A 136,054-nucleotide genomic window follows, 5' to 3' on the forward strand; every position below is an offset into this window, starting at 1 on the left:
CGTTCATGGCACTCCAGCCTGGGCGATAAGAGTGAAACTCTGTCTCAAACAAAAAATAAATGTTAATATGGTCCCTCTTATGATACAAGGTTAACAATGAATTCACTGTAAAGCCTTAACAAGACTGGTACCAGCCTGGAGTGGTGGCTCACGCTTGTAATCCCAGGACTTTGGGAGGCTGAGGTAGGTGGATAACGAGGTCAGGAGATTGACACCATCCTGGCTAACACGGTGAAACCCTGTCTCTACTAAAAATACAAGAAAAGTGAGACCCTGTCTGGGGAAAGAAAAAAAAAAAAACTTCACAGGGGGAGGTCCATATGCATAGGTTGGGGAGTTCCTGCTCTCTGGTGTCACACAACACACCCTTCTACCCTACCTAGACTGGCGTGGGGTGATGCCCACCCTGAGGCTGATCATCCCGCACTGTGACTGGCAGGGGGCGCTGAAGCAGCCTTTTCTGTCCCACATGGTGCGCATGCGTGTTCTCATCGCAGACACTGCATGAAGTGCGTGGCGTGGCGTCCGGAATGAGAAGGAAAGCGGCTCTGGTTCCTTCAGGATGCGCTTCAGGGGGCACCGCGGCGGTTTGGGGACGACTTGGAGCCCCGTCCTAGGGAGAAAACAGCTCTTGTCTGTGGCCCTGACTGCTTAGGCGGGAGCTGCGTGCGGCTCAGCTTCTCCGGGGCATTGTTTTCTACGCGATAAGTACAGAAGCTTGGTTCCTCCAATGTTCCCTTTATTCTCATCTTCTCCATAGTTTTCCTCTTTTTTTTTTTTTTTTTTTTTTTTTTTTTTTTTTAAAGCATTTTAGTATTTGTTTTATCGTGAGTTTTGTTTCTGAGGGCTTTTGAGGGTGGCAAGTGTAGCAGACTGTGGTATTTTTGGGGTTTGAGGACTTTTTCTGAGGGAACCTGTCCCGTATAGATGGGGAGAGAGGAAAGCCCCAGGAGGAAGGGGAAGCCCGGCCCAGGTGGGAGTTGGGGCCAGGCCTGGTGTTTGGCTGCCTCCTGGCCAGGCCTCAGACAGAGGAGAAAAGATCCCAGCGGCCTCCAGGATTTGATGAATTTTTAAATTTGCCTTCGGGCCATCCGGATACATGGGGATTCTTTCACCGCCCCCCGCCCACCCCTGGCCTTCAGGGGAAGCTTGAGTCCCCTTCAGTCCCTCTGGTCACGACCACCGGGGCGGGGAGGTACACCCAGGTGCGAGCCTGACAGGGACTTGTCCCTGGTGACGGGGAAGCTGAGCACCTGGTTCTGTCCATGCTGCTCAGTGTTATGTCCCCTGTGTAGCAATGTCTATGCTGGGTCCCTGCCCAGTTTGGGGTTGATGATGTTGTTGTTGTTGCTGTTGAGCACTGTGAAGGTATTGCGTATTTTTTATAACATCCCCTTGGGAGATACATGCTTCCCCCAAACTTTCTCCCCATTTGTAGGATTGGTTTTCATTTGGTTCACTGTTTTCTTTCTGTACAGAAGCGTTCCAGTTGGATGTAGCCCCACGTGGTTGTTTTTGCTTTTGTTACCTATGATTTGCTTTCCCAATTTAAACGATAAATATATTCACAAGCCATTCCATTCTCGATGAGGTTTTCCTCTCTGCTTTTTTTTTTTTTCGTTTTTTCTTTTCGCGTTTCCAGCCTGTGAGCCTAGATGCAAGTTGCCCCAAAACTTAAGTGCTCCACCATCCCCCACCCCCTTTTTTCTTACAGGCGTTTGATGATAATGTATAATTTCAGGTCTTGTGTTTAGCTCTTCAATCCATTTCGAGTTGATTTTTGTGTATTGTATACCAGAAGGGTCCTATTTCATTCTTTTTCATATAAACATCAGTTTTCTCAAAACCACTTAATGAAGAAAATCCTATCCCCCATTGAGGCTTTGTGATCTCTGATACTGTTCATTTGCTTTGGGAGATATACCCAGTAGTAGGATTGCTAGATCGTATGGTAGTTGCATTTTCAATTTTTTGAGGAAATCATTTTTTTTTTTTTTTTTTTTTTTTTTGAGAGGGAGCCTCACTCTGTTGCCCAGGCCGGAGTGCAGTGGTGTGGTCTCAGCTCACTGCAGTGTTTGCCTCCCAGGTTCAAGTGATTTTCCTGCCTCAGCCTCCTGAGTAGCTGGGACTATAGGCATATGCCCGCCACGCCCGGCTAATTTTTTGTATTTTGAGTAGAGATGGGGTTTCTCTGTGTTATCAGGATGGGCTTGATCTCCTGACCTCGTGATCTGCCTGCCTTGGCCTCCCAAAGTGCTGGGATTACAGGCCTGAGCCACCGCGCCTGGCCTACAACTTTTTCCATAGTGTATGTCCTAATTTATCTTTACACCAACAATGCATAAGATTTTCTCTTTATCCAAATCCACACCAGCATTCTTTTTAATTTTAAAGATATTTTCAGTTACATTTATTCCAGTAGGTGTGGGATGGTACCTGAATGTGGTTATGGAGTACATTCTTTTCTAATGTATAGTAATGTTGAGGACCTTTTATGTGTTTGTGCATTTTATGTCTTCTTTGCAGCGATGTCAGTTCAGGTTTTCTGCCTGATTTCAGTTTGGATGTGTATTTTTTATGCTATTTGGTATTTTTTTTTTTCTGTGTACATGTTTGATAACAACCAGTTATCACTTCTGTGATTCCCTCCTATTTTCTCATAATCTTTTTCTTTTTTGAGACAGGTCACTCTCACCCAAGCTGGAGCACCGTGGCACATCACAGGACCATGTATATTGGAATATTGGCTACCTACAGCTTTGCAGCACAATTTGATATCAGGAATTGTGAGTCCTCCAACTTAGTTTGTATTTCTCAGGGTTCCTTAGATGTTCAGGACTGTTAGTGGTTCCATGTTAATATTAGCATTGTGTATTTTAACTTTTTTTTTTTTTTTTTTTTTGGACGGACTCTTGCTCTTTCGCCAGGCTGGAGTGCAGTGGCGTGATCTGGGCTCACTGCAACCTCCGCCTCCTGGGTTCAAGCAATTTCCCTGCCTCAGCCTCCTGAGTAGCTGGAACTATAGGCGTGTGTCACCACACCCGGCTGATTTTTTTTTTTCTTTTGTATTTTAGTAGAGACGGGGTTTTATCATGTTGGCCAGGATGGTCTCTATCTCTTGACCCTGTGATCCACCTGCCTTGGCCTCCCAAAGTGCTGGGATTACAGGCGTGAGCCACCGAGTCCGCCCCCCCACCCCCCATCCCCCCGCTTTGTTTTTTGAGATGGAGTCTCACTCTGTCAAGAGGCTAGAGCACAATAGCATGACCTCGACTCACTGCAACCTCCACCTCCTGGGTTCAAGTGAGCCTCCTGCCTCAGCCTCCTAAGTAGCTAGGACTACAGGCGTGCACTACCATGCCCAGCTAGTTTTTGTATTTTTAGTAGAGATGGGTTTCACCATGTTGGCCAGGATGGTCTCGATCTCCTGACCTCCTGATCTGCCCGCCTTGGCCCCCCAAAGTGCTAGGATTAAGGCGTGAGCCACTACGGCTGGCCTGTACTTCTTAAATGTTTTGTCTATGATAAGGCACATAAACAGAGGGTATACTGGGACTTTTTTTTTCTCATCTGAGACTCTTGTTTTTGTTTCTGTCTGTTTTGAGACAGTCCTGCTCTGTTGCCCAGGCTGGAGTGCAGCGGCATGATCTTGGCTTCCTGCAACTTTTGGCTTCTGGGTTCAAGTGATTTTTGTGCCTCAGCCATCTTAGTAGCTAGAATTACAAGTGTGTGCCTCCATGCCCAGGTAAATTTTGTATTTTTTAGTGGAGACGGGGTTTTGCCATGTTGGTCAGGCTGGTCTCGAACTTCTGGCCTCAAGCAATCCGCCCACCTCAGCCTCCCAAGGTGCTGGGATTACACACATGAGTCACCTCGCCCAGCCTCATCTGGGACATTTTGATACCTGTGTATTTTTGGTGATGATCAAATCAGGGTACTTAGCATAACTATTCCCTTCTACAGGTGTTATTTCTCTGTGGTGAGAACACTCAAAATTGTTCCCTTCTAGCTTTTTTGAAAAACACAATATTGTAACCAGAGTCACCCAGCCCTGGCTCACCCTACCCCAGGAACTGAGACTCTGGGGTCCTAAGTCCCGCTCTGCCCTGTGTACACTGGTGGTCTTGCACACATCGGTGTACTCTGCTGACCTCTGGCTTCCCACTGGAAAGTAAATGGGAATTCTCTGCCCACAGGTGGCTTACAGCCCCTGAATTTCTCTCTAGAGCTGCCTTTGGGGAAATGGCCTTTGGAGTGGAGAAACCTTGGCCTTTACCTCAGCCCCAGTGAGCAAGACATGTATGTCAGAGGGGCAAGTTGAGGCAGAGGGAGGATTAGGTTGAGGCAGGAGGGAAGGAATGAGTTGACTAGTCTGAAAGCTGTGAGAAGCAGGAGGACCAGCCCATGCTGCCTTTGACCACATGTGTCCCTAAGTTTGGGAACAGGAGGTGTCATTTTCTTCTGAATTAAAGTTCCTGGGCACATCGACCCTGGCCATCAGCAATGAGGGATTTCTCATGATAAAAAATTTGGATTCCATGGGGGTCCACAGATGAGCTTTGGGCAGTGGTGTGCTGAACAGCTTATACCAGCTTGTAAGAACTTTTTTTTTTTTTTTTTTTTTAAATTGAGATGGAGTCTTGCACTGTCACCCGGGCTGGAGTGCAATAGAGCAATCTTGGCTCACTGCATCCTCCGCCTCCCAGGTTCAAGCAATTCTCCTGCCTCAGCCTCCCAAGTAGCTTGGATTACAGGTGCCCACTACCAAGCTCAGCTAATTTTTTGCATTTTTAGTAGAGATGGGGTTTCACTGTGTTGGCCAGGTTAGTCTCAAACTCCTGACATCAAGATCTGCCCGCCTCGGCCTCCCAAAGTGCTGGGATTACAGGCATGAGCCACCGCGCCCAGCCTGGAACCGACTCTTACATTTTCAGAATTTGTGTGAACTGGTTGACTAATCACTGGTAGCCTGAAACCAGCCACAGTGGGTGCATTTACAGCATAGAAATCAGCAAGTGCTACGAATTAAGGCTTTCCCCCCAACAGAACCGGTTTAGCCAAACATACTGGCTTCTTGGGGTTTGTCAGACTCCTAAAGTGGTGTGCAAAGTTCTGTGCTCCTGTTCCCCTTTATTCCCTCTTTCCCTTCATTCATTCATTCATTCATTCATTCATTCATTCAGTTTGTCAGTGCTGCCATATACCAGGCATTGTGTTAGGTGCCGATGGTGAAGGAGATGAAAGAGGTTTGGCTTCTGCCCTGTGTAGCCAACAGTCTAGAAGGGGCAACTGTTAATAATTTAAGAATCCACATAAGTCTAAGCTACTTCCTTGAAGAAAAGATTCTTGAGCTGAGATCTCAAGGAACAGTAGGAATTGCGGGGGTAAAGAGGCCAAGGAAGAGCGTCCCAGACAATGAGAGCAGCGTGTGCAAAGGCCCTGTGGTGCATGTGGGGGGAGCCTGGTAGGTCTGAGAAACTCTACCACGGCCACTGGCTGGAATGCAGAGATGTGGGAGCATAAGAATGCGAAGGTAGTGCTGGATATGTCCACAGAGACTGGCCAGGCAGGTCCTTGCAGGCCAGGCCTGTGTGCCATTTTCTGGAGAGAAGACCAGTACTTTCATTAAGTAGCCCCTGGAACCTCTTTTCATCAGAAGACCCCTGGAACCTCCCCCAACTCTTTGGCCTTGCAGCTGAGCTGGGAGGTGGAATAGGAGTGGATACAGATGGTTCAAAGGTCTGGCTTATTCTAAACTTCAGTGAGCTTAAGATACCACCTCCTTGCTCTGACCCCAGTACCAGGCCTTCAGTCAAAATTTGCTTCAGGAGGCAGTGAGCTCCCCGTCAAGAGAAGGAAGAAAGCAGAGGCTCAGTGCTGGAAGGGTGGGGTGGAAAGGGTATCCTGCTTACTCCTGGGAAGTGGCAGTGGTTGGGAGGCTTCACCGTTCCTAGTGGTTTATGGATGCTCTCTCCCCTCGCTTCTCTCTTGTTTCTCTTCCTGTTCCCCCGGTTCACCCTCCCCTCACCTCTGGTCCTGCAGGTGGGTTGGCTACCAGTACCCCGGCTACCGCGGGCTGCAGTACCTGCTGGAGAAGGGAGACTACAAGGACAGCAGCGACTTCGGGGCACGTCACCCCCAGGTACAGTCCGTGTGCCACGTCCACGATATGCAGTGGTCCCAATGTTGGCGCCTTCCACTCCTCCAACTAGTACCTTCCCCACCATGCCTTCTTCCCAGGACCCAGGCCTGCTGCCCAGGAACCCTCCAGACCAACCAGAGAGTGAGTGAAGTATGACTTGCAACTTGTCTGCTGTGGGTCTTTGATCTCCCCTGGCAGCTGGGGGGGTGTGTGCGCACGCACGCACGCGCATGCCTGTGTGTGTGTGTGATAGAAATAAGAATTGGCAAGTATCTGGGCTAGGAATAGGGCAACAGAACCCTTAGGGAGTCTTATGGTTCTCTGCAGCTGCTTAGTTCTTAACTGTGTGAGCTTGGACACAGTACCCAACCTCTCTGAGCCTTTGTTTCTTCACCTGACTTGCAATTCCCTTGCCTCTTGAGTGACTGGCTGGTCTCGGGATCCCTGAACATTTGTGATCTGCCTGCCTCAGCCTCCCAAAGTACTGGGATTACAGACATGAGCCATTGCACCCGGCCAACCTTGAAGAAATTATTTCTAATCCACAGTCACAAAGAAATTCCCTAATACATTTTTCTCTAAACTTTTTAAACATTTGCTCTTTACATTTGCATTCTTAATCCTTCTGGAGCTGATTCTTGTATATGGTGTATGGTACAGATTCAGTTTTTGGTTTTTTTTTCTCTTTGGAAGTCCAGTGTCGATTCTTGAAGGAGTCCATTTGCTGCGCTGCGGCGCAGTCACCTTGCTGTCCTATCCCCTTCCCCACAGGTGGGGTGATTTTGTGGGCTTTTTCTGTTCCTGTAGTCTGTGTATCCCTGCACTCTTGCCACATTGTTAACGACTATTGCTTTGTAGTCAGTGTTGAGGTCCCTAAAACGGGGGCCCTCAAACCCTGGGCCTCCCAGGGCCTGAAATGGGGGTTGCACAGCAGGAGGTGGGCATTACAGCCTGAGCTCCACCTCCTGTCAGACCAGCGGTGGTATTAGATTCTCATAGGAGTACAAATCCTATTGTGTGAACTGCACGTGCAAAGGATCTAGGTTGCATGCTCCAATGAGAATCTAATGTCCGCTGCCCACAGCCTGTGAAAAATTGTCTTCCACAAAATCGATCCCTAGTGCCAAAACATTTGGGGACCACTGCCCTATAACATGATTCTCTTTAGGAATGTTTTAGATGTTCTTTCCCCTTTAGGACTCCATTTAGAAGCGTCCCCTCACATTTGGAAAAGTGGAAAACCTTGTCGAATGAGCAAAAGTGGTTAAAATGATTATCATAAAGGTAGAAACCAGTGAGTGCTCCATATACACCGTAGAATACTATGCAGCCATAAGAAAGAATGAGTTCATGTCCTTTGCGGGAACATGGATGAAGCTGGAAACCGTCATTCTCAGCAAACTAACACAGGTACAGAAAACGAAACACCGCATGTTCTCACTCATAAGTGGGAGTTGAAAAACGAGAACACATGGACACAGGGAGGGGAACATCGCACACCCAGGCCTGTCGGGTTGGGGGGCAAGGAGAGAGCATTAGGACAAATACCAAATGCATGCAGGGCTTAAAACCTAGACGATGGGTTGATGGGTGCAGCAAACCACCATGGTACATGTATACCGATGTAAGAAACCTGCACGTTCTGCACACGTATCCCAGAACTTAGAAAAAAACAGTTAAGTGCTCAATAAATGTTACTGTTATCTATATCTTCATTCTTCAACCAATACCTACTGCGTGCCTATTTGGATACTTGGCTTAGCACCTGGGTGATGAAATAATCTACAACAAATCCCCATGACACGAGTTTATAACAAACCTGCACATGTACCCCCGAACCTAAAATAAAAGTTAAAAAAACAGAATCCACACAAGTCTAAGCTACTTCTTTGAGGAAAAGACTCCAACTGAGATCTCAAGGAAAAGTAGAGGTTGCAGGGCTAAAGAGGCTAAAGAAGAGCGTCCCAGATGAGAGTGGCATGTGAAAGGCCCTGTGGTGGGAGGAGCCTGGTAGCTCTGAGAAACTCCACAAAGGCACGGTGGTGGCTGGAATGCAGAGATGTGGGGGCACATGGAAAACCTTGTTAAAGTGGTTAAAATGATTATCATAAAGGTGGAAACTAATAAATGGCTAAATAAATGTTACTCTCATCCATTTCTTCATTGATTTCTTCACCTGATACTTGGTGCCTATTTCACTCCTGGAACTGGGCAGAGTAGGGGTACAAAGTAATAGATTCTACCCCTAGAAGCTCTCACTTGGGGGGTGGGGGTGATTGTAATAGTTTGAGAGTAGAGCAATGGTGATTATTATGGATTGAATGAGAACCCCCCCAAATTCATATGCTGAAATCCTAATCCTTAGTACCTTAGAGAATGTGACCTTATTTGTAAACTGGGTCATTGCAAGTGCAATTTTTTTGAAGTGCTACAGTCTCTACTGTCCAGGCTGGAGTGTGGTGGTACAATCATAGCTCACTGCATCCTCCAACTCGTGGGCTTTCAAGTGATCCTGTTGCCTCAGCCTCTGGAGAAGCTGAGACTGCAGGCGTGCATGACCACACCTCTCTAATTTTTTATTTTATGTAGAGATTGGGGGGTAGGGGGCGGACTCACTGTGTTGCCCAGGCTGGTCTCCTGGTCTTAAGCAATCATCCCATCTCCGCCTCCCAGTGTGCTGTGACTGCAGGTGTGAGCTACCATGCCTGGCCAAATGTAATTAGTTAAGAGTGGATCATACTGGAGTAGGGTGGGCCCCTAATGGAATGTGACTGGTGTCTATGAAAACAGGAAACTTGGAGAGAGCCACGCACACAGGGAGAATGTCATGTGAAGATGATGCTGGGGTGATGTTTCTGCAAGGCAAGAAGTGCCGCAGATTGTCGGCCACCCACCAGAAGCTAGGGGAGAAATGAGTGTCACTCGCAGCCTCCGGAGGGACCCGACCCTGCCAATCCCTTAACCTCGGACTTGCAGCCTTCCTGGGGACTTCCTAGAGAGTACCCTGCCTGTCCCCTCTCTTCCTCCCCCTCTTTCTCGCGTGAGGAGTGCTCTGTTCGTGTCCCTACTCACCTCCCCTGGGGGCCTACAGTTTCCTCCTCCGGTCTCTGCAGGACCCGGCCGATTCTTCCAGTCGTCAAGGCTGCACTTCCTTTTGCCAGCCACTAGGTGTCAGCAAAGCGTCATCCTCGGGGCTCCAGGCTGGGCGACCAGAGCTGCGCAGGCTCTGAAGCGCCCTCAGTGACAGGCGGGCAGCCCAAGCTTGGCGGGGCCACCGCACCTCCTCACCCTCAGTAGGGAAACAGGCTCAGAGAGCCCGGAGCCCGAACAGTGTGGCCCAGAGTCCCATGTCTTTGCTTTCCAAAACTCGGGAGGGGGAGAAAAAAAAATCCAGCAACCGTTCTTTACCTTAGGACGGTGATTCCAAGATTCCAAGGCCCTTTCTCACCCATGATGTCACTGGAAGCCACGGAGCAAAACCCCAGTCCCGCCACTTGGGCATCTGACAGACCAACCGTTCCGTGCTTCGGTTTCCTTTAAAATAGGAGCAATAATGCCGCTCAGAGGATTGCGGTGAAGAGTCCAGAAGATGACACTTAACAAAGTTTAGGGCAGAGCCAGTCACACAGCAAGGCCCTGGGTAAAAGCACAGTGTGAGAAGTGGCTCTGGGGACTGGGGTGTGGGCAAGGAAGGCTCCTGGGAGGAGTCGTCTTGGGTTTTGTAGGAGGAATAGGAGTTTGCCAGATGGCCTGGACGGAAACACCTTCCATATGTTCATTTAGCAGTTCATTTATTCATTCCTGTCACAAAATTACAACAAACTTAGTTTAAAGGCCTTAATTGACTTTTTTTTTTTTTTTTGGAGATAGAATCTCACTGTCACACAGGCTAGAGTGCAGTGGCACGATCTCAGCTCACTGCAACCTCCACCTCCCAGGTTCAAGCAATTGGCCTGTCTCAGCCTCTGGAGTAGCTGGGACTACAGGCACATGCCACTATGCCCGGCTATTTTTATTTTTGTATTTTTAGTACAAAGGGGGTTTTGCCATATTGGTCAGGCTGGTCTTGAACCCCTGACCTCAGGTGATCCACCCGCCTTGGCCTCTCAAAGTGCTGGGATTACAGGCGTGAGCCACCGCACCCAGCCTTTAATTGACTTCTTTTTGCCGTTGTAGAATTGAGCAACAACATCTCATTCTGTAAAATAGAATTATGTGTCCAGATGAGTTGAACAGAAGAGATTTACAGACAGCAATGGGCAGAAGGAAGAAGATACAGAGAACAAAAAAGCAGAATGGGCCTTTCAAAGTTACTTTCCTGTAAAGGTTAAATCCTAGGGAACTTCGTTCTCCTGCTGGCTGAAACTGGAAGACTGGGCAAACACCTTGGTTTGGGCTTGCTGGTGTGGCATGTCAGCACGACTCACTCCATTTTGATTTGGTCAGTGGGGCCTAGGGCAGGAGCTCAGTCCAAACCAATGGTCTCTTATAAACTTGAGCGCTCCCATCTTCCTCCTGCTGCTGCTGTTCTGCTTCCGTCGTCTTCGCCCTTTTCCTGTTCTTCCTCCTGGTCCTCTGGTTTCTCCTGCTCTGCACCCCCGCTTTTCTCCAACCTCCACCTTCTCTCCTTCCTCTCCTCACTCTCATGGCCCCAGATGCAGCCACTCAGCCAGGCCCCAACCTCACCCCCTAGCGTGATGGGGTGGAGGGACAGGCAGCTGGAGCAGGGGGGCTTATGAAGGTGGACAGACCACTGTCTCTAAGCAGCCTGCGGAGGGCCTGCCTGGAACCTTGGGTTTCAGGGGAACTAGTTCTTGGTGTTGGAGAGCTGGACTCAGCAGCCAGACTAGTCCCTGGGAAGTGGGCTGGAGCCTGGCAGAAACAGGGAGGAAGCCACAGGGCAGCCCTAACAGAGGCACTGAAAACAGCCCCAAGCCAGGCAGTGGAGCCAGAGGCCCCCGAAGTCAGGCAGGGCTAGAGTCAAGTCCCAGATCTCCTACTCATTGACCCTGTGATGGCAGGCAAATGACCTTACCTCTCTGAGACTCTGTTTCCTCATCTAACCAAGGACCATACAGGGGTTTTTACCCCATTGGTAATTTTCAGACACCTGGTCACTGACCTGACACGAAGTAGTTGCTCAATAAATGACAGCCTAGTTGCCTTTTCGCTCTTCATTCATTCATTGAATAGTGATTGGGGACTCTCTCCTGTGCTGCCTGCTGCTCCAAAGCAAAGGAGCCTGCCTTGTCACTTGCCAGGAACTCCTGCTCCCTCCTAGGGCAGCCCCTGGTTAATGGAGCTGAGAGAACGCAAGATGCTGAGCCGTGGGGTGTGCACAAGAACTGGGAGGGAGGCTTTATGAAAATCAGGGTCCAGGTGCAGCCCCAGGCCAGGTCAGCTCACAGAGGGCAAGCAAGTGAAACTGGAGGAAATTGGAGAGACAGCAGGAGAGAGGGGGAAAAGGTAAAACCTCTTGCTGCCGCCTCAATGCCTATAAAGGTCTGAAGCTTGCTTAAAGCTAAGAATTTTAAACCCAAACTCAGACATCAGCCAATACTAAACGTTTGCAAGGCTTGGAGAACAAAAACTCTAAAGCGCTTCTGCAGTGATGTAAACTGGTGCCATCACTTTGCAAAAAATTAGAATTTGACAGATTCTAGTAATGTTGAAGATGCAGAAATCTGGAGGCCCAGCTATTTCTTCACTGGGTGTTTACCCTGGAAAATCTCTCCCACATCTGTACAGGAGATAGGCTCAGGATGCTCAGAGCAGTGTTGTCCGCACTGGCAAAAAACTGGAAATAACTTACATGTCCGTGAGAAGGAGAATGAGTAAATAATCAGCATGCAATAATACTATCATGCAACAGACAAAAGGGATACACAAGACCTTATGTATTCAACATGGGCATATCTCACAAACATTGCCAGAGGTAAAAAAAAACAAACCAAAAAAAAAATAGGCAAGTTACAGAACAATATTTGATGTTTATAAAAATGTTTTTAAAACACAAATTATCTGTAGTGAGGAATCAGTTTTTGTATTTTACTATTTTTGATCCCTTATGAACTGAAAAGTTAGTAGAATATAATAAAAATGAATGACCAGAAATGCAGAATGAAAAATGCAACAAACATCCCCAATTTAAAATTTTTATATTAACAATTAAAACAGACTGTCAAATTATTAAAAGTCGTCTTTTTTTTTTTAAGAGACGGGTTAGTGGGGGGGGGGGGTCTCACTATGTTGCCCAGGCTGGTCTTGAACCCGTGACCTCAAGAGGTCCTCCTACCTCAGCCTCCCAAAGTGCTGGGATTACAGGGGTGAGTCCACCACGCCCAGCCAAAAGTTTCTAATCTTACTGTCAGTTTCTGTGTTTATCTCATCGCAGATTGATAACAAACAATTACCACCGACCAGACTTTGAGTAGGTGCTGGCAAACTTTTTCTGTAAAGAACGAGGTAGTAAATAGTTCACATTGTGGGGGACAATATGGTCTCTGGCAACTACTCAACCCTGCTGGCATCACATAGAAGCAGCCGTAGGTAAATGAATGGGTGAGGCTGTACCTCTGTAAAACTTTATGTACACTGAAATTTGAATTTCATTGTCATGTATTAACACAAATATTTTTGTTACCTTTTTACATTTTAAAATTTATTTACTGATATTTTGGGGGGTAGATGTGATATTCTGATACACATACACAATGTATAATGATCAAGTCAGGGTAATCAGGATACCCATCCCCTCAAACATTTATCTTTTATCTTTTCTTTGTGTAGGGAACGTTACCCAACACAATTTTTCTCTTCTGGATATTTTGAAATCTGTAAGACATTATTGCTAACTATAATTTCCTTGCTGTACTATTGAATAAAATAACTTTTTTTCTTTTATTTTTTTGAGGCAGGGTCTCATTGTGTCTCCCAGGCTGGAGTGCACTCACATAATCTTAGCTCACTACAACCTCCGCCTCCCTGGCCCAAGCAATTCTCCCACCTCAGCCTCCTCAGCAGCTGGGATTACAGGCACACACCACCACGCCTTGCTAATTTTTGTATTTTTTTTGTAGAGACAGCGTTTTGCCATGTTGCTCAGGCTGATCTCAAACTCCTGAGCTCAAGTGATCCACCTCCCTCTGCCTCCCAAAGTGCTGAGATTACAGGCATGAGCCACCATGCCCGGCCTGAATACAGAACTTATTTCTTCTATCGAACTGTATTTCTGTACCATTATCCAACTTCTCTTTCATCCTTCCCTCCCCACCTTCTCTTCCTAGCCTCTGGTAATCACCAATCTACTCTCTACCTCCGTGAAATCCACTTTTTAAGCTCCCACGTATGAGTGAGAACACGCCTATTTCTAATTCTTTGATTTTTTTCCTCAACTATTTAAATATGTAAAAACTATTTGTAGCTTGTGGGTTGTATAAAATGAAGTATTGGCCAGGTTTGTCCTACAAGCCACGGTTTGCTGACCTTTCCTTCAGCTTATCCGGCAATAGACATAAATCAACGTAATGTTTGTTTCTTTTTTCAGGAAGATTTAACATAGCTGCTGTCCAATTTTCTTTTTTAAACAAAATGCTAATGATTTTGATTGAGTTACATAATTTTTTAAAATTATGCACATAGAAAAAAGACTGGAAGACATGCCAGATTATTAAAAAATGTTGAATTTGTAGTGTGGGCCATTTAGGCAATTGTTACCATTTGCTTTGTGCTTTTCTGTATTTTTTTTTTTAATTTCCAGAAAGTTTCTCTTTTCATCATCGTGAGTCCTGGAAGGGTGCTGTGTTCTGTCCCTCTCACTCCTGACTGGCAGTGACTCTAAAAAACCCCCCACCCGTGAGGAGGCCTTGGAAAGTAGAAGTGGAGATGTGGTCACTGCTCTCAGGAGAGGCTGAAAGCACAGTCATCAGCCCCGGGAGAGGGGTTGTCTGCACTTCCTTGGCCATCACTAGCCTCTGGGGTGTTTCAAGTTTTTCTGGCAAACAGGATCATTCTGTGGAGTGAGTCTCAGGACCTTGGGATGGGGGGAACAAAACTTTTCTTGCTTTTTCGGTGCCCCCCCCCCCCGGGTGAAATAAGAAAACCACTAGGGGCGAGTCTTCAAAGCAGAGACAACCCAGGTGAGCAGAGCGGTGGGGAGGGTTTAAAAAAAAAAAAGTGGAGAGGAGCACTTCTCTCTCTCAGATAAGATCTCATCCAGTGGGGAGAACCATGCCTGCTCAGGATGGGATGCCTGCCTCAGAATCCCCTGGGATGTGGCTTCCACCCCACCCATCTTCTGCTACAGCAACGGAATTGGTTTCTATCAAGGTGGGACCGAGGTGCTGGGCAGGTTGACCATCACCTCCCAAGTGATGAAGCAGCTGGCTGGGGATGTGGATGGGAAGGAGCTCGCAGGCTGCCCCAAGCTCCTCCCAGCACGAAGCTGAAAACCAGACCCTTCTGCCCCTAACAGGCTGTCAAGTGCTTCCTGACTCCTCTTGTGAGAAAAGAGACTCAGTGAAGCAGGGTTAATATTAGTGAGTCCCCAAAGGTATTCCCAGCTGCTCTGAAGCTGTGGTTCTCAGCATGTAAGCCACAAACCAGCATCACTGGCATCACCTGGGATCTTGTTGGAAATGCAAGTTCTGATCGGGAGCCGTGGCTCAGGCCTATCATCCCAACACTTTGGGAAACTGAGGTGGGAGGATCGCTTGAGGCCGGGAATTCGAGACCAACCTGGACAACATGGTAAGACCCCATGTCCATAAAAAATAAAAGCTTAGCTGGGCGTGGTGGTGCACACCTGTAGTCCTAGCTACTCAAGAGGCAGAGGTGGGAGGATAACTTGAGCCTAGGAGTTCAAGGCTACAATGAGCTATGATCTCGCCATTGACCTCCAGCCTGGGCAAAGGAGGGAGAACGTGTCTCAATAAATAAATAAAAAGAAATGCAAGTTCTCGGTCCTACCCTAGACCTACTGAATCACAATTTGGGAGGGAGAGGCGTCCAGCGATCTTCGCTTAACAAGCCCCTCCCAACTGTAAACCCAAGTTTAAGAACCATTGCTTTGCCAAGATAGGTCTTGCTATGTTGCCCAGGCTGATCTTGAACTCCTGGGCTCACATGATCCTCCTGCCTCAGCCTCCCAAAGTGCTGGGATTATAGGTGTGAGCCATTGCACCTGGCTACCATTGCCTTTGGGTTTTGTATTTCTTTAAATTGTTCACCTTTCTGCATCTTTCTTTCATTAAAATAAGTGGGTGATATGTTCATTTTCCAAGACCAGTTTATAGTTAATGCTGCTGCTTCATAAAGTTATTCTTTTTTCACTAAAGAAGGCAACATTGAGTGGATTGGGCATACATTTTCTTTCTCTCCATTAATCCAGGAATTAGGAAACATCAACCAGGTGGCTCACACTGCCATTTCCTGAGATAGCAGTTTCTGTCCAAAAGATTGGTCCACATACTGGTCAAATCCTCCTTTTCTTCCAGGCATACTTTATATTCATCATTATTATATATTCAGGAGGCAAACTGTATTCTTCTTTCTAGAGACAGGGTTTCACTCTTGCCGAGGCTGGAGTGCAGTGGTGCCATCAGAGCTCACTGAGTCCTGATCTCCTGAGCTCAACTGATCCTCCTGGTTGAACCCCCCATGTAGCTGGGACTACAGGTGTGCACCATCATGCCTGGATAATGGTTTATTTTTATTTTTTGTAGAGGTGGGGTCTCCCTCTGTTGCCCAGGCTGGTCTCAAACTCCTGGGCTCAGCTCAATCTTCCCATCTCGGTCTCCCAAAGTGCTGGGATTACAGGTGTGAGCCATGGCACCCAGCCTTCAATTTTTCTTTAATGTTGGTTTCCCTGTTAGAATGAAAGCTCAGTGAAGCACATCTTGTTCGCCATTGCGTCACCGCCACCGCGTACCATGACAGGCTGACAGGAGGCATTTATTAAGTGATTGCTGGCTGATTTCCTCACGCTCCAACCTATCACCACCTGTGGCTTACTCCCATTTTCTACGGGAGCCCCTGAGGCTCAGAAAGGGGGAGATGATTTGCTCAAGGCCATGCTGCTGGAAAGAGGAGGAGGAGGCAGGACAGAAAGAGCAGATGGAACAGGTACCCTTTTGGTTAGCCAGAGGGGACATTTTTGGACTTAGGGGGAAAAAAAGTGTCATTTTGTCCTTTTGTCTTACGAAGCTATTTTCGTGACGTTCATTTGGTATTGAATGAAAGAAGCTGAATTTTACCACTGATTGTACATGTGAGTTGTCAGCGAACAACAACAACCACAATGAGTCTGGGAACTCCGGGAAAGTGTGATGGGGCCGTGGGAAATGGCCGACTCTTCCTTCATCGAGTGGTGGCCGATGCCAGTCTCCTGGCATGGCCTGTCGGACTTCTCCTAGGATGCACTGTGCATGGTGGTGAGGACTCCAGGCATCTGACCGACAAGGCTGGCGGGGGGTGAGGGCCTTTTCCAGAAAAGGGGGTCACAGGTGCAAAATTATCAAGGTGAGAAAAACTACTGGGCGAGAGGGAATGGAGGTGGCTCTGCATGCATCTGACGTGGCTTCTGCAGGGTGTGGGAACGAGAATGGTGACAGGTGAGGCTGGCAAAGCAGCAGGGCCCAGGTTGTGGAGGTAAATGTTGACCCTGGAAAGGAGTGTGGGCTTGCTTCTGAGGGCACTGGGGAGCCATGGGAGAATTCTGAGGAAGGGAGTCACCTGGCACAATTGGCCCTGGGGAACATTCCCTCTGTCTAGTATGAGGAGTTGGGGAAAGAGGGAAAAGGCTGGAAGCTGTCTTTGGTGAGTGAGAGAGGCCAACCACCTGTGCTATCCAGGCGGGGGCATGCTGAGGATGGGGCAGGATTTCCCCAGTGCCCCCATTCCTTGTAAGGGGGATCTGGGATCACAGCAGTCTCAGTGTGCAATGTGGTCCCGTCTTTTGCACCTTTCCTTTCTTTTGACACAAGAGTCGTGCTCTGTCACCCAGGCCAGAGTGCAGTGGTGTGATCTCAGTTCACTGCAGCCTCTACCTCCTGGATTCAAACAATTCTCGTGCCTCAGCCTCCTGTGTAGCTGGCTTTACAGGTGTGCGCCACCCTGCCTGGCTAATTTTTTTGTATTTTTAGTAGAGAAGGGTTTTCACCATGTTATTAATGGCTGGTCTGGAACTCCTGGCCTCAAGCAATCTGCCCACCTCAGCCTCCCAAAGTGCTGGGATCACAGGTGTAAGCCATAGGGCCCAGCCTGTACTTTTCAAAGCACATTTGTAAATTTCTTGTTTCAGACATTCTTTTGATTAGAAACAAAATGTTACATATACAGTGGAAGCCTGCTGGGTACTTCCCTGACACCATTCCCTTTTCTCCTCTTACTTTAATTTTTGTACCTTTTTTTTTAACTTTAAGTACATGTGCCTAACCACAAACAATATATAGTATTGCTTCCACACTTTCCATAAATGTTAAATTCTATGTATCATTTAGTAAATTGCAATTTTCTCTTAAACATTGTGTTTCCAAGGCCGGTCCAGGTGACTCACGCGTGTAATCCCAGCACTTTGGGAGGCTGAGGCAGGTGGATTACTTGAGGTCAGGAGTTTGAGACCAGCCCGCCCAACATGGTGGAACCCTGTCTGTACTAAAAATACTAAAGTTAGCCAGACATGGTGGTAGGCGCCTGTAATCCCAGCTACTCAGGAGGTTAAGGCAGGAGAGTTCCTTGAACCCAGGAGGTGGAGGTTGCAGTGAGCTGAGATCATGTCACTGCAACCCAGCCTGGGCAACAGAGTGAGACTGTCTCAAAAACAAAAACATTATGTTTCCAAGACTTACAGCTGACTCTTGAACAATGAGGGAGGGAGGGGCACTGACTCCTTCATGCAGTCAAAAATCCCCCTGTAACTTTTGACTGCCCCCAAAACTTCACTTCCATTGAACAGAAGACTTGCCAACACCATAAACAGTGGAACAACACATATTTTGTATGTTGTAGGTATTCTATATTGTATTCTTGCAATAAAGTAAGCTGGAGAAAAGCAAACGTTATTAAGAAAATCTGAAGGAGGAGAATATGTATTTAGTATTTGTTAAGTGGAAGTGGATCATCATCAAGCTCTTCCTTCTGGTCATCTCTATATTGAGTAGGCAGATGAGGAGGAAAAGAGGAAGCTTTGGTGTTGCTGTCTCAGGAGTGGCAGAGATGGAAGAAAATCCAGGAATAAGTGGACCCACACAGTTCAAACCCATGTTTGAAGGGTCAACTGTATGTTGCCACATATAGTAGATTTAGATCATTCATCTTAGCTGGTGTGCAGTGTCTCACGCAGAGGTATAATGCAAGTTATTAATCCGGTCTCATTTTGTTGTTGTTGTTGTTCTGAGACGGAGTCTTGTTCTGATCTTGGCTCTAGTGGCGTGATCTTGGCTCACTGCAACTTCCGACCCCCGGGTTCAAGTGATTCTCCTGCTTCAGCTTCCCGAGTAGCTGGAATTACAGGCGCCTGCCACCACACCTGGCTAATTTTTGTATTTTTAGCAGAGACGGGTTTCACCATCTTGGCCAGGCTGGTCTTGAACTCCTGACCTTGTGATCCACTCGCCCACAGTCCCGTTTTGATGGACACTTGCGTTGCTTCCAGTCGCTGCTGCTGTGCACCATGCTGCCCTGAATAGCCCACATGCATCCGGAGCTATGTTACTTCACCTCTCCTTGAGGGAGCTGTGACCCTGCCGAGAGCAAGAACCCTGCAACTGGGCTGACTGGGTTCAGATCCCAAATCTGTAATTTATGGGCTGGGCAACTGAGCAAGTAACTTAAGGACGCTGTGTTTTCATCCAGAAAAAATGGAGATAATAGCAGTACTTCCTTTAGAGGTTGTTGTGGAGATTAACCTGTTAGCATCAGTGAAGCGCTTGGTACTATAAGGTGTTTAACGTAATTATTATGCGTCTAAAACTTGAACATGGGGATGTTCTCATTTGTGCGAGCTAAAAATTAAAACAATTGAATTTATGGAGAGAGAGAGTAGAAGGATGGTTACCAGCGACTAGGAAGGGTAGGTGGCAGGGTGAGGTTAGGGGAGAAAGACGGGATGGTTAAGGGTATAAAAAAATAGAATGAGTAAAATGTAGTATTTGGTAGCACAATAGGGTGGCTATAGTCAATAATAATGTAATTGTACATTTAAAAATAACTAAAGTATTATAATTGGATTGTTTGAAACACAAAGGATAATTGCTGGAGGGGATGGATACCCAATTTACCCCAATGTGATTATTATGCATTGCATGCCTCTATCAAAATAGCTCATATGCCCCATAAATGTATACATCTACTGTGTATCCACAAAAAATTAAAAGTGGAAGCCCCTGCCGCCGCCAACTCCGTCGCCAAGCGAGTGAGGAAGAAGAGGAGGAGCGCAGTCAGAGAGCGGCAGCAGCTGCAGCGGCGCCGTGGCGGGGACCAGCCCAGAGAGACCCCCCAGCACAGAGGCGGCCGTGCTGAGCTGGCGCGACCAACCGAGCGAGAGGTGGCCCCGGCTCCTTCTCGTCTGGAGCCAGCGGCCTGTGGCCCGCGCCCGCATTCGGTCAGCTGAGACCCGCCTCCCACCCGCCTGCAGGCCTTGTGAGGGAGGCGCAGAGCTGGGCGGCCTAGAGCGGCGGCGGCCGGGAGCGCGTCGGGCCAGGGCGGAAAGTGAGGCGGACGAGCGCCTGGTGGCCGCAGCCCCCGGGGACTCGGCGCGGGAGCCGGCGCGGAGCGGAGCGGGAGTCTCCAGCGGCCCGCGACCGGGGCTTGCCCCTGCCCCTCCCTCCTCTCCGGTGGCCGGGGGCGGAGTGACCTGCAGAGCCTGGAATATGGCCAGGGAAATGGAAATGACCCAGAGGCCGAAGCCCACCTCAGATTACCTGATGCAGCTGAAGAACGACAAGAAGCTCGTGAGCAGCCTGCCCAACTTCTGCGGGATCTTCAACCGTCTTGAGCGGCTGCTGGACCAAGGTGCAGAGACTGAGATCGGGAGCATTTGTGACTTGCCTATGTCTCAAGACAAGTTGGCAGCAGAGCTGGAGCAAGACACTCGCTTCTCCTCTCTGTTCCATTTTGTGGCGTGTCTCCACAAGGGGAACTGGAGGGAAAAACCTGGAATATTTCCATATGCTAGAAAGCTGCTGCTGTTGCCTCAAGTTGTGAAGAAATGAGCAGAGTCGGAAAGACATGTACAATGACACATTGAATGGCAGTACAGAGAAAAGGAGTGCAGAATTGCCTGATGCTGTAGGACCTATTGTTCAGTTACAAGAAAAACTTTATGTGCCTGTAAAAGAATACCCAGATTTTAATTTTGTTGGGAGAATCCTTGGACCTAGAGGATTTACAGTCAAACAGTACTTTGGGAAGCCGAGGCGGGCAGATCAGGAGGTCAGGAAATCGAGACCATCCTGGCTAACACGGTGAAACCCTGTCTCTACTAAAAATACAAAAAATTAGCCAGGCGTGGTGGCGGGTGCCTGTAGTCCCAGCTAGTTGGGAGGCTGAGGTAGGTGAATGGCGTGAACCCCGGAGACAGAGCTTGCAGTGAGCTGAGATCGCACCACTGCACTCCAGACTGGGTGACAGAGCCAGACTCTGTCTCAAAAAAAAAAAAAAAAAAAAAAAAAAAAAGAGAACAAGGTACATGCATTACGTGTCACATGCCACATTACTGAGCAAACTGTTCACATATTTTTTTTAAATCTCCCTGTATAGAAAAAAATCATTAAGGTTGTAAAAGCCATGCTTGCCTATTTGCTGTATACACGTAATGAAATTGTAGATGAAGTGTAGTGCATTGAAACAAATGAACGAAAAGTAGATATTTTATTATACAAGGGTACTGGTGTACAAAATATATATATATATGTTTGGAAATATAGCTTTTTTTTTTTTTTGAGAGGGAGTCTCGCTCTGTCGCCCAGGCTAGAGTGTAGTGGCGCGATCTCGGCTCACTACAAGCTCCGGCTCCCAGGTTCACGCCATTCTCCTGCCTCAGCTTCCCGAGTAGCTGGGACTATAGGCGCCCACCACCGCGCCTGGCTAATTTTTTGTATTTTTAGTAGAGACAGGGTTTCACCGTGTTAGCCGGGATGGTCTGGATCTCCTGACCTAATGATCCGACCGCTTCGGCCTCCCAAAGTGCTGGGATTACAGGCGTGAGCCACCACCTGGCCGGGAGTGGTGACCTTCTGAAGTTGAGAGCTCTTCCATCACAGGGCTCCCTAAGGGCATCTCTGTTCCTAGTGGGGAAACCCTCAACCCACTTGGCTCTCCTTAGCCTGAGACAGGCAACTTTCTCCAGCTTTTACTCTTCGCTGAATTCTCACGGGGGGTTTGGGGGTATGTTCAGGGTCAGGAGCGACGTTGGGGGCCCGGCCCGCTGGGCGCTGTTCATGGGTAGCTGGGACCAGACAGAGCAGGGGCTTCATCATCACCTGCGGGGACATGCATTTCTGGGGCCACCCCAGACCTCCCGGAGGATGCTGATTGACACTGTCCAGTTTGAGAACTACTATGTCCAGGGAGCAGAGGCCTCCCCGATGCCCCTTGGGTAGTATCTGGCCCAGGGCTTTTCTGGATGAGAGGATGGGCATATGAGCACATGGAACTGGGGTAGGGAGGTCGGGGCACCGAACAAGGCAGAGGCCGATGGGGAGGTGGGGGAGGAAGAGGGGTCCCTCCTGGCCACCCTGAGGGGAGGGCGACAGTAGAGATTTGTTCGGGAGGCACAGGACGAGGCTGGCCGCTAGGACTGTGCACTGAGGGGCACCGACCGTCAGGGGCGCGCTGCGAGTAGATCCTCGAGGAAGAGCAGCGGACCATGCGCGAGGGGGCGGAGCCAGGAGGCGCGCGGCGACCCCTGCGGGCTACTGCTTGGGGCGCGGCGGCGGCGGTTGCTCATCCCATCCGGGTCCGGAGTAACCGCCGCTGATGCCAAAGCTCGCCAACATGGCGGACCTGGAGGCCGTGCTGGCCGATGCCAGTTACCTGATGGCCATGGAGAAGAGCAATGCGACCCCTGCGCCCGCGCCAGCAAGAGGACCGTCCTGCCCGAGCCCAGGCACCAGTTGCTCCGGCCCGCGCCGGCCCCCACGCGGCTGCCAGCGACCCCCTGGGTCTGCGAGGCTAAGGTGCTGATCCGTCGCTGTCCCAGTGAGGGTGGCACCGCGGAGCGGGCGATGCGGGGCCAGCCTTGTCGTTCCAGTCTCTGAAATGGGGCATCGGAGAGCCGGTGGGGGGTACTAGGGGAGAGAGCGCTCCGAAGTGCCCAGCGCGGCACCCTGCGCGCAGCGAGCGCCCCTGCCAGGGGCTGGTTATGACTTGGCTGAACCAGCTCCATCCCTGTGGCTCCATCCCTGTGGCTCCCTCCCGACCAGCCCTGCCCTGTCCTGTCCTGTCCTGTCCTCTTCCATTCCATGGTTCTACCTGTTGTATTGGTGTGGTCCCTGTCGACTCCTTGCCTGTCACTCCTTTGGGCTCCATTCTGGTCGCTCCTTCTTCTCGGGCTCTGCGGTCCCCCTTTCCAACTCCATCCTCTCACCTCCCTCTGGGCCGCTTACCTGGGGACTGCAGGCTTGTTGCTTATCGTCCGAGGTAAACTGCTGTTTTCAGTGCTTGCTCTTCTTGAAGTCGCTAAGTCTAGTCACCTTTTTAGGCTCTTCTATTTTGTGCCCAGGCAGGATTTTGACCCACTCAATATTCTTTTTGGTGTCAAGTGTGTCCCCTGAGCTACTTTCCTCAACTTGTAGATCTACTGGTGGCACTTCATTAAAAAATTGAAACGGGAGTCACTTAAGTCACTTGAATGGGTGATTCCGGACAGGAATTTGTTGTTAAATTATCAAAGGAGGGCTCGATTGAATTGGCGAGGGGCTCGGTGAGGTCCATACCAAGTTGCAATTTTCTCTCAAATGATTTATTATTAAGGAACTAGTAAATTTTTTTGCTGGTTCATATCATTAGCACTTCCCCAGAAAAAATAGTTCGTCAGGTTAATGGTGAGTTTTAAATAGTGTATCAAGGCTTCAGCGATGGATTTTTTTTTTCCTCTAGCTCCTTTTTCCTAATTAACACCATCATGAGTTGTACAGCTAATGCGGTTCCTTGATGCTAAATAGCTCTTGGAATTGATGCTCAAAAGAGGCATTTTCTTTATGGTGAATTTGAAACCATGCAATTCTGTAAAATATTGGAATCTACACCAAAGTTACTGTCCATTTGAAATCATCAGTCCTTCAAGCGTTAGGCGCCGAGATTGCTTAAATGTTACCTAATGCTAAGTGATCATCATCTGATCTTTTTACAAGTCCATCTATGAGCCCTATGATACAGAGAATACCAGTCCCCTTGTTATTTGTTGTGAAAAGCTAAACTGTGCAAATGAAGACTTGCTTGCTGGATATTTTTGGCCTCCTTTTCCTCCTTAGCCCAGGCCTCTTGTTGGTCTTGCAGGGTGTGCTACTCTTTAATAGGCAATGCCAAGTAGTGAAAATCAGGGAAAAGTGCAAACCTGTCTGCGATGTCGTGAGTTTAACACCCCTATTCCAGAGTGTAGCAGATCTGAAGCTAATTGAAAAAATCAGTGCTGCTTAAAATTTCCGGCAAGTGGGAAACTTACTTAGAGAATAAGAACTCCTATATCAAACCTAAATTTCACCGAAAAAACTGTCCATTTCTATAAATGTGGTAGAAAAAGGCTTAATTCCTTTTTCTCTTGCCTTTCCTAGTGCCCCCCCACCCCCCAAAGGCAGGGAGTCCTAAATATGTAGGGTTTCTATATATATAATTGATAAATCTCAACTCATGGGCAGTTTTTTTTGGGGGGAGTAGAATATAATATTACTAAAGTTAGGAACTTCTGTTCAGTTTTTTTTTCCCCCCTTGGTATTTGGAACGTAATGTGACTTTTGCTTTTTTAGTGTCCCTCTTAAGAATGTACTTATGTGCTTAGGGTGTTCGCTTCCTTGTATGAATGCCTTTGTTTTTCAGTGGTATTCTTTGGTAATGCTTTTAAGGCAGAGTGACAGCCAGCATATTTCTCATGGCATTTTAAAATTGAGAAATTACCTTGTGATCCGCCCACCTCAGCCTCCCAAAGTGCTGGGATTACAGGCATGAGCCACCGCGCCCGGCCTGGAGAGGAATATTTCAAGTTATGCACCAATCACTTAGTGATTGAAGCTAGACAATTACTGAATAAATTCCGTGTCCACTAATGAAGAAAACTAGGCCACTTGCGGTGGCTACACAAACAGAAAGATGCAAACTATGGTATCACTATGGAGACTATGTTTAGATAGATCTTCAAAGGTAATCACTAACAAATTACTGTAACACCAAACATCATGTGTTCTATGCATTATCCTATATTCTATATTCATTCTTTGTTATTCTATATTCTATGCATATAGAATAATAAGAGTCATCCATACACTATTTGTTTGTGGTTAAATAAAATCTTCAAGCAATTACACTTTAAAGCAAACATGCTTCTTGGCTCGACTCTGTGCATTTCACACTAGTCTATAAACTCCATGAAGGAAGGGGCTGTGACTGGGTTTGTCATAGTATCCCTGTGCCTGGCTCATAGAAATGGCTCTACAACTATGCACTGAGTTCATGTCATAAACGGTATCATAAATGTCCTTTAAGGACTGTCAGTCCTCCTTGAAAATTATAAAGAATCTTTAAAATGTCATTTCAGCCCTTCCTATCATATTGTATGAATACTTTGAAAGGACAAGCTTTGCAATAGGTGATCCAACATTTGCAATGTCCAGTAAACAGAAATGAGACTCCAGGGGAAAGATGAAGTTCACGTTACTCAACCTCTTTCAACTATGTGTGATTTCGAGTCATCTGAATTTCATTCTGTTTTTTAAAAAAGAGTAACAGAGTAATACAGCCTACAGTAAAAGTCGTCTGAATTGCTCCAGGGCTTAAGATGTTGACCTTTCGTGGGCCTTTGCTTATGAATTAGACTTTACTTAAATAAAAGCATTTCTTTTCCAATGTGACATAAAACAACTGGCCTGCACATCTAAATGCTCCTGTTTTAACTGGGCCTGCACAGGGAGTCTGTGGGTCACAGTCTACTACTCCCAATAGGGCCCATTATCAGCTACACTAGCTCAACAAAACATTTCAGTAAACTAAAGCAGCTATGCCATCTGGATAAATAGTCAGCTTTTCCAGGATTTGCACTCATTGGTTGGTTAACTGAATAATGTGTCAGCATAACAAAATGTTTGCCTCTTGCCATCTCAAAGAAGCAAAATCTCCCCTAGGCAGAATGTTCCATTTTCTGAAACTCTCCTGTAATAGCAGGAAGCTGCAAACCCAGTGTTTCATTTAAATTAGCTAGATATTTCATTCTGATGCTCTTCTGTTTAAAACTGGAAAAGGCAAAGTAACTAAAATAAGGAAGCACAAAGAATAGTGACTGCAAATAATTTGCTGGAAATAAAAAAAAATCACTAAAGACAAATTAAAATGTAAGCTTCTCATTCAGATATTAAAAATGCAAATCTGAGCATCTCTTTCAAGAATACCAAAAACTGGTGGTCACATGGCTTGCTCTTTAATGAAGCTGAAATAGAAACTCCTATCAAAAACCTTTTGACTCTAATCCATTTTACCAACAGCATGAAGTCATATCAGCCATTTAAGTCATTATGCTGAGGCATTTTAACATGCAATTAACTTTCTTAAAGGATCTAGAAATTCCCTAACCCCCAACCTCCAAATCAAATATGTAGGCTACTAACTGCCATCCAGTGGTAGAAAGAATTTTGCAAGATGTTTTACCTGATAATCTCAATGTAACAGAATCCTAACACAGCCCAAGGAGTGACTATTACTATGTAAGTGGCTACATTACACAACTAAAGCCAAAGCCACTAAGATAAGTAGAAAACAGGCCGGGCACAGTGGCTCACGCCTGTAATCCCAGCACTTTGGGAGGCTGAGACAGGTGGATCACGAGGTCAGGAGATCGAGACCATCCTGGCTAACACGGTGAAACCTTGTCTCCACTAAAAAAGCAAAAAAATTAGCTGGGCGTGGTGGCGGGCACCTGTAGTCCCAGCTACTCGGGAGGCTGAGGCAGGAGAATGGTGTGAACACGGGAGGCGGAGCTTGCAGATGGTGCCACTGCACTCCAGCCTGGGTGACAGAGGGAGACTCCGTCTCAAAAAAAAAAAAAAAAAAATCCTCTCTGTTTAGGCTGTAGAGTTTTCTGTGTCTTCATTCTCCTGTGCTCATAGCCTAATTTTGAACTGAAAAGTCCATGTTGGAAGCACAAATAGCCTTTAGAAAGAAAGTATTCCTTATTATTGATAGGAGTATTTCTATGTGTAAGACAGCAGTAGTGCTCTTCTTTTTCATTAGGGTACAAATTCAAAACATAAATTGTAATTTGTCATTTATTTTGTGTTTATTACAGTAGATGGTCATTTATTTCATGTTTTTACAGTAGATGGTCATTTACTTAGAGTTTAAGAAAACCCCACTAAGATTTGTAGATAGTGTTTTATAGTTTTATATGTATTAACTCTTTTTAGGTTTTATAATTATGCTTGGTAATAGGTAGAAATTTTAAAAAGGACAAAAAATTACTCCAGCTTCATCCATGTGGAGACATTGAGAGGTATATTTTATGTATTTGAGGACAATTGGTTTTCTCCTTAGATACTAGTATCTTGACTGTGGTGCAGGGAGTAGCTTTCAGCCTTCCAGACTCAGAAACTAGATTTTATTGTATCACTGTACTAAGCATCTGTCTCTTATTGTGAAACTCACATAATCAGCCAAGTCCGCCTGACTAAATTATTCTCTTCCTATAGGCCTCTGGTTCTTATTTTAAGGTTAAAGACCCTTTTGAGAATCCTATTAAGTGAGAGCCTCCCCCTCCCAAAAGTGCGCGAACTCATGCAGTAGATTTACCTGAAAAGCTACACCATAGCTAGAATGTCCAGTTTGCTACATTGCATTGAACACTGGCTCCTGTAGGAGCCTCCGTGCCCAGCGTCTGTGTGGCTAGAGCTCTCTCTCATGGGTCGCCCTTGCTACATGACCGTCGGAAGGTGGTGTAGCGAGCACAGACCCATGTGGATGAGTCAGATGGTTACTTGGGACCGAGTCACGCTCCACGGGAGCGGCTTACACTGGATGTCCAGTACTTGAAATCCCTGACTATGGGTGGCCTCGGGACAAGTCATCTTTCCGTATTTTCACGTTTCCTGTTGTAGCTGCTGGGCACGCCTCTGCTGGATTTGAGAATATAGTTCATGAAACCGCTGCCAAAGCTGCCCACACCAGAAAACTTTGGCATTTCTCGGCCCTTTGTGTTATGTATTGATTTAAAGTTTTTATTCTCAGAGAGCAAGCTTTTTTCTTTATTTAGAGATTCTTGGAAATGGCTCCGTAATACTCGTCATCTTATTTTAGAAGGAAATTCAGGTTCAGGGAGAAGCTAATTGCTCAAGGTCGCATTGATAACAAATGGCACAGTTGAGCTTCAAACCCAGGTTTTCTGAATCCAAATTCAGCATATTTTCAGAAAAGCCTTCAGACTGTCTTTTTCCCGGTGAATCTTATTTTATGAGGAGGGGGGACTCATGGATTTGAATAGAGGAGCACTGTCAATTTCAGACATTAGTACAGAATTTTAAAATGCATTGTATTCATTCAGTAAAGATTATCAACTGCAGGGGTCTGAGGAAGTGCTCCAGTAGCATAATTTCACTGGCCACGTTAACTTAATAATAAATACATTAATAATTCTCTAGAAGAAAAGATGTCATAGATTCCATGTTAAGTAATAAGATTGTTATTAATAATGATGGCAGTGTTATAACTTGAGAAAAGCTACATGTTGTGGGTTCTCAATATTTTCTTACCCCAAACATCTTTTTGTGATTTTAGGTGCATTCTTAATTAAAATTCATCTCCATCCCTGCCAGTGGGTGAATGAGTATCCTTGACTTGAATACGTTTGTCAGTTACTCTCGATACACAAAGGATTTTTTTTTTTTTTGTGAGACAGTCTCATTCTGTTGCCCAGGCTGGAGTGCAGTGGTGTGATCTCGGCTCACTGCAACCTCCGCCTCCCACGTTCAACCAATTATCCTGCCTCAGCCTCCTGAGTAGCTGGGACTACAGATGTGCACCACAACATCTGGCTAATATTTTTGTATTTTTTGTAGAGACAGGGTCTTGCCACGTTGCCCAGGCTGGTCTCGAACTCCTGGCCTCAAGTGATTCAACTGCCTCAGCCTCCCAAAGTGTTGGGATTATAGGCATGAGCCATTGTGCCTGGCCCATAAAGGATTTTTAATATTAAACTTGGCACTCATTAGCAGTTCATTCTAAATTGTGATGGAAAATTAATGGAGCAGGTTGCATACCTAACCCCTACCCAGAAAGGTTGTTGAGCTCAGCTTGGGGCAGAGTTGTATTTGTCAGGAACACATTAGTAAATCCATTTATGGCTTTTGCCTTTTTCACCTGGTGGTGCGTGTGGAGCTTTTCCTCGTCAGCAGTGTATAGACCTTGTCAGTGTTTGGAATTGCTGCATGAGATGTCAGAATGCTGATCTACTTAACCCTGTGCTCAAAAGCGCAAGTGCAATTGCAGTAAATGTTCTTACACAGGTGCCTTTGGGTCTATATGTGAGCCTTTCTCTGAGGTAGATAGCTAGAAAGAAGTAAGATAGGGGCACATTCTCCTCTACATTTAAGGATAGAGCTGCAAAGAAATTTTAATTTTATTCAGAAGCTTTACTGTTAAGACTAATATTATTTTTATTTCAAAAGTATTTCATATAAACAATTATTTCATATATATATAGGTATATATATAGTCAGGTAAAACAAAAAAGAACAATGTTATTGTTGGTCAGAACCAAGAATTTAAGTGTAAATGAAGAGATACATGAGTACAAGATAAGAGTTAAATCAAAATTCTGTAAGATCAATTTTAAATTGGAAAATTATTTGAAATTCATGATTCTTTTTGAAATATGTGGACTTACCATCCCCAGTCTTTAAAAAAATCCAAGAAACAATTGCATTTCCATCATGTAGGCACCCCATATACCTGCGCCTGACTCCAGGTGTGGGCGAGATGAGCCTGGAACCTCTGTTATCTGTTGTATCAGAAAGCGAAGGCACCATCCAAGAAATGTGGTGGGCACCATCCCTAACAAACTCTGAGGCCAGAAGAAGGGGTTCCCACTGGCTAAAAGTGAGACACGCTGAACATCAAAAGAATATGGCTGATACAAACCCACTGTGGTGGGCAGAATGATGCCCCCCTGAAATATCCACATCTTAATCCCCAGAACCTATGAACATGTTCTATTCTATGACAAGGGGGCGTTAGGGGTGTAGGTGGCATCACAGCAGCTAAGCTGCTGAGTTTAAGATAGAGAGATGATCCTGGATTATCTAGGTGGGCCCTAGTGTTACCCCGAGGGGGGCGGGGAGTTGGTGTCAGAGCAATGTAACATGAGAGTGAGTCAACCAATCACTGCTGGCCTTTTGAGGAAGGAGGAAGGGGCCATGGACCGAGGAATGTGGGCAGCCTGTAGAATCTGGAAAAGGCAAGGAAATGGCCTGTCTCTTACGGCCTCCATGTAAGACCGCAGCCCTACTGACACTCTGACCTCAACCCAGGGAGGCCCATTTCAGACCTCTGACCTGCAGATCTGTAGAAGTCAATTTCTGCTTGATTTAAGCCACCAAGTTTGTGGTTAAGCAGGAGAATTGCTTGAACCCAGGAGGTGGAGGTTGCAGTGAGCCAGGATGGTGGCACTGCACTTCAGCCTGGGTGACTGAGCAAGACTCCATCTCAAAAAAAAGTTGCTTTTTTTTTAAATAAAAAATAAGGGCTGGGCGTGGTGGCATACACCTGTAATTCCAGCACTTTGGGAGGCCGAGGCGGGTGGATCACGAGGTCAGGAGTTCAAGACCATCATGACCAACCTGGTGAAACCATGTCTCTACTAAAAATATAAAATTAGCTGAGTGTGGTGGTGCGCGCCTGTAGTCCCAGCTACTTGGAGGCTGAGGCAGGACTATCGCTTGAACCCGGGAGGCGGAGGTTTTTGCAGAGGTTGCAGTGAGCCGAGATTGCACCTCTGCACTCCAGCCTGGTGACAGAGCAAGACTTGATCTCAAAAAAAGAAAAGAAAAGAAAATTAAAATAGTCTCGCTGGGCATGGTAGCTCATGCCTGTAATCCCAGCACTTTAGGAGGTCCAGGAGCTTGAGACCAAGTTGGGCAACATGGTGAGACCCCATTTCTACAAAAAAAATACCAAACGAAAATTAGCTGGGTGTGGTAGCACATGCCTGTGGTCCCAGCTACTCAGGAGGCTGAGGTGTGAGGATCACTTGAGCCCAGGAGATCAAGGCTGCAGTGAGCTGTGATGGCGCCACTTCACTCCAGTCTGGGTGTTGGAGTGAGACCCTGTCTCAACAAACAAACAAACAAACAAAAAATCTTATATTTACATCATAAAACTAATCACAAACTACTAGACCAGCTTCTAAGGTAGAAACGCTCTACCTTAGAGGGAAGGAGAAGCCCTGGGTGGACCAGACGGCCACACCATGAACCCTCCCAGAGACTTTAGACAGAGAGAGGCACTCCACAACACCCCACTCTCCCTCTGCCGTCTCTCACCCCCTCCTCTGTCCACACAGGTCAGCCCAAGGCCACTCCCTCGGTCACTCCATTCCCGCCATCCTCTGAGGAGCTCCAAGCCAACAAGACCACACTGATGTGTCTCATGAGTGACTTCTATCCAGGAATCTTGACGGTGACCTGGAAGGCAGATGGTACCCCCATCACCCAGGGCGTGGAGATGACCACGCCCTCCAAACAGAGCAACAACAAGTACGCGGCCAGCAGCTACCTGAGCCTGACGCCCGAGCAGTGGAGGTCCCGCAGAAGCTACAGCTGCCAGGTCACGCATGAAGGGAGCACCGTGGAGAAGACAGTGACCCCTGCAGAATGTTCGTAGGTTCCCAACCCTCACCCCACCCACAGGGGCCTGGAGCTGCAGGATCCCAGGGGAGGGATCTCTCTGCATCCCAAGCCATCCAGCCCTTCTCCCTGTACCCAGTAAACCCTCAATGAACATCCTCACGGTCAACCAGAAATCCTGCTTCCTCTCTTCATTTCTTATCTCTCATATGATTTGATGCTTCTCCTGGATTCTCAGTGTGGCGTTGGGGGAATCCTGGCACCAGTGGGAAAGTAACCTGGAGGAGAGGATCACAGCCTCCCCGGGGTGTCCCCTGGGGAAATAGGCCAGGATAGGAGGAGTCGGCTCACTGAACACCGGTCCCTCCATTCTCTCCCTCCTTCCCTTCCTCCTTGCAGCTCAACCCCCGACTTGCTGCCTACTTTCTGGAGGGAGCTATTTCTGGCTGAGCCTCCAGATATGCCCTCTGTCCCCATCCTGGTCTGGACCCTCTACCCATCCATGGCTCTCTTTCCTCAGCCTGCAAATCCTACTCTGGAGCTGGAGCCCCTCTGCTTCTGGCCCTGGCCCCTGGAATGCCCTCCTTCTCTGCCCAACTCTCCACCCCTGAGAGTTGGACTGTCCAGTACACTCCAACACCATCAAATTCGTGAGCTCTTACACTTTGGGCCCACTTTGATTTTTCACCTGACAGCTGGTTCAGATGTGTGAGAAAAATAGGAGGAAGCAAGGAAGGAAACACACATAAAAGGCCTGCAAGAGGCTCGGGACACTTGCAAAGATAGGCTCAGAGCTCCCCAGGAACCAGTGCAAGAAGGGTTAATAGGTACTCCATCATTTCTATCTTTCTTGTTTTTTTTTTTTTTTTAGATGGAGTCTCACTGTGTCGCCCAGGCTGGAGTGCAATGGCACTATCTTGGCTCACCATAACCTCTGCCTCCCACGTTCAACCAATTCTCCTGCTACAGCCTCCTGAGTAGCTGGGATTACAGGTATGTGCCACAATGCCCAGCTAATTTTTGTATTTTTATTAGAGATGGGGTTTCACCATGTTGTTCAGGCTGGTGTGCTCCATCATTTCTAAGAGATTAAACAAGTCTGCTCGAGGGAAGTTGGTGTTTTCAATGCTGAGGCCAGGCATCTCTTCATAATTAAAAGTGGGGATGTGTTTTACCCAAGGCCTCACTACTGATGGGATTTGGGCTCTGACATGTGCACAGGTGACCTCCTGGCAGCCCTAGGACATGGAGATTTTCTCGGATGCTTGGCACAGAAAGTCACTGGCCATCTTTGGAGGAAGCATCATTTTTGGGAAACACTTCTCCATTGGATCCTGAGCCTCAGCTGGAAAACCACGTCCTGTGTTGGGAATTTCTCTGGGAGGCTCCCTGGGTCTGGGGCTCCAGCTGCTCTCTGAGAAGAAGGTGTGGGGGTAGAGAACATGGCCCAGTCACACCCAGCCCCTCCTGCATGGTTTCTGCTGAGCAGGGTGTTAGAGGGGTGGGGGCACCAGCAGTGGTCAGGCCTGTGTTTCTGCGGGTGGGGCCAGGGAGGGACCCTCGGGACATCCTAGGGAGTCTCTCCCATGGCTCTGTTTGACTTTGCTGTGGCTGCTGCTGTCACAAATGATCCCTAATTCAGAGGCTTAAAACATCACACACTGATTCCCTGGTCTGGAGTCAGACGTCCAGAATGAATTGTAGAGTGCTAAAATCAGGGTGCCAGCCGGGCCAGGCTCCTTCTGGGGGCTCTGAGGAGAATCCATTTCCAGGATTTTTCCAGCTTCTAGAGGATGCCCTGGGCTCCTGGCCAGAGCCAGAGCCAGCATCTTCAAATCTCTCTCCCACTCTTCTCTCTCTCTCTCCCCCCACCACCTTCTCTCATCCTCTGTCCTTCTCTCCCTTTCTCTCCCTCCCCCCACCACTCCTGCTCTCACTCTGACCCTCCTGCCTCCTTCTTTCCCTTATAAAGACCCCACCTTGGCCAGGCCTGGTGGCTCACGCCTGTAATCCCAGCACTTTGGGAGGCCGAGGCGGGCGGATCACAAGGTCAGGAGATCGAGACCATCCTGGCTAACACGGTGAAACCATGTCTCTACTAAAACTACAAAAAATCAGCCGGGCATGGTGGCAGGTACCTGTAGTCGCAGCTACTTGGGAGGCTGAGGCAGGAGAATGGCGTGAACCCAGGAGACAGAGCTTGCAGTAAACCAAGATTGCGCCACTGCACTCCAGCCTGGGCGACAGAGCGAGACTGTCTCAAAAAAAAAAAAAAAGAAAGAAAAGACCCCACCTTGGACCCACCCAGATAACCCAGGATCATCTTCCACCTCAGGCGCCTTCACGTCCTCACATCTGTAAAGTCCCTGTGGCCACACAACACAGCACAGGGACAGGTCCCGGGACTGGGACACAGCCATCCCTGGGCCTAATTCAGCCACCCACAGCTCCTTTCCCTTCTTCCTCTCTCCTCCGGGTATAAGAAAGGAATGCAGAGAGGTTGGTTGTTGCGGGAAGTCAGGGACCCCAAACAGAGGGACCGGCTGAAGCCGCAGCAGAAGAACATAAATTGCGAAGATTTCATGGACATTTATTAGTTCCCCAAGTTAATACTTTTATAATTTCTTATGCCTGTCTTTCCTGCTATCTCTGAACATAAATTGTGAAGATTTCATGGACGTTTATCACTTCCCCAGTCAATACTCTTGTGATTTCCTATGCCTGTCTTTAATCTCTTAATCCTGTCATCTTCATAATCGGAGGATGTATGTCGCCTCAGGATCCTGTGATGATTGCGTTAACCGCACAAATTGTTTAAACAATATGAAATCTGGGCACCTTGAAAAAAGAACAGGACAACAACGATGTTCAGGGAACAAGGGATATAACCATTAGGTCCGGCTGCCTGAGAGCCAGGTGGAACAGAGCCATATTTCTCTTCTTTCAAAAACAAATGGGAGAAATATCGCTGAATTCTTTTTCTCAGTAACGAACATTCCTGAGAAAGAATGCACTTCTAGGCCTATTAGGACGAGGAAATTCCCACCTAACAAATATTGGTCAGACAGGTTGTCTGCTCTCAAACCCTTTGTTTCCTGATAAGATGTTATCAATGAGAATGCCTGCCCGAAACTTCATTAGCAATTTTAGTTCCCGCCCCCCATCCTGTGATCTCGCTCTACCTCCATTTGCCTTGTAATATTTTATTACCTTGTGAAGCCTGTGATCTTGTGACCCACACCCTACTCATACACTCCCTCCCCGTTTGAAAATCACTAAGAAAAAACTTGCTGGTTTTGCAACTTGGGAGTCATCACAGAACCTGCCGACTTGTGATGTCTCCTCCCGACACCTAGCTTTAAAATTTCTCTCTTTTGTACTCTTTCTTTATTTTTCAGACTGGCTGACACTTACAGAAAATAGAAAAGGACCCACGTTAAATTATCGGGGGTGGGTATCCAACATGGGGTGCCAGATGTGGCCTTAGACAACTGAACTCTCTAAGCCTTTGTTTGCTCATCTGCCTGAAGTCACTGAGTGCTGGGACTGTTTCAGGCCCATGCAGTGCCTTACCCTTAGAAGGGACTTAATGTTGAATGAAGGGGAGGAATTTTAAAATCCACATAAAAAACATTGTGTTTTGTTTTGTTTTGTTTTGTTTTTGAGATGGAGTCTCACTCTGTTGCCCAGGCTGGAGTGCAGTGATGTGAGCTGAGCTCACTGCAACCTCTGCCTCCTGGGTTCAAGTGATTCTCCTGCCTCAGCCTCCTGAGTAGCTGGGATTACAGGCATGTGCCACCATGCCCAGCTAATTTTGTATTTTTAGTAGAGATGGAGTTTTGCCAGTTTGCCCTGGCTGGTCTCAAACTCCTGACCTCAGGTGACCCACCTGCCTGGGCCTCCCAATGTGCTAAGATTACAGCTGTGAGCCACTGTGCCTGGCCGTTTTTCTTAAAATATACTAATCTACAATGTCACTCCCCCTCCATGCTTGACTTCTACCTTTACCTTCTGATAATCGCGATCATCTTGTGGGGATCAAGATTCTCCAGGATTACATTTTGGCCCCACATTGAGCAGTTGTGGGACCTTGGGGAAGTTACTTGATTTTTCCATCTAGATTTACGCTGTAAAATGTGTACAATGGGACTGTTTCTGAGGGTTAAATGAGTATGCCACAGTTGCAACACTGTCAGGCACATAATGCTTGCCAGATGTTGACTGTTCATCCTTATCCAATGAGGATAATGGTACCCCACTGTGGGGTTCTCAATTTTGTATAAGAAGATAAGGCTTTATGATTTGTTAGTGAAAGAAATATCTGAGGCCAGGTGTGATGGCTCACGCCTGTAATCCCAGCACTTTGGGAGGCCGAGGCGGACGGATCACCTCAGGTAAGGAGTTCAAGACCAGCCTGACCAACATGGTGAAACCCTCATCTCTACTAAAAATACAAATATTAGCCAGATGTGGTGGTGTGTGCCTGTAGTCCCAGCTACTCGGGAGGCTGAGGCTGGAGAATCGCTTGAACCTGGGAGGTGGAGGTTGCAGTGAGCCGAGATCGTTCCACTGCACTCAAACCTGGTCAACAGAGTGACACTCCATCTGAAAGAATAAATAAATAAGTAAATAAAAGAAATATCTGAATACCCCTGCCATGGAAAGAAGAAACAGAGGGAGAAAAGGGAGTTGGTAGGTCCTAGCATTACAGAACTGGGAAGGATGTGTTCCGTCCCTATTTTATAGACCAGGAGGGGAAAGTGTGATGTGTCCCAGGCTTTCATTCAGGATACACAGCCATGACTCTCTATTGAGAGTGGGACCAGGGCCCTGGGGGTAGCTATGATCAAGTTGCAGACAAGAACTAACACTTGTAGGACAGGAGAGAAGCATTTAGTTAGAAAAGCATTCAACAATTTGCATATAACTACATTTGGTGAGCAAATGAAAGCTGTCAGACTCTGAAAAACAGAAATGCTGGTGGAACTGACTTTAGTAACTGGGGCTTCCTTCCTTCCTCCCTTCCTCCCTTCCTCCCTTCCTCCCTTCCTCCCTTCCTCCCTTCCTTCCTCTCTCCCTTTCTTTCTTTTCTTTTCTTTTCTTTTCTTTTCTTTTCAAGACAGTTTCACCCTTGCCACCCAGGCTGGAGTGCAAGGGCGTGATCTTGGCTCACTGTGCAACCTCCACTTCCTGGATTCAAGCAATTCTCCTGCCTCAGCTTCCCGAGTAGCTGGGAGTACAGATGCCCGCCACCATGCAGAGCTAACATTTTGTATTTTTAGTAGAGATGGGGTTCCACATAGAGCTAATGTTTTGTATTTTTAGTAGAGATGGGGTTTCACCATGTTGGCCAGGCTGTTCTCGAACTCCTGACCTCGGTGAGTCCACCACCCCCCACAGCCTCCCAAAGTACTAGGATTACAGGCGTGAGCCACTGTGCCTGGCTGTACCAGGGTTTTACATTGAGTTTTTTGCCAAGTGTAACTTCTAATAACAACCCCCCTGCACTTTTCTCAGGACTGGAAAGCTCAGGCAGCCCAGGGTGAATAAAAGCCTGAGTAGTGCAGTCAGCACAGAGGGGCAGGGTGGCCACAAGGTGGGCAGCAGCAGGGATGGGCATTGTGAGGCCTTGGGTGGGGCTGTGGGGCTGGACATTGTGAGTCACTAGCCTGGCCTGGCTGTTTCCTGGTAACCAGGTGACATAGGAAGCTTTGTGGGTTATAGGCATCAGCCAGGGCCAGCAGCCCTCAGTCGGTAGCTAGGAGGAGGAGGAGGAGGAGCTCCGACTGTGCTGTGTCCCAGCAGTTTTTGTGCCTCCCGGTGCTTGTCGTGTGTTTCTTTTTGAAGTAAAACAGCAGATCCCCGACCTCATAGACCCAAACTAAGTTGGGGAGGTAGTGGCAAATTAAGGGCTGAGGCCCCAGATCTGCCTAGAGTCAAGCTGCTTCTACAAGTGCTGTGCCAGCCTCAGTAGTGTGGCTGCTCGGGCAGCACCGTTTCAGTTTCATCAAAGGCTCAGGCACGAGTGGAGAGGCTGTAGATATCCCATGGGGAATATATTGACCTGTTGTGTGTGCCCCAAAGTCAGTTCCACCTGTGGCTGGCACAGGGCAAAGGCAGCATCCCCTTATGAATTTGATTTTTATGAGGCTGTGGCTGCTACAAAATCAGAATCCACTACTGTAGAGCCTGGCAAGCTGGATGTGGGAGCCACGGAGGGCCACGACCTGCAGCACATCAGCAACCAAAAGATGCCCACAGGTAAAAAAGCCATGGGTTCCATTTACTCTCTGGCACACCTCTGGCCACCCTCACCCCCTTCCCATACCCTCATCCCCAGAGACATCCTCAGCTGCCAGCTCCCTCCTGCCCATAGCCACCTTTCCCAGGTCTGGGCATGGGGAACAAAGGTTGGCTCTGCCTCTTGTCTTAGATACTGAGGCTTTTTTGATCTAGTCTCTTCCTTTTCTCAATGAAAATTCAAATACCCCAGTTTTGGAGTCCCCATCCCATTCTCCAGCCTTGCTTATCCAGCTGGTTTCGTACCTAAATGAAGGAACAGGTAAGGGCCAGATTGTTTCTTTTCTCCCATCCCTTTAGGTAGCTAATAATTGGGATAATTCAGTCCCAAATATTTGAATTTGTTTGTTTTAGATGGAGTCTCACTCTGTTGCCCAGGCTGGAGTGCAGTGACGTGATCTTGGCTCACTGCCACCTCTGCCTCCTGGGTTCAAGCGATTCTCCTGCCTCAGCCTCCTGAGTAGCTAGGACTACAGGTGCGTGTCACCTCACCTGCCTAATTTTTTGTATTTTTAGTACCGGCGGGTTTCACCATGTTAGCCAGGATGGTCTCTATCTCCAGACCTCGTGATCCACTTGCCTTGGCCATCCAAAGTGCTGGGATTACACGCGTGAGCCACCACGCCTGGCCAGAGATTTCTTAAATTCAAAATTCAAAATTATTGTTTTATTTTTTTTGAGACAAGGCCTCACTTTGTCATCCAAGAGTGCATTGGTGCAATCACAGCTCACTGCAACCCTGACCTCCTCAGGTTCAGGTGTTCCCCCCACCTCAGGCTCCCAAGTAACTGGCACTAAGGCATCATGTCAAGCTAATTTTTCTATTTTTTTTTTTTGTCGAGATGGGGTTTCACCATGTTGCCCAGGCTCAGTTCACTTTTAATAGTAAAGGACACCTCAAATGTTTAGATATTTGCCTTCAGTTTGGGCAATTATGAATATAGCTATTAAAAACCTTGCTGTGTCTTGTTTGGAAACATAATTTTTATTTATTTATTTTTATTGTTATACTTTAAGTTCTAGGGTACATGTGCACAACATGTGCAGGTTTGTTACATATGTTTACATGTGCCATGTTGGTGTGCTGTACCCATTAACTCATCATTTACATTAGGTATATCTCCTAATGCTATCCCTCCACCTTGTCCACTCCCCACAATAGGCCCCAGTGTGTGATGTTCCCCTTCCTGTGTCCAAGTGATCTCATTGTTCAATTCCCACCTATGAGTGAGAACATGCGGTGTTTGGTTTTCTGTTCTTGTGATAGTTTGCTGAGAATGATGGTTTCCAGCTTCATCCGTGTTCCTACAAAGGACACACATTCATCCTTTTTTATGGCTGCATAGTATTCCATGGTGTATATGTGCTACATTTTCTTAATCTAGTCTGTCAGTGATGGACATTTGGGTTGATTCCAAGTCTTTGCTATTGTGAATAGTGCTGCAATAAACATACGTGTGCATGTGTCTTTATAGCAGCATGATTTGTAATCCTTTGGGTATATACCCAGTAATGAGATGGCTGGGTCAAATGGTATTTCTAGTTCTAGATCCTTGAGGAATCGCCACACTGTTTTCCACAATGGTTGAACTAGTTTACAGTCCCACCAACAGTGTAAAAGTGTGGAAACATAATTTTTAAAATGTAACTAAAGGAATACTTAGGATTGTGATTACTTGCTTATATGATAAGACCAGGTTTTTCTTTGTAAGAATTTTGGGGCTGGGCACGGTGGCTCATGCCTGTAATCCCAGCACTTTGGGAAGCTGAGGCAGGGAGATCACGAGGTCAGGAGATCAAGACCATTCTGGCCAACATGGTGAGACCCCGGCTCTACTAAAAATGCAAAAACTAGCAGGGCGTGTAATCCCAGCTACTTGGGAGGCTGAGGCAGGAGAATTGCTTGAACCAGGGACTCAGAGGTTGCAGTGAACCAAGATCACACCACTGCACTCCAGCTTGGTGACAGAGCAAGACTGTGTTGTAAAAAAAAAAAAAAAAGAAGAAGAATTTTGGTAGAATTTTTTTTTTCCAGTGAAACCATATGAATATACTTTTTTGGTTTTTCCTTTTTTCAAAAGATTATTAATTATTGATTCCATTTTTAAAATAAATATAGGCCTATTCGAATGATCTATTTTTCCCCAGAAGACTTTTGGTCTTCTAAAATAGATAAAAAGGAGTTAGCTCATTTCATCTAATGGATCAAATCGTGGGCATAGATGTGTTCAGAATATTCCTTTATTATTGTTTGATTTAACTCCTCTTCAATTGATACTATTAGTACATTGTAACATCTTTCTTTCATCTATGGGTAGCCAAGGTAGAGGTTTATCAATGTTACTGATGTTTCCAAAGAACTGGCTTTTTTCCTCAGATGATTTCCTGTTTTCTATTCCATTGATTTCTGCAATCATTGTTTTTTTTTTTTTTTTTTTTGAGACGGAGTCTCGCTCTGCTGCCCAGGTTGGAGTGCAGTGGCCGGGATCTCAGTTCACTGCAAGCTCCACCTCCCGGGTTTACGCCATTCTCCTGCCTCAGCCTCCCGAGTAGCTGGGACTACAGGCGCCCGCCACCTTGCCCGGCTAGTTTTTTGTATTTTTTAGTAGAGACGGGGTTTCACCGTGTTAGCCAGGATGGTCTCGATCTCTTGACCTTGTGATCCACCCGTCTCGGCCTCCCAAAGTGCTTGGGATTACAGGCTTGAGCCACCGCGCCCGGCCTCAATCATTGTTTTTTAAGTTTAGATTATGAATCTAGATTTTCTCATTATTGACACCGCATCATGAATGTAGCTCACTGAATTCAATTTCACTGAAACGTACACTAAATAACTAAAATAATATGTATGTTTCACCCCATTTAAAAAGTAAAACAGGATAGATGATAAATGTAGTAGCAGGATATGTAAATCCAGAGAATTAAATGGTCTTGTAACATTTTGAAAAATGAGGGGATTGGCCTGGACCTTCAAATGGGCAGGAGGTGTGATGACACAGTCTCACTGAACCATACAGTGACTTTCTGTAGTAACCATTTTTTTTAACACGAATATTTCACATTGGTTAGGCTGCCCTAGCTAGAAAGCCAGGCTCTTTCGTTTCTTTCTGTTTCTCCCCTTTGCCTTCCTTCCACGCCAAGAAGAATGGTCCAGCAGCAGCTCAGTCCATGCTTGTCAACCACCCACCTCCATACACTCCAGCCCCGGTTCACATCCCCCAAGGCTCCTTGTGGGATTCCTCAGCACTGACTGTCACTCGTATGTTCTCCTAGTTTGTGTTCCAGACCTGGAGGAGTGTGACCTTGATATTCTGGAAAATAAGATGTTACCTGACATGGTAAGATGCATTCCTTCATCTGGAAGAGAAATGTTCTTTTTCTGAGGCTTCTTCCCTTATTAATGAAATGAAGATATAAAAATCTGACCATGTACATAACAGATGACTAAGACAATTTTCTTGGGGGGAATATCAAGCGAATACATCTTTGATTGCCATTGTCAATCAAGCCTCAGTTGGTTGTGGGCTCTAGCGACCAGCCATTTGAGTTTATGACCAACTGAGGCCTGATTGACGATGACAGTGAAAAACGACAGCATCACCTACAAACTGTCTGGTAGTGAGCTTATTTCTTAGTAGCAACTTTTTCTTCTTGCAAAATAATTTTGTATTTGCCAGCCAACTTGGACTTGCAAATATTCCATGAAAACCCATTGCCTTTTCCACAAGCATTTTCTATGCTTTACCTGGGGGCCAGTGACTTGATTACTGTTTGACATGTGGTTTTCTAATGTCACCAAGTGAATAAAAGACCTGTGCAAACGGGACCCAGCATGATTGGATCCTTATGGCGTTTTCTTTTCTCATATTGCAGATGAACTATACAGCCGAAAATTCCAACCGTACGTATTTTTTTATTATTAAAAAAAGCTTTATTGAGACATAGTTGATATGCAAAACAATTCACCCATTTAAAGTGGGTGATTCAGTATTGTTTTGTTTTGAGAGACTCAGTGTTTTTACTGTATTTGCAGGGTTGTGCAACCATTGTTACAATCTCATTTTAGAACCTTCTCATTCCCCCTCAAAGAAACCCCATATCCGTTAGTAGTCAGTCCTCTCTCTTCCCAACCCCTACACCTCTGTTCCTGGGCAGCCACTCATCTACTTTCTATCTCTGTAGATTTGCTCTCACTGAATCATACAGTGCCTTTCTGTGTTAAGTGGCTCTTAATGTTAATATTTCACATTGGTTAGGTTGCCCTAGCTACAAAGCCAAGGCTCTTTCGTTTCTTTCTGTTTCTCCCCTTTGCCTTCCTTCCACGCCAAGAAGAATGGTCCAGCAGCAGCTCAGTCCATGCTTGTCAACCACCCACCTCCATACACTCCAGCCCCGGTTCACATCCCCCAAGGCTCCTTGTGGGATTCCTCAGCACTGACTGTCACTCGTATGTTCTCCTAGTTTGTGTTCCAGACCTGGAGGAGTGTGACCTTGATATTCTGGAAAATAAGATGTTACCTGACATGGTAAGATGCATTCCTTCATCTGGAAGAGAAATGTTCTTTTTCTGAGGCTTCTTCCCTTATTAATGAAATGAAGATATAAAAATCTGACCATGTACATAACAGATGACTAAGACAATTTTCTTGGGGGCAATATCAAGCGAATACATCTTTGATTGCCATTGTCAATCAAGCCTCAGTTGGTTGTGGGCTCTAGCGACCAGCCATTTGAGTTTATGACCAACTGAGGCCTGATTGACGATGACAGTGAAAAATGACAGCATCACCTACAAACTGTCTGGTAGTGAGCTTATTTCTTAGTAGCAACTTTTTCTTCTTGCAAAATAATTTTGTATTTGCCAGCCAACTTGGACTTGCAAATATTCCATGAAAACCCATTGCCTTTTCCACAAGCATTTTCTATGCTTTACCTGGGGGCCAGTGACTTGATTACTGTTTGACATGTGGTTTTCTAATGTCACCAAGTGAATAAAAGACCTGTGCAAATGGGACCCAGCATGATCGGCTCCTTATGGCATTTTCTTTCTCCTATTGCAGATGAACTATACAGCCCAAAATTCCTACTGTAAGTATTATTTTTTATTATTAAAAAAAGCTTTATTGAGACATAGTTAACATGCAAAACAATTCACTCATTTCAAGTGGGTGATTCAGTGTTTTTACTATATTTCCAGGGTTGTGCAACCATTGTTACAATCTCATTTTAGAACCTTTTCATTCCCCCTCAAATAAACCTCATATCCCTTAGTAGTTACTCCTCTCTTTTCCCCAACCTCCCTATACCTCTGGCCGTAGGAAGCCACTCATCTACTTTCTACTGCAGTAGATTTGCCTACTGTGGCTATTTCTTCTTCTTCTTTTTTTTTGGTTCTTTTTTTTTTTTTTAAGTTCTGAGATACATGTGCAGGATGTACAGGTTTGTTACACAGGTAAAAGTGTGCCATGGTGGTTTGCTGCACCTGTCAACTAGGTATTAAGCCCTGCATGTATTATCTGTGTATGCAGATGCTCTCCTTTCCCCATCCCGACAGACCCTAGTGTGTGTTGTTCTCCTCTCTAACACCATTCATAGTCTAAGACCACTCCCTTGCTGATGACAAATCTAAGTGATGGGTCGCGGGGGACTCTCTTGCCTGTTTTTGTCTGGAGAGCCTGCCTGGCTTCTGGTTCCTGATAAGAGTGAGGACCTGGAGTGTAGTGTGAGAAACAGATGGCTCAGTGAAGAACTGTGATCATCCACTACAGTCCCTGGAAACAGCCATATCATTTAGATGGTGTGGGTTTGTGTGCAGGAGGGTTGGGAGGTAGCTAGGGGTGAATCCATGTGTAGTGAGTGTGAGTGTGTTTGTAAATGTGTGTTTTCCCCCAAAAATGTGGCCCCACATGCCCAGCACAGTACAAGTGTCACTTTTCTTGAATTCCTGGCCTATGCGGTCCTCTCACCTCAGCCTCCCGAGTCATGTCTTCTAATAAAAAGGAAGAGAAACGTCAGCACCACCATACACTTTACATAAATGACCTCTTTCCTCCCTCACCCCAGCTGTACCTGAAGGTCAGTTTAATATCCCTACTCCTTAGCTGGAGAGAGTGCAGAAAGGAGTGAACCCAGATTCTGACCTCCTGAATGGAGGAGGCAAAAGTGAACCCAGAAATGGGTCCCAATGTTGATGGTCTGTATGACTCACCTGTGTCATCACTCAGGCTTGGTGACAGGACCCCACACCAGGGAGTTCCAGCACCTGTGTGTGCCCCTGGAACTGTGTGGCCTATAAGCTGCCAAACTTTGCCCATCATCAAATGGGGCTCCAGTGGTCACATAACCCTGGGTAGCAAAAGGTACAGGGAACAACAGACGTTTGTTCACAAACGTTCACCACAGCATGGACATTACTGTGAAATACACATAGAAAGCCCACAGGCTTCTGGTCAGCTCACAGATGCTGAGAAGTGTAAGGGATCATGTAGAACAGTGCAGGTCAACATCTGTTAGTGCCGGGCTCATTCCTCAGCACTTGGTCAAAGCAGGGAAGGATCAGGAAGATATTGCATTGTATTTAATAACAGGACTACCTCAGGCCTTAGAAATGCTCCAATCCATGGCTGGGCATGGTGGCTCATGCCTGTAATCCCAGCACTTTGGGAGGCTGAGGCAGTGGATCGCCTGAGGTCATGAGTTTAAATGAGCCGATATCGACCCACTGTACTCCAGCCTGGGTGACTGAGCGAGACTCCATCTCAAAAAAAAAAAAAAAAAAAAAAAAAAAAAGAAAAGAAAAAAGGAAAAAAGAAAGGGAAGAGCAGAGGAGAAATATCACAGGATTAGTACTCATATCTCTGAGACCCCTTCTGAGTAGGAGTGAGCAGGACCTGGCCTCCTGTCTGCCGAAAGCATGGTGTGGACTTCATCCTAAATGCCTGAAGAATGGAGTTTCATTGCTTTCTCTTGTCTTCTCCATCTCTTGGTGCGATGATGACAGTGACACCAGCAGAAATTGGTGAGGAGGCAGAACAAGAATCAGGTCCCCACTTTTATGACATGGAGCAGACAGGACACAAGTCAGCAGGGATGGACTTCAGGGTCAGGATAGACACAGACAGGCCCCAGGCCTCATCTTCCTGGGGCTGGGACAGATGAGTTTTTCTTTTTCCCCTCTTCTGGAAGCCACTTGAGGAATGGTCCTTGAGGAGACACTGTTGACCAAGGGTTGTCTGGCCCAGAAATGTGTGTGTTTTGTTTTGTTTTGTTTGTTTTGAGATGGAGTCTGTCACCCTGGCTGGAGTGCAGTGGCACGATCTCAGCTCTTTGCAACTTCCACCTCCCAGGTTCAGGTGATTCTCCCGCCTCAGCCTGCTGAGTAGCTGGAATTAGAGGCATGCACCACCACACCCAGCTAGTTTTTATATTTGTAGTATAGTCGAGGTTTCTCCATGTTGGCCAGGATGGTCTCGAATTCCTGACATCAGATGACCCACACACCTCAGCCTCCCAGAGTGGTGGGATTACACGCGTGAGCCACCATGCCTGGCTGACATGTGTTTCAACTGGACAGAGCCCCTAGCACTGGGTCTGTAGCTGCAGCACTCCCGAGTAGCAGGGGAGGTGAGGAGGGACACGAGTTCCAGTGCACCAGGAGCTCAGCAAAGGGATGAGGACTGATTCCAGAGTCCAGCTTATCCTTGCAACTCTTCTGTGGAATCCAGAACACATCAGTTTCCACTTATTTTATAGAAGGTTTGGAATCTTCAGTGTCAAACTCTATCTGCATTGTATCTTCCCACAGGGTGGATAGAGGAACCCTGGCTATAGGTGTTTCCTGCCAGGGCAGTGACTGTGTCTTCCTCATTAGTCCTTACCCCAGAGTTCAGTCCTGGGGAGAACATGTTAGGCCCCATGGGCACTGTAGTGAACCCATCCCTGGGATGAGTTCTAGGTCAGCCCTGGGCTGGGATCTAGCGCACGTGTGGAAATGTTCCCTTCTCAGTCTGTCCAGCCTGTTGAGCCCTACACCAACCCTGGAGCCTGCCCCAGCTTCTGAGTCAGGGTCCCTGGAGATGAGGTTGAGCTCCTGAGGACAGTGAGGTGCCCCTGCCCCTCGGCTCCTGCTCCTCTGATCCTGTCTAGACAGGGTGTGCAGGGCCACGCTCTTCCCGTGTCCATGCGCACCACCTGCTGGAATCCTTCTGGACCTGGATGTTGTCCTCATTGTTGTCATATCCCCAGGCCTACACAGTGACTGGCCCTTGTGTAGATGCCCAGAAAGTAACCATAAATGTATGGTAGGAGCAGAGCTGCAAACTGTTTCGCTAGAAAACACTAGGGGAGGGGAGTCATGTCTTCCTCATGTCTGGATCTCCTGTGCCGTCTAATGTTCTCAGACATACATGTGCCTCCTCATAAATACATTTAAATATTTACAATTAAAAGTTCAGGGCCAGGCGTGGTGGCTCACACCTGTAATTTCAGCACTTTGGGAGGCCAGGGAGGGTGGATCACCTGAGGTTAGGAGTTCGAGACCAGCCTGGCCAACATGGTGAAACCCCGTTTCTACTAAAAATGCAAAAATTAGCCAGGTGTGGTGGTGCACGCTTGTAATCCCAGCTACTCAGGAGACTGAGGCAGGAGAATTGCCTGAATCCAGGAGGCAGAGGTGGCAGTGAACCAAGATCATGCCATTTTACTCTGGCCTGGGCAGCAAGAGTGAAACTCCATCTTGAAAAAAAAAAAATCAGAACCTCATCACAACAGCCACCATGCAATGGCCCAGCAGCTTTCTGTTCATGCAGCGGAGAGATTTCCATCCCCGCAGAATGCTCTTTCACATCTGCTGTGAGCCTGGCTGAGGGGCCGATTGTTGGACTCCCCTAAGTCAAAGCGTACACATCAAAGTGGGAATCTCAGGGCTATGAGATTGGAGGTGAGACCTATAATGGGCCAGTCGAAGGAAAAAGTTGAAACGTGGTTCCTTCAGTTCCTGTTTCTCACTTGAAGGCTGACAAGTGTGAGCAATGCCTTTCTAGAGACCTCTGATGCCACAGAGCCCAGGGAGAGTCTGACAACACTGAGGGAAGGGCAGAGTGATCTCGTGTAACCCAGTGTGGCCTCACCTGGAGTAGAAGGGTCAGCGAGTTGCTCTCTGGAATAACTTCTTGTGGAGTTTTTGTCTCTAAAGATTGGCCAATGGACACCGTCCATGAGGGCAGCTGCAATGAGGCAGACCTGCGGGTGGAGAATGATACTCTAGGAGGATCTCTGGGAGCAGTTGGGTGACACTTGTTATTTTGGAACCTAGGAAAAGGGTGAGGAAGTCAGAATCAAAGGAAATATGTGTAGAAGTCTGATTTGTTCCTTTTGTATTTTAATAAGATAGAGGTGAGACAATTTGTGTCCGTGGGCTTTGTGTGCTGTGTTTGTAACCTTTTTTTTTTTTTTCTTGCTCTGGTGTTTAATGGTTACTTTCCAGAAGACCGGTTTGTCTTGTCTATGTCACAGCAAACATCGAAGCCTTGATTTTTGATTGGTTAATATCTTCTGGGACTTGGGAATGCAAGAGTCTTATTAGGTCCAGGCACTGACTAAGATGTGAGGTATCTGGTGAGACTCCCTCATGCTCACTACTTGACCATAGTTGTTTCTCTGAGATAGTCTCAGAATCTTCAGTCCCACACTCCATATGCCGCATCCAGCAAAGCTCTCTGAGGGACTCACAGTCTCCAACCACCAGGGCACTGACATTAACTCTGTGTCCTTTTAGGTTTCCCTGAGGACAGCCTGAGTTTAAAATCTCTATCACCAAGTGAGGAAGACAATGATTATGCCCAGGTAAGACCTTCTTTCCTTGTCTTCTAAGGAAATGTTGGTTTCCTGATGTGAGAAACAAACTCACCCATTCACACCCAAAGAATGAACTCAGAGGCCTGCAGAACAGAGAAAGTGAGAATTTTGATGGCCTTGCAAGATTGGGTGTCAGATGGGCAGACACACCCAGAACAATTTCAACAAGCAATTTATCCCCTAGTGTGCAGGACTGTCTCCTTGTTCCTCGTAGGCTGAGTACTATGGGGTCATAATCTTCCCAGATGTCGCATATTGATTGTTGGTTAGGAGCTTTAGGTATTTTTTATTTAGGGTTGTCTTACTGCATTTTGTTGCAGCGCACAATGCATTGCCATCCTAGTCAGCTCAGGGGTTCTTCAAGTGTTTGACTTATGACCTAAGTAGCTGGGCAGACTGATAAGAACAGACAAAGCGAGCTATTTTGCAGGCTAGTAAAATTTCAACTTTGACTAAACTTTGTTCAAGTGATGGGAACTAAGTGGGGAGGAGGGGGGCCCAACAAGCAGGCCTTGCCCATCCAAGCCGGAGCCTGGCATATCCTATTTCTTCTGTGCTTTGCTGACCTAAACAGGTTCAAGGCACTTTGTTTTAAATATGGACCACTGTATACTTTATTTCCTTCACCTGATTTCTTTCATTCTCAATTAACTTTGACATAAGCATATGATGAGGAACATAAAGTACAACATACACAATAGTCCTTGTTGGGACGGAGTTCAGTGGGAGTGTCTTCTCATGTAATACATGACATGCTAGGGTGTTTTTGAAGGGCAACATCCATCATCAACTGTAATGCAGAAGCATTTTCCTCCACGGTAGTTTTTCTCTTTGGATTAGGCCTTGTACATTTACCAATCTAAATCAATCAAACATAAATTCTGTGGGAAAAGCTCTTGTTTTTTCCACAGGTGTCCTCTATGCTAGAATGTTTGGTCTTTGACCTTTGACTCAACCATTGTTTCACAGCTAGTTTTCTGAAGTCATCAACAGACTAACAGATCTGTGTAAGGGGTACAGCAGAATTGATCTGATCCTCATAGCATCTTCTTTTGTCTTGTTGCAGATTTTACCATCACATGTCCAGGGTACGTACCTTCAACTAACTCACTTTCTGAGAAACAAACTTCCTGGCTTTAATATATAGAAACCTGAGTCTGGGTTTCTATATTTGCTCTCACCAGACCTTAATATTGGGGGTTTGGTGAGAGCAAATGATTTTGCAATGTATAACTATCACCAGAGGGGCTGTAGAAATGTGTGTGAACCCAAGGACCAACCAGGAGATTTTCTGTGAGCCAGTGTGTCTTCACCTGGAGTAGGAGAAGTGAGTGCAGCTCTCACTGACTTATCCTGATGTTGGTGGGTCTAAAGAGTGGATTCTGGAGAATCTCAGCAGGGAAGAGGATGCCTTTCCAGGTAGGCAACAAGACATCAGGTGGGATCTAATAAAACAGCATTTCCAGGAACTTTAGGTTATACCTGTTGCTTAGGAGGCTGAGGAGGGTGTAGAAAGAGAAAATGAAAAAGTAAATATAAGCAGAGTTTTTTCTTTTCAGAGTTTAATGTCATCATGGTGAGGAGTACTATGTTTATGGACTATTGAGTATCCTGTGTTTTTGATCACCTCTTCTCTATTATTTAAAGATGAACTTTCTGAGAACAACTGCTCTTTTCTGCCCCAGCCACTGCAAAATGTCAGAACTTTTGGTTTGGGACACAGTTCTGTCACAGGCAGTTACTTAATCCTGGAGACAGTATTCTTTCACGGTCTGCCCAGATGCATAGGAGAAATGAATTCTCACCTTATGAACTGTTGGGTTTCATGGCAGCACATTCATTTGTCTGTCCTTGCTGTTTACCTCTGGTATGTCTTGATAGACATCTCCCTAGGCACAGAGGACAGAATGAAAAATCACTCTGGGTTCATTGCAAAAGCTCCAGTGTCTTGGAAATGAAGGGGAAAGCACAACCTTGAGCACATTGTCAGCATTCCATTTCTTCATTTGAATGAGAATATGCAGTTTTACCATCAGTTGTGGAAGAGGCTTTCCTTTCCCCATTGTGTATTCTTGGCACCTCTGTTGAAGATCAGCTGACTCTGTGTGTGCATTTAATTCTGAGCTCTCTATTCTATATCTGTGATACTTATGGGTGCCCCCATGCTAGAAGCATGTTGTCTGAATTTCTCTGTTTTTTGTAGATTTCAATCTCATGAATGTGCTTCCTCCAACACTATTCTTTTTCAATGTTACCATGGTTATTTGAGGCACATAAAAATTCATTAAAGTCTTAGGATTATCTTTTCCATTTCTGCACAGATGGCTGTTACCAGTTTGATAGTAATTGTTGTGCGTCTGTAGATGATTTGTGTAGTATTGTGTGTTAGTCAGGTTTGGTCGTTCTATCCATGAATATGAGATGCCTTTCAACTTATTTGTACCTTCTTTACTTTCTAGAATCTTTATGTTGATAGCTGATAAGTTAGGTTTAACATGACTGACATAAATTTGTGATTTATTTTTCATTATTATTTTTTTGAGACAGAGTCTCACTCTGTCACCACATTGGGGTGTAGCAACATGCTGTCCGCTCACTGCAACCTGTGGCCCCAGGTTCAAGTGATTCTCTTGCCTTAGCCTGCTGAGTAGCTGGGACTATAGGCACGAGGCACCATGCCCAGCTAATTTTTAAGTTTTTATTAGAGACACGGTTTTATAACATTGGCCAGGGTTGTCTCGATCTCCTGACCTAGTGATCTGCCCACCTCGGCCTCCCAAAGTGCTGGCAATATAGGCATGAGCCTCCACACCTGGCCAAATTTGTGATTTTTTTATACCAATATTTTGTATGTCTGAATAGGCATCAAATAAAAAAATTTTATGTAAGCTACTTAACGGAAAAATCACACCTGTACTCATGGACATTTTTTTCATGAATGTGTACATTTCTATTGTTATACATTTTCCTCATTTCAGTAGATAATGTATATTTGAACCGGGAAGCTTATCCTTGTGGCAGAAAGTGTTCAGAGTCATGTCTCTCAGCTTCACTGGTATACTTACAGCAGGGTCTGTGAGTTTATCCTGTTTGAATGAAGCCTGATCCCTAAGGAATCTCCTCAGGGAGAGTGACACAGGACCTGCTGAAGCCCCGATCACAGGGGCCCTTTCGGGTGTGTGCACACACGATGGTTCCAGAAGACTTACAAAGAGGAAATCATGACTGTTTTTAATTGTAACATTTTAATATTTAATTTTAAAAATGTTCTCTATGAAAAAGAATGTGTGGTTAATACAATAGAGTAATTTGGGTGAAATTGAGTCCATTTTACTAATCAAATAGGCTTTTAATCAAGTAATAAATCCTTTAAAACATATGCTAAATGTAGTACCAGCGTAATTGGATCCTACTGTACTGACAGGGTCTTGAATACATTAAGAAAATGCTGTTTGTTTAGAAGAGTTTCAAAACATTTGAGAGGAAGGAAGGCACTCTTCCATTGACCCTCAGTGTGTGCTTTAGTTCCATTTGGGGTTGACTCTTTTGTGTTGCTGCCTGATGCCTCTAGTACAAGGCCAAGGCCTTCATGTCTCATGTCTTTCCTGCTCCCCTCCTCTAACATCCCTCTTCCACTCAGGGGAATAGCCCAGCGTCAACTCAGTCCATGCTTGTTAATCAACCACCTCCATACACCACATCCAGCAAAGCTCCCTGAGTGACTCACAGTCACAAACACCCAGGGCACTGATTTTTCCTCTGTGTCCTTCCAGCTTCTCCAGAGGACAACCTGAGTTTAGTAACTCTACCACGGAGTGAAGATTATGATGGCGGTGACGATGATGATGATTATGATGCCGCCCAGGTAAGACCACCTTTGTCATCTAAGGAAATGTTGGTTTTCTGATTTGAGAAATAAACTCAGCAGTCAAAACCCAAAGAATAGACTCAGGGAGCTGAAAAACAGCAAAAGTGAGATTTTTCCTTTCCTTTTCCTTTCCTTTCCTTCCTTATCCTTTCTTCTCTCTCTCTCTTTCTTGCTTGCTTGCTTTCTCCTTTTCTTTCTTCTCGCTCAGTTAGCCAAGCTGGAGTGCAGTGGTGCGATCTTGGCTCACTGCAACCTCCATCTCCTGGCCTCAATCAATTCTCCTGCCTCAGCTTCCCGAGTAGCTGGGATTACAGGCATGTATCTCCATGCCCAGCTAATTTTTGTATTCTTAGCAGAGACAAAGTTTCACCCTGTTGGCCAGGGTGGTCTCAAACTCCTGACCTCAGGTAATCCATGCACCTCGGCCCCCTGAAGTGCTGGGATTACAGGCGTGAGCCACCCTGCCTGGCCGAAAGTGAGATTTTCAATGACAGTATTGCAAGAGCTGGTGTCTGATGGGCAGACACACCCAGCACAGTTTCAACAAGCAATGCTCTAGTGTGAAGGCCCGTCCCCTGGTTCCTCATAGGCTGAGTACTGTGGGGTCACAGTCTTCCCAGGTGTTGCCTATTGATAGTTGGGGAGGGGCTTTAGGTATTTTTCTAGGGTTGTCTTACTGCATTTTGTTGAAGCCCACAATGCATTGCCAACCTAGTCAGCTCAGGGTCTCTTCAAGTATTTGACTTATGACCTAAGGAGCTGGGCAGGCTGATAAGAACAGACAAAATGAGCTATTTTTCAGCCTAGTACACCTTCATCTTAGACTAAACTTCTTTGGTTGAAGTGAGGGTAACTAACTGGGGAGGAGAGGGGAGCACCAAACAAGCAGGCATTGCCCATCCAAGCAGGAGCCTGGCATATGCTATTTCTTCTGTACTTTGTTGACCTCAACTGGTTCAATGTACTTTGTGTTAAAAATAGATCACTGTATACATATTTCTTTCACCTGATTTCTTTCTTTCTCAATTAATTTTGACATAAAAATGTGACAAGGCACATTATGTACAACATATACGATTCTCTTTGTGAGAGTGGAGTTCAGTCTGAGTTTCTTTTCATCTAATACATGACACACTAGGATGGTTTTGAAGGACAGCATCCATCATCAGCTGTAATGCAGAGGCATTTTCCTCCACACCAGTTTTTCTCCTTGGATTAGACCTTGTGCATTTACCAATCTAAATCAACCTCAAACATAAATTCTGGTGGGAACAACTCTTGTCTTTTCCACATGTATCCTCTCAGCTAGAATGTTTTGTCTTTGACTTTGACTCAACAACTGTTTCACAACTAGTTTTCTGAAGTCATCAAGAGACTAACAGATCTGTGTAAAGGGGTGCAGCAGAATTGATCTGATCCTCATAGCATCTTCTTTTGTCTCGTTGCAGATTTTACCATCACGTGTCCAGGGTACGTACCTTCAACTAACTCACTTTCTGAGAAACAAATTTGATGGCTTTAGTATATAGAAACCTTAATCTGGGTTCCTGTTTAAAAAATTGGGGGTCTGGTGACAGCAAATGATTTTGTAAGTGTATAGTTATGAGCAGAGGGCTGTGGAAATGTGTGTGAACCCAGAGGACCAACCAGGAGATTTTGTGTGAGCCAGTGATTCTTCACCTGGAGTCAGAGAAGTGAGTGCAGCTCTCTCACTGACTTATCCTGATGTTGGTGGGTCTAAAGAGTGGATTCTGGGCCTGGCGCAGTGGCTCACGCCTGTAATCCCAGCACCTTGAGAGGCCGAGGTAGGCGGATCGTGAGGTCAGGAGATCGAGACCATCCTGGCTAACACGGTGAAATCCCATCTCTACTAAATATACAAAATTTAGCCAGGCGTGGTGGCAAGTGCCTGTAGTCCCAGCCACTTGGGAGGCCAAGGCAGGAGAATGCCGTGAACACGGGAGGCAGAGCTTGCAGTGAGCTGAGATCGCGCCACTGCACTCCAGCTTGGGTGACAGAGTGAGACTTCATCTCAAAAAAAAAAAAAAAAGAGTGGATTCTGGAGAATCTCAGCAGGGAAGAGGATGCCTTTCCATGTAGGCAACAAGATTTCAGATGGGATCTAATAAAACAGCGTTTCCAACAACCTTTAGGTTATACCTGCTGCTTAGGAGGCTTAGGGAGGGTTTAGAAAGAGAAAAAGAAAAAGTAAATATAAGCTGAGTTTGTTATTTTCAGAGTTTAATGTCATCATGGTGAGAAGTACTGTGTTTATGGGTTTTTGAGTATCCTGTGTTTTCAATCACCTCTTTTTTATTATTTAAAGATGATCTTCCTGAGAACACCTGCTCTTTTCTGCCTCTGCCACTGCAAAATGTCAGAACCTTTGGTTTGGGATGCAGTTCTGTCACAGGCAGTTGGTTAATCCTGGAGACAGAATTCTTCTGCGGTGTGCCCAGATGCATAAGAGAAATGGATCCTCACCTTATGAACTGTTAGGTTTCATGGCAACACGTTCATTTGTCTGTCTTTGCTGTTTACCTCTGGTATCAAGACATCTCCCTGGGCAGGGAGGACAGAATGAAAAGTCACTCTGGGCTCACTGCAAAAGCTCCAGTGTCTTGGAAATGGAGGGAGAAGCATAACCTTGAGCACACTGTCAGCATTCCATTTCTTCATTTGAATAAGAATATGCAGTTCTTACCATCATTTGTAGAAGAGGCTTTCCTTTCCCCGTTGTGTATTCTTGGCATCTTTGTTGAAGATCAGCTGACTCTGTATGTGTGCATTTAATTCTGGGCTCTCGATTCTATATCTATGATACTTATGGGTGCCCCCATGCTAGAAGCATGCTGTCTGAATTTCTCTGTTTTTTCCTTTTCTGTAGATTTCAATCTCATGAATGTGTGTCCTCTAAGAGTATTCTTTTTCAGCGTTACCATGGTTATTTGAGACACATAAAAATTCATTAAAGTCTTAGGATTATCTTTTCCATTTCTGCACAGATGGCTGTTACAAGTTTGATAGCAGTTGTTGTTAGTCTGTAGATGATTTGTGTAGTATTGTGGTTAGTCATGTTTAGTCTTCCTATCCATGAATATGGGATGCCTTTCAACTTCTTTGTATCTTCTTTACTTTCTAGAATCTTTATGTTGACAGCTAATAAGTTGGATTTAGCATGACTAATATAAGTTTGTGATTTTTTTTTTTTCTTTTTGAGATGGAATCTCACTCTGTCACCATACTGCGGGTGCAGTGATGTGCTGCCTGCTCACAGCCACCTCCCTCTCCCAGGTTCAAGTGATTGTCCTACCTTACCCTCCAAGTAGCTGAGACTAAAGGCATGTGGCACCGTGCCCAGCTAATTTTTTTTTTTTTTTTTTTTTTTTTAGCAGAGGTGTTGTTTTACCATATTGGCCAGGATGGTCTCGATCTCTTGACCTCATGATCTTCCCACCTTGGCCTCCCAAGGTGCTGCAATAACAGGCATGAGCCAACGCACCTGGCCAAATTTGTGATTTGTTATACCAATATTTTGTATGTCTGAATGACTAGGCATCAAATAAAAAAAAATTTATATAAGCTAGTTAACCAAAAATCACCCGGTACTCATGGACATTTTTTCATGAATGTGTTCATTTCTGTTGGTATACATTTCCTCATTTCAGTAATTAATGTATTTTTGAACCTGGAAACTTATCCTCATGGCAGAAAGTGTTCAGTCACATCTCTCAGCTTCACTGGTGCAGGTAGAGCAGGGTCTGTGAACTTGGCCTGTTTGAATAAAGCCTGATCTTTAGGGACTCTCCTCAGGGAGAGTGACACAGAGCTGCTGAAGCCCCTGATCACAGGGGCCCAATAGGTTTTGTTCACACACCCTGGTTCCAGAAGACTTACAAAGAGGAAATCATGACTATTTTTAATTGTAGCATTTTAATATTTATTTTAAAAAATGATCTTTATGAAAAAGAATGTGTGATTAATAGAATAATTTGGGTAAAATTGAATCCATTTTATCAATAAAATAGGCTTTTAATTATGTAATAAATCCTTTAAAACAGATGCTAAATATAATACCATCATAAGTGGATCCTACTGTACTGGCATGGTCTTGAATATGTTAAGAAAATACTGTTTGTTTAGAAGAGTTTTAAAACATTTGAGAGGGAAGAAGGCACTCTTCCATTGACCATTAGTGTGCATTTTAGTTGCATTTTGGCTTGACTCTTTGTATTTCTGCATGATGCCTCTAGTACAAGGCCAAGGCCTCCATGTCTCGTGTCTTTGCTGCTCCCCTCCTCTGCCATCCCTCTTCTACTCAGCAGAATAGCCCAGCATCAACTCAGGCCATGCTTGTTAATCAACCACCTGCATACACCACATCCAGCAAAGCTCCCTGAGTGACTCACAGTCACGAACACCCAGGGCACTGATCTTTCCTCTGTGTCCTTCTAGCTTCTCCTGAGGACAACTCACCACGAAGTGAAGATGGTGATTGTGATGATGATGATGATGAGGATGATGATGATACCCAGGTAAGATCACCTTTCTTTGTCTTTTAAGGAAATGTTGGTTTTCTGATGTGAGAAACAAACTCACCAGTCCAAACCCAAAGAATAGACTCAGGGAGCTGAAAAACAGCAAAAGTGAAATTTTCTTTCTTTTCTTTTCTTTTCTTTTCTTTTTTCTTTCTTTCTTTCTTTCTCTCTTTCTCTCTCTCATCTCTCTCTCTCTCTTTTTTTTTCTTTTTCTTTTTTTAAGATAGAATCTTGCTCAGTTAGCCAGGCTGGAGTGCAGTGGTGCAATGTCGGCTGAGTGCAAACTTCTGGCCTCAGTAAATTCTTCTGCCTCAACCTTCTGAGTAGCTGGGATTACAGACATGTGTCCCCATGCCAGTTAATTTTTGCATTCTTAGTAGAGACGGTGTTTCACCATGTTAGCCAGGCTGGTCTGAAACTCCTAGCCTTAGGTAATCAGCCCACCTTAGCCTCCAGAAGTGCTGGAATTACAGTCATGAGCCTTCATGGCTGGCCGAAAGTGAGACCTTTAGTGACAGTGTTGCCAGATCTGGTGTCTGATGGGCAGACCCACCCAGCACAGTTTCACTAAGCAATTTATCCCCTAGTGTGCAGGTCCCTCCCCTGGTTCCTCATAGACTGAGTACTATGGAGTCACAATCTTCCCGGGTGTTGCCTATTGATTGTTGTGGAGGGGCTTGAGACATTTTTCTAGGGTTGTCTTACTGCATTTTTTTGCAGCCCACAATGCATTACCATCCTAGTCAGCTCAGGGTTCTTCAAGTATTTGACTTACGTACGACCTAAGTAGCTGGGCAGGCTGATAAGAACAGACAAAGTGAGCAATTTGTAGGCTAGTGAACTTTTATCTTAGACTAATCTTCTTTGGTTGAAGCGAGGGCAACTAAGTAGGGAGGAGGTGGGCCCTGAACATGCAGGCATTGCCTCTCCAAACAGGAGCCTAGTATATCCTATTTCTTCTGTACTTTGCTGAACTAAACAGGTTCAAGGTATTTTGTCTTAAAAATGGACCACTGTGGCCAGGCACGGTGGCTCACGCCTGTAATCCCAGCACTTTGGGAGGCCGAGGCGGGCAGATCATGAGGTCAGGAGATCGAGACCATCCTGGCTAACATGGTGAAACCCCGTCTCTACTAAAACTACAAAAATTAGCTGGGCGAGGTGGCGGGCGCCTGTAGTCCCAGCTACTCGGTAGGCTGAGGCAGGAGAATGGCAAGAACCCAGGAGGCGGAGCTTGCAGTGAGCCGAGATCATGCCACTGCACTGCAGCCTGGGTGACAGGGCAAGACTCCGTCTCAAAAAAAAAAAAAAAAAGGACCACTGTATACATTATTTCCTTCACGATTTCCTTCAATTAATTTTGATATAAAAATATGACAAGGCACATTATGTACAACATACACAATTCTCTTTGTGAGAGTGGAGGTCAATGGGAGTTTCTTTTCATCTAATACATGACACACTAGGTTGTTTTTGAAGGACAGCATCCATCATCAACTGTAATGCAGAGGCATTTTCCTCCACACCAGTTTTTCTCCTTGGATTAGGCCTTGTGCATTTACCAATCTAAATCAATCAAACATAAATTCTGTGGGAAAAGCTCTTATCTTTTCCACAGGTGTCCTCTCTGCTAGAATGTTTGGTCTTTGACCCTTGATTCAACCACTGTTTCACAACTAGTTTTCTGAAGTCAACAAGAGACTAACAGGTCTGTGTAAGGGGTGCAGCAGAATTGATCTGATCCTCATAGCATCTTCTTTTTTCTCATTGCAGATTTTACCATCACGTGTACAGGGTACGTAACTTGAACTCACTTTCTGAGAAACAAGTTTGCTGGCTTTAATATATACAAACCTTAATCTGGGTTCCTGTTAAAAAATATCGGGGGTCTGGTGAGAGCAAATGATTTTGCAAGTGTATAGCTATGAGCAGAGGGGCTGTAGAAATGTGTGTGAACCCAGTGCATCAACCAGGAGATTTTGTGTGAGCCAGTGTGTCTTCACCTGGAGTAGGAGAAGTGAGGGACCTCTAACTGACTTATCCTGATGTTGGTGGTTCTAAAGAGTGGATTCTGGAGAATCTCAGCAGGGAAGAGGATGCCTTTCCAGGTAGGTAACAAGACTTTCAGGTGGGATCTAATAAAACAGCGTTTCCAGGAGCCTTCATGTTATACCTGCTGCTTGGGAGACTGAGGGTTTAGAAAAAGTAAATATACGCCGAGTTTGTTCTTTTCAGAGTTTAACGTCATCATGGTGAGAAGTACTATGTTTATGAGCTTTTGAGTATCCTGTGTTTTCAATCACCTCTTCTTGCTTTATTATTTAAAGATGATTTTTCTGAGAACACCTGCTCTTTTCTGCCTCTGCCACTGCAAAATGTCAGAGCCTTTGGTTTGGGATGCAGTTCTGTCACAGGCAGTTACTTAATCCTAGAGACAGAATTCTTCTGTGGTGTGCCCAGATGCATAGGAGAAATGGATCCTCACCATATGAACTGTTAGGTTTCATGGCAGCACATTCATTTGTCTGTCCTTGCTGTTTACCTCTGGTATCAAGACATCTCCCTGGGAGCAGAGGACAGAATGAAAATCACTCTGGGTTCATTGCAGAAGCTTCAGTATCTTGGAAATGGAGAGAGAAGCACAACCTTGAGCACAATGTCAGCATTCCATTTCTTCATTTGAATGAGAATATGCAGTTTTACCATCATTTGTGGAAGAGGCTTTCCTTTCCCCATTGTGTATTCTTGGTACCTTTGTTGAAGATCAGCTGACTTTATGTATGCATTTAATTCTGGGCTCTCTATTCTATGTCTGTGATACTTATGGGTGCCACCGAGCTAGGAGCACACTATCTGAATTTATCTTTTTTTTGTAGATTTCACTCTCATGAATGTCCATCCTCTAACACTATTCTTTTTCAGTTACCATGGTTATTTGAGGCATATATAAATTATTTAAAGTCTTAGGATTATCTTTTCCATTTCTGCACAGATGGCTGTTAGCAGTTTCATAGCACTTGTGAGTCCGTAGATCACTTGTGTAGTATTGTGTGTTAGTCAGGTTTACTCTTCCTATCCATGAATACGGGATGCCTTTCAACTTCTTTGCACCTTCTTTACTTTCTAGAATCTTTATGTTGACAACTCATAAGGTAGATTTAACATGACTAATAAAAATTTGTGATTTTTAAATATTTTTTGGGTGGAGTCTTGCTCTGTTATTAGACAGGGTGCAGTGACGTGATCTCTACTCACTGCAACCTCTACCTTGTAGGTTCATCTGATACTCCTGCCTTAGCTCCCTAGTAGCTGGGACTACAGGCATGTGCCATCACCCCCAGCTAATTTTTTTATTTTTAGTAGAGACATGGATTTACTATGTTGGCTAGAATGATCTCAATCTCTTGACCCCATGATCTGTCTATCTTGGCCTCCCAAAGTGCTGAAATAACAGGTATGAGACCCCACACCCGGCCAAATTTGTGATTTTTTTATACCACTATTTTGTATATCTGAATTAAGTGGCATCAAATAAATTTTTTTTTTTTTTAATAAGCTAGTTAACCAAAAAAATCACCCCTGTATGCATGGACATTTTTTCCTGAATTCATCCATTTCTATTGGTATACATTTCCTCATTTCAGTAAACAATGTATATTTCAACCTGGAAACTTACCCTCATGGCAGAAAGTATTCAGAGTCACGACTCTCAGCTTCCCTGGTGTAGGTTGCGCAGGCTGTGTGAGGTTGGCCTGTTGGAATGAAGCCTGATCTTTAGGGACCCTCCTCAGGGAGAGTGACACAGAGCTGCTGAAGCCGCTGATCACAGGGGCCCAATAGGTTTTGTGCACACACCCTGGTTCCAGAAGAAGACTTACAAAGAGGAAATCATGGCTAGTTTTAATTGTAGCACATTAATATTTAATTTTTAAAATGATTTCTATGAAAAAGGGTGTGTGCTTAATAGAATAGAGTAATTTGGGTAAAATTGAGTCCATTTCATTAATACAATAGGCTTTTAATCAAGTAACACTTTTTTTAAACAGATGCTAAATGTAGTACCAGCGTAATTGGATCCTAGTGTACTGATAGGGTCTTGAATATGTTAAGAAAATGCTGTTTGTTTAGGAGAGTTTCAAAACATTTGAGAGGGAGGAAGGCACTCTTCCATTGACCCTTAGCGTGCATTTTAGTTTCATTTTGGGTTGACCCTTCTCTGTTGCTGCCTGATGCCTCTAGTGCAAGGTGAAGATCTCCATGTCTCATGTCTTTCCTGCTCCCCTTCTCTGCCCTGTTCCACTCAGGGGAATAGCCCAGCATCAACTCAGTCCATGCTTGTTAATCAACCACCTCCATACACCACATCCAGCAAAGCTCCCTGAGTGACTCACAGTCACCAACCACCAATGAACTGATCTTTCCTCTGTGTCCTTCCAGCTTGGCCTGAGGACCGCTTGTTTTTAAGATGCTCACCACGATACAAAGATGAAGATGATGATGATGATGCTGATTGTGATGATGATGATGATGATGATGTCCATGTAAGATCCCCTTTTTTGGTCTTCTACAGCAATGTTGCTTTCCTGATTCCTTCACTTCTCAGTTAATTTTGATATGAAAATCTGGCAATGCACATTATGTACTATGTACCCTATTCTCTTTGTGGAGCTGGAATTCAGTAGGAGTGTCTTCCCACCTTATATGTGGTAGAGTGCTTTTAAATGACAGCATCCATTATCAACTGGAATGCTGAGGCATTTTCCACACCAGTTTTCCTCCTTGGATTAAGCATTGTGCATTTGCATATAAAATTAAAGGTAAATTCTGTGAATAAAGGTCTGGTTTTTCTATAGCTATCCTCTGTGGTAGTCTTTGGGGACTTTGACCTATGGCTCAATCGCTGTACCACCTTCTGGTTTTTTTATCGTTGTCCAGAGAATAACAGATCTGTGTGAAGCGCACAGCAGAATCTGATTCTCACGATGTTTTCTTTTATATAATTGCAGGGAACAGCATGGAAAGAAAATGGTATGTACCATGAAATATCTCACTTCCTGAGGGAAAAACTTGCTAGCTTCGGTGTATAGAAATCTGATTCTGGGTTCCTGCTGGGAAACAGGATTGGGGTTCTCGTGAAAGTGATTCTGCCAGTATAGAACTCTGGCCCAAGAAGCTGTAGGAAGGTTTGTCAACCCAGAAGAAAGATGAGGGGATCACGTATGAAGCAGCATGGGGTGGGAGAATAGCCCATCATTCAACTTCAGGTAATGTAGGAGGAGTGGGCGAGTCACTCTCTCTAATGACTTATCCTGGTGTTTTTCTTTCTAAAGACTTGACGCTGGAGAGTATAAGTGACGAGGAGACTCATCCAGGTAGGGAACTACGCGCCAGGAAAAACCCAGTGGGAAAAGGTTCCCAGGAGCCTCCAGGTTATCCCTGCTGATTAGGAGGAGGGGCTGAAGGAGGGGGTATGAAATCAGAAAGAAAATGGAAATATGTGTGAGGTCTGTCTTGTTGTTCTCAGAGTTTCTTGGCGTCATGGTAAGAACTGTCTCTATGGGCTATGGGGGTGCCGTGTTTATGAGAGACTCTCTTTGCAGTCCACCTGCTCTTTTCTGCCTGTGGAACATCACAACCTTTGGTTTGGATTACTCAGCACTCCTAGAGATTGTGCACAAGGGGTGTAGGCTTAAGCACTGGGTGTCATCTGTGATGAAGGGAATTTCTTTTTGAGATGGAGTTTCACTCTGTCACCATACTGGGGTGCAGTGTTGGGCTCCCGCTCACAGCAACCTCCCCATCCCAGGTTCAAGTGATTCTCCTGCCTTAGCCTTCCAAGTAGCTGAGAGTACAGGCCTGTGCCACCATGCCCAGCTAATTTTTCAATTTCTATTTTTAGTAGAAACGTGGTTTTACCATGGTGGCCCGGGTGGTCCAATCTCTTGACCTCGTGATCTTCCTACCTCGGCCTCCCATGTGCTGTAATAACAGGCATGAGCCACCGTGCCTGGCCAAATTTGTGATTTGTTATACGAATATTTTGTATGTCTGAATGAATAGGCATCAAATAAAAAAAAATTATGTAAGCTGGTTAACCAAAAAATCACCCCTGTACTCACGGACAGTTTTTCAAGAATGTGTTCATTTCTATTGGTATACATTTCCTCATTTCAGTAATTAATGTATATTTGAACCTGGAAACTCATCCTCATGGTAGAAAAGTGTTCAGAGTCATGTCTCTCAGCTTCATTGTAGGTAGAACAGGGTCTGTGAGCTTGGCCCATTTGAATGAAGCCTGATACTTCTGGCATCTCCTCAGGGAGAGTGACACAGAGCTGCTGAAGCCCCAGATTACAGGAGCCAGTAGGCTTTTCGCACACACCATGGTTCCAGAAGAAGACTTACAAAGAGGAAATCATGACTATTGTTTTGTTTTATTTATTTATTTATTCGAGATGGAGCCTCACTCTGTCGCCCAGGCTGGAGTGCAGTGCTGCGATCTCAGCTCACTGCAAGCTCTGCCTCCCAGGTTCAAGCCATTCTCCTGCCTTAGCCTCGAAAGTAGTTGGAACTATAAGTGCCCGCTACCATGCCCGGCTAATTTTTTGTATTTTCAGTAGAGATGGGATTTCACCATGCCAGGATAGTCTCGATCTCCTGACTTCGTGATCGCCTGCCTTGGCCCCCGAAAGTGCTGGGATTACAGGCGTGAGCCACCGCACCTGGCCAATCATGACTATTTTTAATTGTAGCATTTTAAAATTTAACTTCTAAATTATGAAAAGAATGTGTGACTAATAGAATAATTTGGGTACAATTGAATCCATTTTACCAATAAAGTAAGCTTTTAATTAAGTAATAAATCCTTTAAAAGAGATGCTAAATGTAGTAGCAGCATAATTGGATCCTAGTGTACTGATATGGTCTTGAATATGTTAAGAAAATGTTGTTTGTTAGAAGAGTTTCAAGATATTTCAGAAGGAGGAAGGCACTCTTCCATTAACCCTTAGTGTGTGTTTTTGTTTCATTTTGGGTTGACTGTTTTGTGTTGCTGCATGATGCCTCTAGTACAAGGCCAACACCTCCATGTCTCATGTCTTTGCTGCTCCCCTCCTCTGCCATCTCCCTTCCACCCAGCATCAACTGAGTCCATGCTTGTTAACCAGCTCCATACACCACATCCAGCAAAGCTCGGAATGACTCACAGTCACAAACAACCAGGGCACTGATCTTTTCTCTGTGTCCTTCCAGGTTCTTCTGAGGACAACCTGGGTTTAGTGAGACCACCACCAAGTGAAGATGATGATTGTGATGATGATGATGATGATGATGTCCAGGTAAGACCACCTTTCTTTGTCTTCTAAGGAAATGCTGGTTTTCTGATGTGAGAAACAAACTTACCAGTCCAAACCCAAAGAACAGACTCATGGAGCTGAAAAACAGCAAAGTGAGATTTTCTTTCCTTTTTTTTTTTTTTTTGAGACAGAGTCTCGCTCAACTGGCCAGGCTGGAGTGCAGTGGTGCAATCTCAACTCAGTGCAACCTCCATCTCCTGGCTTCAATCAATTCTCCTGCCTCAGCCTCCCGAGTAGCTGGAATCACAACATGTGTTCCCATGTCCCCATGCCCAGCTAATTTTTGTATTCTTAGTAGAGACGGGGTTTCACCATGTTGGCCAGGCTGGTCTGGAACTCCTGACCTCAGGTAATCTACCCACCTTGGCCTCCTGAAGTGCTGGGATGACAAGCATGAGCCACCGTGCCTGGCCAAAAGTGAGACTTTTAATGACAGTGTTGCAAGATCCAGTGCACTGCACCTGGCCAAAAGTAAGACTTTTATTGATAGTGTTGCAAGATCTGGTGTCTGAGGGGCAGACACACCCAGCAGAGTTTCAATGAGCAATTTATCCCCTAGTGTGCAGGTCCCTCCCCTGGTTCCTCATAGGCTGAGTACTGTGGGGTTACAGTTTTCCTGGGTGTGGCCTACTCATTGTTGTTGGGGGATTTAGGTGTTTTTCCAGGATTCTCTTACTGCATTTTTTTGCAGCCCACAATGCATTATCATCCTAGTCAGCTCAGGGGCTCTTCAAGTAGCTGGGTAGGGTGATAAGAACAGACAAAGTGAGATACTTTGCAGGCTAGTAAATTTTCGTCTTAGACTAATTTTCTTTGATTCAAGTGAGGGCAACTAAGTGGGGAGGAGGAGGGGCCCAACAAGCAGGCATTGCCCATCCAAGAAAGAACCTATTTCTTCTGTCCTTTGCTGACCTAAACTGGTTCAAGGTATTTTGTCTTAAAAATGGGCCAGTGTATACATTATATTTTTCACCCTATTTCTTTTCTTCTCAATTAATTTTGATATAGAAATATGACACGGCACATTATGTACAACATACACAATTCTCTGTGTGAGGATGGATGTCAGTGGGAGTTTCTTTTCATCTAATACATGACACACTAGGATGTTTTTGAAGGACTGCATCCATCATCAACTGATGCAGAGGCAGTTTCCTCCACACCAGTTTTTCTCCTTGGATTAGGCCCTGTGCATTTAGCAATCTACATCAACCTCAAAGATAAATTCTGTGGGAAAAGCTCTTGTCTTTTCCACACGTGTCCTTTATGCTAAAATGTTTGGTCTTTGACCTTTGATTCAACCACTGTTTCACAACTAGTTTTCTGAAGTCATCAAGAGACTAACAGGTCTGTGTAAGGGGTGCAGCAGAATTGATCTGATCCTCATAGCATGTTCTTTTTTCTCGTTGCAGATTTTACCATCACGTGTCCAGGGTATGTACCTTCAACTAAGTCACTTTCTGAGGAACAAATTTGCTGGCTTTCATATGTAGAAACCTTAATCTGGGTTCCTGTTAAAAAATATTGGGGGTGTGGTGAGAGCAAATGATTTTGCAAGCGGGTAACTATGAGCAGAGGGGCTGTAGAAATGTGTGTGAACCCAGAGAATCAACAGGAGATTTTGTGTGAGCCAGTGTGTCTTCGCCTGGAGTAGGAGAAGTGCACCTCTCACTGACTTATTCTGGTGTTGGTGGTTCTAAAGAGTGGATTCTGGAGAATCTCAGCAGGGAAGAGGATGCCTCTCCAGGTAGTCAACAAGACTTCAGGTGGGATCTAATAAAACAGCATTTCCAGCAACCTTCATGTTATACCTGCTGCTTAGGAGGCTGAGGGAGGGTGTAGAAAGAGAAAAAGTAAATATAAGCTGAATTTGTTATTTTCAGAGTTCAATGTCATCAGGGTGAGAAGTACTACGTTTTTGAGTATCCTGTGATTTCGATCACATCTTATTATTTAAAGGTGATTTTTCTGAGAACACCTGCTCTTTTCTGCCTCTGCCACTGCAATATGTCAGAGCCTTTGATTTGGAACACAGTTCTGTCACAGGCAGTTACTTAATCCTGGAGACAGAATTCTTCTGCGGTGTGCCCAGATGCATAGGAGAAATGGATCCTTACCTTATGAACTATTAGGTTTCATGGCAGCACATTCATTTGTCTGTGCTTGCTGTTGACCTCTGGTATCAAGACATCTCCCTGGGAGCAGAGGACAGAATGAAAACTCACTCTGGGCTCACTATAAAAGCTCCAGTGTCTTGGAAATGGAGGGAGAAGCACAACCTTGAGCACACTGTCAGCATTCCATTTCTTCATTTGAATGAGAATATGCAGTTTTACCACCATTTGTGGAAGAGGCTTTCCTTTCCCCATTGTGTATTCTTGGTACCTTTGTTGAAGATCAGCTGACTTTATGTATGCATTTAATTCTGGGCTCTCTATTCTATGTCTGTGATACTTATGGGTGCCACCGAACTAGGAGCACACTATCTGAATTTATCTTTTTTTTTTGTAGATTTCACTCTCTTGAATGTCCATCCTCTAACACTATTCTTTTTCAGTTACCATGGTTATTTGAGGCATATATAAATTATTTAAAGTCTTAGGATTATCTTTTCCATTTCTGCACAGATGGCTGTTAGCAGTTTCATAGCACTTGTTGTGAGTCCGTAGATCACTTGTGTAGTATTGTGTGTTAGTCAGGTTTACTCTTCCTATCCATGAATACGGGATGCCTTTCAACTTCTTTGCACCTTCTTTACTTTCTAGAATCTTTATGTTGACAACTCATAAGGTAGATTTAACATGACTAATAAAAATTTGTGATTTTTAAATATTTTTTGGGCGGAGTCTTGCTCTGTCATTAGACAGGGGGCAGTAACGTGATCTCTACTCACTGCAACCTCTACCTTGTAGGTTCATCTGATTCTCCTGCCTTAGCTCCCTAGTAGCTGGGACTACAGGCATGTGCCATCACCCCCAGCTAATTTTTTTATTTTTAGTAGAGACATGGGTTTACTATGTTGGCTAGAATGATCTCAATCTCTTGACCCCATGATCTGTCTATCTCGGCCTCTCAAAGTGCTGAAATAACAGGCATGAGACCCCACACCCGGCCAAATTTGTGATTTTTTTATACCACTATTTTGTATATCTGAATTAAGTGGCATCAAATAATTTTTTTTTTTTTTGTAAGCTAGTTAACCAAAAAAATCACCCCTGTATGCATGGACATTTTTTCCTGAATTCATCCATTTCTATTGGTATACATTTCCTCATTTCAGTAAACAATGTATATTTCAACCTGGAAACTTACCCTCATGGCAGAAAGTATTCAGAGTCACGACTCTCAGCTTCCCTGGTGTAGGTTGCGCAGGCTGTGTGAGGTTGGCCTGTTGGAATGAAGCCTGATCTTTAGGGACCCTCCTCAGGGAGAGTGACACAGAGCTGCTGAAGCCGCTGATCACAGGGGCCCAATAGGTTTTGTGCACACATCCTGGTTCCAGAAGAAGACTTACAAAGAGGAAATCATGGCTAGTTTTAATTGTAGCACATTAATATTTAATTTTTAAAATGATTTCTATGAAAAAGGGTGTATGCTTAATAGAATAGAGTAATTTGGGTAAAACTGAGTTCATTTCATTAATACAATAGGTTTTCAATCAAGTAACAATTTTTTTAAACAGATGCTAAAGGTAGTACCAGCGTAATTGGATCCTAGTGTACTGATAGGGTCTTGAATATGTTAAGAAAATGCTGTTTGTTTAGGAGAGTTTCAAAACATTTGAGAGGGAGGAAGGCACTCTTCCATTGACCCTTAGTGTGCATTTTAGTTTCATTTTGGGTTGACTCTTCTCTGTTGCTGCCTGATGCCTCTAGTGCAAGGTGAAGATCTCCATGTCTCGTGTCTTTCCTGCTCCCCTTCTCTGCCCTGTTCCACTCAGGGGAATAGCCCAGCATCAACTCAGTCCATGCTTGTTAATCAACCACCTCCATACACCACATCCAGCAAAGCTCCCTGAGTGACTCACAGTCACCAACCACCAATGAACTGATCTTTCCTCTGTGTCCTTCCAGCTTGGCCTGAGGACCGCTTGTTTTTAAGATGCCCACCACGATACAAAGATGAAGATGATGATGATGATGTCCATGTAAGATCCCCTTTTTTGGTCTTCTACAGCAATGTTGCTTTCCTGATTCCTTCACTTCTCAGTTAATTTTGATATGAAAATCTGGCAATGCACATTATGTACAATGTACCCTATTCTCTTTGTGGAGCTGGAATTCAGTAGGAGTGTCTTCCCACCTTATATGTGGTAGAGTGCTTTTAAATGACAGCATCCATTATCAACTGGAATGCTGAGGCATTTTCCACACCAGTTTTCCTCTTTGGATTAAGCATTGTGCATTTGCATATAAAATTAAAGGTAAATTCTGTGAATAAAGGTCTGGTTTTTCTATAGCTATCCTCTGTGGTAGTCTTTGGGGACTTTGACCTATGGCTCAATCGCTGTACCACCTTCTGGTTTTTTATCGTTGTCCAGAGAATAACAGATCTATGTGAAGCGCACAGCAGAATCTGATTCTCACGATGTTTACTTTTATATAATTGCAGGGAACAGCTTGGAATGAAAACGGTATGTACCATGAAATATCTCACTTCCTGAGGGAAAAACTTGCTAGCTTCGGTGTATAGAAACCTGATTCTGGGTTCCTGCTGGGAAACAGGATTGGGGTTCTCGTGAAAGTGATTCTGCCAGTATAGAACTCTGGCCCAAGAAGCTGTAGGAAGGTTTGTCAACCCAGAAGAAAGATGAGGGGATCACGTATGAAGCAGCATGGGGTGGGAGAATAGCCCATCATTCAGCTTCAGGTAATGTAGGAGGAGTGGGCGAGTCACTCTCTCTAATGACTTATCCTGGTGTTTTTCTTTCTAAAGACTTGACGCTGGAGAGTATAAGTGACGAGGAGACTCATCCAGGTAGGGAACTATGTGCCAGGAAAAACCCAGTGGGAAAAGGTTCCCAGGAGCCTCCAGGTTATCCCTGCTGATTAGGAGGAGGGGCTGAAGGAGGGGGTATGAAATCAGAAAGAAAATGGAAATATGTGTGAGGTCTGTCTTGTTGTTCTCAGAGTTTCTTGGCGTCATGGTAAGAACTGTCTCTATGGGCTATGGGGGTGCCGTGTTTATGAGAGACTCTCTTTGCAGTCCACCTGCTCTTTTCTGCCTGTGGAACATCACAACCTTTGGTTTGGATTAGTCAGCACTCCTAGAGATTGTGCACAAGGGGTGTAGGCTTAAGCACTGGGTGTCATCTGTGATGAAGGGAATTTCTTTATGAGATGGAGTTTCACTCTGTCACCATACTGGGGTGCAGTGATGGGCTCCCGCTCACAGCAACCTCCCCATCCCAGGTTCAAGTGATTCTCCTGCCTTAGCCTTCCAAGTAGCTGAGAGTACAGGCCTGTGCCACCATGCCCAGCTAATTTTTCAATTTTTATTTTTAGTAGAAACACGGTTTTACCATGGTGGCCCGGGTGGTCCAATCTCTTGACCTCGTGATCTTCCTACCTCGGCCTCCCATGTGCTGTAATAACAGGCATGAGCCACCGTGCCTGGCCAAATTTGTGATTTGTTATACGAATATTTTGTATGTCTGAATGAATAGGCATCAAATAAAAAAAAATTATGTAAGCTGGTTAACCAAAAAATCACCCCTGTACTCACGGACAGTTTTTCAAGAATGTGTTCATTTCTATTGGTATACATTTCCTCATTTCAGTAATTAATGTATATTTGAACCTGGAAACTCATCCTCATGGTAGAAAAGTGTTCAGAGTCATGTCTCTCAGCTTCATTGTAGGTAGAACAGGGTCTGTGAGCTTGGCCCATTTGAATGAAGCCTGATACTTCTGGCATCTCCTCAGGGAGAGTGACACAGAGCTGCTGAAGCCCCAGATTACAGGAGCCAGTAGGCTTTTCGCACACACCATGGTTCCAGAAGAAGACTTACAAAGAGGAAATCATGACTATTGTTTTGTTTTATTTATTTATTTATTCGAGATGGAGCCTCACTCTGTCGCCCAGGCTGGAGTGCAGTGCTGCGATCTCGGCTCACTGCAAGCTCTGCCTCCCAGGTTCAAGCCATTCTCCTGCCTTAGCCTCGCAAGTAGTTGGAACTATAAGTGCCCGCTACCATGCCCGGCTAATTTTTTGTATTTTCAGTAGAGATGGGATTTCACCATGCCAGGATAGTCTCGATCTCCTGACTTCGTGATCGCCTGCCTTGGCCCCCGAAAGTGCTGGGATTACAGGCGTGAGCCACCGCACCTGGCCAATCATGACTATTTTTAATTGTAGCATTTTAAAATTTAACTTCTAAATTATGAAAAGAATGTGTGACTAATAGAATAATTTGGGTACAATTGAATCCATTTTACCAATAAAGTAAGCTTTTAATTAAGTAATAAATCCTTTAAAAGAGATGCTAAATGTAGTAGCAGCATAATTGGATCCTAGTGTACTGATATGGTCTTGAATATGTTAAGAAAATGTTGTTTGTTAGAAGAGTTTCAAGATATTTCAGAAGGAGGAAGGCACTCTTCCATTAACCCTTAGTGTGTGTTTTTGTTTCATTTTGGGTTGACTGTTTTGTGTTGCTGCATGATGCCTCTAGTACAAGGCCAACACCTCCATGTCTCATGTCTTTGCTGCTCCCCTCCTCTGCCATCTCCCTTCCACCCAGCATCAACTGAGTCCATGCTTGTTAACCAGCTCCATACACCACATCCAGCAAAGCTCGGAATGACTCACAGTCACAAACAACCAGGGCACTGATCTTTTCTCTGTGTCCTTCCAGGTTCTTCTGAGGACAACCTGGGTTTAGTGAGACCACCACCAAGTGAAGATGATGATGGTGATGATGATGATGATGATGATGTCCAGGTAAGACCACCTTTCTTTGTCTTCTAAGGAAATGCTGGTTTTCTGATGTGAGAAACAAACTTACCAGTCCAAACCCAAAGAACAGACTCATGGAGCTGAAAAACAGCAAAGTGAGATTTTCTTTCCTTTTTTTTTTTTTTTTTTGAGACAGAGTCTCGCTCAACTGGCCAGGCTGGAGTGCAGTGGTGCAATCTCAACTCAGTGCAACCTCCATCTCCTGGCTTCAATCAATTCTCCTGCCTCAGCCTCCCGAGTAACTGGAATCACAACATGTGTCCCCATGTCCCCATGCCCAGCTAATTTTTGTATTCTTAGTAGAGATGGGGTTTCACCATGTTGGCCAGGCTGGTCTGGAACTCCTGACCTCAGGTAATCTACCCACCTTGGCCTCCTGAAGTGCTGGGATGACAAGCATGAGCCACCGTGCCTGGCCAAAAGTGAGACTTTTAATGACAGTGTTGCAAGATCCAGTGCACTGCGCCTGGCCAAAAGTGAGACTTTTATTGATAGTGTTGCAAGATCCGGTGTCTGAGGGGCAGACACACCCAGCAGAGTTTCAATGAGCAATTTATCTCCTAGTGTGCAGGTCTCTCCCCTGGTTCCTCATAGGCTGAGTACTGTGGGGTTACAGTTTTCCTGGGTGTGGCCTACTCATTGTTGTTGGGGGATTTAGGTGTTTTTCCAGGATTCTCTTACTGCATTTTTTTGCAGCCCACAATGCATTATCATCCTAGTCAGCTCAGGGGCTCTTCAAGTAGCTGGGTAGGGTGATAAGAACAGACAAAGCGAGATACTTTGCAGGCTAGTAAATTTTCGTCTTAGACTAATTTTCTTTGATTCAAGTGAGGGCAACTAAGTGGGGAGGAGGAGGGGCCCAACAAGCAGGCATTGCCCATCCAAGAAAGAACCTATTTCTTCTGTCCTTTGCTGACCTAAACTGGTTCAAGGTATTTTGTCTTAAAAATGGGCCAGTGTATACATTATATTTTTCACCCTATTTCTTTTCTTCTCAATTAATTTTGATATAGAAATATGACACGGCACATTATGTACAACATACACAATTCTCTGTGTGAGGATGGATGTCAGTGGGAGTTTCTTTTCATCTAATACATGACACACTAGGATGTTTTTGAAGGACTGCATCCATCATCAACTGATGCAGAGGCAGTTTCCTCCACACCAGTTTTTCTCCTTGGATTAGGCCCTGTGCATTTAGCAATCTACATCAACCTCAAAGATAAATTCTGTGGGAAAAGCTCTTGTCTTTTCCACACGTGTCCTTTATGCTAAAATGTTTGGTCTTTGACCTTTGATTCAACCACTGTTTCACAACTAGTTTTCTGAAGTCATCAAGAGACTAACAGGTCTGTGTAAGGGGTGCAGCAGAATTGATCTGATCCTCATAGCATGTTCTTTTTTCTCGTTGCAGATTTTACCATCACGTGTCCAGGGTATGTACCTTCAACTAAGTCACTTTCTGAGAAACAAATTTGCTGGCTTTCATATGTAGAAACCTTAATCTGGGTTCCTGTTAAAAAATATTGGGGGTGTGGTGAGAGCAAATGATTTTGCAAGCGGGTAACTATGAGCAGAGGGGCTGTAGAAATGTGTGTGAACCCAGAGAATCAACAGGAGATTTTGTGTGAGCCAGTGTGTCTTCGCCTGGAGTAGGAGAAGTGCACCTCTCACTGACTTATTCTGGTGTTGGTGGTTCTAAAGAGTGGATTCTGGAGAATCTCAGCAGGGAAGAGGATGCCTCTCCAGGTAGTCAACAAGACTTCAGGTGGGATCTAATAAAACAGCATTTCCAGCAACCTTCATGTTATACCTGCTGCTTAGGAGGCTGAGGGAGGGTGTAGAAAGAGAAAAAGTAAATATAAGCTGAATTTGTTATTTTCAGAGTTCAATGTCATCAGGGTGAGAAGTACTACGTTTTTGAGTATCCTGTGATTTCGATCACATCTTATTATTTAAAGGTGATTTTTCTGAGAACACCTGCTCTTTTCTGCCTCTGCCACTGCAATATGTCAGAGCCTTTGATTTGGCACACAGTTCTGTCACAGGCAGTTACTTAATCCTGGAGACAGAATTCTTCTGCGGTGTGCCCAGATGCATAGGAGAAATGGATCCTTACCTTATGAACTATTAGGTTTCATGGCAGCACATTCATTTGTCTGTGCTTGCTGTTGACCTCTGGTATCAAGACATCTCCCTGGGAGCAGAGGACAGAATGAAAACTCACTCTGGGCTCACTATAAAAGCTCCAGTGTCTTGGAAATGGAGGGAGAAGCACAACCTTGAGCACACTGTCAGCATTCCATTTCTTCATTTGAATGAGAATATGCAGTTTTACCACCATTTGTGGAAGAGGCTTTCCTTTCCCCATTGTGTATTCTTGGTACCTTTGTTGAAGATCAGCTGACTTTATGTATGCATTTAATTCTGGGCTCTCTATTCTATGTCTGTGATACTTATGGGTGCCACCGAACTAGGAGCACACTATCTGAATTTATCTTTTTTTTTTTGTAGATTTCACTCTCTTGAATGTCCATCCTCTAACACTATTCTTTTTCAGTTACCATGGTTATTTGAGGCATATATAAATTATTTAAAGTCTTAGGATTATCTTTTCCATTTCTGCACAGATGGCTGTTAGCAGTTTCATAGCACTTGTTGTGAGTCCGTAGATCACTTGTGTAGTATTGTGTGTTAGTCAGGTTTACTCTTCCTATCCATGAATACGGGATGCCTTTCAACTTCTTTGCACCTTCTTTACTTTCTAGAATCTTTATGTTGACAACTCATAAGGTAGATTTAACATGACTAAAAAAATTTGTGATTTTAAATATTTTTTGGGCGGAGTCTTGCTCTGTCAGTAGACAGGGTGCAGTAACGTGATCTCTACTCACCGCAACCTCCACCTTGTAGGTTCATCTGATTCTCCTGCCTTAGCTCCCTAGTAGCTGGGACTACAGGCATGTGCCATCACCCCCAGCTAATTTTTTTATTTTTAGTAGAGACATGGATTTACTATGTTGGCTAGAATGATCTCAATCTCTCGACCCCATGATCTGTCTATCTCGGCCTCCCAAAGTGCTGAAATAACAGGCATGAGACCCCACACCCGGCCAAATTTGTGATTTTTTTATACCACTCTTTTGTATATCTGAATTAAGTGGCATCAAATAATTTTTTTTTTTTTTTTTTTTTGGTAAGCTAGTTAACTAAAGAAATCACCCCTGTATGCATGGACATTTTTTCCTGAATTCATCCATTTCTATTGGTATACATTTCCTCATTTCAGTAAACAATGTATATTTCAACCTGGAAACTTACCCTCATGGCAGAAAGTATTCAGAGTCACGACTCTCAGCTTCCCTGGTGTAGGTTGCGCAGGCTGTGTGAGGTTGGCCTGTTGGAATGAAGCCTGATCTTTAGGGACCCTCCTCAGGGAGAGTGACACAGAGCTGCTGAAGCCGCTGATCACAGGGGCCCAATAGGATTTGTGCACACATCCTGGTTCCAGAAGAAGACTTACAAAGAGGAAATCATGGCTAGTTTTAATTGTAGCACATTAATATTTAATTTTTAAAATGATTTCTATGAAAAAGGGTGTATGCTTAATAGAATAGAGTAATTTGGGTAAAATTGAGTCCATTTCATTAATACAATAGGCTTTTAATCAAGTAACAATTTTTTTAAACAGATGCTAAATGTAGTACCAGCGTAATTGGATCCTAGTGTACTGATAGGGTCTTGAATATGTTAAGAAAATGCTGTTTGTTTAGAAGAGTTTCAAAACATTTGAGAGGGAGGAAGGCACTCTTCCATTGACCCTTAGCGTGCATTTTAGTTTCATTTTGGGTTGACTCTTCTCTGTTGCTGCCTGATGCCTCTAGTGCAAGGTGAAGATCTCCATGTCTCATGTCTTTCCTGCTCCCCTTCTCTGCCCTGTTCCACTCAGGGGAATAGCCCAGCATCAACTCAGTCCATGCTTGTTAATCAACCACCTCCATACACCACATCCAGCAAAGCTCCCTGAGTGACTCACAGTCACCAACCGCCAATGAACTGATCTTTCCTCTGTGTCCTTCCAGCTTGGCCTGAGGACCGCTTGTTTTTAAGATGCCCACCACGATACAAAGATGAAGATGATGATGATGATGTCCATGTAAGATACCTTTTTTTGGTCTTCTACAGCAATGTTGCTTTCCTGATTCCTTCACTTCTCAGTTAATTTTGATATGAAAATCTGGCAATGCACATTATGTACAATGTACCCTATTCTCTTTGTGGAGCTGGAATTCAGTAGGAGTGTCTTCCCACCTTATATGTGGTAGAGTGCTTTTAAATGACAGCATCCATTATCAACTGGAATGCTGAGGCATTTTCCACACCAGTTTTCCTCTTTGGATTAAGCATTGTGCATTTGCATATAAAATTAAAGGTAAATTCTGTGAATAAAGGTCTGGTTTTTCTATAGCTATCCTCTGTGGTAGTCTTTGGGGACTTTGACCTATGGCTCAAGCGCTGTACCACCTTCTGTTTTTTTATTGTTGTCCAGAGAATAACAGATCTGTGTGAAGCGCACAGCAGAATCTGCTTCTCACGATGTTTTCTTTTATATAATTGCAGGGAACAGCTTGGAATGAAAACGGTATGTACCATGAAATAACTCACTTCCTGAGGGAAAAACTTGCTAGCTTCGGTGTATAGAAACCTGATTCTGGGTTCCTGCTGGGAAACAGGATTGGGGTTCTCGTGAAAGTGATTCTGCCAGTATAGAACTCTGGCCCAAGAAGCTGTAGGAAGGTTTGTCAACCCAGAAGAAAGATGAGGGGATCACGTATGAAGCAGCATGGGGTGGGAGAATAGCCCATCATTCAGCTTCAGGTAATGTAGGAGGAGCGGGCGAGTCACTCTCTCTAATGACTTATCCTGGTGTTTTTCTTTCTAAAGACTTGACGCTGGAGAGTATAAGTGACGAGGAGACTCATCCAGGTAGGGAACTACGCGCCAGGAAAAACCCAGTGGGAAAAGGTTCCCAGGAGCCTCCAGGTTATCCCTGCTGATTAGGAGGAGGGGCTGAAGGAGGGGGTATGAAATCAGAAAGAAAATGGAAATATGTGTGAGGTCTATCTTGTTGTTCTCAGAGTTTCTTGGCGTCATGGTAAGAACTGTCTCTATGGGCTATGGGGGTGCCGTGTTTATGAGAGACTCTCTTTGCAGTCCACCTGCTCTTTTCTGCCTGTGGAACATCACAACCTTTGGTTTGGATTACTCAGCACTCCTAGAGATTGTGCACAAGGGGTGTAGGCTTAAGCACTGGGTGTCATCTGTGATGAAGGGAATCTGGTGGACACAGCTCTCTCACAGGCATTTCCTGGAACCTAGAGACACAGTTCTGCTGTGTGTCAAGAGGAAATCGAGAATCACCCTGTGACCTTTCAGGACTTGTTAGTGTACATTCATGCTTCTGTCCTCGCTGTGCACTCCTGGTTTAAAGGGATCTCCCGGGGTCAATGGCGGACTGAATATTCACTCTGGGCTCACTGGTAAAACTCCAGTCTCCTTTGAAGGGAGGAGGAATGTTTGACCTTGAGCACATTTCCAGCCTCCATTTCCCAACCCAATCACAGATTTTGAGATGAGGCTTCTTTCTCCCCAGTTCTCTAATTTTTGGGGAAGCCAATAGTTCCTTCCCACAAAAGATAGCATCACACTATTTCCTGTCTTCAAAATTTTGGCTTTGGTTTTGGCTTTTAAGATGATATTCATCACTTAAGTTCTAGACTTTTTTTTTTTTTTTTTTTTTTTGAGCCAGAGTCTTGCTCTGTCGCCCAGGCTGGAGTGCAGTGGCGCGATCTCAGCTCACTGCAAACTCCGCCTCCCAGGATTACACCATTCTCCTGCCTCAGCCTCCCGAGCAGTTGGGACTACAGGTGTCCACCAACATGCCTGGCTAATGTTTTTGTATTTTTGGTAGAGACAGGGTTTCACCATGTTGGCCAGGCTGGTCATGAACTCCTGACCTTAGGTAATCTGCCCGCCTCAGCCTCCCAAAGTGCTCAGATTATAGGCATGAACCACTGTGCCTGGCCAGGGTTCTTTTAAATATAATTGTGGCTGTCTCAAGTAATGGTGCTTTGAGCATTTTTGTCAGTGGTTTTGGAATAACACAAGCACTCACGTCTGCCGAGCAGACTAGTAGAAGGGGGCATATCTTTCATTGTCATAGATAATGCAAAACTTTTTCCAAAATGATGACACCAATTCATGCTCCTCTAATAGCATACATGAGTAGCCATTTCTCCAAATCCTTGTCGACTCTTTATCTCTAAAAACCATCACTTTGATTAGTCTTTCATTTGTATAACATATGACTTAAAATCTTTACCAAAAAGAAATGTTGTTTTACTCTAATGATGCAGTGCAGTAGGTTTGTTTACACCGCCTCACCACACACAGGTAAGTAACGCACTGCGCCGACATTCCAACAGCTACGACTTTACTAGGCAAAAGGAAATTTTCGGCTTTGTTATAATCTTATGGACCACTGTCATACATGTTGTCTGTCATTGACCAAAATGTCCTTCTGCCACATATGACTGTAGTTAATAAGCAGGTGCTTAAGTTATAAGAATGAAAATAACATATAAATTAAGTATCAGATATTATACGGACACTTCTCTGTCTTGCCTCCTTGAAGTGACACAATCACTTTGAGACAGAATTAGTTTTGTTATAGTCATTATGCAGATGAGGAATGTGAGTCTCAGTTAAGTAAATTACTCAGGAGACACCAAGAGCTGGATCTCTTTAACACCAAAGGCTAATCTAGAAACTAACATGCTGCACCGCCTGTAGTGGCAAAGTAGACTTACCATAAAATGAAATGTGCTTCCACAGCTGGGTGTGTGAGCTTAGTGAGGCTGGTGTTACCCATTGCTCCATGGCTCAGAAATTTTCTTGCTGAAACTGGGATGGAGAAGCTCTTGGCTCAGGGAGTGAAAAGTTACTGACAGGTTGTTTGAGTGCAATTGAAGGATTATGCTTCCATAGAGCATGTGGTTGTTCTCATGGAATGAGAACAGAGACAATCAAAGAGCATCACCTAGAGCGAGACTCTGTCTCAAAAAAAAAAATTGCCCATCTAATAGGTTAAAAATTAGATACAGTCAACCACACTGGTCTAAAGTGTGCTTTTAGATAGTGATAGGAAAGAAGAAAAAAATTGAAATAATTGATGTGTTCTATATGGGAGTCTGAGATAAACTACTGTTAAATAGAATTTTATATGAAGTTCTTTAGGCAATAAGTAAAAATGGAAGGGAAACCGGATGGCAGAGAGCAGCCAGGACCACAGTTGCCTGTGGATGCAGAGACTGTGGTGGAGCCTGGAATGCACCAAAGACCACAAGTCCCCGTGAGCAGTCAGTTCCGTGACAGCACTGCTCATTTTCTGAGGCAGGCACCCCAGTAGCACATGGAGAGAACAGGGAAGCCTAAGATGAGTCCGGGCCATGGAAGGTCTCCAGTGAGGGGATCGTGGAAGATGTGAAAAGCATCCTGGAGGGGGAGGTATCCCTGCAGCATAGCGGTCCTGTTTCCCTCACTGGTCTGACTTGGTATGGCATAGAGGGGCTCACACAGCAGCCCCCAGTTCTCCCACTTCCCTAAAGGCTTAAACACACCATGATGTGAATCAGTTTCTTAAAGAGCACAATAGCATGTTACTGAACAACCGGAATTGCAGAGAAGTGACCTTGTTTCCTGGAAGTGTTTCAGGGAGGGGGAGGTGGTGAGGCTCCACTGGGGAAATGCTCATGACGGAAGAAAGATGTGGCCTGAGGTCAGATAGTTGGGCTCAGTCACATGGAGACCACGTGGTGCCCTACAAGAGCAATCTGGTGGTGTGGTGCTGGGGAGGGGAGAGGGCCAGGGCCACAGACCTGTGCAGGGGTTCGGAACCAGAGGGCTCCTCAGAACAGGCACAGGAGATGGTCTGTAAGGACCTGTCCCACTCCAGTGAGGGCATGAGGGGCAGAGAGGGAGGAAAGCAGCCCCACATAGGAGGACACCCAGGGTGGGGAAGCAGGTCTCTGGAGAGCTAGGTTTCAGTCCAAGCGAGAAAGGAAAGAATGTTCCAGGGAGTGGCTGAGGCCCTGGGGCCTCCAGAGGGCTTGGAAAAAAGGTTTCAGCAGACGGGATCAGAAAAGGAGTATTCAGGGCCTCGAGGGGGAGGTGAGCTGAGCTTCTTGCAGCCCCTGATGCAAACAGGGATGAAGGACATAGTGAGATTAGTCCTGAGTCTGAGGCAGAGAGTGGTGAGGAGGCTGTGAGTTTGGGAAAGGGAGGGAAGGACCTGGCTGGGAGAAGGCAGGGTTCTGGGCCCTCTACAGTCCTGCCAGGGAAGATCAAAGCCCAGAGAGGCCCAGGGCTCCCTCTTGACACCTGCACAAACAGGTGTACCTCTGGTCAGGAGGGGGTGTTCTGTAGACTGCTGTGGAGTGAGGGAGCAGCTTCTCCTGGGCGTAGGACCCCAGGCACCTGCAGGATGCAGGACTCCAGGCTCCCTCAGATGCCTGCTGATGTATCTCCTCTGAGGGACTGTAAACTGGCTTCTTGGGTACCCACAATGTACAAGGCACTTGTTTTCAGTATGATACACCTGGCACTGCCAAAATCATACCCATTTATGATAGGCACAATTACTATCCCCACTTTAGAGCTAGGAAAACTGAGGCACTGAGCAGTTAATCAACTTGCCCCAGGCTCCATAGGTAAACAGTCAGTGTAGAGCTGGGGTCTCAACACAGCAGGCTCCCTCCACACTGTGGGATTATAGCCACTGGTTATCCCACTGCCCTTGTCCAGCCTTGGCTGTCTGGGGTGGCAGTTTGTGCCTTTGGGCTACAGTTGAACCACCAGTTGCCTCTTCCAGGCTGGCTCCCATACCTCTCCCAGCAGCAGCTTCTTACATCCCAGAAGCTGATAATGGTGTGGTAAATGGGCCTTGGAGAATGGAGGCAAGGGTGTGGTGCTCAGGACTTCTAGGTCCCAACATAGTCTGTGTTCCTGGCCCTCCCCTTGTAACAGAGGCACCTCTGTCCCTAGCTAATGAGTTCCCGCATCTCTAATTTCTCCTCAGCCTGGACTGCAGAGGTGGGAGCCCAGGAGATGCTGGCGTGGAGGCTGTTTAGTGGGATGATGTCATAGTGCACAAAGCTGGGAGCCTGCTCTCACTGAAAACGGATTGTCTCTCCTTCATCCAGGGTGAAGCCCTCCCAGGAGCTGACCAGGGAGCTGACCCAAAGGGCAGGCCACCGCGTGCTGCAGGAACATCTGAGGGAGGCTCAAGCTCTGCCGTCAGGCGTTTTCCCAGGCTTGGCGTAAAGAAGTGATGGAGACTTTCGTGTGATTCCTAGGCTCCCCTCCTGGACAGCACCAGGAATGTGCCTTTGAGGTGGCTGGGCTTCAGGCCAGCCTGAGGGCATGCTTGGGTGACTGGAGAATGCAGCTATTTGCTGGGAAGATCTTAAGGAAGAAACCAGAACCTCTCCCTGTCCCAAGCTCTCATCCCTGGGGGAGCCTGTTAGGACAGAGTTCATCCTCAGTCAAAAGAAACTGCATCTGGTTTCACCTTTTACCTTCCTTCCTGCCACCCAGGGTGGGAGCAGGCAAACTTGGCTGAGGAGAGCCACACCCAGCCACACCCCATGGGTCAATCACTGGAGCTTCTGAAACCTGGGAGGTGCCTGGTACAGCTGCGTTCCTTCCTTCCCCCAGCCCAAGTTCCTGCCCCCAGCTTTGTCCCTGGAGATCTCAATTCTGCTCTCTACATTCTGAGGGAAACTCTTGGCCCCAGCAGCGAGCAAAACTCCAAGTGCACCTCCCATACACACCCTGGCACTGGGTTCGGCCTGTACCATCCAGGACCTGGTGCTTCTGGGCCTGGCATTTTGCCTTTGGCAAGAGCGCGAAAAGAGATGTGACTGTGCTCCAGGAACGGAAAGTGCCATTCCGACTTGAAATAAAGAGACTGAGTGCATTGATTCAGGTGTAGAAGTGGCTGATCAGATCTGACTCAACGAGGGGCTCAGGATTTCCACTCAATGACATCGACGGTGATCTGGGTCTCCTGCTGTAAGCCTCACCCTCGTAAGCCTTGCTGTCAGAGTCCTTCTCCAGGACACGGAAGGTATGCGTGTGGGCCTGCAGGACCTTCCAGCCCTCAGGGGCCTCTGGCAGCATGGTGAAGGCCTTGGTGGCCTTCAGGCACACTCTGCCCATGGGTGAGTGTAGCACCTTCAGGAGCAGGCTGATGGCTTGTGTGTCCAGGGACACATACTTCTCGGCAGGCCACCAACACAGGGCATTCCTAACAAGCTCAAGGGGTCTCTTCTCACCCTCGCACTCTAGCCCTCTTTTGACCCTTGTGCCTACAGTCTCAGGGGAGGTGCCACCCCGTCCCCCTGCTGCAGGGATTCCCTGATTCATTCATGCAGCGAGACGCTGAGGCAAGAGCTGGGTTTCCCACCTCAGCACTCTTTTGAGCCAGGTAATTCTCAACGTGGGGCCAAAGTTCCCCTGCTGTGACCTTTGGGGATGACACAGAAAATGATGGCAAGGATGGCGGTCACAGTGGACACAGGAGGATCGGGGGAGGCTGGGGAGGCCGCAGTTTCAGAGAGAAAGCTCTCTCCTGGAAAGCCACTCTCCTGGTCGCACAGAAAGGGACCTCTGTGCAAACCTAAGAATGATGGGGCTGGGATGGGGCCTGGGAACACGCATTTCCACAGACCACCCGGGGTCTGGTTCAGGGGCCACACTTGGAGAAATACTCACCCAGGCCTCTAATGAGACTCTCAGAAGAAAGAGAAGCCAGGACTTAGGGAAGGCAAGAGGGCCCCCCCAGCAAGGGAACATGGCCATGGCCAAGGCAGGGACTCGGGGTCGGTGACCAGCCCATCCTCACAATGAGGGGCCCAGTGTGGGAACACCCCCCAACCACCGCAAGCTCTGAGTCTTTGTGCTCCCCCAGTTTTGAGGCCAGGATGTAGACTATGAATCTGTGTGACCTGGGGTGAGAGACAAGACACTGCGCCTCCGTGTCCTCACCTGTGAATGCAGACATCGCCTCGCTGGAGGGTTTTCTAAATGTGAGGTTTGGAGACAATGCCTGGCACATAGGAGGCTCTCAGTGACCGCTGGGTGTCAGAATCATCATCAGTGCTTCTCCTGTTCTTGCCTTCCTCATGAGGAGGAGGTGCCAGACCCTCTCCTGCATCCTCCTGCAGGCAGAGGCCGGGATGAGTTCCTGGAGCTGCTCCTCTGCAGCTTCCACACCAGTGAGCAGATCAGACCCTTGCTGATGATACTGTGGGCCCCTGCAAGACAGGAAAGGGCACTGAGGGTGGACTGGCCACTCCCCCTCCCATGCTGGTTGGCCTCAGGGCTCAGGAAGGATTTTGCAGAGCAACTGGGTGGGTTTGAAAAGAGAACTTGCAAGTTCCCTGTCACCTCCCAAAGCTGCCTGGCCAGGGGCCTAAGAAGCCAGCAGGAGGCTGTGGGTGAAGCCATGTCAGGGGCTGAGAGGGCAGATGCAGAGGACCCAGTAAGGGCCAGCCTTTGGTCGCTGGCATCTCAGGGGGCATCTGCCATAGCAGGGCACAGTGGCCTGAGAGGCAGCAGCCACCCCTGGGAGATCCAACAGCTCACTGCTGCGGGGCCAAGGCACCCCAGGAGACCCTCCGCTCTTCCCTACCACTGCCCCAGAGTAGGGGAGCCAACAAAGCTCCCCCTTCCCATCCAAAATATTTCAAAGGGGTTCGGGACTCACGCCTGGTCAGACCAGCCCTTGAGAAGAGCTTGGGTTCGACTCTGAGATGGAAGACCTAGAGTGCAGGCCAGTGTCTCACACACCAAGAAGAGCTGTGCCCCAACTAAAGGCGACAGGAAGCCATAGGCTCTGGCCAAGGGGTCTTGAAGGGACCTGGGGCTCTGTGGGAAGGGAGGCTCCACATGGCACAGCTGGGGTACAAGTACTGGCAGAAGTACAATGAGGCAAGGCTCCCCGATAAACAGGCCCCACCTGGCTTCCCCCAGCTGGAGCTGGAAGCCTGGGAGGGAAGCGGTCTCTCCCTCGAGGCCTCGAGAGCCTGTGGGGCAGGTAAGAGGTGAGAGATTTTATGGGATGTGGAGGCCTGTGGAGGAGACAAGCCCGAGGGGTGAGGAGGAACATCAATCCCTAGAGGGGCCTGGGCAGACACTAGTTTTCACTAAACGGTTAATGTTTTGTCCATCATGAACTTTTTTTTTTTTTTTTTGACGTGGGGTCTTACTCTTGTCACCCAGGCTGGAGTGTACTGCCATGAACTCAGCTCACTGCAACCTCCACCTCCCAAGTTCAAGCGATTCTCCTACCTCAGCCTCCCAAGTAGCTGGGATTACAGGTGCACATCACAAAGCCCGGCTAATTTTCTTATTTGTAGAGATGGCATTTCGCCATGTTGGCCAGGTTGATCTTGAACTTCTGACCTCAAGTGATCCGCCTGCCCCGGCCTCCCAAAGTGCTGGGATTACAGGCATGAGTGCATAATTAGCCTGTGCCTGGCCTAATTTTTATTTTTAAATGTCATATTAAAATCTCGTTTATCTTGATTCCTGAGATTTCTGGCCCCTCTTAAATTTGGCACCAAGGCCAGCATCTCACTGACCTCTCCCCAGTCCTCTGGGTAGGGCAGGAATGGAGATAGGGGCCACAGAGGATGGTGGCTGCTGTCTCCACAGGGCGCCCAGGCTCCTCCTATCTCCCTCTCCCCCTCCCCCTCCCACCACATATGTGCTGCCTCCACACCCTTTCCCCCACTGGGCAGGGGCCACTTCCCCAAGCACCAGGTGGTGGGCTCCAGCTGACGTTGTGGGGGCCTTCCCTGGGATCCCTGGGTCACTAGACCTCAGCCAGGGTCACCTCCTAGGACTATTCCCTAGGAAACCTAAGCCCACACAGGGTGCAGGTGCCTCTGAGGGAAAGGCCCTGGGGAGGGCTTGTGGGGGGACACAGTGCAGTCCCTCTCCCTGTGTGACCCCAGTCCCTTCTCTCTGTGTGTGGGGGGAAGTCCCCAGATAAAGCACTGAGCATCCGGGTTCATTTACAACCTTCTGGGTCACAATGGCCTGTTCATCACTGGTGAACTTTATACCCCCAGGTAATAATCACTTCAGGGACAGCACCTTCAATCTCAGTGGCCTCATAGGCAGGTCCTGCTGTGATCCCCATTGTACAAATGGTGATAGAGGCCAGAGAGTTGAGGCCACCCGCCCAAGTCACTCAGCTCATATCACAGAGCTGGCAGAGTTCATGAGTACTGTGGACAATCGCACCAAATGCAATGGATTGGGATAACTAGATCAAGATGTAATTTCACAGAAATAAAGGGAAGGCCTTGTACTTTATTCCAAATATCAACTCTGAAAGGAACCGGATAATAAAGATAGTGTCAGCTCAGCAGCACTAGTGATTGAGAAAGTCACAGGGCTTTAGTTAGTCCAACTCCAGCTCTTCCCTGTCCCTGTCCCCTGAGCTGATGGAGCTGACATGTGCACCTCTGTGGCCTCAGTTTCCCCTTCTGCAAAGTGAGGAGGGTTCCTGATTGGTGAGGGCCTTGCAGCCTGATGCCCACCCCTACAATGGCCGTGGTGAAGGCTTCCACGAGGAAAGCTGACCCTGTGCAACTCCTGCAGTGCCCCCATCGGGGGAGGGTTAAGACCAGTGGGTGCCAGGCTGGGACCGGGGTCTGAGAGTTCTGCAGGTACTTCCAGGCAAGGAGTCCCCATCAGGGTCAGGCTTTGTGCCAGGGCTGAGGTCCTGGAGGAACCAGACTTACTCCAACTCAAGTCCACAAAGGGAGGGTGTCATGTGAGGTGACAGCCACATGTAGTGTGATGCTTGCAGGACAGAGACTGGGACAGGGAAAGCCCAAAGGGTCTACACAGAGGATGAGTGACAGGTGTAGGGGACACCTGGCAGGGGACTCCCAGGCATAGAGTCTCAAGAAGCTCCAAGTGGCCCACAGGGCTGGAGCAAATGAGTCCTGGGGCCAAGGTGGTCTGAGGGCAAGCTAGACAGGTGCCAGGCCCAGACCCAGAGAATTCATCCCTGGGAGACTCATCTGGGGAGTCCTGGAGGCTGTTTGCAGGGAATTGACGAGACCAAACACTTGGATGGGTGGGCAGGGGTGCGAATCCAGAACTAGGGACACCCCAGGGAGGGTGTTGTGGTGACCCAGGCAGTTTGACTGATATGAGGACAGATTCAGGAGAAGGAGGAACAGGAGAGGGAGGAGCAAGGACAACCATGGGTTTTTTTGATAAACAGTTAAGAGAACACTGTGAGCATGTCAGCGCATCCTGTGTTTTAAACAAAATGCCCAAGGGAAGTGGTGGTCTGCAAAGCATCCCAACAAGGCAGCAAGGACTTGGCTTGGTCTCCCCTAAGGCCATCCATTCACTGACTTGCTCATAAAGGCTTACTGGGGGCCAGGCTGGGGGACACAGGGAGGGTGGACCAAACAGAGGGGGACTGTCCAGTCAGGAGGACAGATCATGGCCCATTTTTGGAGCAATAAAGGGGGAGGGGCTCCCCCCTCTGCAGTGTGGGGATGCCAATACTGGTCTCACAGATCAAGCAGCACTGGCTGGTGATGGGTGCCCCTCAAAGTCAGCAGTGTTAGTGGAGAGGAGACCAAGGGCTGTGGAGGGGGGCTCCTGGGGCACATGAAGGGAGAAGCTGACAGACCACATGGTCCTTGTAGCGCACCTTTATCCTCAGATCCAGGAGGAGTCTTTGGAGGGATTTGGGGAGGAGACTGATCATCAGATTTGTGTGGTTCTGATGACAGGCTGGTGTAGACCAGATTAGAGGAGGGAGGCCCAGGGTGGAGAGTGGGGGTAGCCAGGTCCGGGGGAGGTGGGGAGCCTGGAGGAGGCACAGGTTTAAGCCACCAGGGGCCCAGATTGCTGTGAAATGGGCGGGTGAAGCTGAATTGGGGGCAGCAGAGGCTGATGGGGAGTTGCGGGCATTCTCGGGGGCTGCCCGAGGGAGTCTGGATTTCAGAAACATGTATGAAAAATCATAAAAATGTACATTCCTTTTAATCAAACCATTCCACTTCTAGAAACCTGTCTTGGGGAGATAAAGCTTCAGCTAAAAATTCTTAATGTGTGGGAGGCTGAGGTAAGAGAATTACTTGAACCTGGGAGGTGGAAGTTGCAGTGAGCCAAGATTGTGCCACTGCACTCCAGCCTGAGCAACAGAGACTGTCTCCAAAAAAAAAAAAAAAAAAAAAAACGTAAATACATTCATGGAGGGAAAAGTGGAAACAGCCTAAATGTCGAACATTAGGGGGTAGGTAAAATAAACTGTTACATCCATGGGAGGGAACATTAAAGATTGAAGATAAGTATGTTTTTGACAACTATAATGACATAATAAACATTTTAAAACATTTAAATATTTGAAACATTTCTATTTTAATTTACAGTAAAGTTTACTCTTTTTGATGTAGCTAATAAAACCTAGTATAATTTTTTAAAAATCATTGACTCACAGAACTATCATGATTGAAATACAGAATATTTCCACCACCACCCTCAAATTTCTCTAAGCACCCCTTTTTTAGAGACACAGTCTCACTCTGTCACCCAGGCTGGTGTGCAGAGGTGCAATCTCGGCTCACTGCAACCTCTGCCTCCTGGGTTCAGGCGATTCTCTCGCCCCAAACACTTGGGTAGTTGGAATTACAGGTGTGTCACCACATATGGATAATTTTTGTTATTTTTAGTAGAGACAGGATTTCACCACATTGGCCAGGCTGGTCTCAAATTCCTGGCCCCAAGTGACCCACCTGCCTCAGCCTCCCACAGTGCTGGGATTACAGGGGTGAGTCGCTGCTCTCAGCCCTTATGTTCCTCTTATAGTCAAAGCTTTTCTGTACCCCAACCATGGCTGTGGTGTGGCTGTGGTGTGTGTGGTTTGTGGGTGTGTGTGTGGTGTGTGGTTGTGTGGTGTGTGTGGCGTGGTGTGGTGTATGTGGTGTGTGGTGTGTATGTGGGGTGTGTGGTGTGGGTGTGGTGTGTGTGGTGTGTGGTGTGTGTGTGGTGTGTGTGGCGTGTGTGGTTTGTGGGTGTGTGGTGTGTGTGGTTGTGTGGTGTGTGTGGTGTGTGTGTGGTGTGGTGTGTGGTGTGTGTGGTGTGTATGTGGGGTGTGTGGTGGGTGTGTGGTATGTGTGGTGTGTGTGGTGTACATGGTGTGTGTGGTGTGTGTGTGGTGTGTGTGGTATATGTGTGGTGTGTGTGGTGTGTGTGTATGTGTGTCGTGGGTCAAACCAAATGTTTCTGCTGCTTGTCAATGGTGAATAAAACCAGTATAAATATTTTCAAACAAATTTTTGTTTAAACGTAAGTTCTCATTCCACTTGGGTAAAAACCTAGGACTAGGGTTTGCTTGATATGCATAAGCATATGTTTATTAGAAATTGCTGGCCGGGCTCAGTGGCTCACGCCTGTAATCCCAGAACATTGGGAGGCCAAGGCGGGTGAATCACATGGTCAGGAGATCGAGACCATCCTGGTTAATGATGAAATCCCGTCTCTACTAAAAATACAAAAAATTACCCGGTAGTGGTGGGGGCACTTGTAGTCCCAGCTACTCGGGAGGTTGCAACAGCAGAATGGCATGAACCCAGGAGGCAGAGCTTGCAGTGAGCTGAGATCATGCCACTGCACTCCAGCCTGGGTCACAGAGCGAGACTCTGTCTCAAAAAACAACAACAACAACAACAACAACAACAAAACCAAAAAACAAAATTGACAAATGGTTTTTAGAGGGGAAGTTGGTTGCGGTGGGGACATAGGGGTAAGGGAGGGTTCGGTTAATGAAGCCTACCCCAGCACAGCTGGAAAATGGGCCTGTATCCCAGCACTGAGGTGCCCAAGCCCTGTTCCCAGACCTAAGCTAGACAGGGTCTCAAGATCACAGTCAGTCAAGGATCAGAAGTGACATCTTCTGCTCCAGAACCTTCTGTTCATGCAGCCCCTGTTGCCTCCTCAGGGATCACCAGGAACTTTTCAAAATGCTGGGTGTAGAGCTATGGCCAACTGTAGGGCACCACCAGACACCTGGAGCTCAGAGGGACCCAGGGGTAGGCAGGATTGGCAAAAGCTGGAAGTGGGTCCCTACAGAACACACCCCACCTGCTGCCTCCAGACCTTGGACATTTCAGGGGTGCTGGACCAGTTACAGGGAGTGAAAGGGAAATGGGGACCCTTCTGATTGCTGCCCTGGGACCCTTGGGTAGTGACAAGGAACCTGGAAACACAGTTGTCCCCAAGAGGCCTTCCTGGGTCCCTCCTCCATGGACAGGACTTCAGACTGGACAGTTACTCATCCATTTTTCCATCAGTCTGTCCATCCATGATCTGTCCATGCACACCCCCCCCATCCTTCCACAAGCCCCCTGAGGCCTCCTGGGGCCTGACCTATATAGACCCTCAGCTCCTGATGTCCCAGGCAAGGCAGGATCAGCCTCGCAAAGCCCCGGTGAGACCTGAAGTGTGCCTGCTCATGCACTGTGGGAGAAGGGGGCTGTGGCACTGGGGTCTCTTGGGAGTACTTGTCCCTGCCCAGCCCAGAGCTCAGGCTGCAGGTGAGACCCTCTGTGAAGAAAATGAGGGGCAGGGGATACTGGGGATTCCACATCAGCAAAGGTGGCCTGGTGGCAGTGGCAACCTCAAACAGGCCTGGGAGCTGGAACCAGGGCTGGAGGGCAGAGAAGTCATGCTGGAAGATGGGTGTGAGCAAAGGCACAGGAGTGACCTTAGTGCTCCTTCTCTCAACAGGGACATGGCAGGTGCACACAGGCCCCCACAAAAGCACCCTGAAGGATCATCTCAGAGACCCTAGAACCTGTCTGCCATGCCACCCGCCCTGCCACCCTGGTCACCAGCCAGAAATGTCTTCTGTTATGCCACACGGCTGGGCCCTGCACTGGGCCAGGTCTTCACTGGGACAGGGGACAAGGGAGGGAGGGGGTCTGGGCCCTGAACGGGACACAGGCAGTGACCCCGAGAAGACTGAATGAGCAGAGGATGCAGGGAGGCAGGTCCAGGGCAGGGCCCTGCAGGGTGCACAGTTCTCAGGGGTGGATGGTAGACAAGGGCTGTGAAAACACACGCTGGGCTAGGCCAGCAGGCTGACGTGTCCTAAACCCCAGAGCCCTGCAGAGGGGCAGGAACAGGGACCAGAGGGAGCAAGGCTGAGAATGAAGGCCCTGAACGCCTCAGATCTGGCCAGATCTGCAATTCCTAAAGGCAGCTGTGTCCTGTGTTGAAACGCTATTGAGTGGCCTTATTTTCCCTGAACATTTATAAAATATGGGACACGTTTTATCTGGCTAAGCCACTCAGGGATTCTGTGGGGACCACGGCCAGGATCATGGTCCCATTTCACAGGTAGGATAACTGAGGCCCAGAGCAGTTAAATCCCAATGAGTCAGGCAGAGCCAGCTCAGGGGTGCCCTTTCAGCCCAGGGCCTCCCATCTGAGAAATGGGGAGATCGGGAGAGGAAGGGGCCTGCCCAAGCTCACATCGGAGCATACCTGTATGGCGCACACCTGTATGGAACATACTTGTATGGAGGGCGCCTGTATGGAGCACTGCCCTCTGCCAGGCACCAGATATGCTCAGGTGGGGTGACCTCCCTTTACCATTCCCCAGCTCTGACCCCATTTCAGGGATGCAGAAAAGAGGCCTCAGAGCAGAATCAGGCAGAGTCAGGGCTACAGAGCCTGATGGCCACTCCTCCCCTAAATGGCTAGGAGGAGGAAGGGCAGCTGGCAAAGGCCTGCAGGAGCCCAGAGCGTGTTCTTCCAAGTGGAGCCTCTGCTGTGGGAGCCCCAACCCCAGGGTCAGACAGAAAAAGTGTCCTGCCCAAGCTCAGCCCTCAGCAGCCCTTGACGTTGGGCAATTTGATTCCCTTCAATGGGCCTCAGTTTCCTCATCTGTACAGGGGGGTGATAACAACAGTCTCTCCCCACAGGTGGTTTTGGGGATTAAATGAGAATGCCTAGGGAGCGCCAGGCCCGTGGGGATCCTCACCTAACCCCAGCCATTGCTGTTATCTCCTGGGTTCTTGCCCAGACCTGTGGCTGACACACTGTGTGATCCTGGGCAAGTGCCTTTCCCTCCCTGGGCCCAGCCTTCCCTCTGGTCAAGGAGAAGCTGGGTCAGGGATCCTGAGGGCCAGCCATTCAGGAAAGCAGCAGATTCCTGGGTGAAGGGGGTGGTCAGGGAAGCCTGGAGGGGCAGTGAGGTCTGAGGTGAAAGTAGGGTGGGGGTCAGGCCAAGGGATGGGAGTGGGGGATTCACCTTCCTAGCTCTGGTGGCCCTGCCTGCAGCTGGCTGACCCTGGGAATCCCCAGGCTAAGATTAATCCTAACATTGACCTAAACCAGAACTCAGGTGGCAAGGTAAAAAATAAAGCAAGAAGCAACCAAGCCTGCCACCTGGGATGTAGGACAGGAGAAAAATGAGAGATGTGCCCAGGGAGAGGGGTAGCCTATTTTGGGGCTGCACTGGGTGTTCATGCTGCTCACGGGTAAGGCTAGCACAGCCCTCTCCCTATGTTCCACCCACTCCCAGCCCCAGCCCCCACCAGGCCTCATGCTGTCCCCTGGCTGCCTTCTCATACCCTGAGCTCCACCTTGGGTCCTGGAGCTCTGGAGGACCCAACTTCAAGGGATCGTACCTACCCCTCCCAGGACCCTCTTTGACTAAGGAAAAGCTGTGGCCTCCCAGAGATGCAGCCTTTTCCCAAGTGTCCATACTTTTCACCCCATCTCATCCCCAGCTTAGTGCCTGGTGCATACACGGCTCCCAACCAACAGTTTATCTGTTTATTTACGTTCTTGCTTTTTTTTTTTTGAGACAGGGTCTCCTTCTGTCACCCAGGCTAGAGTGCAGTGGTGTGATCATGGCTCACTGCAGCCTTGACCTCCAGGGCTCAATAGATCCACTGGCCTGAGCTCCCTGAGTAGCTGCACAACTGGGCCTATAGGTGCCCGGCTAATTTTAGGTTTTGTTTTGTTGTGCTGTGTTGTAGAGACTGGGTTTTGCCATGTTGCCTAGACTGGTCTCAAACTTCTGGGTTCACGTACTTCACCCGCCTTGGCCTCCCAAATTCTGGAATGATAGATGTAAGCCACTGTGTCCAGCCAACAGTTTAAATGAGGGAAGGATGGAGAGAGGGAGGAAGGAAAGGGGGAAGGAGGCAAGGAACGAAGGAAGAGATGGGTTGGTCAATGAAAGTTATTACAAGAGACAAAGAAGGACATTATATATTGATAAATAAGTTACTTCATCAAGAAGATTTAACAGTTAGTACATGTGCATCTAACTATAGAGCCCCCAAGTACAGAAAGTCATGACTTATGTAACTGAAGAAACAGAAAGCTTCGCAATAATAGCTGCAATACTATACGGTCAATACTGGCTAGAAGATTAATAAAGTAGTAGAGGACTTGAAAACCTGTAAATCAGCTAGACCTGACAACATCTGCAACAAAGTCACAGAATACAGATTCTTCTCAAGCACAAATGGAATGTTCTCTGGAATATACCATGTATTAGGCCATGAAACAAATCTCACTAATTTAAAAGCACTAAAATCAAAGTATCTTCTCTGCAATAGAGTGAAGGTAGAAATCAATAACAAAGGAAATCTGAATTCAGGAATATATAAAAATTAAACACACTCCTGAACAATCAATGAATCAAAGCAGAAATTACAAGTGATGTTTGAAAATTCTTTGAGATAAATGAAAATGGAAACAAAACTTACCAAACTTGTAGGAAGCTGTGAGGCCAGTGCTCAGAGGAAAATGTAGAGCGGGGAGGCCATGGGGAAGACGGCCTGAGGCCAGGAGCTTAAATCAGCTTGGGCGACAAAATGAGACCCCATTTGCACAAATAAAAGTAAAAACAAACAGGTGGGTTGCATGTACCTGTGGTCCCAACGACTTGCAGAGCTGAGGTGGGAGGGTCCTTGAGTCCAGCAGATCAAGGCTGCAGTGAGCTGTGGTCGTGTCACTGCACTCCAGCCTGAATGCGAGACCCTGTCAAAGGGGAAGGGGAAGGGGAAGGGGAAGGGGAAGGGGAAGGGGAAGGAGACAACCTTTGAACTGCAGCCCTGAGGTTGGACCTGGGGACAACTGGCCTCACAGGGAAGAGAAGTGCTAGATGGAAACAGACTTGCAGAAAAGGGAGAAAGGAGATGAAGGCAAACAGGGAGAAATGACTAGGACCCACTATGAAGGACTATGTGTGCAGCAAAAATGAGGTAATGGGATAATAAAGGGACAGTTTCTATCTCCTACAGAGCAGCAGTGCCCCCTGAGAGCTCCGGCGAGAGGACAGGCTGTGGGTTCCTGGGATTTCAGACATTTGGAGCAGGAATGCAGGGACGTAAGATGATGTGTTTTCCAGTCCCCTGGCCAGCAATGATGCGTCTCAGTTATGAATGTCCCCCATGGAAAGTCCTAGTCTTCCTGAGTTAACTTACCCTCTCAGTTCCTCCTCCCTAGATCTCTTTAGAATTATTTCCTGGGTTAGGGTTTCCTGAGAGTGGAAGGGAAGGAACTATGGATGCCCCCGCTTCCTCCCTCACCATGGTTGAAAGTCTGGCCAAGGCCAATTCATTAAGGGATGGGGGACCTTTCCTATCTCCTCAGGGGCAGCCTCCTGAGTTGGTCTGACCCGCAGGTTTAACCGGAACACACTAGAACTTTCCACACCATCTACACATGGAAAATGTGTCTGTTAATTGATTTATGAAGCCACCTAGAAAGATTAAGTATGAACAAGCAATGCACATATACATTCTATAACCTAATGTGTTTATTTAATATTAAGATATATTTGTTAGAGGCAACTAGGTGGAAAGGTAAACTTTTCCATCACTTAGACCTTAAGTCAGCAGCTTATGCAGCAGTGATTGCTCGGGTGACTCTGAGTAACCTGTTCTACCTCTAAAGCCGACGTTTCTGGTTAGGCTAAATGGAGGAAATAAATATTCTACAAACATTTCATTAAGATTCACTGGGAAACAGTACCCTGAGTGCTTAGAGCTGCACTCTTCACATAGAAGACATAGTAAGGGTTGGGGAACCTTCTCAGGGGATGAATACACACAAATTTTCACCACAGCAATCAAGAGTTTATATTGGGAATCTGATTCCAGCCTCTCAAGAAGCTGGACAATCCAAAACCAATCTCATTAAACTATTTCATCTACCCATAAGAGGAGCCCCAGTTCTTATAAAACTGCCAGCCCTTCCTTCTCTCCTCCTCCTCACCCTCCACACACAAGACAGGGCTGGGCATACAGAGGAAGGACACCGAGGACCTGGGTGGTTGGGAGACATTGGCTTTCCTCTCTTCTCACCCATGGTGGGCTCCGTTTATCCTCATCTTTTCTTCCCCAGTTAGGGTTCCCTGGGAGCCTGTGAGTTGTCTGGGGACTTCATCAACATCTGCACAAATGCCCCAGACTCTGCTCACCTCTCTTTCAAAGGGGCTCCTCCCTCTGAACCGGCAATATCTGTGTGATTGGGAGGTGTCACCTCCAGGTCCTGAAACCACAGCACCCGGAGGGTCTCTGGCCCCAGTCTGAGGTTCCTCTATGAGTTTTGGAGATGAACGAAGCCTCTACTTTAACAGGAATAGATCCTGTTTATCAAAGCATATAAAGGCCAGACATTCTATGTTAGGGGTCCTGAAGAGTTGTTTCAGAGTGGATGAACGACTGTCACCTCCTCAGTGGCCCTGCCACTCTGACAGATGAGTAGTCATTTGTCATGTCTTGTTCACTTGGACTTCAACAATGACTAAAAATACAAAAAATTAGCTGGGCATAGTGATGGGCGCCTGTAGTCCCAGCTACTCAGGAGGCTGAGGCAGGAGAATGGCATGAACCCGGAAGGCGGAGCTTGCAGTGAGCCGAGATCGCACCACTGCACTCCAGCCTGGGTGACAGAGCAAGACTCTGTCTCAAAAAAATAAAAAAATAAAACATTCTATTTGATTTGAAATGGAAATAACGAAAAGTACAATTACTATAATTTAAACTACTAATTAAGCAAGCACAGAAGAAATCTATGACATGAAAAGAATCATCTACATACAGTATCACCTTCCTCCTGATTTTAATGTGAACCACCAACTGTTTTAAGACGAGCTCTAATTTAACTGAACAAGAGATCACTGGCAAGGTTATTGAATTACCAATATTTTCCACTGTGATTCATTTTAATGTATAATTGATTTTACCATGAATGTAAAAAGTGTTTTTCTCTTTTATATATTTTAATAATAAATTGAATTTTTAAAAAATGCCGCCAGGCACGTGGCTCACGCCTGCAATCCCAGCACTTTGGGAGGCCAAGGCAGGCAGATCAGCTGAGGTCAAGAGTTCAAGATCAGTCTGGCCAACATGGTGAAACCTCGTCTCTACTAAAAATACAAAAACAATTAGCCAGGTGTGGTGGCACACGCCTGTGGTCCCAGCTACTCAGGGAGGTTGAGGCAGGAGAATCACTTGAACCTAGGAGGCAGAGGTTCCAGTGATTACCCCACTGCACTCCAACCTGGGTGACAGCGGGAGACTCCGCCTCAAAAAAAAAGCATCATCCTGCTTTGATAAGAGATGGAAGTCTGTTCTTAAGGATTTCTAAGAGTGAGAATCTTATTGTCTTGTGTAAAACTCCACTGGGGCAAGTATCAGAATCAAGGAGTGACCTTCTCAAACCCCTGGACTCTTTTTGCCTATGTGAACTAAAGGATGATAAGAAGCTGTCATTTTAACCCCCACAGTGACAGTTTCCTCACAACTGAATTCTAATCTTGAGCACTGCACTTCCCAGAATGTTCTGGACAAGGCCTGGTACCGTCCCTGCTGCAGTCCCTGGAGGGAGAGCAGGGTGTCTCCTTGGGGCTGACGTGGAGTCTCCGGGGCATGAGGGAGGCTCCTGCGGGGAGGATGACAGATCTGTTCACTTGCGGACTGGACACAATTCCTTACTGTAGGCTGCCCTCTGGATGTGAATTCTAGATCCACAGGTTATTAACAGCAGACATTCCTCTAAGATTATGTCTGTCTGTAGTTGTGTTGGTTTGAAAAGTGTTTTGGTCATTTGAGTCTTCATACTTGGCAAACAAACAAAAATAAACTGGAAAAAAATTCTGAATTTGTAAAGCGGTATCAGTGGTGTAGATACATTCTAACATCAACAAAGTAAGAGACGGGCCAGCATCTGGGGGGCCAGCAGGTTTTGTCCTACTTCCCCGCCTGCCTGTGTCACTGTGAGAAGCATCACTGGTCCAGGCATACAGTAATAGCCTTGTCCTCAAGCTGGGGCCCAGAGATGTGAAGAATCCCTGCGTTTTCAGGGGCATCTTTGGTTCCAAAGAAACAGCTGGGGACGCTGGAGCCTTTGTGTTTATTTGAATGTGACTGGTAGCTCAGGACATGCTGGGGAGGGCTCCCTGGCTTCTGCCATCTCCAGCGTGTCCCACAGTCACCAACACTGAAGCCACTGCTCAGGGTGCAGGGGAGTATGGCAGATGCTCCTGGGGTTGCAGAGAGGGAGGGCAGCCGAGTCAGCACAGGCTGGAGAGGGAACCTGCAGACACAAACAGTCACTGGGCTGGGTCAAGGACCAGGGTAAAGATTCTCAGGGCCAGATCCAGAAGAGATGAAAACAGACTGGGGGCTGCCCTGGGTCTCTGAGGCCTGTCCCTACCTGTGCAGAGAGAAAGGGACATGAGGAGGAGAGGAATCCAGGCCGTGGTGGACACAGCCCCTGACACTAACAATGGGGCTGGGCTGTCCCAGGCTTGTCTAATTTTCCTCCTGCCCCCAGGGAAAAGAAGGGGCTGTTCATGCAAATTCACTCTCCCCCTCCTGGATCCCTCAGACCCTACCTGTTCACTGATTCAGGAGCCTGAGAGGGAACCTCAGGACAGAGGAGGCTGAGGGAGGGGCTGCTTTGAGTGTAGGCCCAGCAGCATTGTGCAGGGAGCAGCTGTTGGGAACACACACAGGACCCTGCCAGGCCTTGAGAGCACCAGGCCACTGGGTCACATTCTGAGCACAGGGGACAACTCTGACTCTGCCAGCTGGAAGCCAGTGGGGCTCACCCAGTTGTGAGCAATCCCCAGACAGGGCCTGGGACAGGGCACGGCACTCCTTACTGGTCACAGGTCCAACTTCAGTGTACTCAGGGTCTGGGTACTTAATGCCCCAGGACTTGGCACCATCATTCAACACACAGTCCCCCAGGTCTCTGTGTGAGCAGTATGCTCCGGTTTCACTTCACAAACATGGATGCACTCTCTGTGATTTCAGAGGCTTGCAACACAGATGGAGAACTTCTCACTCCACAGACAATCCTGTGAATATTAGGGGCTCAACAAAACACAAAACATTGGGGCTCTCTGGCCTGGTGAGGTGGCTCCCAACACTTTGGGAGGCCAAGGTGGGTGGATCACCTGAGGTCAGGAGTTTGAGACCACCCTGACATACATGGGGAAACCCATCTCTACTAAATACAAAAAAAAAATAAAATAAAATTAGCTGGGCATGGTGGTGGATGCCTATAATCCCAGCTACTAGGGAGGCTGAGGCAGGAGAATGGTTGAACCCAGGAACTGGATGTTACAGTGAGCTGAGACTATGTCATTGTACTCCAGCCTGGGCAATGAGAGCAAAATTCCATCTGAAAACAAACAAACAAATAAATATATATATATATTAAAAAAAAAAAAAAAACAGCAGGGGTCTGACAACACTCAGACACTTTGAGAACTAATCAGAGAAGGCGTCCTTGAAATAAAGTTGTAAGAGACAAGTGAGGATGTGCTTCTCCTGGTGAAATAACAGAACACAGAAAACAATGAGCTTTCTTTCTTTTTTTTGAGACAGAGTCTTGCTCTGTCACCCAGGCTGGAGTGCAGGGGCGTGATCTCGGCTCACTGCAAGCTTCGCCTCCCAGGTTCACTCCATTCCCCTGCCTCAGGCTCCCCAGTAGCTGGGACTACAGGTGCCCGCGACCATGCCTGGCTAATTTTTTGTATTTTTTAGTACAGACAGGATTTCACTGTGTTAGCCAGGATGGTCTCTATCTCCTGATCTCATGATACACCCGCCTTGGCCTCCCAAAGTGCTGGGATTACAGGCATGAGCCATCGTGCCCGGCTATATGTTCATTTTTACACAACTTTTGCCACAGACATAAGTGTGAAAATCACAAACGCACCCTGAGGTTCCTGGTCAGGTTGGAGATTCCAGGAGTTTGTCAGGGGCCATGCAGAAAATAGTGGCCCACACCTGAAGCCCAGAACATACAAAATTGTTGACATATTTGGCCATATTTGTTAATATCATCACCACAAACCCAGAAATGCTCAAATTCTGTGAGCTAAAACCCCCAGGGGGAGTTACAGATAAGAACTCAAAGTATTGGCCAGGCACGGTGGCTCACACCTGTAATCCCAGCATTTCGGGAGGTCGAGGTGGGTAGATCACCTGAGGTCAGGAGTTAGAGACCAGCCTGAACAACATGGTGAAACTACGTCTCTACTAAAGTAGCAAAATTATCCAGGTGTGGTGGCAGGCACCTGTAATCTCAGCTACTCGGGCAGCTGAGATAAGAACTGCTTGAACCCAGGAGGCAGAGGATGCAGTGAGCAGAGATCACACCATTGCACTCCAGCCTGGGCAACAAGAGCGAAACTCCCTCAAAAAAAAAAGGAACTTGGCTAGGCGCGGTGGCTCACGCCTACAGTTCCAGCACTTTGGGAGGCCAAGGTGGGTGGATCACAAGGTCAGGAGTTCCAGGCCAGCCTGACCAACATGGTGAAACACTTTTTCTACTAAAAATACAAAAATTATCTGGCTTGGTGGTGCACGCCTGTAATCCCAGCTACTCAGGAGACTGAGGCAGGAGAATCTCTTGATCTCTTGATCCTGGGAGGCTGAGGTTGCAGTGAGCCAAGATTGCACCATTGCACTCCAGCCTGGGCAACAGAGCGAGACTCTGTTTAAAAAAAAAAAAAAAAAAAAAAAAAGGAACTCAAAGTATCACTTGAGTACTAACCTGGTTTCCTTCATCTGTTGGAACCTGCTTGTGCACCTGGTTCAAGACCCTCTGCACTCACCTGGCCTCTCCTCCATCATGAAGAGTCTCACTGCTGACTGGCATGTGTGGCCTGCACAGCCACCAACCCAGTGGACACACACAGCACAGAAAACGAGGACTGGGAGAAACACAGCGTATGATTAGTGGTGGTTTTCACCAATAGGATAACTTTTCTCCAGTCTTCTATAAATGATTATATTTTGACATAGGGATACTAAATAGAATAGAATGCTTTTCCTAGAACTGATTCCTGTCCTCTCAATTAAAGTTGGCTTTCCATCAAGCACGAATCCCCTACAGCAGATGGACGCAGCAGCGGCATATGTGGACCCACGGATTTGGAAGATGTAAAGATAGTGTCCATTTAGGTGGACTTCAAACACGGCAGAAGGACTAAGGGAATGCTACGATTGTATCACAGTATAGAGATAGGGCCATATGTACACTATTTCATGTTACATTAGGTGGCCTTTAGCTACAAGGCCAAGAAATCTATTTCTCATTCATATCCTGCTTTTTCTTTCCTTTTTTTCGGTCACCCTTCTGCCAAAGAGGTTAGAACAGCAGCAGCTCTCTTCCTGCTTGACAACCAACGCCGCCATTCACTCCAGCCACTGCCCAAGTCAAGTAAACTCTGTAAGTAATTCATGAGCAGCACCACCAATGTCCTGAGTGACTCTGTGTCCTCCTAACTCCCCAAGGCCTGTTGGAGAAGTCTTCTACTGACAAATCAGAAGAGGAGAACCCAGATTTTGCCAACAGGACGTTGCTTGTCTTCTCTTACTTGGAAATGTGGCTAAAGAAGTTGATATTCTAGGTTATCAACAATGCTCTGCAGGCTCTGGAAGCAGATGCATTCCCTCTAGGTGGTGGGGGCTTGTGTGTATGGGTCTTGGAGGGTGTCTGGGTATGAATGTAAGTGGGAGAACTGTGCTCTCTGCCAAAGCTCCAGTGTCCTGGGAAAGGAGAGAGAAGCATGGCCTTGAGCACATTTCAAGCCTCCTTGCCTTACCCCAATCATGGATTCTGGGATGAGGCTTCTTCCCTAGTTCTCTAAGTAAGCATAACCTTGAAAGCAAAGTCTGGCGAAAAAAATGTCAAGAAGGAAAAGTCTATTTGATTCATAAACAGTTGCATAACTTTTTTTTTTTTTGAGACAAAGTCTCACTCTGTCGCCCAGGCTGGAGTGCAGTGGCTTGATCTCGGCTAACTGCAACCTCTGCCTCCTGGGTTCAAGTGATTCTTGTGCTTCAGCCTCCCGAACAGCTAGGATTACAGGGGCCTTGCCACCACCCCCGGCTAATTTTTGTATTTTTAGTAGAGGCGGGGTTTCACCATGTCTCAAACTCCTGACCTCAGGCCTCCCAAAGTGTTGGGATTACAGGCATGAGCCACTGCACCTGGACTAGAGATGAATAACTCTTAAACAAAACATGAATTAACCAAATCCAGGGACACAGAAAGAAAAAAAAAATAAACTAATCACCATCAATTTTGGTGTGTTCCAGGAATGCGAGATTGACTGAACATTAGAAAATCAAGGCTCACATCTGTAATCCCAGCAGTTTTGGAGGCTGAAGCCTGTGGAACACTTGAACCCAGGAGTTCGAGATGAGCCAGGCCAACATGGCAAAACTTTGTCTCTACCAGAAAATGCAAAAATTAGCTGGGCATAGTGGCACACACCTGTAGTCCCAGCTATTCAGGAGTCTGAGGTGGGCGGATCACTTGAGCCTAGGAGGTGGAGGCTGCAGTGAGCCAAGATCACGCCACTGCCCCCCAGCCTGGATGACAGGGCCAGACCCTGTCACAAAACAAAGAAAGAAAAGAAAAAAGAAAATCAAGCAACACAATTCACCACACTCACAGAATAAAGAAGAAAAGTCACTCACCATCTCAGTAGATGCAGAAAAGCATTTGATAAAATTCGCCAACATTCAGTTACAATAAAAACTCTCAGCAACTAGCAATGAATGGAAACTTTCTTAATCTGATAAACTGCGGCTACAAAAACCTACGGTAAGTGTCATGCTTAAAGGCACAACATAAAAAGCCTCCCTTTTGAGATGGAAGCCAAGCTAAGAATTATTATTTCCTTTCAGTAGTATAGGGGAAGTCTTAGCCAATGTAATAAGGTGAGAAAAACAAAAGCCATAAAGATTGGAAAGGAGGACATGAAACTTTCATTGACAGAGCAGGAGCATCGCCATCTTGGACAAGCACCGTCATTTTAAAGTTCACCTTGATCAAAATCTGCCTAAATCCAAAGGGCATCAGCCTAACGGCTAAGGTCAGCATGACCATAACCGCAAATAATCTCTCCGACCAGAAACATTCTAAACCCCTCCCTGACTGGAGACATGCCAGCCCCGAGATAACCTCCCCTCTGGCCAGAGAGACATTAGCCCCAAGATAACCTCCCCTGGGACCAGAGACATTCCAACCCCACTATAAACTTCTCCCCCAGACAGAAACATTCCAAGCTAGTGATAAACCCTCTCACCCTAAAAAACCAATAAATACTCTTAGTTTGTAATAGAGCACGCCCTGACCGAAATCAGCCAGAAGCCCCTCTCAGGTTTATTCTCCAAAATAAATCTGTCTTTGACTGTTGAGCCACTTTTCGTGTTTTGTTCCTCTTTCTTTAACTCTTACAGTCATTATTTGTAGATACTCGAGAAACTTAGGTGAACTGAGCAAGGTCATTGTAATACAGAAGTTATTAAAAATAACTTTTAGGCAAATAATAAAGGTAAATGTTCTTGGTAAAAATTTTCCTATAATAAAAAACAACCCCCAAACCATCTCTTTTCTAAAAAAAAAACAACAACAAAAAAACACGGCAGCTTAAAGGGCCTGGCCAGCAAGCTTTAATATGCAAATACCAGCCATTAAAAATTGGGTTCACTCAATATGGCAATTTCCACCATCATCTCCTTGTCACCAGGTGTATCAAGTGTCATGACCACCTCCAAATAACACCATGTGTTCAAAACGTGGCAATCTGCATTTGCATATTAAAGGGCTAAAGTAAAAGGGCCAGGTTTTTTGCTGGCTAGGTAAATAACACACCTGATCAAACCAATCCCCTGGGCCTTATGCAAATCAAACACCTTCTCCTCCAGCATCCCAATAAAAGCAACCACTTTTCCAACTCACACAGGGATTCTATTTATTCAAATTCCCCTCCCTCTGTCCCTGTACAGAGAAGCTGTCTTTTTCTCTCTTCTTTTTTCTTTCTCTTTTTTTCTCTCCCTCTCTCCTCTCTGTCTCCTGTATTTATTTTTCTTTCTTGCCTATTACACCTTTTGCTCCTTAAAACCACTCCAGCAGCCTGACCAACATGGTGAAACTCCATCTCTACTAAAAACACAAATATTAGCCAGGTGTGCTGGCACATGCCTGTAATCCCAGCTACTCAGGAGGCTGAGGCAGAATAATTGCTTGAAACCAGGAGGCGGAGGTTGCACTGAGCCGAGATCGTGCCATTGCACTCCAGCCTGGGTAATAAGAGTGGAAACTCTGTCTCAAAAAAATAAACTAAAAACAAACAAAAAACCACTCCATGTGTGTCGGTGTCATTAATCCTATCAGTACAAAACAAAAACCCTGGTGTTCCTCCAGTCATCAAAGCTGCATCAACTGGAATCAAGGAATATATGCAAAAATCAATGGTATTTCTATGTTACCAGCCACAAATAAAAAAACCTTTTCTGAAGTAAAATCGCTTGTAGTAGTGTAAACCAAAAAGCATCTGAGACAGGTCTCAATCAATTTAGGAGTTTACTCAATCAATTTAGGAGTTTACTTTGCCAAGGTTAAGGACAATGCCCAGGAGGAAAAAAAAAAATAGAATCACAGAAGCAGTCTCTGGTCTGTGCCTTTCCCCAAAGGTGATTTTGAAGGTTTCAAAATTTAAAAGAGAAGGGTGAGTTGGGAGGACTGCTTGAGCCCAGGAGGTCGAGACCAGCCTGGGCAACATCGTGAAACCCCACCTTTACAAAATATACAAATATTAGCCAGGTATGGTGGTGCATGCCTGCAATCCCTGCTACTCAGGAGGCTGAGGCATGAGGATCGATTGAGCCCAGGAGGTGAGCTGTGATTGCGCCACTGTACTCCACCCTGGGTGACAGAGGGACACCCAGTCTCAGTGTCTGTCTCTCGCATGCTCTCCCTCTCTCTCTATATATACACACACATATATGCATATATGTATATACACACATATGTATACATATACACACATATGTACGTATACGTATACATGCATACATACGTATGTATGCATGTATACACACATATATATGTAACCAAACCCCATCTCTACTAAAAATACAAAAATTACTCGGGCATGGTGGCACATAACTGTAATCCCAGCTATTTGGGAGACTGAGGTGGGAGAATTGCTTGAACCTAGGAGGCGGAGGTTGCAGTGAGCCGAGACCGCACCATTGTACTCCAGGCTGGCTGAGGAGCGAAACTGTCTCTATACAAAAAAAAGAAAAACTGGCATTTTCGGACAGGCGCAATGTCTCATTCCTGTAATCCCAGCACTTTGGGAGGCTTTTGCGGGTGGATCACTTGAGGTCAGGAGTTTGAGACTAGCCTGACCAACATGGTGAAACCCTGTCTCTACTGAAAATACAAAATTAGCCGGGCGTGGTGGCTCGTGCCTGTAATCCCAGCTACTTGGGAGGCTGAGGCAGGAGAATTGCTTGAACTCAGGAGGCGGAATTTGCAGTGAGCTGAGATGGTGCCATTGCACTCCAGCCTGGGCAACAAGAGCGAAACTCTGTCTCAAAAGAAAAAAAAAAAAAGAAAGGAAAAATTGTAATTTTTTCTTTTTTTTAGATACAGGGTCTCACTCTGTCACCCAGGCTGGAGTGCAGTGTTGGGATCACGGCTCTCTGCAGCCTTGACATCCCAGCTAAAACAACCCTCCCGCCTCTGCCTCCTAGAGTAGCTGGAACTGCAGGTGCGCACCAGCATGCCCGACTATTTATTCATTTAGAGATGAAGTCTCGCTCCATTGCCCAGGCCGGAGTGCACTGGCGCAATCTCAACTCACTGAAGCTTCTGCTGGGTTCAAGCAATTCTCCTGCCTCAGCCTCCCAAGTAGCTGGAACTGCAGGTGTTGCCACCACACCCAGCTAATTTCGTATTTTTAGTGGAGTCGGGGCTTCACCATGTTGGTCATGCTGGTCTTGAACTCATGACCTCAGATGATCCACCTGCCTCAGCCTCCCAAAGTGCTGGGATTACAGACATGTGCCACCATGCCCAGCTAATTTTGTATTTTCAGTAGAGACAGGGTCTTACTATGTTGGACAGGCTGGTCTTAAACTCCTGGCCTCAAGTGATCCTCCTACCTCAGCCCCCCAAATAGCTAGGATTACAAGTATGAGACACCATGAGTGGTCCTATCTTGTTGCCATGGGTGACAAGGGTTTCCTGAAAAGCTGGGACCTTTTGTCACACATGTGGCCCAGGAGTCGGCACAGCTGAAGGCAGATCCAAGGAAAGGCAGAACAGTTGTAGGCCTGGCCTCTGTCGGTGACTGTGACTGGAGAGGGAGCTAAGAAAATGACGTACGTTTCACTTCCGCCAAATCTCGCATGGGAATCTCTTGTGGCTCACCCTAACGAGAAATACACAGGAAACGGAGTTCTGGGAAATGTCACGCCACCCAGCAACATGGTGGCTGGCAAAGAGCAAAAAAGGAGAAGGCTCCGAATGCCAGTGACTGCGTGGGGACCCAGGCTCTCTTGTAGGTTGGTGGCGGCGTCAACTGGTACAACTCTAGATAGAAAATGCTTGTGCCATTTAACCAGCTGATCTACTTCAGCGAATTTCTCCTCCAGGTTAACCTGAACTTATTTACACAGCACAACAGTGTTTAAAGCAGCAAAAGGCTGAGCACAGCTTCAACGTCCCCTAGCCTGGGGCTAGTTCCCTGCATTGTTTAGATTTTTTTTCACTTTGCACACACAGTATTTATTTTTCACACTAATGAAAAAGGTAAGGCCATCTTTTTATACCTATGCCTCTGGTGTATTGTTACAGGGACTGTTGACCTGAAGAAAGAAATTGAGGCAAAATTAATACAGAGTTTATTTGGGCCAAGGTTGAGAATAGTTGCCCCAGACACACTTCCAAGTGTGGAGTACTTGGGGAGTGCTTACTTCAACCTTTGTTACAAGCAGTTTTTTTTTTTTTTTTTTAAAAGAGATGGTATCTTGCTATGTTGCCCAGTCTGGCCTCCAATTTCTGAACTCAAGTGATCCTCCCAACTCAGTCTCCCAAAGTGCTGGGATTACAGGTGTGAGCCACTGTGCCTGGCCCAAAAGCATTTTTTTTTAAAGGCAAAAGAGGATAAGGAGGCTGGACATGGTGGCACATGCCTGTAATACCAGCACTTTGGGAGGCCGAGGTGGGTGGATCACCTGAGGTCAGGAGTTCGAGACCAGCCTGGCCAACATAGTGAAACCCCATCTCTATTAAAAATACAAAATTAGCTGGGTGTGGTGGCATACACCTGTAACCCCAGCTACTTGGGAGGCTGAGGCAGGAGAATCACTTGAACCCAGGAGACAGACGTTTCAGTGAGCCAAGACTGCAACATTGCACTCCAGCCTAGACAACAGCAGCAAAACTACATCTCAAAAAAAAAAAAAAGAAAAAAAAACTTAGCCGGGAGTGGTGGCATGCACCTGTGGTCCCAGCTACTTGGGAGGCTGAGGGATGAGAATTGCTTGAACCAGAGAGGTGGAGGCTGCAGGGAGCCAAGATCGCACTACTGCACTCCAGCCTGGGCGACAGAGTGAGACTCTGTCTCAAAACAAGAGGATAAGGAGTGGGCTATATTAAAAATATAAAAATTAGCTTGGTGTGGTGGCACATGCCTGTAATCCCAGCTACTTGGGAGGCTGAGGCAGGAGAGTCACTTGAAGCTGGGAGGCAGAGGTTGCAGTGAGCGGAGATTTCACCACTGCACTCCAGCCTGGGACAAGAGTGAGGCTGTCTTAAAAACAGCCAACTCAAAACCCACGCCAAGTCTCTGCTTAATCCCAAGCACCATTCCAAATCCTGCAGTGTTATTAGCCTCATCTTATCCATTTTATGCAGGAAACTGATGCAGAAAGAAAAGGGATGGCCAAGGTCACATGGTGGTGAAACCACTAGTTCTTTCTTAGAGTCTCTCTCTGTTGCCTGGGCTGGAGTGCAGTGGCACGATCTCCGCTCACTGCAACCTCTGCCTCCCAGGTTCAGGTGATTCTCCTGCCTAGTGGTTAGGACTGCAGGCACCCCCCACCACGCCCAGAATTTTTTTGCATTTTTAGTAGAGACGGGGTTTCACCATGTTGGCCAGGCTGGTCTTGAACTCCTGACTTCAGGTGATCTGTCCACCTCGGCCTCCCAAAGTGCTGGGATTACAAGCGGGAGCCACTGCACCCGGCCATGTTTTCATCTTCCTTATTGTTTTGGGGGGGAATCACTAGAGAGTTGTCACAAGATCTGAGACTGGCAGTTCCTTCTGTTGCACTCCCTGTAACATACAGGGGTCCCGAGGATGGGGTGGTGTGATGTGGAGGGAGGAAAGTGTTTTCAAGTCCTGTGATAACTCTTCTAGGAGTCCAAGGCCATGTGCTGTGACCTCCAGGTGTGCCTCTCAGTTTTCCCCTTTGGTGAGACTGAAAGGATAGAGGTTCGGCATTTCCCTTTTTCCAGGCTGGCAGTGTCCTGCAAAAATAGTTTTCCTTGAGGGCAGTTTTATCTTTTTTTAAAAAACATTTTTTATTTTCAAGGGTTTTGGGGGAGCAGGTGGTATTTGGTTACGTAAGTTTTTGTGAGATTTTGGTGCACCCATCTCCTGAGCAGTATACTGAACCCAATTTGTAGTCTTTGATTCCTCACCCCATTTCCATCCTTTCCCCCTAAGTCCCCAAAGCCCATGGTGTCATTCTTATGCCTTTGCATCCTCAAAGCTTAGCTCTCATTTATGAGTAAGGAGACTAGTATACTCTGGGCATATTTCAGAAGCAGCCCTAAAAATAATGAAATGTCTCCTGGACCAGGCCAAGGGCCCTACTGGCCTGTGCAGCCTTGGCACACTGCTCCCCGCATGCTGGCCACTCTGGATCCTTTCTCTGATCAAAGGATCCCAGGTATAGCTAGAGCCTCCACCTAGATTTCAGGGAATGTATGGTAAAGCCCGAATATCCAGGTAGAAGCCTGCTGCAAGGGCAGAGCCTTCACAAAGAAACTCTACTAGGGCAGAGTGGAGGGGAAATGTGGGCTTGGAATCACCACACAGAGTCCCCACTGGGGCCCTGTCTAGTGGTGCTGTGGGAAGGGGGCCACTGTTTTCCAGACCCTTGAATCGTAAAGCCACTGATAGCCTGCACCTGGAAAACCTGCAGTCACTCAACAACCTGTAAGAACAGTCCAGGAAGCTGAACTCTGCAAAGTAAGAAGGGCAGAACTCAGAAAGACAGCCACAAATGCACAGTCAACTGATCTTCAACAGAGCCGACAGAAACACACATCGGGGAAAGGCCACCCTGTTCAACAGTAGGGGGAAGGTTGGATAACCACATACAGAAGAGTTAGACTGGGCCCCTGTGCTCCACCAAATACAAAAGTTACCTCAGGAGAGATCAAAGATTTGCACGTAAGACCCCAAAACTCCAAAAATACTATAAGGAAACATGGAGAAAACTTCTGGACCTTGGTCTAGGCAAATAATTTATAGTTAAAATTCAGAGCTCAAGTCTGACATGGGGAAATTATCCTGTAGGATGAACTGGAGGATGGCCTAGCAGACCTGCATTCAGCAGAACCCTGGACAGGAGACCAGGGGACCCAAAAGGCCAGGTTCCTACTCACTGTGCCCCTGCGGGCAGTGCGGTTGCTAGGGTCAGAGGCCAGCCCAGACTCGCACCTGAAGCCAGCCTTGTTTGCAGTGGCACTGGGTCCCCACCTTGTAACTGGGGGTGTCTACTTAACTGATCCCCCAGGGGTGATGTGATTGAAATAGTGCCTCCCAACACAGACTTGCTCCTCATGCTGGGTCCTCAGTCATTATGGGGGTGCTCTGCCCGGGTGGCCCCTGGGGTTCAGGCCCCCATGTCTCACTGCTGTCTGTGGTGCTCGGGGCCCTTCTCATTGCCGCTTTGCTGCTGAGGGATTCATTTCTGAAACCCAAAGCTGGGGCCGCCTCTCTGTTCCCAAAGCCCATGAGTGCCACTGAAACCACCAAGCTTGAGGGGGCTGGACTCCTGCTGCCAAATGCTGAGCAGAGCCGCCTAATGCTGGGGAGGATATTGGCTGAGGAAGGGGTTTGTGGGCAGCAGCTCACAGGCAGAGGCAGTGGATGGGTCAGGATGGGATACAGCCAGGGGCGCAGCAAAAGACAGCTGGGTACTGTCAGGGGTGCCCAAGGTGGAAGTGGTGGGTATTGAACCCCCTATGGCTGAGTGTGCTGTGGTGCCCTGACCTGGCTGGCTGGAGCAGAGTTTGAGACCGGGGCTGGAGCTGGAGATGCCAGGTCTAGAAACCGGAGAGAGCTTCTATAGGTGGGGACTCCATGCTGCTGCATATCTGGGATCCCAGATGTGGCCTGGACTGTGGCTGCTGGTGTAACACGAAGTTTCAATTTGGAGTGAAGCCAGAGAACCTCAGGTCAGCCAGGCTGGTGGTGTCCTTGGCTGGGGCTGTGCTGTCACTGTGGGGCATCAAAAGGGCCTGGGTAGACAGAAAGAAGCTTTCACCGGAGCCAGCAGGAGGCCCCAGGAGGAAAAGCTGAGAAGGGGGACTGGTATTCATGGGGGTGACTTCCAAGTCAGTTGTTGGCTTGGGAGCCAGTTTAGCAGATGTGCTGGCTGCAGGGCTGGAACTGGCTCCAGATACAGCCATCCACAGACCACGGCAGAGAGGAGCACTAGAGTCGGGGGCAATGTGGGGCTCTGTCTGGAGAAGACAGGAAAATCCACGCACTTTGGGGATGGGGATTCCATCCTGCTGGTGCTGAGAAAGACGGGGAAGGCAAAGCCAGCTCTTGCTGCAGCTGTGGTTGAGGCCCAGGAATGTCAAGGGCCCCTGTCTTCCTCGTTCAGAGGGGACCCCCAAGTGGGGTTGACTGTGAAATGGGCAAGGGGCTGCTGAAGCAGCTGCAGGAGCAGGAGAGGCAGGGCTTGGGCTTCTCCTGGTGCAGTCCATGCTTGGGGCTGGGGATGGGGCAGGGGTCAGCAAGGTGAATGATGCAGAGGCCCGGGAGTGGGCAGTGGTGGCAGGAAGGGGATCTGAGGAGAACAGGAAGCCTGGTGAGCTGTGCTTCCTCCCAGACACAAAAGGCATAGAGGGGGGCCCCTGCAGCAGATGTTATCAGGGCCACTGGGCCCACGCAGTACTAGGACCTGTGTCTCTCCTGTGGTGCATCCATGCTGGGTGCTAGAGGTGTAGGAGGAAGATGAGCCACCCCTGCTGTGGGCGAGGACAAAGCATGGGAATTACAAGAGGATCTGCATTCCCAGATAGCCTTGGCCTCACCCTGCAGTGCAATGTTGATGCACCGGGGTGCCACCTCCTTCTCCTCCTCAGATCCCCTTCCTGCCACCTCTTCCTATCATGCTGGCACATCCATGCATCCATCTGAGAGCTGTACCAGGCCCTCCCTCCCACCACCAGTCAATAGCCCATTTATTAAATTTGCCTTAATGTACTCAGTTTGCAGGACCCGTTTCCTGTTGCCACCATGACAGTTTTCACACACTGTCTCAAGTCCAAACGCTGCAGAGTGGAGAAGGCTGTCCACTTACAGCTGTGGATCTCAAAACTCAGAGAGGTTAAGCTCCTCTCCTGAGGTCACACAGCCAGGAAGCTGGCTGTAAACCTCTTACCTTGGGAATGAATCTGGAGCTGCTGATGTTAAGTGTGCACGTAGTTCTCAGCCTAAGGGACGGGCCCCAACAAGTGAGGACCTCTCCCACCTTTGCTACCCAGTACTGGCTATATCGCCCCAGAAGTCTGATATCCCAGCTACCTCTTAGAATATCTCCCCAGGAGTTAATGACAGGCTGACAGCCTAAGGCCAGGAGATGAAGTTGAAAAGGCTGCTAATTAGCAAGGAGGGTAAAAGGTTATTACCCTTGAACACTGCAGAAAAGGGCATTGTCTCCATGCAGGAAGAGAGGAGGCTGCACACGCCTCTGAACCCATCCCGTGGCACAGACCAGACTGTGGACAGGGGAAGAGGGCCAGGCAGCCCTGGAAGGAAGAGCTGGAATTCAGCTCACTCTTTCCCCATTCCAGGCTCTCAGATGTGGGCTTGGGCTTGATCCACTTTGAAGGCTGATAGATGCCAGGGAGTCTGGGGTGGTCCTGAGGCAGTGGTGGTCTGGGATCACTGTGGCCTGTGTGCAGGAACTTTATGGTGGTGAAGCTCACTATTCACTTTTTTTGGGCACTCACTATGCTCCAAACTGTGTATAACCACAACAACCCTGATGATGTAAGTCCCCAAATTATTCCATTTTAGAATGGGGAAACCGAGGCACAGATTTTTTCTTTTCATATAATCTGCCCTAGGTTACTCAAAGATGGCCCTTGTTGTAATGGGCCCTTGTTCTAATGAACACCTTGTCTCACAGCAGAAGCTGGAGGCTACTTTGAACCAAATGATAAAGTAAGAGACTATTTATTTGAACACGTTCCTTTTAAAGAAAAAAAAAATTAAGTTCAAGGGTACATGTGCAGGTTTTTTATACAGGTAAACATGTCACATGGGTTTGCTGTACAGATTATTTCATCATCCAGGTACTAAGCCTATTAGCCAAGTTATTTTTTCTGCTCCTCCCACCTTCATCCTCCGATAGGCCCCAGTGTCTTGCTCCCCATTGTGTCCATGTGTTCTCATTATTTAGCTCCCACTTGTAAGTGAAAACACGTGGTATTTGTTTTTCTGTTTTGCATCAGTTTGCTAAGGATAATGGCTTCCATCTCCATTCATGTTCCTGGAAAGGATATGATCTCATTCTTTTTTGTGGCTGCATAGTATTCCATGGTGCATATGTACCACATTTTCTTTATCCAGTCTACGATTGATGGGCATCTTTAAGTTGATTCCATGCCTTTGCTATTGTGAACAGTGCTGCAGTGAACACTGGCGTGCATTTTTTTTTTTTTTTTTTTTTTGAGACAGAGTCTCTCTGTCACCCAGGCTGGAGTGCAATGGTGCGATCTCAGCTCAATGGAATGTCTCTGCCTGCCAGGTTCAAGTGATTCTCCTGCCTCAGTCTCCTGAGTAGCTGAAATTACTGGTGCATGCCACCACGCCCAGTTAATTTTTGTGTTTTTAGTAGAGAAGGGGTTTCACCATGTTGGTCAGGCTGGTCTCGAACTCCTGACCTCGTGATCCGCCCGCCTCGTCCTCCCAAAGTGCTGGGATTACAGGCATGAGTCAGCATGCCCAGTTGCATGTGTCTTTATGACATAATGATTTCTATTCCTTTGGGTATATACCCAGTTATGGGATTGCTGGATTGAATGGTATTCCTGTCTTTAGGTCTTTGAGGAACTGTTGCTGTCTTCCACAATGACTGAACTAATTTACACTCCCACCAAAAGTGTATAAACATTCCCTTTTCTCTGCAACCTTGGCCATTCTGACTGATGTGAGATGGTAGTTCACAGTGGTTTGATTTCCATTTATCTAATGATCAGTGATGCTGAGCTTTTTTTCATATGGTTGTTGGCTGCATGTATGTCTTCTTTTGAGAAGTATCTGTTCATGTCATTTGCCCCCTTTTTAATGAGGTTTTTTCCCTTGCAAATTTAAGTTCCTTACTTGAACATACTTTATGCGCCAGGTGCTTTTATAGAATGCTTATTTAATCCTCAAAACAGCATTATTATCCCCATTTTAAAGGTGTATAAACTGAGGCTCAAGGAGTTTATGCAATTTTTCCCAGGGTCACACAGCCAGGAAAGGGCACTGCTGGAACTCAAACTAGGCCTCTCTGATGGCCTTAAAACCCTGCCTCCAGTCCCGCCCAGAACTGGGTCATCTGAAAATCAACGTGCTAGGAAACCCGTGAGAAGGGATTACTCGGCTTCTCTGAACTTGAGGACCAAAAGAAACACCGCATTGGGAGTTAGCAGACCTGGGGTGCCTGACGAGACTGCACCAATCACACCTAAAGGGGGTCTTTTCAGGACATGCGGGTCCACAAAGGTCCAGGTGGTCAGGAGGCTTTTATCCCTCTGCAGCATCCATTCTAAGGGATGCTCCAACATTTCCTTGCATTCCTCCAATGATGGGGAACTCATTCCTTTTGGAACCACCAAATTAGCATAAAGAACAGGGTGTCAGGGGGCAGCTGAGAGAGGCTGAGAGCCCAGTATGTGGAGTCACTGACTTGGGGTCGAATCCTCGGCTACTCACTGTATGTGTGATGTTGGGCAAGTTTCCAACCTCATGTGGATATCTGTAAAGGGAGGTGAGTGGTAACCAGCACCCCTCCCTCTTAGGGGTAAGGTGGGAGGCCTGAATGAGATCCTGGAGGGCCCTGCAGGGTGGTTTTAAAAATAACTCTCTGGTCGGGCACAGTGGCTCATGCTTGTAATCCCAGCACCTTGGGAAGACGACGCTGGTGGATCACCTGAGGTCAGGAGTTTGAGACCAGCCTGACCAATATGGTGAAACCCTGTCTCTACTAAAAATACAAAAATTAGCCAGGCATGGTGGTACGTGCCTGTAATCCCAGCTACTCAGGAGGCTGAGGGAAGAGAATCACTTGAACCTGGGAGGTGGAGGTTGTGGTGAGCGGAGATCATGCCACTGCACTCCAGCTGGGGCAACAGACCCAGACTCTGTTTCATAAAAAATAAATATAATTCTGAGCATGTGGGCAAAGTGGGGAGAAGAGGGGGTACCTCAAAGGCCCCTCAACAACCACTAGAACAATGGGAGCGGAGGGCAGGCTGTGCCACTCTGCCAGTCTCACAGGCACCTGGGACTCTCAGGAGAAGAAGCATGAACCAGCATCTCCAGCCCTGCCTGGACCACTGACCCTCAGCCCTGGTCCCCAAAGGTGGTACTAAGTGCTCACTTCCATACTATTGCTCACGTGGCACCTTCTGCCAGATACCCCTCCCCAAATGCTCCAGCTGGTTAGCTGCAACTCAGGCTTTAAGCTTCAGCCAAGGTATCGCCTCCTCCTGGAAGCCTTCCTGGACTCCCTATCCCCTAAGCTGGGACAGGGGTGCCTCCTTCATGTCCCATTAACACCTCCTTCCCTGCACATATCACAGAAACCAAAAGTGTCATTCATGCACTCAATATTTCTCAAGAGCTCCTGCGAGTCAGGCACCAGGGAGCAAGAAGACACGGTCCCTGTCCTAGTAAGCCTTACAGTCCAGGGAGATGAAAAAATATAAACAGAATCACAAAATGGGTAAGTCATTACAAAGTGAGACCAGTTCTTTACGCCTTGTGACCTCTGTGACAGATCCCAGAGCCAACACACACGCCCCAGCCAGTCCCCAAACCCAACAGCTCCCCAAAGCCCTGGATATAAATAGCCTGTGCACTGCTAAGCAGACACTTCAGGGAACAATCTGCTGGCTGTGAAGAAGATGCAGCCTCAGGAGGGTTCCACAGCCTTCTGCAAGCAAAGCCTTCTTTGCTTGGATGCCCATTAGAAATACTAAGGGTGGCCGGGTGAGGTGGCTCAAGCCTGTAATCTCAGCACTTTGGGAGGCCGAGATGGGCAGATCACGAGGTCAGGAGATCAAGACCATCCTGGCTAACATGGTGAAACCCCGTCTCTACTAAAAAATATAAAAAACTAGCCGGGAAAGGTGGCGGGCTCTTGTAGTCCCAGCTACTCGGGAGGCTGAGGCAGGAGAATGGCGTAAACCCGGGAGGCGGAGCTTGCAGTGAGCTGAGATCCGGCCACTGCACTCCAGCCTTGGCGACAGAGCGAGACTGTCTCAAACAAACAAACAAAAGAAATACTAAGGGAGCTCTTAAAAGAAACATGGACAGGCACAGTGGCTTATGTCTGTCACCTCAGGATTGTGGGAGGCCGAGGCAGTAGGATAGCTTGAGGCTAGGACTTGAAGACAAGTCTGGGTGGAAAAGTGAGACCCTGCCTCTACAAAAAAATATGGCATGGCATGGTGGTGCATGCCCATAGTCCCAACCACTTGAGAGGCTGAGAAGGGAGGATTCCCTGAGCCTGGGAGGTCAAGGCTGCTTATGATCGTGCAACTCTGCTACACCCTGGGCAACACCACAAGATCCCATTTCAAAAAAGAAAAAACAAAACAAAACAAAACATGACTGTCTCCCGCACCATCAAATACATACAACTCTTTGTAGGGTGACTCAGGGTATTAACATTTTTAAATATCGCCTTTGCTGAGGTAGATATATAGTAATGGCTAAAAAACATTTGTTATGTAAATACACCTCCGATGACTTATTTGTAGCCCTTTCGTATCTAGCAATTTCTACAGACCCTCTCTTTGGGCTTCGGAAGTCAGAATGGGAAGGGCCAAGGTGAGGTGTCCTAGGAAACTGAGGGTAGAGCACAGCTCCCAGCTCAGCAGGACCCATTTCTGAGGCTAAGGCACCCACTGGGGGATCAGCCTACCTTAAGAGGGAAAATCACACCTCAGAACCCGAGGCCCAAAAGAAAGCTCAAGTTCAGCAGATACCTGCCAGCGGGCCCTGGAGTGGCTGCCCCAGGGAAAACCGCCATTGCACTGTCAGCTCCCTCCAGCCCTCTCTCGGGTACAGGCAGGAGGTGGTTTCTAAGCTCAGAGGTCTCAACAAACGGTAGGATGAACCTCAGAGGAGCCTATAGTTACCTCAAGACTCCACCTGACCAGGGCCCAAAATGAGTCCAAGGAGGGCAGCCAGGAAGAAAGCAGGGCAGAGAGGAAACACAGGGAGAAGGGGCCCTGGGACCACATCAGATATGGAGAGAACCAGGGGAACGAGGGCAGCCCTGATGATTGTGCTCCCCACAGGCCCTGCATGCCTGTGTCCCCTGAGAATTCAGGGTGAGGAGCCCACTCTTGCCCTTCACCTGTTCCTGGGCTCTGGCAGGCTGGCCTGCTTCCTGCCCCAGCCTCACCCACTCTCCGCACTCCTCACCACTGATGTGGGCAAGCTGATCTCTCTGGTTTACTGGACTCTCACTCTCTGCCCAATGGCACCGAGTTAACTTCTTTCCATGCTTTATTTTCTGTGATTAAAAAGGGAAGCAATTCTCACTAATGCCATTTCTCAGAGGAGGAAACAGGCACAGGGATGCTCTATGACTACCTCATGATCACCAAGCTACAAGTGGGAGCGGGGCTTTGAAGGGAGGTCCACCCATGATCCTGAAGTTGAGCCATCCTCCAAGGAAAGGACAGCACCTGTAAAAGCTCAGTGAATGGGGAAGAAGTGTCCACACTAAGACCTGATCAGGCTGGTACCCTGATCTCCAACTTCCAGCCTCCAGAACTGGGAGAAACACAATTCTCTTCTTGATGAGCTCCCCAGGCTACTGATCTTGGCTGTAACAGCCTGAACTAGCTCAGAAGTGCTATTCCACCATCTGTGTCCTATTCCATCATTCAGAAGGGAGTCATTAACCCCTCAGTGCTGTCTTTGTGGATACTACCCACCCAAGGCTGAGATGAGGCACAGGGTCTGGTTCTAAATAAAATGGGAAGGCACTGGAAGGTGCAATGTTAGAAGAGGAGGATGTCTGAATTTCATTTAATCTCAACCTCTACTGGTGGAGAATGAAAGACGAGGCCCAGAGCAAAATTGGTTTTTCCTGAGATCACACTGTGGACCCCAGGCCCACTGGAGTTGTATTCCATGCTACCTCTCACCCCTTCTTGTAGTTCTTCCATCTTGCAGGGTGTACAAAATCTATAGGGAACACCACACCATGAGTTTTTAAGATTTATCTCAAATATACCTCATGAGTTCCCTAGGAAGGAGATGCTAGCACAATCTCCACTGTTCAAGCTGAGGAGGCCCCAAAACACCAAAGGAGTTCTCTAGGGTCTCACAACTGCTATGATAAAAGGCTGCTCTTGACCCAGCACTGTCTCCTCAAACCTGGGAGAATGGTTATATTCCAGTCTTCTCTTCCCAAGGTGCTGAAGAGGCACACTTTTGCTTAATGGTGAAAGGTAACGAATTGACGGGGAGGGTGAGCGATCAGAAACCCAGAGGGACCTGTGAGTAGGTCTCATGGAAAGAAGGAGCTTACAGGATGGAACCTACAAGATGTGACCTCACTTCCTTGCTGACAGATCCCCAACAGAACTTAGAATTCTGGTAACTAGTCACCCATATTATACACACAGCCCCATTTCCAGTTCATTTGGTGGGCGACACTCCGGAGAACAACATGTTCTCCTGCTGTGTCCCGACATGCTGCCGACCTCCTCGTCGCAGGAGAGGCCAAAATGAGAGTCTTTCTCGAGAATATAGACATTGGTTCAACCCTCACCCTCGACGCCTCTGGCCCTTTGCCAGAAGGCACCCACAGGTAACACAGGGCCCAGGGCAGGCCCGTCCAGGCCAGGCCTCAGCTCTGCCCGTCAGGGCAGTGCCGAGCCCCTCCCCATGTGTATGGGGAAAACAGGAGATGAGGGGCCCTCCTTGGACAGGAGCAGGTTGGTCGTCAGGCGTTTGGAGCCTGGTAGGTATGTCAGGTTCACAGCCCAGACCATGCCTGGCAGGATGGGAAGGTAAGCGTTGAGGACACACTTTGTCTACTCAGATCTGAAACCCAAGACCTCAAGCTGTCATCTACCAGAGACCTCAACCTTCTCTGGCTGGAGGTCTATGCAGATGCTCCTATGTGGCAAATCTTGTTGGGGAAGCGGGGGGAAAGGAGAAGTTCTAATGGGGGTATCCTATTGTGGGGTCAACCAGACAGGCCACTGACACCTCTTGGCCCGGCTCTCAGGCACTCTCTTTGTAGAGCTCCACACAGTGGATCAAGCAGGAGCTGCTGGATGGATTCCATTTCTCCAACTTCGTTAAAGGACAGGTGCACCATGCCACCAACAACGGCCAGTGCTGGTCTGGGGTGAGACGGGGCACAGAAGGGTCTCCACAGACAGGAACTCCAGAAAACCAGGGTGGGCCGAAGACTCAAACACGAACATGGGGACTCCCTAAGCTCTGTCCTAGGACTTTCCCACTTTAGTAACCCACCATCCTATCCCAAAGCAATCTAGCTGCCATCAGTCTCCAGTGACAACTTGGTTACAGGCAAAGTCCCTCTCAACTATCAGAGGAAGATCAGAGAAAATCCTTCTGTTTTTACTTTATACTATGCCAGATGTATCTCAGCATGTTGCCACAAGAATTGAGTATAATGGTAACAATAGCAACATACTCATACTGTTATCATTTTAACTCCCCACCCTAAGTGTATCTCGGGTAACAGGCAGCTCTGCTGCCCTGCCAGACCTCCTCCAGGACTTAAAATACAGAACTTTTACACAAACAAGGGTGGGGGGACACTGACTACAGCAACAGAAGGTGAAGCTACTCTACGCATTTGTCTTTAAAGTGCCATCTCACAGAACTCATCCCTGCAGGTCAATCAGGCAGGAGCTGTACCCTTGCATCTCACTGTAATATTCCTTAAGGGAGGCCATGTTCCACAGGGGTCAGCCTCTCAATGCTGGTGGAGGCTGTCATGATAAAATTCCCTTTCTAGGCAGCTGTTCTGCTGGGAGCATAATCCTATGTGTGTCCTAATAGGCTGGAGCAGTTTGCCCGGGCTGCCATAACATGCCACGCTGACTGATGGGCTTAACCACAGAAATCTGGTTCCTCACAATTCTGGAGACTGGAAGTCCAACGTCAAGCTGTCAGCCTGGGGTGGTTTCTCTGGGCCTCTCTCCTTGCCTTGGAGATGGCTGATTTCTATCTCGGTCAGCACAGGGTCTTCTCTTCAACGTCTCTGTGCGCTCACCACCTCTCCTTGTAAGAACCCTAGGCATATTAAATTAGGGGCCACACTAATGAACTCACTTCACCTGAATTACCTCTTGGAGAACTCTGTGTCCAGACACAGTCACATTCTGAGTCTTTGGGGTTGAGAATAGAAACATTTACATTTGGGGGAGGGGACACAATTCAACCCATAAAATAGACAAATCCCCTGCGGAAGACACACACCCGGGAAAGGGATATCTGGGTGAAAGGATGTGCAGTCATCAAGTTTCAACATCTCTAGCCAGTTGACTGTCCAAAAGGGCTCCAGCTGGTCACACAGTCACCAGTAGCCTCTGAAGGTAGCTGCTTCTCTGAACGCAGCCTCCCCTGAATACTAAGATGCTTTAACGTTTTGCCAATCTGCTGTTCGTGTGGCAGAGAAAATCACCTTGTTTCATTTCCAGTTTCAAACATACATTTGCATAACCTTTCACGGCTTCAATACCTGCCTGCGTTTTCTCTTCCCCAGTTGTCTGGCAGATCCTGGGCCTTGGGATGTGCTCCCTCCCACCCTGGAGTTTTCCGGCATTTTCCCCTTGCCCAGGGCTGGGATGGCCATAGCTGTTTCTCCAGACTCACATTCGTGTTGAAAGAACAAAAAACAATCCTATCCCTTTAAGTCAAAAGGTTCTTCTACTAGAGCGTCTTGTCCTGTGCCCTGCTGCTAAAATGAAGAGAGGACCAGGCCTCCCCAGGCCCTTCCCCTCCATATCAGAGGTGGAGCCTCAGGTGGCCTAGAGGGAATTTCATGCAGTCCTCCCTGTGGAAGGTGCTCCCTTCTGACCCAGGTGCTGTTCAGCAGCCATGTGAAATCCAAAAGCCTGTGTCTCTTCTCTACCATGAGGGTGATTTGTGAGGATTGCAGGGATGATGCTCTTCATGCAGGCTGCTGATCCACAGGGTGCCATTGCCCCACAGCTAACAAACACCATGACAATGCCTTAAAAGCAAGAATCATTTATCATTCTCCATCCTCACATGCAATTTTACTTTGAAAGCCTAGAACCCTTTTCACTATGGGTACCCAGGTTCTCCACATGCACAAATCCTTGAAGGGTTGATGCCTTTTTTTTTTTTTTTTTTTTTTTTTTGAGACGGAGTCTCGCTCTGTCACCCAGGCTGGAGTGCAGTGGCCAGATTTCAGCTCACTGCAAGCTCCGCCTCCCGGGTTTACGCCATTCTTCTGCCTCAGCCTCCTGAGTAGCTGGGACTATAGGTGCTGCCACCTCGCCCGGTTAGTTTTTGGTTTTTTTTTTTTTTTGTATGTTTTAGTAGAGACGGGGTTTCACCGTGCTAGCCAGGATGGTCTCGATCTCCTGACCTTGTGATCCGCCGGTCTCGGCCTCCCAAAGTGCTGGGATTACAGGCTTGAGCCACCGAGCCCGGCCGGGTTGATGCTTCTTGGTGTGACTTCCAGATCCTGATCCTCTGGTGGTTCACGGTGTTACCACTGACTCCCATGTCCCTCCTTTTCCCCCTAGTATGAAAATGAGATCTGCAGGACACCAACTTTCCAGCCCAGCACAAGGGAGAAGCTGTTGGACTCCCTGGTTCCAGCCTTGATAACTAAACCCATCTCCTCCTATGCCACCTGCCTGGGCCCCTCCTGGGACTTTATCACCGTGCCACACTTTTTGGAACTCCTGGTTAGAAGGTGAGTGCCCATCCCCTCCAAGGCACGGAGGTGCCTCTGTCCCCTACTGGCTGTGTCTTGAAGATGCACCTCTCAGAGGCTCGGCTGGCTCCTCTGGAACAAGGAGTAGTGAGAAGATGAACCTCACAGGGTTCTTGTAGGGACTGAATGATCTAAGACACGGCAAAAAAAAGGAGTCCCTAGAGCCTAAAACTCTGGATATCTGCTGGAGGTGCTGTGATTCATGTTTATTACTTTTCTCTTCCCCCTCACTGAAGTAGCTCTCAGTATTCTGCCTTAATGGCCCATATCTCTCGCCGTTTGGAAAAGCACATAGAAAGCAAGTCTACGATGGAATTGGTAAAGGATGTCTGAGATTCTTTCTGGCTGATCTCCCTTTTTGATGCAGACAGAAGAGGGGTACCTGGGTGCTGAAAAAGCAAGCACAGGCCCACTCAGACATCTGGAGAGGCTCACTGGGGCTCTCCAATGGTTGGGGTTCACTCATTCAACACATACATACAAAACACCTCATTTGTGCATCGTTCTTCTTATGGCTTGGCATAATTTCATAAACAAAGCAGATGACAATCCCTGGACTTGATTCTACTCAGAGAGGGCGCTCACAGGAGACAGAATAAACAGGTTGTATCTACAGAATGTTAGAGGGGAAACCCTCATGGCCTCCTCTACGTATGGTGGCATCCTCCCAGATTCTGACTAGAATGACAGAGCCCAGCAACAAGTATAAACTCGGTGGATTTAGGGTTCTGAAGGGCCTTTTCACCCACAAAACATGGGGGAAAAGATGTGGACTCTGGCTGGGGAGACACTAAAGGAGTCCTGGGGTTCATACTTCTAATTCCCACGAGAAGGCTGACATCTGGGGACTTCCTCCGCAAAAGGCATACAGTGAATTCTGTAAATGGAGACTTAGGTTCCCTGCAAAGCAGAGGAGAGGCTGTGTTCACAGCTGGCCACTGAGAGAACCATCCCCAGCACCGTGGCTTCCCAGCTGTCCCTGTCCTCCTCCACCCGACATCTGCCCTTACCCTCCTAACCCCAGGACCAGGGGAACCAGAGCTGGAGCTCTGATGAGCAACCTGCTTACAAATCAGCCTGGAGCTGCAGTCTTGAGTGCCCAGGTGCACAGTGCTGTGCTCCAGGGTCTTAGGAAGAGAATGTGAGTGGGACGCCGGGGCGCAAAAGGGTCTGTACAGCCCTGCTGTGTGGCCAGGTCTGCCCCTTCCAGGACAGCACTGATGGCTTGGGGTAGGGTGGGGCTGTCCTCTACACAGGCAGCAACAGGCCAGGGACCCAGAACCACACAAGGGTGCCCTGGAGGGTTGTGTGGGAGAAGGCCAGGTCTCTGACTCAGCTGTCCACTCCATCACCAGCACCACCACCTCCATTTTGTTCACCTGGCCCCTTGAAAACACTTCAGTTTGCTATCAGCCCCCGCAACGGTCATCTTTCCGGATAAAGCTGGCCTTCAGGAACTTCGCCTGGCCTGGACTGGGCTTGGAGGACCACCAGGAACTTGTCCTAGGCCAGTTGGTGCTTCCGGAGCCCAACGAGGCCAAGCCAGATGGTGAGGCGGCTTACAGTCTGGAAGACTTTCCAGGGGTGGTGGTTTGGGGCTACAACTCCCTTAAATTCCATCTGGTCATTTCTGTGCTTGGAAAGTCCAGTGAAAAGTGACTGGTGGGGTGACCTTTTCTCCTTTTCCAGATCCTGCTCCACTTCCTGGGCAACACCCATTAACAATGCTGGCCCTGGAGCCAGCACCACCACTGCTGGCGGACTTGGGGCCTGCTCTGGAGCCAGAGTCACGTGCAATCCTGGATGCACAAGGATATCTACATTCACCACCAGCACCAGCACCAGGGGAAGGGCCCTCTCCAGGGATACTGCTGGGGCCACAGTCAGCCCCAGAGTCCCCCTGTCCCTGTTCCGGGACTGTAAAGAACCAACACCATGAGGAGATGCCTGACATCACGACCTTCCCTCCCAGGCTGCTGGCAGAGCAGCTGACCCTCATGGATGTGGTGAGCAGCTGGGCTTTGCAGGCTGTGCCTCTGGCACCACCTGTCTCAGACCAGCCTCTCCCCGAGGGGCGGCCAATGGCCCGGGTCTAATTTCAGCCCCACTTCTTACCAACCATGGGATCTGGATGAGATTCTTCACCCACAAGCCTTCCCTGTCTGCATGGGAACAGCAGAGATGGGACATTGCCCGTGCCAGCTGCACAGAGTGACTGTGCAGACTGAATGACAGGGGATGGACAGAAAGCAGGACAGGGCAGGTGATCACTGAGGGGCAGGCAGGGCCATGGGTCACTCACCCAGCTGCTCAGGAGCCTCACGACCCTCAGTGCTTATTAGGTACTTGATGCATACTAGATTCTATGGCAGACACCCAAGCAGAGCCCATAGTTGCAGCTGCCACAAGGAAAGTGCACCGGCATAGAGAGAAGGAGAAGAGGGCTAACTGTGATGGGAGGAAGACAAGGTCTCAGGACGGACAGGCCTGAGCCACCTTTTAGTCCTTGGAGTGCAGATGGCTTGGGAGAAAATGTCACTCTCTCTTCCCACTCTCATTGGGTTCTGGGCCATGATGCATTCAGGGCCCTCAGTGGGCAGAAAATCAAACCCAGGGACTCCCACACTTCTGGAGCCCATTTTAAAGCTTTCTGAGCTCCAGCTTGGTTCCTGCCAGAGACCATGGATGACTGTGAGCTCAGTCCCTGCCTGGGACTATGGGTGACCCTGAGCTGGGGTGTGCTGTGTCCGTGACACTCTCATTCTCCCCCAAAGGAGCTGTTCAAGAAGGTGGAGCTCTACGAATGTCTGGGCTCCATCTGGGGCCAACAAGCTAAGAAGGGGAACGAGCACGTGGCACCCACAGTTCGTGCCACCGTCGCACACTTCAACAGGCTCAAGAACTGTGTCACCACCTCCTGCCTCGGGGACCACAGCATGAGGGCCCAGGACAGGGCCAGGGTGGTGGAGCACTGGATCAAGGTGGCCAGGGTAAGCCATGGCTGGGCCTGAGGCTTCCCTCTTTGAAAAAGGGGAACTGGCTCTTCTCCTCCATCGGCTTTCAGGATTGGCTTCTGTATCTCTAGCCTGAGCCCTGCACATTCCCTAGGAGGTTGTTGCCGGAGGTTCACTGACCTTGACTCCCATGGCCCAGTGGTATTTGCTCACTTCTGACCTGGGTTCTTCCTTGGGTTGAACTAAAATCCTCCTAGATGAGTGACATTCACTCGGCCACAGGTGTGCCCTCCGAAGGGTTCCCGGGCCTCTGCTTCATCCAGGAGGGGAGATCTCAGCAGAGGGGGCTGAGGCTGAAGTGGGCCAGGCTCCACCCATGGACCTCACAGCTCACTCTTCCCTCTTCAGGAGTGCCTAAGCCTCAACAACTTCTCCACAGTGCACGCCATCATCTCCGCACTGTGCAGCAACCCAATACATCGGCTACACAAGACATGGGCAGCGGTGTCCAGGTGAGGAGGACTCTCTCCATGGGAGCACCGGGTTGACCTAGGGACCTGTATGTCTCCCCACGTGCCCTCAATGACTCTGAAAGGTTCTTGGAGTCCAGGGACACAAGGCAGGGATGGACTGGTGGGTGTGGTCACTAAGCTGCCCTGGACTTCTAGGCAAGGATTTCCAACTCGGGACTACGGTTTTTTAACCATCAGGAACAGACTAGAGCCAACTGGAGACTTTCAGGTGTTTGTATCCAGCAGTGGAACTGTGTCCAAATAAAAGCTAACTGTAAACACACAGTGGCTCACGTGAAGTGGAGACAGGGCCCAGGCGAGGAGCATGAAAACTCCCACCCTGTTCCTCTGGAGCCCTTGTCATCAGAGGACCCCACTGGAAACTCTCACCCAGGAAGTTGGGATTCTCTGGATTTTCAAACAAAAGGGATTGGATTGGAACTCACAAATCTCCCCAGTGTTTCCCAAATCTACCCTTCTTTCTTTCCTCTGTCTATAGCAAAAGCACAAAATATCTAAAACAACTCTGCAAAAAAGACACTGCAGTGAAGAGGGACCTGCTGATCAAGGTACAGTGGAGTCTTGGAGATGCTGGACAAGTGTTTAAGGGTCAGAGAAAAGAGTGAGTTTGGAAGGTCATTGGAGCTAGTGTGCAGTAGTTATTTTGTTTTGTTTTGACTTACCTACTAAAAGTGGACTTGAAAAATTCCCTCCATGCCTACCTTGGGCCAACAGGAAGAGAGGTGTGTGGGTCCATGGGCACGTGGGGGCACGGGGGCAGGAGGCCCTGGAAATGGGATGTGGCAATGGCTGCTGGGCTGCTGAGCAGGGGTGATGAGCTGCAGCATTAGCAGGGCTCTGGCTCCCATGCTGGTCCATGCTGCTGGCACGGAGCTTCCTCCAGGCTGGGGGGTGGTCATGGTAGGTGGGACTTTCTTCCTATCTCAAACTGGCCAGTAATTCCTCAGGAAGCCAGGCCTCTGCTGCTGCTTCTGTCTGCAGCGCACCTCCATGGGCAGGGGCCTCTATCCACACTGCGGGAGACGGGGAACAACAACAGAGGAAGCTCATGTGCCAGGGAGTCCAGTGGGCCGCCCAGCTTTGGGTACCAATGGACATACTTGGAACAGACATATGTGTTTGCCGGGACTCCCTGCTCTGCCCTTTGCAGACACCCGAAAACGGTCATGTCACAGGATTCTCACCAGTGAGCAGTGACACATGCTCATGACAAGTATGTGGGGGATTCATGCATTCCTAGGGGATCCTCCCTGACCAGATCGCAGAATCCTCCATGCAAATGAGAAGGCAACTTGTCACCCCACCCAGGATTCTGGAAAACTCTGCCATGTCAGTCAGAGATGGGGACACAGGAGGCCACATCCTGAGTAGAGGAAGAGAGAGTTCTGTGCATGGAAGTCCCCTGAGGGATCAATGGCGAGGCAAAATCTTTGGCATGGTCCAAATGCAGTTTGTGTGGCAGAGACTCCAGCGGGGCTCAGATAGGCAGGTGCCATTTAACCAGGTCTCCTAAAACGCCCTGTCCCTTTCCCATCACGACTGTGCCTGGTTGCAGACCTAGACACTCAAGAGACTCCAGAGAACACGACCCTGATGGGTGGTGGTGCTGAGATACTGGGTGAAGGCAGCCGAGACACAGCCTCCACGACGGGGAGGAGGCGCCCTCTCTTTTGGGTCCCTGGGGAGTCACTGCCCGCTCTGGGCCTCTGTTTGTTCTTCTGGAAACTGAAGGGATGCTGAGCCTGTAGTGCAGCCCTCACAGGATAGAAACGAGGTTCAAGAAAACAAAGCAATTTGAGGGTGCTCATGCCTGGTTCTTCCTCAGAGGGATGAAGATGAGAACAATGGCAACAGGAATAGGAAACAGTACTCAGGAGGCCCTGTGAGGTAGCTGTGGTTTTCATCGCTCTTTACAGAAGAGGAAACAGTCTCAGGCAGGCCCGGTTGCCTGACTGGGTGACATACACAGGAGTGTGGAGCTGGGCCAGTGGTATCAGCACCGTGCCAGGCGACTCACGCCAGTCCCTGGGGATCCAAGTGTGGGGTGGCTGGAGTGTAACTTGGGGAGGGGAGGAGAGCCTCACTGTCCCTGTCCCTGACACCTGGCAGGCGGGGAGCTTTAAGGTGGCCACCCAGGAGAGGAACCCCCAGAGAGACCAGATGAGATTGCAGAGGCAAAAGAAGGTGAGCGAGCCTTATTCATGGAGGGGCCGCAGGGGATCACAGGACAGGGCTCCCTTCCCCACCAGCTGGAGGCCTCCATATCAAGACAGTGGGGGCTTCCACCCAGCCCTGTCCTCCTGTGGACACTGGGCCTGGAAAATCTCCATTCAAGAGACCAGAGCAAGGGTATGGGAAAGCTGGACTCAGAGTGGATGTGGGGAAGGGTAAGGTTGGGACCACATGCCCCTGTGAATTGTTAAAATCCCACCATAGAGTGGGATTTTAATAACTAGGAGTGCTTCCTAGACTTGGAGGTAATCTGGGATAGAGGAGGCAGAGAATAGGGAAAGGCAGCTGAGGGTCTCTGGTTGCTCCATCTGGGAGACCTAGGGAAGGGGGTTCTGGAAGACAGGGGCTGATGGGATTTCATGGGACAGGACAGTGGGCAGCCATCTGATGGACAATACTCATCACCACTTCCCCAACCCTCCTTGGCACAGGGAGTGGTCTCCTTCCTGGGGGATTTTCTGACTGTGTTACAGAGGTTGGATTCGGCCATCCCGGATGATCTGGATGTGAGTGAGCCTGGGGCAGGTTGGTTGGGAACCAGGAACCTGAGACTTGGGAGGAGAGGGGCCTGGACTGAGCCCTTAGATCTCAGCCCTTGGCAAACCTGCTCTCCTAAGATCCTCACAGCTGCTCCTGTGGGTGGGGGTGTCAGGCCCATCTCATCACCTCTGTGAGATGGAGGCTCCACGGCAGCCACCAGTCCCTATCCCTGAGTGGTGAAGCTGCAGAGCTGCCTGACTGCAACGCTGCTGAGGTGTGGGCTGAACTGGACTCAGCGACTCCCTAGGGTAACCCGTAATTGGAGAGTGAAATTGAGCCTCTCCAAGGGCAGGCAGTTCCAAGGTCACTGAGTGCTTTTTTTCTGTAACAGACCTCAGTTTCCCTGTCATCAGACAGGGTTGGGGCAGAGTGTCCCTGAGCCTCAGCTCCCATGCTCCCTGCTCTAGAGCATGGAGTCTGAGGCATATTCAAATCCTGTCAAGTGCACATCCCCTGACCCTGGTGGCCCTGGCAGTAATGCAGCATGGGAAGGGTGGGGTGGGGCTGGTTGAGGGCCAGGGACCTTTCTGATGGACTCTGTCTGCCTTCCAGGGCAACAGCAACAAGAGGAGGAAGGTGAGCAGCTGGGACATTCACATTAGAGGAGGGTGGGGATGTGGACCTCACAGTCCACCCTGGGCAGGACACTCCCTGGCTCCGTCCTCTACATCTTAGAAAGTTACTGGGAGGGTTTGACACACACAGCAGGAAGAGATCTATCCTCATGTAGAAATTGGGAAAGGCACTGGATCAAAGACCAATTTCTGCAGGAGGGGATGTTTACATCCAACTCTGAGAGCAGGCTGGGGACTACATAGGGCCCCTTCAGAAAACTGCCCTAGGGACCAGCCCCTTCTCCCTGCCTACCAAAGCCCCCCCTCAGCATCTTCCCCCCAGGCCCTGTCAGCAACCTCTCGTCTGTCTCTAGGAGGTCCGAGTTCTGCAGGAAATGCAGCTGCTCCAAGTGGCTGCCATGAATTACAGACTTCAGCCTTTGGATAAATTTGTCACCTATTTCCCAAGAATGGAGCAGCTCAGTGACAAGGAGAGGTGAGGGCCTAGCGGATGGGCAGAGGGTGGGAGAAGGCTCTCCATTTTATTTTAACAAGGTTTGGCTCTGTTGCCCAGGCTGCACTGCAGTGTCACCATCTTTGCTCAATGCAATGTCTGCCTCCTGGGCTCAAGGCCTTCCTCAGCCTCTCAAGCAGCTGGGACTGCTGCGGTACACCATGTCCCAGGACACGGTACAGCCTGTGCAGACACCATGTCCTGCTGTTCTGCTGCTGTTGTTCTGGTACAGATGGGGTTTCACGATGTTATCCAGGCTGGTCTCAAATTCCTGGCCTCAAACAATCCACCCCACTCAGCCTCCCACAGTATTGACATTACAGGTGTCAGCCACCCCACGTGGCCTAGAGGAGGCTCTCCTGTGGCCAGCTACAGAGAGCCTATGACCATGACTCCATGACCAGCATCAAGCCCTGTTGCATGGGGACCACTGGGGACCCAGGATTCCAGCTGGGCAGTCACTGAGTGGGGACTTGATGCGTGGCTCATGGTGGCCTCACAGCTACCTCTCTCTCCTGCAGCTACAAGCTGTCCTGCCAGCTGGAGCCCGAATTCCAGTAGGCTGGCAACATCCTGCAGTGGCTGGGACCCCACCAGGATGCTGCCCAGAACACCGGCTCTGCACCATCCTTCACCCCAGACCGTGACACCAGGGAACCACATCTAGGTGGCTGGCAGCTCAGCTGCATCTGGCCCCTGCTCCTCAACACAAGCTGCTCCTGCTGGCCCGGATCAGGCCATGGGACTTTTGCGAGTCAGGGGGAGATCATTTTATGGTTATTTTCTTTAGTGTATACGTAAGGGTTTTTTTCTTAACTTTCATTAAAATAAAATTTTAAAACACTATTCAAAATGTTCTATAGTTGTTGGCATGAGAAAAGTTCAGCCAGTGCAGTAACTGTATACCAGTCTTCAGGATTCATAGTCTAGTATGTCAAATTGAGGCTATGGCTAAACAAGTCATAGAACAGCGTTCACATTACACATGCCAAACATTTCATGTTTTCCCTTTTTATTCAAATTGATTATTGTTAACTCTGTTTAAGGAAAACAAAAAAACCCAAAAACCCTTAAAAACCATAATATGTCACCCAATCTACCACACTTGTTCTACTGACCAGCTACTCTCAAACTTAAATTCTAGTTAAATTCAACTTCCACTGGGGTACTCTACTTTCTTAAGGTTTGAATATTTAATGAATCACTTAAATATTTACTGACAGGCTGGAGATGGGAGGTATTTAAGCAAGCAGTAGGGCTGGCCTTCTGCAGAAGTCCTGGGCTGAAGAGAGCTGGCCATCAGTCTCCACAAAATACAGATAAACTTTTTCCACTATGGATCTTCCCAGACTTTCTGACACTTCTCCCCTAAGTGAGCATCAAGGAAGGAGAGAATCATTTGAACCCAGTATCAAAAGGATGTCCCAGAGCTTAATTTGAACACAAACCCCATTGTGCCATATCAGACAAAAACAAGACAAAGAAGTCAACATTTCAGGGTCTGCAATATCATACCTCTAAATCAACACCAAATAAACACCTAAACCCAATCCTGGAGCCGCAAAGCTCCTGTAAGAAAAGTGAGAGTCTGTATCTCAGCAAAACTTGTATCTCTGCATGCAGTTTACAAAAAGGAAAGAAAACAAAAGCAAAAATTATCTATGGCAAGAAATCTTTGACCATGTAATTGATTTGGCAATACTTTTTCTTATTTTTTGTTCTTTTTGGATGGAACAATAAAATCACTGCTAACAAATGTGAATACAAACACATGAGACTATACATCATTTTAGAGCTACCACATGGGGAAGAGAAACAATGAACTATTAAAAAGAAGGCATCCTACAGATTGAAAGAAAGTTCAGCAGAATCACATCTGTGAAAGTGGTTGTTAATCTAACATATGAGAAACTAACACTACTCTAACTGGGAAAATGAACAAAACCAAATACCCAAGCTAAAACTGGGCAAAGAACCTGAACAGGCACATCTGAAAAGAAAACACGAAATTCAATGACAGGTCAAAGAGAAGCTGCTCAACTTCACTAATCCTCACACAAATGTCTAAGTACAAACCACACTCAAATACCTCTCACTTTAATTAGAATGAAACTTACCAAAAACAAAACAAAACAAAACAAAACACAACCCATACATTCACAGGCAGAGGCCAACGTAGAAATGCAGAAAAAGACACTTTCATACACTTTTTCTGGGAATGTACATTATTATACACACGAAGCAAAGCAGTTGAAGGTGCCTTAAATAACATTTGACGTTACAACTACCCATTCACCTAGCAATCCCACCGCCAGTTATACACAGAAAGCACATGGAATCTGTTATGTTGAAGAGATATCGGCCTTCCTATGGCGACTGAAGCACTATGCACAATAGCGAAGGTATCTAATCAACCTACCTGTTCATGCACAGATGAAGGGATAAAGAAACTGCAGTACACAATGGAATCCTCTTCGGCCATAGAAATTCACGAAACCATGTCATCTGCAGCAACATGCAGAAACCTGGAGGACATGACCTTCAATGAAACGAGTCAGGCAGAGAAAGCCAAACACGGCATGATTTCATGCATGTGAGAATGAAATCAGCTTTCTCTCTAAATGACTTTATCTCCTAGATATAGAAAGTTCCACAGTGGTGAAGGGAGGCTGTGGGATGAGGAATCCCAGCAGGAACTGGGAAGTGGATACAATGTTACACTCAGATGACAGGAATAAATTCAGTTGTTCTACTCCACAGCAGGGTGTCTAGACTTAACAGTATCCCACCATATTTTCAAAAAAAGGCTGAAAAGAAGGACTCTGAATATTGCAACCACAGAGAGCTAATGAATAATAACTACACAAGGTAACAGAGACAGTTAATGCCTTGCTTTCATCATTACACAAGGTATATATGCATAGATCAAAATGTCCCACTCTACTCTTTAATTGTATACTTTTACTATAGAACAAATTGTTCTTAAGGACATAGAAAGAAACAATGCTGAAGTTCATGTGAGACCAGGAAATGCCCTGTATTTCCAGAGCAATTCTGAGAAATCCAAATTACACTGGATGCATCACACTCTGATTTGAAATTTCACTCAAACTCTAGGGACCTGCTTCCACATGGATGAGTGGAAGAGAACAGAGAACTGGCATAATAAACTCACACACTTCATACCACCTGATTCTGGATGAAATATACAATAAGTAATGGGAAAAGAACTCCCGATATCTTCTGCATACGGCGAGCCTCTACTTCTCACTATGTACCAAAGTTCACTCAGATGAATGAAGGATATAAATGGAAGACCTCAAAGTACAAAAAGCCTACAAGAGACCCCAGGAAATACCCTTCGACATCAGCTTTGACAAAGCATTTATACGTCTAAGACCCCACATGACCCTGCAACAAAAGCAATAATCGACATGTGGGACCTAATACACTAAAGAGCCACCACACAACACAAGAAATTACCAACAGAGTAGACAGACGACATACAGGATGAGAGAAAATGTTCCCAAAGTATGCACCTGACCAAGGTTCTAATGTCCAGAATCTACCTTAAAGACCTCACACAAATCAATTAGCAAAACTCCCCAAATAATTAATAGGCAATGGATATAAGCGCACACTTCTTGAAAGATGATATACAAGCAACCCAAAATTTGAAAATATGTTGAACCTAATTATCGGAGAAATACAAATCAAAAGCACAATGCGATATATCGCACCCTAGTCAGAATAGCGATTACACAGTTAAGAAAATAAAAACGACACTGGCGAGGCAGCAGAGAAAGGGGACACAGGTCCGCTTATGGTGAAAATGCAAAGTAGTTCAGACACCACGGAAAGCATTTCAGAGATTGCTCAAAGAACTTAAACCACAACTACCATCTGACACAGGAAGCCCACCACTGGGGTATACACAAAGGAAAATAAATCCTTTTGTCCAAAACATACATGCACACAAATGGTCTTGGCGGCACTATTAACAATGGTAAATACGTGAAATCAACCTAGGCACCCATGAACAGTGGATCAGAAAGGGAAAATTTGGTACAGATATACCATGAAAAACTAGGCAGCCATTAAAAAAAAAAAAAAAAAAAGAAAAATCACATCCTTGGCAGCAACATGAAAGGAGCTGGAGGCCATTATCTAAAGAGAAATAAGGAAAACACAGAACACCAAATACCACATGTTCTCCCTTCTAAGGTGGAGCTAACACTGAATACACCCGACCGTAAAAGTGAAAACAACAGACACTGCTGACTATCAGATGAAAAAGGAAGAAGGGACGAGGTATGGGCTAAAGATCTACCCGATGGGTATAACCACTCCCGGCGTGATAAGGTCTCTGGGACCCCAGTCTCAGTGTCATGCAATATACCAAAGGCAGTAAGTAATCTGCCTTTGTACCCTTTAGTCTATAATAAATGTAGAAATTAGTTAAAAAATACAAACTTAAAACCTAAAATAATGAATGAAAAACACAAACTTTTATAATTATCGGAACAATCATTTATTGGCATAAACTAAGAAAGTGGACAGTATGAGTAAACCAAATAACCCCCAATTTACATATAGTGAACACATTTTTCAAAAGAACACCAAAGAGACACAACGGGCAAAAGAGAGCTTGTTCAATAAATGATTTTGAGTAGACTGAATATTCACAAACAAAACGCTAAACTAGGACCCTTGTGTCATGCAACACAAAAATCAATGCAAAATACGTTAAAGGCCTAAAAATTCTGAAACCACAAAACTCCTACAAGAAAACATAAGAAGCACATGTATTTTCAGAAAGAAATCCATGCACATAGGCTGCTAAAGGTGTTTTTTAAAAATTGAAACAAAGGAAGCACTCTTAAGAAAACACCCATAGACAATGTAATGGGTTGGCATTTTCACTAAAAAGCTGAGCGCCCGCTTCCACAGAACAGTGGAACAGATTAGAAGACCCAGATAAAATGTGCACACCTGAAATCATCATACTTGAAAAAAAATCAACAAAAATAAGCAATGGAGAAAGGACTCCCTACCACTAAGTGGTGTTGGGATCAGTGGCTACCTAGATGCAGAAGAAATAACACTGGGCCCATGTCTCACCATGTACAAAAAGCAACTCAAATTGAATCAAAGATTGAAATGCAAAATCCTGGGCTGGGCGCAGTGGCTCATGCCTTGAATCCAAGCACTCTGGGAGGCCAAAGCGAGCAGATGACTTGAGGTTGGGGAGTTCGAGACCAGCCTGGCCGACATGGTGAAACCGTGTCTCTACTAAAAAAGCAAAACTTAGCCGGGCATGGTGGTGTGTGCCTGTACTCCCAACTACTCGGGAGACTGAGGCAGAAGAATCACTTGACCCCGGAAGGTAGAGGGTGCAGTGAGCCAAGATTGCTCCATTGCATTCCAGCCTGTATGATACAGCGAGACTCAGTCTGTAAATAAATACATAAATACATAAAAATCCAAGACCTGAAACTATAAAAAAATCCTGCACAAGAATCTAGCAAATACCCTTCTCGACAGAGGCTTTGGCAAAGCATTTATATGTCAAGTCCCCAAAAGCAATGGCAAAAAAAGCAATTACTGATAAGTGGGACCTAATACACAAAAGAGCTGCTGTACAAGAAACAACCACAGAGCCAACATACAGCCTATAGAATGAGGGAACATATTCCCCAACTATGCATCTGAAAAACGTCTAATATCCAGGATTTATCGTAAAGACCTTAAACAAATAAAACCAGGAAAAAAAAATCCAACTTATAAATGGGCAAGGGACATGAACACACACTTAAAAGAAGCTGTACCAGTAACCAATGAGAATGAAAACATGCTGGATCTCACTGATCATCAGAGAAATGCAAATCAGAAACATACTGAGATACCATCTCACACTGGTCAGAATGGCAATTATGACACACAGTCCACAATAACAGAGGCTGGTGGGGCACATGAGCAAAGAAATGCAGGTCCACTGTAGGGGGAAATGCAAACTAGTTCAGACACCCTGGAGAGCAGTGTGGACATTTCTCAAAGAAATTAAGAGAGAACTACCATCCAGCACTGGAATCACACTCCTAAGGATCTACCGGAAGGAAAATCCTTCCATCCAAAACACACATGCACTCGCATGTTCACGGCAGTACTACTCACAATGGTAAAGACATGGAATCAGCCTTGGTGTCCATCAGCAGTGGATCAGAGAAAGGAAATGTGGTACATACACACCACAGAACACTACACAGCCATAAAAACAAATCCATGCCCTTACCAGAAACCTGGACAGAGCCGTACGCCATTATGCCAAAAGGCAAGAACAGAAAACCACAATTTTCAAAACAGCTACAAAGTTCAGTTGTGAATATTCTCTCCACAGAGAAATCATAAGTCTGGAGCTCACAGAGGTGCCAGACACTGCAACTTCATTATGATGCTATGTTTACACAGACCAAATTGTCCCTTCCACCCGCTGGTTATACACACATACTCTACAGCAATGAAACTGTTGTCCCATTTTGGTAGCATTCATTCTCACCAGAGAGAGATGCTTTCTGAGTGTGGTTTTGATTGACTTCTCATGAGGATCAGTAATGTTGAGTCAGAATCTTTTACCTGTGCATCCATCTCAGGTCTTCAGGTCCTTTGCCCAGTCTTACATGTCAAATTGAAACAAGTTCACAATAACTTGGCAAACATCACTAACCACAAGCAAAATGTAAATCAAAACCACATTTAGATACCATCTCATTCTAATTGGAATGAGTATTAAAATAAAGAGAAAAAAAAAATCAAAAGAAAGGGAAATGTTGGTGTATTTCCAGAGACAGAGAGAGACACTCTTCTCCACAGTTCGTGAGAAGGTAAACTAGCACACACGCTACAGAAACCACTTGGAGGTTCCTCCAAACCTTAAAAGACTCCTACCATTTCAACCATCAATTCTACTACTAGGAATACACTCAAAGCCATTGAAATCAGGACACCAAAGATAGATCTACCCACCCATGTGGATTCCAGCACTGTTCCCAAGAGCCAGTGTAAGCATCAACCTACCTGGTTATCCACAGACAAAGGGAGAAAGAAGCTGCTCCACATGTACACACAGGGATACTCTTCACACAGAAAACCACAATGAAATCCTATCGTGGGGAACCACACGGTTGCACCTGGAGGAGATGATGGTAAATTAAATGAGCGATGGGGAGAGAAACAAACTTTAAGTCATCTCACACATGCAGAATCTGAGAAACTATCTCAAAGACCTGACGTGCACAATATTAGTTTGCAGAGATAGGGGGAAAAGTGGGGTAATGGGCAGGGATTGTAACTGGGAAAATGAGAGGAAGAAAAGTCTGTTTTTCTACTCCAGTGCAGGGTGACCAGGGTTAACTGTATCGGCACATCACTTTGAAAGCAGCTTGACAGGAGAATACTGAAGGTTCTCACCGTAAAAGAATAAACAATGGGAAAAGGTAACAGAAACGCTAAGGACCCCCGATTTCATCATTCCACAATGTATGCATGAACCGTAATGCCCCACTCTACCCTCTCATTGTATTGTTCCTTTACTATGCAACACATTTGTTGAAAGAAATAGAAACAGGTGATGCTAATATTCATGTGGGAACATGAAGCGCCCTGAGTTTCATCCTCTGCAATCCTGAGACATCCAGACTACATCGGACACATCACACTTCCTGATTTCAAATTTCACGGAAAAGCTAGGGACCTGCTTCCACACAGAGCAGTGGAACACAACGGAGGACCAAGAAGTAAAACCACACGCTGAAAACTATCTGATCTAACATAGGATCCACCAAAGTAAGCAAAGGCAAAAGGACACCCTATTCAATCAACAGTGCTGAAATAAGTGGCTAGCCATGTGCAGAAGAATAACACTATGCTCCTACCTCTCACCAGACACAAACAGGAACTCAAGATGAATGGAAGATTTAAATGGAAAAACTCAAACTATTAAAATCTAATGAGAAAACTTGTGAAATATCCTTCTCCACATAGGCTTTGGCAAAGAATTTAGATGGCTAAGTCCTGAAGAGTAACGGCAACAAAAACAGAAATTGGCAAGTCAGACCGAATACCTGAATGAGCTGCTGCACAGCAAAAGAAATTACCAACAGAATACAGTGTACAGAATGGGAGAACAAGGTCCCAAACTGTGCATCTGAACAACGTCTAATATTCAGAATCTACAAGGCCCTTCAACAAGTCAAGAAGGGAATATCCCATTAATAAACGGGCAAGAAACGTGAACACACACTTTGCAAAACTCAATGTACAAGCAACCAACAAATAGGAAAACACGCTCAAACTCACTACCAGAGAGCTGCCAATCAAAAGCATGACAAGATGCCATCACACGGAGGTCACAATGCTGAGGACTACACAGACAAGGAACATATGCTGGCGAGGCAGCCAAGGAAATGAAACGCTGGTACGCTTTTGGGGGAGGGGAGGGGATGAAAACTAGTACAGACACCGTTGAAAGCAGATCGGGGACTTCTCAAAGAGCTGAAAACAGACCTACCATCTCACCCAGAAAGCCGTCTCGTGTGCATCTACCCAAAGGAAAATCAATCCTTCTATCCGAAAGACACAGACACTCATATGTTCATGGCAGTATTATTCACAATGTCAAAGACATGGAATCTACCTAGCCATCAACAGTGCATGAGAGACCGGCACAGCGGCTCACACCTGTAATTCTAGCACTTTGGGAAGCCGAGAGAGGTGGATCGCTTCAGTTGAGAATTTGAGACCAGCCTGGGCAAAATAGTGAAATCCTATCTCTACAATAATAAAAAAGTTAGCAGGATGTGGTGGCGGGCACCTGTAGTCCTATCTAATCTGGAGGCTCGGATGGGAGAATCACCTGAGAACAGAAGGTGGAAACTGCAGGCCAGTGTCATAAGTGAACTAAGACCCAAACAGAAAACCAAACGCCACATGTTCTCACTTATAAATGGGAGCTAAACTGTGAATGGACTCAAACATAAAGGAGAGAACAACAGACACCTGGAATGACCACCAGACCAATCAAAAAACAGAGAGGGAGCATGTGCTGAAGACCCACCCTGTGGGCCGTCTGCTCACTGCCTGGGTTACGTGGTTCTTGGGACCTCAAGTTTCAATGTCATGCAATGAACAGATGTAACTAACTTGTATATATACCTTTTACACTACAATAAGAGTAAAAAGCATTAAAAGAAAAATCCGGCCGGGCGCAGTGGCTCAAGCCTGTAATTGCAGCACTTTGGGAGGCCAAGACGGGCGGATCACGAGGTCAGGAGATCGAGACCATCCTGGCTAACACGGTGAAACCCCGTCTCTACTAAAAAATACAAAAAACTAGCCGGGCGAGGTGGCGGGCGCCTGTAGTCCCAGCTACTCGGGAGGCTGAGGCAGGAGAATGGCGTGAACCCGGGAGGCGGAGCTTGCAGTGAGCTGAGATCCGGCCACTGCAGTCCAGCCCGGGCGACAGAGCAAGACTCCGCCTCAAAAAAAAAAAAAAAAAAAAAAGAAAAAAGAAAAAAGAAAGAAAAATCTAAGGTTAGAACCAAAGAAAATAACGCATGAAAAAACAATCTGTAGTTATCCAAAAAATCCATGACTGTCACAAACACAAAACGAGAACCTAAGTGACAGAATGAGGCAGACAAATACTCTATCCAACATGATATGTGGGGAACACATTTTCCAAAACCCCAAAAAGATATAATGTGAAAGGGAGAGTCTGGTTCAATTATTGATTTTGAGAAAACTGAATATCCACAGGAGAAACACTGAAATACGACCCTTACAATGCACGATACACAAAATCAACACAAAATGAATTAAAGACCTAAACTCAATCTTGAAACTGTAAAGGTCCTATAAGAAAACAGAGTGGGTGTATATTTTAGGAAACCCTGTATCTATGCAAACAGGCTGCAAAAGGTAAAAAAGCATCATAACACTAAAAAAAAAAAAACAAAAACAAAAGTAGGGAAACTACACCCATAGACAATGCAAGGCTTGGCTCCGTGTGTGTGTGTGTGTTTCGTGGAAACGCGGTGTTGAACACAAAAATCACTGCTAACATATGTAACTATAACCATATGAGACTAGGGACACTTTACAAATTCTACAGGGAAAAGGAAACAGTGAAACAAAAAAAAGGAACCCTAAAGACTGGGAGAAACGATAAAAAATCCTAACCCTGAAAGAGGTTGTTATCTAACACATACAATAAACTGATATGACTAAGTGAAAAACAACAACAACAACAAATATCCAAGATAAAAGGATCTAAATAGACCTGAGTGAAAAGAAGGCAGGAAATTGACTCACAGGTGACAGTTCCTCAATATCACTAATCCTCACAAAAACGTGAATCAAAACCATACTCAGTTACCATCTAATTCCACCTAGAATGAGTATTACAAAAGACAAAACTCAAAAGACTTGCAGGAGAAAAAAATCTTCTACACTCTTTATGCAATGAAAATCACTGTACACACTACAAAAACTTTTGGAAGTTCCTTAAAAAAGCAAAAGGTAGGCCGGGCACAGTGGCTCACACCTGTCATCTCAGCACTTTGGGAGGCCGAGAAAGGTGGATCACCTGAGGTCAGGAGTTCGAGACCAGCCTCACCAATATAGTGAAATCCCATCTGTACTAAAAATACAAAAATTGGCTAGGCGTGGTGGTA

General features: G+C 46.9%; 2 protein-coding genes, 2 long non-coding RNA genes and 1 pseudogene across 4 annotated transcripts in view; 4 read left to right on the forward strand and 1 right to left on the reverse strand.

Moving 5' to 3' along the window:
- The first annotated feature begins 470 nt into the window (after positions 1-470).
- LOC119627088 (uncharacterized) lies at positions 471-8,287 on the forward strand. Its single transcript, XR_005243137.2, has 3 exons — positions 471-708; positions 2,685-2,786; positions 6,043-8,287. It is a non-coding gene; the product is annotated as an uncharacterized lncRNA (long non-coding RNA).
- An 8,400-nt stretch (positions 8,288-16,687) lies between these two features.
- LOC140709178 (uncharacterized) lies at positions 16,688-21,741 on the forward strand (annotated as a pseudogene).
- LOC119627093 (uncharacterized) lies at positions 21,148-80,092 on the forward strand. The gene is made up of 28 exons (XM_073006879.1): positions 21,148-22,317; positions 30,894-31,209; positions 32,048-32,169; positions 37,261-37,437; positions 40,750-40,814; positions 41,350-41,377; positions 41,938-42,002; positions 42,537-42,564; positions 47,252-47,319; positions 48,398-48,419; positions 51,105-51,196; positions 52,648-52,669; positions 55,655-55,734; positions 57,511-57,532; positions 60,175-60,278; positions 60,744-60,765; positions 61,068-61,109; positions 62,989-63,074; positions 64,505-64,526; positions 67,166-67,239; positions 67,704-67,725; positions 68,028-68,069; positions 69,949-70,034; positions 71,467-71,488; positions 74,135-74,208; positions 74,673-74,694; positions 74,997-75,038; positions 79,313-80,092. Exons 4-28 carry the CDS (start codon positions 37,428-37,430, stop codon positions 79,315-79,317), a joined length of 1,167 nt encoding a protein of 388 aa, XP_072862980.1. The 5' UTR covers positions 21,148-22,317; positions 30,894-31,209; positions 32,048-32,169; positions 37,261-37,427; the 3' UTR covers positions 79,318-80,092.
- A 38,302-nt stretch (positions 80,093-118,394) lies between these two features.
- Positions 118,395-125,947, forward strand: LOC103247149 (ral-GDS-related protein-like). Its single transcript, XM_073006861.1, is given in 12 exon segments — positions 118,395-119,125; positions 119,128-119,227; positions 119,353-119,546; positions 119,687-120,003; positions 120,772-120,987; positions 121,360-121,463; positions 121,963-122,032; positions 123,594-123,668; positions 124,148-124,222; positions 124,809-124,832; positions 125,185-125,306; positions 125,846-125,947. Coding segments are annotated over 12 exon segments (1,413 nt in total). The 5' UTR covers positions 118,395-119,049; the 3' UTR covers positions 125,886-125,947.
- A 6,475-nt stretch (positions 125,948-132,422) lies between these two features.
- The window catches only part of LOC140709203 (uncharacterized), a 4,714-nt gene continuing 1,082 nt past the window's right edge, over positions 132,423-136,054 (reverse strand). The window contains exon 3 of the long non-coding RNA XR_012089605.1: positions 132,423-132,511. This is a non-coding gene — a long non-coding RNA (uncharacterized lncRNA). The remainder of the gene's footprint in view (positions 132,512-136,054) is intronic.

This window comes from Chlorocebus sabaeus, chromosome 19 (genome assembly GCF_047675955.1).
Source record: "Chlorocebus sabaeus isolate Y175 chromosome 19, mChlSab1.0.hap1, whole genome shotgun sequence".
In the NCBI taxonomy this organism is placed as follows: domain Eukaryota; kingdom Metazoa; phylum Chordata; class Mammalia; order Primates; family Cercopithecidae; genus Chlorocebus; species Chlorocebus sabaeus.

Bases quoted from the DNA above. Each gene is read 5' to 3' on its own strand.
- LOC119627093 (XM_073006879.1), top strand. The intron at 42,565-47,251 runs GTAAGTATTATT...GTGTCCTTTTAG, and splicing joins TACAGCCCAAAATTCCTACT to GTTTCCCTGAGGACAGCCTG. The intron at 64,527-67,165 runs GTATGTACCTTC...GTGTCCTTCCAG, and splicing joins TTTACCATCACGTGTCCAGG to CTTGGCCTGAGGACCGCTTG.